Source organism: Patella vulgata, chromosome 2, assembly GCF_932274485.2.
Source record: "Patella vulgata chromosome 2, xgPatVulg1.2, whole genome shotgun sequence".
NCBI classification, from domain to species: Eukaryota; Metazoa; Mollusca; class Gastropoda; family Patellidae; genus Patella; species Patella vulgata.
Genome location: NC_065880.2, coordinates 8,475,031 through 8,608,185, shown reverse-complemented (window position 1 = coordinate 8,608,185; position 133,155 = coordinate 8,475,031). Strand labels below are relative to the sequence as shown.

The 133,155-nt window shown below is 37.5% G+C and overlaps 5 protein-coding genes across 10 annotated transcripts; 3 read left to right on the top strand and 2 right to left on the bottom strand.

Annotated features, from left to right (window-relative positions):
* Positions 1-14,289: 14,289 nt before the first annotated feature.
* On the bottom strand, positions 14,290-19,101 carry LOC126809979 (uncharacterized). Its single transcript, XM_050534866.2, has 2 exons — positions 17,467-19,101; positions 14,290-15,143 (listed from the first exon to the last, which is right to left on the bottom strand). Exons 1-2 carry the CDS (start codon positions 18,104-18,106, stop codon positions 14,593-14,595), a joined length of 1,191 nt encoding a protein of 396 aa, XP_050390823.2. The 5' UTR covers positions 18,107-19,101; the 3' UTR covers positions 14,290-14,592.
* Positions 19,102-26,473: 7,372 nt separating this feature from the next.
* LOC126809978 (uncharacterized) lies at positions 26,474-33,964 on the top strand. The gene is made up of 2 exons (XM_050534863.2): positions 26,474-27,422; positions 29,798-33,964. The coding sequence occupies exons 1-2, from the start codon at positions 26,783-26,785 to the stop codon at positions 30,346-30,348; spliced, it is 1,191 nt and encodes a 396-aa protein (XP_050390820.1). The 5' UTR covers positions 26,474-26,782; the 3' UTR covers positions 30,349-33,964.
* Positions 33,965-35,711: 1,747 nt separating this feature from the next.
* Positions 35,712-42,472, bottom strand: LOC126809973 (cytochrome P450 2C8). Its single transcript, XM_050534857.2, has 4 exons — positions 42,089-42,472; positions 39,200-39,706; positions 38,320-38,760; positions 35,712-37,073 (listed from the first exon to the last, which is right to left on the bottom strand). Exons 1-4 carry the CDS (start codon positions 42,429-42,431, stop codon positions 36,895-36,897), a joined length of 1,470 nt encoding a protein of 489 aa, XP_050390814.1. The 5' UTR covers positions 42,432-42,472; the 3' UTR covers positions 35,712-36,894.
* Positions 42,473-46,604: 4,132 nt separating this feature from the next.
* On the top strand, positions 46,605-60,629 carry LOC126810647 (UBX domain-containing protein 11). The gene is made up of 8 exons (XM_050535826.2): positions 46,605-46,989; positions 48,745-48,974; positions 49,855-49,949; positions 50,291-50,345; positions 51,697-51,773; positions 55,869-56,019; positions 59,410-59,543; positions 60,588-60,629. Exons 1-8 carry the CDS (start codon positions 46,907-46,909, stop codon positions 60,627-60,629), a joined length of 867 nt encoding a protein of 288 aa, XP_050391783.1. The 5' UTR covers positions 46,605-46,906.
* Positions 60,630-81,862: 21,233 nt separating this feature from the next.
* On the top strand, positions 81,863-126,279 carry LOC126809968 (mitogen-activated protein kinase kinase kinase 7). Of its 6 annotated transcripts, XM_050534848.2 has the most exons (20): positions 81,863-82,064; positions 82,731-82,910; positions 84,753-84,798; positions 85,473-85,611; positions 86,286-86,410; positions 87,353-87,481; positions 87,835-87,892; positions 88,929-89,001; positions 90,588-90,654; positions 92,764-92,945; positions 94,844-94,879; positions 100,714-100,912; positions 103,069-103,152; positions 111,347-111,415; positions 114,589-114,852; positions 117,291-117,361; positions 118,617-118,676; positions 120,011-120,066; positions 122,090-122,186; positions 124,236-126,279. In XM_050534848.2, exons 1-20 carry the CDS (start codon positions 82,005-82,007, stop codon positions 124,314-124,316), a joined length of 2,076 nt encoding a protein of 691 aa, XP_050390805.1. In that variant the 5' UTR covers positions 81,863-82,004; the 3' UTR covers positions 124,317-126,279. The 6 variants fall into 6 exon arrangements, with proteins under 6 accessions (XP_050390805.1, XP_050390806.1, XP_050390808.1 ...); XM_050534849.2 differs by lacking the exon at positions 94,844-94,879; XM_050534851.2 differs by lacking the exon at positions 103,069-103,152.
* The last annotated feature ends 6,876 nt before the right edge of the window (positions 126,280-133,155 follow it).

The window sequence follows — 133,155 nt, the reverse complement described above, 5'->3', positions numbered from 1 at the left end:
TTTCAACCAACCAAATCATGACATTTCTGATCTCATTGTCACGCCAATAGAAAAGACCAAGCGCGACTTTGAAACTTCAGAAGAAATTAAAACGTTTAGGCTAACAAGAGAAAAATTCTGGATTGACAAATTGAAAAAAACAGCCCCCCTAGGTTTGAATATTCATACGGCTAGCGCAATAGCTCCTTTTGTAGTTCCATTTAGCGCAACAGCAGCAAGTGCGTCCAAAATCATCAGAAAACACTATACTAATCTCCAAGAAAATCACCCGAAAATATTCACACAGAAACTTATAATTGCATATTCTAAAAATAAAAATCTGAACGACATCCTAGTGCACAGTAAATTAGATTAAATAAGACCAGTCTCCACCCTGACCCAAAACAAACCATATATCAAATCCTATGCCTAACCGTTATTAATTAAAATCAATTAGATATAAGAATCCCTAGCCGTAACCCGGTGATGTGGAACAAACACGATTTATTAGAAAATCCAATCCGTAGTAGGAAACACACTAATGTGGCTCTCTCCCGAGAGCCTCAAATTTATTTTCTTTTTTCTTCAGAAACAATAATACCAGAATACCAGAAGCACCACCCAAGGAAGACCATCAGCGCCACCAACACCAATAAACAGTGAAATCGCCTTTGTATATAAATCTAATGTATTGTATGTATTTTAATAAAACTAGGAAATATCACGAACTAATTTTTCATCATCCTGGGTCAGTGCTTATGTGGAGACTTAACCTCTCCCCCAAATTCTTAAACCTAACCCTTTTAAGAGAAGTAAAATCTAAATTAGACCCAAGTTCAGTCTTTTAAAAAGGGTTAGGGTTCGGGTTAGTTATCCCCAAAATTCTCATTTACATAAAGCGGCCATTTTGGACTCCGGAAGCACCCGAACCTCGATAAACTACTAGAAGGTTTTATTACTCAACAAATACCTTCTCGAAGTATGTAATAAAATCTAATCGGGTGTATTATTTGTCATGGCATGCAATTATAGATTGTACTTCAAGATATATTTCACTTTGTCATAAAAATCGTTGTCCACGGTGTTACAAATCCTAATGGTATCGTTCCATCCTACTACTATGGATACCGCGGATGAGTGTTACCCAACACATCTCTTTGGAAGAGGTAGTTAGCGAGGAAACTTTCCCTGACAATGACCGAGAGGTTTAATTGCATAAACGCCTATATTATTTCTGACAAGCATCTAGTCCCTCGGGTGGTACACTAACGACTGGTTGTAGCCAGGGTCCATTCCTGTGTCGTGGCTGTTGGTATTCGATGATTAGTAGATGGAAGCATCGCTGTCCGGGCAACATTTATCCATGACGAGAGAGAGAGAGAGAGAGATTGGGCTTAACGTCCAATCAACACAAACTAGGTGATTTCGGGATTAACATATGGTTCAATTTTATTTCAATAATTCACTTGCGGGTAGGGGTCGTTTAGCAAGGGAGGATACCGAAGGACCAGGACCAGAGAAGACCCACGATGCTGGAAGGCGACCCTACTCCTTGTCACGTACAACCGGGGAATCGAAACCCCGCCAGTTCACACAATGACAGACCTTATGGTATAGCGCGCTACCCATTCAGCCATCCAAACCCACTCCATGACAAGGTCGATTAAACATACATTATGCAAGAGCTCTATCTGTCCATTGCAGGTCTTTCTGTAGGCCTTAAATGTTATATAAACTATTAAACATACATTATGCAAGAGCTAAATCTGTCCATTGCAGGTCTTTCTGTAGGCCTTAAATGTTATATAAACTATTAAACATACATTATGCTAGAGCTCTATCTGTCCATTGCAGGTCTTTCTGTAGGCCTTAAATGTTATATAAACTATTAAACATACATTATGCTAGAGCTCTATCTGTCCATTGCAGGTCTTTCTGTAGGCCTTAAATGTTATATAAACTATTAAACATACATTATGCTAGAGCTCTATCTGTCCATTGCAGGTCTTTCTGTAGGCCTTAAATGTTATATAAACTATTAAACATACATTATGCTAGAGCTCTATCTGTCCATTGCAGGTCTTTCTGTAGGCCTTAAATGTTATATAAACTATTAAACATACATTATGCTAGAGCTCTATCCGTCCATTGCAGGTCTTTCTGTAGGCCTTAAATGTTCTATAAACTATTAAACATACATTATGCAAGAGCTAAATCTGTCCATTGCAGGTCTTTCTTTAGGCCTTAAATGTTATATAAACTATTAATTAGACATTTATTAACAAAACAAGACCATAATCAACTCTCGATGGCATCGAATAGGCCCGATTTTAAGTAGATTAGAACGGTTCAGTCATTTAATGATTTAATTTAAAAATGGCGAAGCGAGGCTAAGCTTCGAACAAACAGTACGGTGGTTACAATCAGTGCACACATTTTGCCAAACTTTCAAAGGCCAATATCTTCGCTCAGAATAAAGTAATTTGAAGGAAAGTATCAATATATTCATTATTTATTTTGAACAATTATGGCAAGAATAACTAGCACTTTATCTAAATCTAACAAAACGTATCTTTAGCAAAAGTAGAATGTTAATATATCACGGTTAGATAAACAAGAGGGAGAGAAATGGGGTTTAACGTCCACTCGACACAAACTAGGTCATTTCGGGATTAACACATGGTTCAACATTATTTCGATTATTCGCTTGCGCGTTAGGGGTCTTTAGCAGTGGGAGGAAACCGGAGGACCCGGAGATAACCCACTAGATTGGACAGGCGACCCCACTCCTTGTCTCATACCACCGGGGGAATCGAAGATAAAAAAAAAAATAACTACTTTAATACAAATAAAATTGATACACCTATTATTCTAAAAACATTTACTGGTTCAGAATAAAATATACATTCTTTGAAACCAATAATAAAGTTAATATTGACCAATCAAAAGTCTTGATAAAGCAGGTATGTTAGCTTCTGTCCGTTCTGATATTTCGTTCAATAAAATAGGTGCTGCAGATGTGTAATGTTTCCTTGAAGGGATAACCACGTTTGAGGTATGGGAAGCTTGGTATCTCTGCCACCATTGATTAATTCCTAGGCTCGGTTCCTAGAAAAATTCTTAAAGTAAGCAAAAAGTCATGCTTCACTTTTCCTTACGTAAGAAACTTATAAAAATACCGTCCCTAGAAAATTCTCAAGGCCATTCTTACGTAAGCACAAGTCAAGTATAAGTCTAAGTAAATTGTGACTTGTAAAGTTTACAATAAACTGAGACTACGATGCTCTTTAACGTCATAAAAACAACTTTGGTCAAAGCCCTATATAGGGAAAGTTACGACAACTCATTTCCAGGCGCCATTTTGGGTCCCAATTATGACGCCATAAAAGCTATGACGTCAATAACTTCATACAGGTTTACATACCAAAACTTGTTTTTTTACTTGCAGTATTAGGCGTTGAGGGATAACGTTTTACTCTAAACAAAATGCAAAAGAAACCAATGCAGTTTCGTTCAGTGATAAATATATCACACAAAATCATACTCAAAATCGGGGAACTTTCTGAGAGCGATATCTCGTAATCAGTGTGTTTTACTATTTACTGGTGGGATTATAAATGATTTCTTTTTAAAATTACCCAAACACAGAGTGGTTATGCAAGCGAAATGTGCCGAAGAATCGAATTTGACAAACATCAATTAAAAAAAAGGTATTTTTTAAATGGTGCCTTGTGTTTCTTTCATAATGGCCGCCAAATTTGGTAATATTATTATTATTATTATTTTTATTACAGCATATTTATAGCGCGCCCTTTCATAAAACATGTTCAGAGGCACTTTACAAAGTGACAATGTAATCATAAAAGGACAGATGTAGGCGATCACTCAACCTATCCCTAAAGAGACCTCACAGCTACAAAGGTAAAGACGAGAAGGATTTATGGTTTCTACCACCCGTCATGGCAAAGACCCTGGTTATTGGATCCTCTAACCTGGCTAGGATTGCATCCTTCCTCGGGAACTGGGAGATCCATAGCTATTCTGGAGCCAAGATCAGCCACATCAAACAAATACTCCAGAACTACATGGGTCCTGCACCAGAAGAATTAGTGATACACGTCGGGCTCAACAACAGGGAGGAAAGTGGACCAAGGATACACGAGCAGATGCAAATTAAATTGATTTTTTGAAATTGCATTCTTAAATTAAATTCATAGTCTACGTCAACATCTTGATTTAGGACTAGTTACCTCCCTTAGACTTTGTCTATGATAATGTAAAAGACCGGATAATCTAGCCGATGACCTATTTTATTCTCAAATGTTGACAACGCATCCAGACTAATATTCCTAGATTATTTTTCTGGATAATAGACTACGAATGTTCTAAAAACACTTTATCACACAATAATATGGAAGGGTATCGCCGGCAATATTAAATGCTCTGCTAAAATGTGTTGATTACGTGTAAAAAGTACGATGCACAAAGTCAAATTACCTCTAAGACCAAAGTTAAATGTAAAACGTCAAATGCAATATGTCAAATGTTTTATTGGAAAATGCTGTTTTTGACGTGTTTACATTCGACATTTCCCTCATCACATTTTACATTTGCGTTCTGCCACATCTTATTTGTCCTTCACGCTTTCTACATCTAAGCATCTTACGCAGAGCACTAAGTTTGATATGCAAATGTAGGATATCACGTGACTTAACACATACGGAAACGCCCGAGATCAACCTGGCACACTATAAGCCAGCACACTGTCAGATATTTACATTGTCTGCGATATCACCCCGGTGGACGCGGACGTTAAATAAAGCAATTTCACACACACACACACACACAAGATATTTACCACACGATATTGAGGCAATCAAAATGGCAAACCATAAGAAATTCACTGGATGACCGACCGTGCCTGCAAAAAAATCATGTGATTGGTATGGCTAATCGAGCCGTTGACAAATATATAAATTGAAAGTATAGTCTATATTTAGCAATTAGGTTACTGTCGACAAAACAAGGAGGATTTTTCTTTCTCTAAAGTACGTAATTATGAATGTACCAGGAAATAACTGATATATTCATAGTGCCATAGAAACATACTTTCCAGTGATGTATAACAGGATAACTGAAATTTCGTATTAAGACCCGTATTTTGACATTTTAAACCCTCGCCAACGCCCCCACACCCTTAGTACAGATTAATGAACTTTAATCCATTTTAAATAATAATAATAATAAAAAAAAAGTATAATCATTGTGCCCAACAAATAATGAATATACATGGTAGGCTACTTAAAGAGAGGAAAGAGTATACATGAACGTGCTTTTCACTGATATATAATATGATATCGTGAATATCGCATTATGACCCGTATTTTGACATTGCATACCCTCCCCCTCTCCGTAATCATGGTAATATAGTTTAGTATATCCAAATTTGATCGTTTTTACAAGGTAAGTAAATTTCTTATAGTGTGCCAGGTTGATTTCACCTTAACGTGTACTGGCTTATAGTGTGCCAGGTTGATCTCGGCCTCGCTTCCGTATATGTTAATAAGTCACGTGATATCCTGCATTTGCATAACATAGTTAGTGCTCTCTGCGTAAGATGCTATGCAGAAAGCTCGAATGTCAAATGAGATGCGACAGAACGCAAATGTAAAATGTAATGAGGGAAATGTAAAATGCAGACACGTCAAAAACAAGCCTTTTCATTTGACACATTACATTTTACTTTTTATATTTAACTTTGGCCTTTAGAGGAGGTATTTTGATTTCATCATTACCGGTTTTAGGACTTATATGTTCATTGTACATATAATCAATGGAAAAGATATTTTAGCAGAGCATATCATATTGGCAGCGATACCCTTCAATACTATGTCAGTGAGGGTGGACTGTGAAAAATGCTTCAGTGTGTAGTTATTTAGGGATGATATATACAAGAACACCGAACATGCCAGAAAAATGGGAATTTAGCAAACGCTTGATCTAGGAAAATTGTTTTAATGGCATTTAGTATTTGCACTAGAAGTACACAGCTAGGCCTCAATTCTATGAAAAACAATCAGTAAAAAACATTAATTGTATTTTAGAGAATTGATACCAGTGTACCTGATCTAGACTATAATATACTCTTCAAAATAAAAAGTAGGGGATATTCAGAAATACAAAACTGCGGAAATGCACTGCTGTTTTTATTAGAGGTAGCCAGTGTATGTTAATAAATGGCCAATTGCCTACACATGAACATAAACAATTCATATGGGCGGCTTATCTGACGGATCCATTTCACTCGCAAAGTGACACACTGTCATAAGTGAAAATGGACGTTTTTGATTTTTGTCTTAATAATGAGTAATTGCTCCACCAATCCTCAGACATTCAGCAATTCGTCGTGGCATGCTCCTAATCAACCCTCCAATCACGATTTGGGGCAGTTTGACCCACTTCTCTTGCAGTGCCACGGCCAATTCTTGCAGTGTTGTCGGTTGACGATGACGCCGACGAACACGTCTCTCGATCAAATTAAACGTAACACACTAAAGCAAAGATACGCTAAACAGTAAATCTTATGGAAGAACCGATAGGAAAGCAAACATGGATAGGATAAACCAGCAAGCGGCAGTTTTCATCATCTCTTTCTTGAAGTGTCAAATTTGACAATGAACCCCTCCGACGTGTATGGTGCTATTGCGTGTCGCACACGCAACTCAGTGGTTTTGTTGGAGCGATAAATTCTTCATCTGTGAACATACTCTCAAAGCATGTCAACTGTCCATGACTATTTATCATATCACAACCTTTCAATATCCCCTACTTTTTTTGAAGGGTATATAAACAATGTTGTTTTTCGAAACACCATATGCCACACTTTAACGCTTTATTTTGTTAGTCACCTGAAAAAAACATATTCAAAAACTTTATTTATACAATAAAAAATAGTTATTGTCATGAAAAAGTGTCCATTGATTTTGTTTTTGTTTGTTTGAAGTGGAGTTTCAATATGTCAGTGGTTGAATTGGATTATTGGTTACACAAGAACAACATCTGCATTCCAATCCATCTACTGGGAGAATATAATAAATAACTATTAAAAAAATTGAGCTGAAATGTCATAGACTCCTGTATAACACCATCTTCAATAGAAGGCTTGATCTCGCTTTAACTACGTACATCTTATCAAGGCCTTCACGTAATACCCTACATATTTCAGCACTAATTTCGATTGGGTACAAGCCCAACCCTTGAGCCTATCAGAGTCCTCGATCATCGCGAATACCAGGTCTCGCGCTTTCAAGCTAAAATGTCTACCTGTGATAATCGAGTTGCATTCAATATCAAGGTTTCCGTGGAGGTCGCGATGTCACAACCTCTGATTGGACGCTATTGCTCACATGTCTGTAGATAGCGTAGCTATAAGTTCAATAATTGTGAAGTAAACAAGCAACGGCCAGATTTGTGAAACTCACAGTCGTTGCTTCAGAAACATGGTATAACACCTAATATACAATTCGCCTATTACGTTGATCATTTGGATATACAGGATGATTTTTCCTCCGATGATTTTTAACTTTTTATTCAATCATTGTCTTTTTATTGTTCGTCCATAAATTTTTATTATTGTCACCATTGTCCCTTTCGTTGTAATTCGGCTACATAATGAAGAAAGATTCTCGCCTTTAACATATTCACAGCTAGACCGTGATGACAGCCATCGTGACTAGCTACACCGTCAGTCATATTAAACGTATCAAAAACAGATATTCATAATTTCTCTAAACGAGGATTTAGCCATTCATTAAAGTGTAAACTCGGCTTATATAGTTGTAAGGGTAGAAAAGGTTTTTTTAAAAGTCCGGGTGCATGAGCTGCTGCCCACACGAATTTGGGCCATACAGACTTTTTCGCATTTTTCGAACAATCAGGGGCCATAATTTAGGAAGTTACGATCCGATACGCGCGAATATCGAAAGGAAACAAGATATTTGGGTGACAAACATGCATTTCACATTTCATCAAAATCTAATCAAAATTGTGACCTCTAGAGTGTTCACAAGCTAAAAACGTGATTTTTCGTACAATCAGTGGTCATAATCCATGAAGTTATGGTCCGATACATGCCAATATCGAAAGAAACTGCGATTTTTGGGAGACCTATATTTCAAGTTTCGTCAAAATCGGATAAAAATTGTGACCTGTAGAGTGTCCACAAACAAATTGCGGACAGGGGCGACGACAATATACGTCCACATAAATATGTGGGCGTATAAAGACGTCATATAATCAAAAGCCGCCCGTACAACCCCTGGCGCGACCTTCCAGTACAACCAGTCAGATCTTCATGTAGTGTAGGCCATCGAAAGTATAAAAAAACGAAACGAAATATAGATCTGTATTTTGATAAGATTAGATCATTTAGATATACAAGATGTTTTTAACTTTTTATTCAATCATTGTCATTTTTTTATTCGTCTGTCATATTAACCGTATCAAAAACAGATATTCATAATTTCTCTAAACGAGGATTTAGCCATTCATTAAAGTGTAAACTCGGCTTATATAGTTGTAAGGGTAGAAAAGGGTTTTTTAAAAGTCCGGGTGCATGAGCTGCTGCCCACACGAATTTGGGCCATACAGACTTTTTAGCATTATAATGCTTCAATATTAGATGGATATGGTCATTCAGAATCTTTGTATAATTGTAGTTATCTAGGATTCCCAATCCAAGGACTATCATGGTTCTTGGTTTATCACGCAGATCATCTATAGCCCTATGAATTGGTTGTATCTGAGAAGCTTGTGGTCTATAAATGAAGGTAAAATTCACTGAACCGTTGCAAACAATAGGGTTCTTCTCGATTCGAAGTTGACAATTGTGAAGCAAATTGTCCAAGCCTTGACATTTTTCTGGATCTGAAAAAAATAACCCCAACAAATAATTAAGATAGCTTTTTATATATATATGTATACAGTGTACTCTTCCAAAAAAGGTAGGGGATATTGAAATGTAAATACCTATGCAGGTTGTCATATGATAAATAGTCATGGACACTTGACATGCTTTGAGAGTATGTTCACAGATGAAGAACTTGTCGCCCCAACAGAACCACTGAGCTGCCCGTGCGACACGCAATAGCGCCATACACGTGGGAGGGGTTCATTGTCAAATTGGACACTTCAAGGAAGGGTTGATGAAAACTGCCACGTGCTGGTTTATCTATCCATGTTTGCTTTCCTATCGGTTCTTGCTTAAGATTTACTGTTTAGCGTATCTTTGCTGATGTGTCCCGCCGCAATTCCAAAATAAATAGATGACACATATTAATTAATAGCACATTTATCTTTTTAAATAGTATCAAGCAATCGAACTGATTATCTATCCTAGTCTAAGCAGAAAATATTCAGCATCGAACTCAGTCACGGTTTTGAAGTACCTGGTAGTAAACTTATACACTTAGTTTCATCATTTTGCGTCAGTTAAAATCGAAGTTATCTTGTCCCAAAGCATCGAGGGCTTTAGCGAAAATCGTTAATCATTGAATTCATTCAAGACATTCACCTTATCAACATCTACACCAAGTTCAATCTTTCTACCTCAATTAAAAGCATAATTGTTATGTTCGTAAATCTTGACCAATCAAATTGCTTATCGCTACTTAGCCTAAGCAGAAAAATCTCTTCATCGAACTTTGTCAAGTTATTGATACAATGAATCTATACTTTGTCACACATTTAGAATCGAAGTCGTCGAGCTCTTAAATCCCGACCAATTAAATTGCTTATCGCTCTGCTTACCCTGAGCAGAAAATGTTCATTATCTAACTTAGTCAAGGTATTGATATAATGAAACTGCACACCAAGTTTCATCACTTTCACTTTTTTACTTTATCTTGCAGCATTTTCACGGGCAATCAACATATGACCAGAAACACCATATCTGTATTGAATTCACAAAGACTTTAATGACCGTGGCAATAACGCCACAGATGACTACATAAACGACACCAGCAAATTTTAAAAACACCCTAATCCAAATTGAAAATAATAAAAAAAACAAAATCTAAATTAAAAAAAAAACAACAAAAAAACTATGTAGTGTCCAACATGAAATGTGGAAGTAAAAATAGTTACCTGTAATATTGTAAACCACTGCATGGGTTACATCCCCCCTTAATATCATAGTTAAAGCCATAAACATCTGTCTAATGAAGGAATTTCCACTCCAGAATATGGTAGAATTATGGAGTAAACGACATGCTGTGGTCGAATCAAAGTCATCAACTTGACAACCGGGATGTGATGTCACCCAGGTGGAAGATTCAGCTGAAATACGTTGTCTTAGATCATAACATTCCTCACATTTACAATCTTCAATAGATTTAGACACACAATAACCTTCATAACAACATGGCGTAGGTCCTTTAGGGTCACACAGTCCCCTTAATAATACCCTGAAAGCACCTGGATAGTTCACGTTACCACATTTACCATCCTTTCTTTGATAACTTTCAGGAATACGCCAATTCCGCGCATATTGGATTCTAAATCTTTGGACCAGTATGTCCACCAATTCCCGGGTAAAATGAGGTAATGGCTTCCAATAACCACGTGTCATGTGGGAAAAAACCCCAGGACATACTGTATCCTCGCTAGTATATGTCGAACTGTTACAGCTAAATCCTAATCGGGATAAAGTGTCATAAGGCGAAGTATAAATAATGAATATGATATACATAAAGGAAACCACAAATAAAATAAATAAGATCCGAAATCTTGTATTAACAGTCATATTGATGTGTAAGTCAATCGACAATGCACAATTTACTGACCTGTAATAAATCTTATGTATCAAATCAAAGATTTCCACAAGACGAAGTCGAGTAAGTGGGTGGATTCCTAGTCTCGGTCACCCAGAAGCTCCCATTCTTTGTTAACACGTTTTCCTGTGGCCTCGCCCACAGTTGTCGAGTTGAGTGGCACACGGCCTCAGTTATTTGTATTATATAAACTGACCTGTTTTAACAGCATGTTGCCACGCGGATCAAAACAGCGTTTATGGGAAAAGTGCTCCATCGGCTCATTCGTGCACTGTATAGGCAGCAATCGCCCAAAATAGACATTTACGTGACAATTTTCATTCACTTATTTATCAATGAAGCCATGTAAAAAAAAATTCTTCTTTACTCGTTGGACTTTTAAAAATAAGTAGTTACGAACTAGATTAAAATTTTGGCTTAAACTCAACGATTTAATTTTTAAGTTAGTTGATTGTAACCAATGACGTATATATTTTAATGGTTCTCGGCTCAGAGTCAACTCATGCTTTTTCTATCTTTTAAGAGTTTAAACGTTACATTGTTGCTGGCTCTAAATACGCAAAAAAAATTGAGACTGGAAATTAATTGAACGCAATAAATTTTCCTTAGTCTCGATTATGGTTGACGTGTATGGTTGACATAAAATGACGGTACTGGTCACAAGACTAGAATTCTAATCAGTTGAGGGCGCTGCGAATTTGTCCTCCGGTTTTGGGTCAAATTTAATATGAGTATGTGGTGTAAAAAAGGGCTGTCATTAATCGTGTTTAGTATACTTATGCTTTCGTGCGTTATAAACTGCATTTGTAATTTCTAACATGATGGTTACAAAACGTTTCAGTTACTATAAATTCAGCAACAACTCATTTTTCTAGAAACCGAAATATAACTAAAAAAACGCGCATTGACTGTTACATAATTATTAAAAAAATGAAAACGCGACACGATGCGTAAATTGTGCGTCTTACTTTCAAGAACAAAAGCTATAAAATAGAAATATCCAGACTGATACATAATGCGACCCCCTCTCCCCAAATAATATAGAATAGTCCAGTCATGCTGATGGCCAGAACTGTAGGAGCCGAGCCGGGCCCGGACCGTGGGGCGGGGGATTGCCCCCCTCCTCCCTTCCTGACTCATTTCAAGTTTGATTTTTCGGGCAAAAGTAGACTGATAAGTAAATACAGATTAACATTCCCGTCGCCCACACCTCCTAAAATATAAAATCCTACACATGCCCCTGGTGGGGGCGGGAGATTATTTGATAAGACGTTTACTTGTGACCTCGTCCAGGCGATAACACTAGCCAAATATCTCAGTCGAATATGTCAGTCAAATACATCAGTCGAATATATCACTCGGCAAACCTCGGCAGATTCCGTTACTCGGCTGTATGACAGTAAGTGATATGTACCTACGCCTATGCAATTAGGACAACTTGCCGCTTTTAAAAAGAAGTTTACTTGTGACCTCGTCCAGGCGATAACACTAGCCAAATATCTCAGTCGAATATGTCAGTCAAATACATCAGTCGAATATATCACTCGGCAAACCTCGGCAGATTCCGTTACTCGGCTGTATGACAGTAAGTGATATACGCCTATGCAATTAGGACAACTTGCCGCTTTTAAAAAGAAGTTATCAAAATTGCGCCGTTCGAAGCGTGTGCAGAATTTACGGTGCAAAGTTGTACTTGTTTGAAGAAAATCGGATAAACTTGAAAGAAAAATAGCTTCAGACATTGAAATATTTGTATGATAAAACATTCTTCAAAGGCTTCGTCCCTACATGTCGTTAGGGCGTGGGTTGGGTGTGTCTTTGTGGGGAGTGTGGGGTCTTTTCTTGTGGTTTCGTCCAGACGATAAAACCAGTCAAATAAACCAGTCAATTAATCCAGTGGAATATATCAGATCGTATTTAGCAGTCGAATATATCAGTCGATTATGTCAGTCTAGAAAAACGTAAAGCGTGTCTTTATTAAGCAGCGGTTGCAGTAACTAAGGTACGATGTAAGAACATAATAGTCCTCTATATATCCCTGGACTGTGAAAAATGCTTCAGTGTGTAGTTATTTAGGGATGATATATATAAGAACACCGAACATGCCAGAAAGTTGGGAATTTAACAAACGCTTGGTCTAGATAAATTGTTTCAATGGCATTTAGTATTTGCACTTAAAATACACAGCTAGGCCATAATTCTATGAAAAACAGTAATACATTAATTGTATTTTGGAGAATTTCGCAAAATAAAAACATGGCAAGTCATAGACGGCATATTTCCGTAGACTAGTCATAGAAACATAGGATGACTCAAATTAAATAAAGAAAAACACAGCTATGAACGTATTAATAGACACCAGTGAATACTCAATTGGGATCAAGTTGCTTTTCGCATTTTCGTAGTGTGCCGTTCAAAATTTCGCGGCACACTTAGGAAGATCTCGCGACACACCTGTGTTGAGACTCACTGATCTGTAATAAGTATTAATTGTATTTTAGAGAATTGTGACCTGTTAGAGCGGGAGTCCAGGGGGTTAACCTAGGTGAAAAGTGTACCAATTTTCTCCTATATCATATCAATGCATGTATATCTGGTATCATCAGAATGTAATTAAGTCTGCCGGGTTTCTGGTGGTCGGTGTGGTATTCCACGCCCAAAATGCAATGCCCCCAACTAGGCTAGATTAGCTCAAAAGTGTACCACATAAAAATAGTACAGCTTTGTACCGTACATCTTCAGGTATTACAAAAACACTCTGACAGACATTTCTAGTGGTGGGGTGGGGTACCCGCGACAGAGCTATGTAATTGCCAGACATTTGTAGTGGTGGAGTATCCCTGACAAGAGATATCTATATTTCCCAGACCACAGCTAGGCTAGATTAGCTGAAATCTGTACCACCTAGATGGGGGCGTGGCATTTTGGGCGTGTCTGTTAGGGGTTACCCACCGCACAAATTGTCTAGCTGGCAGTGGTCATTCATGATTCCCGTCGTGGTACTGAACAACTCTAAAGCTGTTTTAGGTGATACAGATTTTAGCTAATCTAGCCTAGCTGTGGTCTGGAAAATAGATAACTCGTGTCAGGGATACTAGATGTACTAGATGCAGTGTACTAGATGTACGGTACACTGCTGTACGACTTTCATGTGGTACACTTTTGAGCTAATCTAGCCTAGTTGTGGAGCATTGCATTTTGGGCGTGGAATACCACACCCACCACCAGAAACCCGACAGACTTACATTCTGATGATACCAGATATACATGCATTGATGCCATATAGGAGAAAATTGGTACACTTTTCAGCTAGGTTGGCCCACTGGGCTCCTGGTCTATGTGTACATAGTCTAGACTATAATATAAACAATATTGTTTTTCGAAACATCATTTTCCACACTTCAACGCTTTATTTTGTTACTCACCTACAAAACCATATTCTAAAACTGTATTTATACAATACAAAAATAGTTATTGTCATGAAAAAGGGACCATTGATTTTTTTTTGTGTGTGTCTGAAGTGGAGTTTCAATATTTCAGTGGTTGAATTGCATTATTGATTACACACGAACAACATCTGTATTCCAATCAATCTACTGGGAGTATATAATAACTACAAAAAAAAATCTGTAGCTGAAATGTCATAGATTTCTGTATAACACCTGATATACCATTCGCCCATTACGTTGATCATTTGGATATACAAGATGACTTTTCCTCCGATGATATATAACTTTTTATTTAATCATTGTCTTTATTGCTCGTCTGTAAATTCTTAGTATTGTCACCATTGTCCTTTTCGTTGTAATTCGGCTATATAATGAAGAAAGATTCTCGCCTTCAACATATTCACAGCCAGACCGTGATGGCAGCCATCGTGACTAGCTACACCGTCTGTCATATTAAACGTATCAAAAACAGGTATTCCTAATTTCTCTAAACGAGGATTTAGCCATTCATTAAAGTGTAAACATGGCTTATATAGTTGTAAGGGTTGAAAAGGAGTTTTCAAAAGTCCAGGTGCATGAGCTGCTGCCCACATTAATTTGGGCCATACAGACTTTTTAGTATTATAATGCTTCAATATTGGATGGATATGATCATTCAGAATCTTTGTATAATTGTAGTTATCATGGATGCCTATTCCCATGAATATCATTGTTCTTGGTTTATTACTCAGATTATTTATAGCCCCATGAATTTCTTGTGTCTGTGAAGCTTTGGGTCTATAAGTGAAGGTAATATTCACTGAACCGTTGCAAACAATAGGGCTCTGCTCGATTCGAGTTTGACAATAGCCATGCATATTGCCCAAGCCTTGACATTTTTCTGGATCTGAAAGAAATAACTCCAAATAATTAAGATAGTTATTTTTATATGTATACTCTTCAAAAAAAGTAGGGGATATTGAAAGGCAAATTGCTATGCATGTTGGGATATGATAAATAGTCGGGGACACTTGACATGCTTTGAGAGTATATTCACAGATGAAGAACTTATCGCCCCAACAGAACCACTGAGCTGCACTTGCGACACGCAATAGCGCCATACACGTGGGAGGGTTCATTGTCAAATTTGACACTTCAAGGAAGGGTTGATGAAAACTGACGCGTGCTGGTTTATCCTATCCATGTTTGCCTTTCTATCGGTTCTTGCATAAGATTTACTATTTAGCGTATCTTTGCTTTAGTGTGTTACGTTTAATTTGCAATGAGACGTCTTCAAGATGACTAACGTCTACGTGCTGGTATGCTTCAAATGGGTTCTACACAGCGAGCAGTAGCCAAAATGCTTAATGTGTCACAGTCTGTGGAACCGGTACCTACAAAGAAACAATGTTGATGATAGACCTCGTTCAGGTCGTCCTAGAGCCACTACACAAGCCCAGGGTCGAAACATTCGTACACAGGTCCTGTCAAATCAAGACAAACGGCCTATCAGCATTCTGTAAACTTGTAACAAGTTACAGGAATTCGAGTTACACCCCAAACGATTAGAAATCGGCTACATGCAGCCAATTTGCATGCGCGACAACCGCGCGTTGTGCCTCCATTAACTCGCCAGCACAGGCGTCGATGGGTGCGTGTAATGTTCTCAGATGAGTCCAGATTTATAGTAAAGGTATTGATATAATGAAACTGCACACCAAGTTTCATAACTTTAACTTTAGTACTTTATTTTGCAACACCTTCACGGGAGATCAACATATGATCATGCAGCAACGACACAACACGTGTAAATAAACACTATATCGGTATTGAATTCACAAAGATTTTAATAACAGTGGCAATCACTACTGATAACTACACAAACGACACCAGCAAATGTAAAATAACAACCCAACATAATCCAAATTAAAAATAATAATAAAAAAAACTATGTAGTGTTTACAAATACACTCAAAGCCATTGAAAACACAATGCCTAATTGGTGAAATATTTCTGGTAAACATTTTCTTGGGCTTTCCTTATGGCACATAGGTGAAACTTGTGATGGGTCTCTTTTTGTGGAGTTCTGGGTTTGAACCCAATATCAGTTCTCGGTAATCAACTTTGTTCGTGCAAACGCAACACTTGTCTTTTTTCGCGATTTTAAGCAGTCCCATGTCACACGTTTTGCACGTGCATTCCCTTTACTCTGGCCCTTTAAATACAGATCAAAATTACAACATTCATCACTTCGGAAAAATGCCACGCCTTACACAAGAAAACAGGTACAGGGCTATTGGCATGTTGGATCAGGGGAAATCACAGGTAGCCTTCGCCAGACACTTTAATGTCCACCCACCGACCATTGCTCGCCCCAGACAACGCTTCCACGCCACTGGAAGAGTTGCCGATCGACCCTGACCTGGAGCGCCACCTGTAACAACCGCTGCTCAAGATCGCCACATCCGACTACATAATCTGCGCAACAGATTCCAGTCTACTAATGGTACTGCCGGTGTAACTGTTGGAAGACGGCAACGTCAGATCAGCCCTCAAACAGTCCGAAGGCACCTGGCTGCTTTTGGGTAACGCTGCCGTCGACCTTACCAAGGTCAAATCATTTTGCATCGTCATCGACTTGCCAGAGAGCAATGGGCCGCAGATCAAGGGTATCTGCACAACACACCATGGCGACAAGTCATCTTCTCGGATAAGTCCCGATTCAACCTCAGTTTTCCTGCCGACGTCGACATGAACGTTCTGCTCGTAACTGGAGAGGGATCGTTTCGGTTGAGGTGGTGTCATGGTTTGGGCCGCTATCAACGTCAACTGCCGGCCCCAGTCCAAAAATATTGGCAAACAATCCCACAGCGTGTAGTAAGACATCTGTGCCAGTCCATGCCAGGCGACTTCAGGCATGTGTTAGAGCTCAGGATGGACATACCCGATATTGACTTCAGCTGACCCCTACTTTGTTTCATGGTTCTCTGACGTTTCGGTTTTGTGCATTTGTAGTGAATTCTTTTATGAAATTATCCACAGATGCTTGTGATCTCGATTTTGTCAATTGCTATGTACATTTGTAAAAAGTTGTTGCAGTAAATATACTTTGAACTTGGCATTGGGTTTCTAATGGCTTGTGTGTGGTATGAATGGGTAGACGGGCGGACGGATACTGCGGACGTAAATTAAATGTGTCCAACATGAAATGTGGAAGTAAAAATAGTTACCTCTATTATTGTAAACCACTGAATGGGTTAAATCCCCTTTTAATATCATAGTTAAAGCCATAAACATCTGTCTAATGAAGGAATTTCCACTCCAGAATATGGTAGAATTATGGAGTAAACGACATGCTGTGGTAGAATCAAAGTCATCAACTTGACAAGCGTGATGTGATGGCACCCAGGTAGACGATTCGGCTGAAATACGTTGTCTTAGATCATAACATTCCTCACATTTACAGTCTTCAATAGACTTAGACACACAATAACCTTCATAACAACATGGCGTAGGTCCTTTAGGGTCACATAATGCCCTTAAATTAGCACCGGAAAAGTTCACATTACCGCATTTACCATCTTTTCTTTGGTAACTTTCACGAATTTGCCAATTCCGCGCATACTGGGTTCTAAATCTTTGGACCAGTATTTCCACCAATTCCCGCGTAAAGTGAGGTAACGGCTTCCAATAACCACGTGTCATATGAGAAAACACCCCAGGACATACTGTATCCTCGCTAGTATATGTCGAACTGTTACAGCTAAATCCTAATCGGGATAAAGTGTCATAAGGCGAAGTATAAATAATGGATATGATATACATAAAGGAAACCATAAATAAAATCCGAAATCTTGTATTAACAGTCATATTGATGTGTAAGTCAATCAACAATGCACAAATACTTTACTGACCTGTATTAATCAAACAAAAGATTTCCGCAAGACGAAATCGAGTAAGTGAATTTCCTAACACGAAAGACGAAATCGAGTACGTGGACGTCACAAGACGAAATCGAGTAAGAGGATTTCGCAAGGCAAAATCGAGTAAGTGGATTTCGGAAGACGAAATCGAGTAAGAAGATTTCCCAAGGCAAAATCGTGTAAGTGGATTTTGGAAGACGAAATCGAGTAAAAGGATTTCCCAAGACGAAATTGATTAAGTGGATTTCCCAAGACGAAAAAGGAAATCTCCCAAGACGAAATCGAGTAAGTGGATCACCGAAGACGAAATCGAGTAAGAGGATTTCGCAAGGCAAAATCGAGTATTTAAGAGAAGATTTCCCAAAACGAAATCGAGTAAGGGGATTTCCCAATAGGAAATCGAGTTTGTGGATTTCGCAAGACAGAATTGAGTTTGCGGATTTAGCAAGACAAAATCCAGTAACTGGGTTTTCCAGGGGTAATAAACAACGAAGCTGTTTGAAAACGGTCTATGGCCAATGTTACTAAACAACAGGAATAAAACGGTCTATGGCAAATGTTACTAAACAACAGGAATAGATCTAAATTCCAGTAAACACGTATATCTTCTTTTTCAATTGTTAATCATCATTCCGTCCGTATTTCACATATAACAGTTGTTAATTATAAATTGGAGGTACATATTTCCATTCAGTTGTTAACAATGAACCCTTTTCATATATCAGCTACACTAACCATCCAAACTGTCTGAACACCATCCGAAAATGAAGATATAACGAGATAATATTGCTCAACAACGGAATGAAATTCAAAATTCAATATCACATGTTAGAAACTGTAAAAGTATGTTTTCATTGTGTCCCTATTTCATAATAATTGAATAGGCATTGACGTAGTCTGAAAACGACCCAATCTTATGGCTAATCTTTCTATACAGCGGGATGAAACCCAAAATCCAAATGTGATAAACAAATCAGAATACATATTGCCATTCAATAATCAGCCATGTTTCGATCGTTAACTGGCTAGAATTGGTTTAAATAAGTAACAGCCGTCAGGGTAATTAACTTTACATACTATGGTTTGTTGGTGAAATCTGTGTGGAATAAATATAGTTATAATCTGAATATAGACTGACCAATCAATGGATTGGACGGAGCCAGCATATTTTAAATTAATGTATAATTGCTTTATCATTAATACAAAGTTACAAATGTTAAAGATACATTAGTTCGGCGTTTCCCAACCTCTGGGTCGCGACCACTTTTCGTGGGGTCGCGGACTAGTCTGAGAACTTTTTAAAAAATGCTATCTTTTCATGTAATCTATCTATACATCTTCAATAGAAGGCTTGTGTGACAAAGTGATTTATATTTTTCACCAAATTGAACAGTATCATTTAGGTACATAGAACTTAATGAACTCTGCTAGTTTTAACAATATATGATTTTTGACTTTCACCTCTATATAAACTTCTGTTAAGCACGAGCTTATTAAACATCTAATTGATTCAGTATGTTCTTTACAAACTTCGTGTGGTCTTTTCACACGGTCCGCTTTACTTCAAAGGAATATGCATTGGTCAGTAGGCATGCCGTGACGAGATAAAAGAGACAATTGCATGTATGACCATGTGTGCAAGGGTATATATTGAGGAGTTCACAGACAGTTAGGAGAGAGGAGCCGGGAGGAGAAGAAAGGGTTGGACGAGTGTATGGACTCACCCGAGTTCAGCCGCTGTCTTGGCAGAGGGGCGGAATGGTTGATTCAAGATTGTTAGATGTGTTCCTGTCGTAGTATAGTTCCAGTATAGTCTAGTTCTTGTATAGTTTTAGGACCTGTATAGATGTATGTAACTGTAGCTGTTATATGTTCCCGTTGTAAATAAATGATGTATTTACTAAACTGGTCTACTGTTATCACTAACAATAGTGTTACACTTGATCTCGCTTTAACTCCGTACATCTTATCAAGGCTTTCACGTAACACTCTACATTTTTCGTCACTAATTTCGATTGGTCTAGGACCCAGCTCTAGACCTCTCAGATTCCTCGATAGAAAATATCATCGCGGCGAATACCAATTTAGTCTCGCGCTTTCCAACTGAAATATCTACCTGTGATAATCGAGTTGCAAAGTTCAAGGTTAGTTCAATGTCAAGGCTGCTGGAAATTTCCAAAACAAAGAGATTTGCCGCTGCCAATTTTCGTGCAAATAAATACTTCTCTAGTCTCTAAAACAGTTTCGATTGCTTTTCCGTGAGTTTTTCAACTGAAAAAAACACCCTTTAACGGCTGTAAACTTATCTATTCATTGAACATCTTCAGTCACTTATTGATCTGTTCGAACACTACTTCCCCGATCTCGACGTCCAGTCATTCACCGTGGTCCGAGACCCATACAGTGCACCATTAGACGCCATCACCGACAATGATATCGCTCAAGAGGAGCTCGTGAGACTGCAGCAAGATTCCGGAGCTAAATCACTGTATAAGTCCTTGTCTTTGTCCAGTTACGGGGGATCACGTGGGTAAGACGCTGGCTCGCTAGCCTGGAGGTCGAGTGTTCGATCCCTGCATTGGCCGAGAAAGTTCATCAAGATTTTCCGGCGTGGTTTCCCCTTGTCATAGATGCAGGACGGGGGGCCTGACAAGGAAAGCTGCCTAGTCGTTCGGATGATACGAAAAGCCGAGGTCCGGTGTACACATTGGCGTGCACGTAAAAGATCCCCTGACAGTTGGAATTCGATATAAGAGTAGGCCGTAGTGACAATGTCCGGGCAAAATTTCCCTCATAGCACACTGTATGGCGTATGCCCGTCTTCATTAGCCCAGTTAGGCAGGACAGTAGGACGTTAAACCCCATTTCATTTGTCCAGTTACTGGTGCAAAATGCTTGAATCCTATCCACGTCTATCCAAGAATGCAACACGGCTACTCATGCCGTCCGTTATCATACCTATGCGAACAGTCGTTTTCTACAATGGTTGTGATAAAAACAAAATTTAGGAACCGGCTTGAAATAGAAAGGGACATGATTGTCGCGCTGAGTGGCGTTGAGCCATTCATTGAAAACCTGGTCGCTGAGTAAACAATAATAAAAATGAATGATAATGATGTTTCATAGTAAAATGTGACTTTGTTCTTCAAGGGGTCGCGATCTGATCCTGGTTCTGGATTGGGATCGCCATCCAAAAAAGGTTGGGAACCTATGCATTAGTTTAAGAAAGAGTTGGCCATTATTGTTATCATAATTCAAAAATAGATGATAAAAAAAGAAAACATTGAACATTTCAGTCCAATTACTTTATTCTAAACGTTTTTGTCACGGTTGGAAGTTTGGACTAGAAAACAGGCATCAACTGTGTCCGCGCCGTCTACGAGAATTGCCGATCGTTTGATTGACAGACGATAACTCCACCCACATATTCACGATTATCAAGTAACATTCTCAATGACTATGGTTCCGTCGCGTGGTAGGCCTTTCAAAACCAGTTTCCGGAGGTGACGTCAGTGACTAAGGGTAAACGTTAGCTTGGTCAGCCATTTATTGATTTAATTTTAAATGGACGACTGTTTAAATCCAAGCTGTATCCAAGCCATCCGAGGGTCATGTAAATAAAGGTCTAATTAATAATTTCTATAACATCTGAATCCTAAATAAAGACTTGCAATAGGGGGGCGGGGATTGGATGACCGAATGGTTAGCACGCGCGCGCTGTATCATAAGGTCTGCCATTGAGTCAACTGGCGTGTTTTCGATTCCCCGGTTGTACGTGACAAGGAGTAGGGTTGCCTGTCCAACCTCGTGGGTTTTCTCCGGGTGATCCGGTTTCCTACCACTGCTAAAGCAGATTATTGAAATAAAATTGAACCATATGTTAGTCCCGAAATGACCTGGTTTGTGTCGAGTGGTTCCCCCTTGTCAGTGATGCTGACAAGGACAGCTGTGTAGTTTGGAAAAAACGCGGTCCCGTGTACAAATTGGCGTGCACGTAAAATATCCCTTGACAGTTGGAATTGGATATAAGAGTAGGCCGTAGTTCCGCTGTCCGGGCAAAATTTCCCTCATAGCACACTGTATGGCGTATGCCCAGCTCCATTAGCCCAGTTCGGAGCTTAACAGTAGGACGTTAAATTTCATTTCTTATATAAGTGTCACTCAAGAACCTAGATTTCTTGCTCGGTATCATCTAGGTGGGAGTATCACACTGACTAGTCCCTGCAGCATCATTCTTGGAGGCTCTCTCTGGTGATAAGGCTGGAGCTGATGCGGTGGATACTGTCCGAGATGCCAATCTGTCTCGGCCTCTGGTAGCATATTTCTTTGGCATCGTGTTTCTGCTAAACGCACAACTGTACTGTATGACTGCAATGATCGTCGTGTAATTTCCAAAAATCTGACCAGCTTTTATAGTCGCCGTGATCACGTGGTAGAAACGCACGTGCAGTCGCGATACACGTAGTAGACGTGTGGTAAGAACATCTAGTCTCTATAATCCAGAAAAATATTCTACAAATATTAGTCTGGATGCGTTGTCAACATTTGAGAATAATAGATCATCGGCTAGATTATCTAGTCTTTTACATTACCATAGACAAAGTGTTATATCTTCTATTTAATTACCCTCTAATATCTACTTAAGTCTGGTTAATCACAACTATATAATGTTTTCTCTGGATAATCGAATATTGAGAGCCTCGTGTGAGGTTTTGACTTGGTAGAATGGCGGAATAAACATCAAATGAACCATCAATTCTTCTGATTTCAATTTATAAATCTGCACGGCGCATAATCCCCCGCCGTTGTAAGATAACAAAAGTCTAAGGGAGGTAACTAGTCCTAAAACAAGATGTTGACGCCAATGAAATTAATTTAAGAATGCCATTTCAAAAATCCATTTGATTGCATTGCCAGTTCAGTATCCAATACTCTTAATTTATTTAATTGTAAAATTTCCCTCTTCATGGGCCATATATATGTTTTTAAAATTATTCCTAATTCGTCGTCAGGATTCATTTTGTTTATATTAATGTGATTTAGTTCGGGAAGGGGCGCAACTCTTACTTGACTTGGTCAAAGATACTAAAGCTAGCCTATCAGATCAATTTTCTGAATTTTTCCACGGCAAATTCTCTACCTTTCGACAAGGACTCAAAACCAACAAACATATTCACTGAGAAAAAGTTTAATTGTTGCACACTTGAAAACTTTTGTCTAGCAACAGAAGATGAGATAAGAGAAACAATTCAGAAATCAGCCTCAAAGTCATGTTCCCTCGATCCTCTGCCCATGTGACACTCCTGCTTAAAAATCAACCCTTGATCCTAATGTGCTAAAACATTACCGAACTGTGTCGAATTTATCTTTCATTTTGAAAATTGTAGAAAAAATTGTCCTTAATCGTTTTAAATATCATTTTTCTGAAAATAATCTCCAAGAACAATTTTAGTCAGCATACAAAAAACGGCCTTACTTCGTGTTCACAATGATATCTTACGCAGCTTGGATCGGAAGAAACCGGTGTCGCTAGTTTTGTTGGACTTGAGTGCGGCATTTGATACGATAGATCAATCAATCCTACGCGGGAGACTTGAAACTCGATATGGTATATCCGGAGACGCACTGAAGTGGTTTGAGTTCTATCTGAGCGGAAGACAGCAAAGTATTGTTATTGACGCATCTCAATCAGTGCTTAAAGTTCTTGATTTTGGCGTTCCCCAGGGATCCATATTGGGACCGGTTTTGTTCACAGCATACACTGCACCAATTGGGGATATCATCCGTGATATGCGGATGATACCCAGTTATATGTTGAACTTGATCCTTCACCAGATACCACTACATCAGAACTTGAAGCATGCATTGAACGAATTAGAATCTGGATGCACTGCACTTTTTTTTAAATTGAACGATGACAAAACAGAAAATATAATAATTGGGAATAAAAAGAACATTGACATCAACCATGTGACTATTGGAAGCACAGCCATAATCCCATCGAACTGTGTCAGGAATCTTGGTGCGTTCTTTGACTCTTCTTTTGATATGAAAACCCATGTATCCAGGCTGTGCAAAAAGGCGAACTTTCACCTGTATAACATTGGGAAAATTCGATCCTATATTGAACTTGATGCCACTAAAATGTTAATAAATGCTTTTGTTATGTCATCTTTAGATTATTGCAATTCATTACTGTATTCTCTTCCTAAAAGTCAGCTACAGAAAATCCAGAATAAAGCAGCTCGAATTGTATCTCTCACCAAACCATCTGACCATATTACACCTGTTCTAAAACTGTTACATTGGCTACCGGTTAATCAACGCATCATTTTCAAAATTAACACAATCACTTTCAACTGTTTAAATGATCCTTTGGCACCATCCTATTTATCCGATTTGATTTAACAATATGTACCTTCTCCTTCCTTACGTTCATCTCATAAAAAAACAACTTGTATGTGCAGTATAGAAATTAAAATTTGGTGAGAGAGCTGTTGCGTACGCAGCACCAAAAAATGGAACAAATTGCCTCTGGTTATATTTAAAGGACGTCTAAAAACCCCGTTTCTTTCCCAAACCTTTGAACTATAATTTAAATGCTTCAATTTCCATTTGTATATTGTAACTTGGCTATTCCTGTGTATTCTTTTGTTGTCCCCCGCCTTTCAGATAAGCAATCTGATTGGTTGATGCTTTGGGGCACGATAACTTTGGTTTTAATTAAGTGAAAGTCATGAAACTCCGAGTATAGATTCATTATATCTTTACCTTGATTAATTTCGATGATGAGAATTTTCTGCTTAGGCTAAGGAGCGATAAACAATTTGATTGGTCAAGACTTTGGAACATAACAACTCTGCTTTTAATTAAGGTATGCTTTTAATTAAGGTAGAATGTTTAAACTTGATGTATATGTTCATTAGGTGAATGTCTTGACTGAGTTCAATGATTAACATTTCGAGCTTAAAGCAAAACAGCGCTAAGAAATTTCATTGGTCGATGCTTTGGGACAAGATAACTTTGATTCTATCTGATAGAGAGTGATGAAACTTGGTGTATAGTTGATAATCACTTTAATTGCTTGATACTTTTGAAAAAATAAATGTGCGATTAATTAATATGTGTCATCTATTTATTTTAGGATTTCGGCGTGGGGCATCAGCCTCTCTGTTGGCTTGTTTGTATATACATACATGTATGTTTTTTTTTAAATAATCATATTAACGTTGTAAAGCGCCACAGAGCTGTCAGACTGACTGAATGTTCCGCGTTATAGAAAACGCTTATTATTATTATAATCGACCACAGTAAAACCAAACCCCCGGTTACGCATGGGCAATGGACTTTTCGTCAAATATTGACAACGGTTCCAGACCCTCCGTACGTTGAAGAGGAGGAGGTCCTGGGTGACCGAGACTAAAGAACCCAATAAGAGTTGTTAAAGCTCCACGGGTTCGGCGAGGATCGCCGTTGCCAAGCCAATAGATCTCGGGACGGACGCGGTATAATCGGGCAGACCGCGGTATAAGAACGCGGCTTTTTTCAAGTTTGTATTTTTTTAGGACATTTCCTCGCGTTGTGTTCACGTACGGTCACAGCAGCGCTGTAAGGACGGCACCCGGTCTGACGGAGGCATAAAGGAACCTTAATCGCGCTCTTTCATATAAAATGGATACGTACATGCGTCATAGAATGAAATCAAGGAAATTGTCCAGGCACTTCCTTCTCCATGGCAGATCATTTTTGGATTACCAGACCGATTTTAATCTGAAAGGTACCTAATTAGTCCCTTTCAGATACAATCGGTACCTAATTAGTCCAGGAGCCACGGTGGCTAGGTGGTTAAGATGCGGGCTCGCTAGCCTGGAGGTCGGGTGTTCGATCCCTGCATTGGCCGAGAAAGTTCACTGGGATTTTCCGACGTGATTTCCCCTTGTCAGTGGTGCAGAACGGAGGGCCTGAGAAAAACAGCTGCCTAGTCGTTCGGATGGGACGGAAAACACAGGTCCTATGTACACATTGGCGTGAACGTAAAAGATCCCTTGACAGTTGGAAGTCGATATAAGAGTAGGCCATAGTGCCGCTGTCCGGGCAAAATGTATGGCGTATGCCCGTCTTCATTAGCCCAGTTCGGAGCAAAAAGGTAGGACATTAAACCTCATTTCATTTCCATTCAGGGAACTTAAAAAATCTCTATAGATCTATAGTATTGTACGTATACAGAATAACATCTGGTATGTTTCTTTTTACGTATACAGAGTAACATCTGGTATGTTTCTTTTTAATTTCTAACCTGAAAATTGTACACTAACATGTTTACTCGGCAATAAGTGAAATAGCTAAAGAATAAACGTTCCTCTGGAATTATCCAATACGAAGTTTCGGCACCTGTTGTGCTTTGTCTATACTTTGTAAATGTTCGATCGTCTTAAAACCATTGCAAGAACAAAAACGGACAAAAAAACCCGCAAGAACTAGTCAGATGGTAATCAATATCCGGAGCAATATGAAGTCTACTAGAAAATGTTGGTGATAATAAATGTTATATTAGAAATTAACTTGATGGTTTATGTGGTATCGTTAAAGAATAAAACACGTTGTCATCCATGCCCGGGTCAATATGAAGTCTACAAGAAAATGTTGTTATATTCCAATAGTGTGCGTGTTTATTTACACCGTCATTAATATCGTGTGGTTTTATAGAGGATTCCTTCGACCAGATTTTAATTTATACAATTCTAGATATTCCAGCAAGGACACAGAATGCCCGGGAGTTTTATCACACATGGTAAAAGGGTACTGGAAGCCACTCCCTCGTCTCTCGCAGGAATTTATAGGAATATTAATTGACAGATTTAGAACACAAGTCGCACGGAATTATCGTATTCCTGAAAGTTACCAAATGAGGAATGGTTCATGTGGTAATATTAAATTTCCAGGCACTGTGTTTAGGGCATTATGTGACCCTAAAGGACCTACGCCATGTTGTTATGAAGGTTATTGTGTGTCTAAATCAATTGAAGACTGTAAATGTGAGGAATGTTATGATCTAAGACAACGTATTTCAGCCGAATCTTCTACCTGGGTGCCATCACATCACGGTTGTCAAGTTGATGATTTTGATTCTACCACAGCGTGTCGTTTACTCTATAATTCTACCATATTCTGGAGTGGAAATTCTTTCACCAGGCAGATTTTTATGGCTTTAACTATGATACTTAAAGGTGATCTGAGACATTTAGTTGTTACAAATAACACAGGTAAATATATAAAAGGTTTTTTTTCAAATAAGACAGGTAATTATATAAAGGTGTTTTTGAAAGAAGTGGCTCATGTCCGCCCTACATACGAGCAGCACAGACCAACAGCATTGATCCACAGCCCTGCCCATCACACCCTCCTTGTTAGTGTGTGTGAGAGAGAGAGTGTGTGTATCATAAGACCTGTCATTGAGTCAACTGGCGTGGTTTCGAATCCCCGGTTGTACGTGACAAGGAATAGGGTCGCCTGTCCAAACTCGTGGGTTTTCTCCGCGTCCTCCGGTTTCCTCCAACTGCTAAATACCCCTACGCGCAAACGAACTATTAAAATAAAATTAAACCATATGTTAGTCCCGAAATGACCTAGTTTGTGTCGAGTTGACGTTAAACCCCATTTCTCTCTCTTCTCTCTCATCACAATGCGCTTGTATCCGTTTCCACAAGGGGGATCACGTGGCTAAGTGGGTAAGACGCTTGCTCGCTAGCCTGGAGGTCGGGTGTTCGATCCCTGCATTGGCCGAGAAAGTTCATCCAGATTTTCCGCCGTGGTTCTCCCTTGTTAGTGATGCAGGACGGAGGGGCTGACAAGGAAAGCTGTCTAGTCGTTCGGATGGGACGAAAAACCGAGGTCCCGTGTACACATTGGCGTGCACGTAAAAGATCCCTTGGCAGTTGGAATTCGATATAAGAGTAGGTCGTAGGCAAAATTTCCCTCATAGCACACTGTATGGCGTATGCCCGTCTTCATTAGCCTAGTTCGGAGCAAAACAGTAGGACGTTAAACCTCATTTCATTTCCGTTTCCACAATACACCAAGGTGATTGTGAGTGTACTTTACTTTCATAAATCTTAACGCTATTTAACCGAGATTTCGCCTAATAGTTTGGATGCAGCTATGTCGGGTGTGGCGCCAGGCAGGGTAAGCTTACTCTTCCGGACACCTGTTACCACTGTTTGTCGTGTACAGTCCATATGCTGATTACACTATTTTGCCTTATTACACTATTTTGCCTATACCGTTTTTTTAGGACTTCGAATTTTGTCTAATGGTTTGTATTGTTCGTACTTGGTTTTATTTTATTTCTGGTGGACGTACTGAACATTTGTTTATTTGAGATATTCCTGAAATTCCATATTTAAAATAGACTGGGTTTTAACTCCTTACCCTAAACCAGGTTATTCCGGGACTAATACAATATATTTATGTTTCATTAATTCGAGGCCCAGTAATTATACAAGATCTAAATCTGCCCATTGGAGGTCTTTCTTTTGGGCCTGAAATGTTATATAAACTTTTAAAGATACATTATGGGAGATTCGGTAACGAGTTGGCAGTTCTCACTATAATAGTTAAAAAGTAGATAATGTAAAGGCAATTTGGGGAAAATGTCATTCAAATTGATCCACTATGAACCGAGAACTAAGCGACTGAAATTCCCATAAGCCTCGGTCATCATTACTAAAGTCAGTACGATAAACAGCATAGTCTCGATTATCCATTTAATCGTTTAATCGAGAAGGAAAGTTATACAGTAAATCGGCTTACAATCCACTAAAGATCGCAGGCTAGCGCTGCCATCTAGAGTTGATTATGGTCTGGATAGGTTAATTAATGTCTAATTAATAATTTAGATAAGATTTCAGGCCTAAAGAAAGACCTGAAATAGGCAGATTTAGCTCTTGCATAATGTATGTTTAATTAGACATTAATTAACATGAAAAGACCTTAATCAACTCACGATACCATCTTATGTGTCGGATTTACACTGGATTTGAATCCGATCTGCTGCTCAACGGTCATTGATGATTAAATCCAAAAATGGATAATCGAGACTATGTTTTTTTTTATCGTACCGACTTTAGTAATGATGATCGAGGCTAGGCCTAAAATTCAGTCGCTAATATGTCGGTTCAGAGTGGATGCAATTTGAATGAAATTTGCACCATATTCCCTTTACATTATCTTGTTTTAACTATTGTAGTGAGAACTGTCAGCTCTTTATCTAATCTGTCATAATACCCCTTTAACCAGCTTAGCCACCGTTACATCAGAGGTGTTTATGAAAAAATACATGCATAATTTTCGCGACACGCTCCGCTCTGCAAGACACATTGTGTGGCCTTGGACATCACTCGCCCAACAAAAGACCGTATAATGGAGCAGTAGAAGTATTCCAAAAGCCTTCAAAGACGCCTTCAATATATCAAAAATCTTCACCACTCTAATAAAACGGGTTCGTTGATGTTTGTTTTTCGTACAACGTATAGTCGTTCGGGTGGGAAGATAAACATTTCCAAAATGATCGATACTGTTTGGGGTTGCAAATTTCAATTTAACATACTCTTTAAAAGCTATCAATATTTTTTTGTTTCAGTTATGGAGAAATGTGAAGGCTTGAGTAACATGTTTGGCTGGTGTCAAAAATCAACAGAGACGAACCCCATTGTTTGTAATGGAACTGTCAAGATGACGTTCATTTCTAACCCTCGTACTTCAAAGACACGGCATGTTTATGGAGCTATCGATGATCTCCGTGATAAACCAAGAACCATGATATTCCTGGGATTAGGTATCCATGACAACTACAATTATACAAAGATTCTGAATGATTATATCCATCCAATATGGAAGCATTATAATGCTAAAAAGTCTGTATGGCCCAAATTCATGTGGGCAGCAGCTCATGCACCTGGTCTTCTGCAGAATCCACATGGTCCGTTTCAACTATATAAACACTGTGCAAGTTATAATAAATGGCTAAATCCTCGTTTAGAGAAATTAGGAGTACCTGTTTTTGATACGTTTAATATGACTGACGGTGTATCTAGTCACGATGGATGCCATTACGGTATGGCTGTAAATATGTTGAAGGCCAGAATCTTTCTTCATTATATAGCCGAATTACAACGTAAGGGACAATGGTGACAATACTAAAAATAATAATATCTTAAAACATGGGAGTGATTAAATTATACAATAACATTGAATTAATTGTCCATGCAACACACAGATGAAAGATTTCACTATGGGTACCAATGTTGTTCCAACATAGTCTGCTTTGGCTTTTGACGACTTTAAAGAACTATGGTTTGCGAGAATATGAGAACAATTTGGTAATTAATTACAATTAAAAATATACAGGAAGAGTTTCACAGATGATAATAAAACAAATTTACCGACGAGCAAGAACAAGCAATAAACTGACCCAAAGCGTACTATCCAGTCACAAGTGAACAAGTGAGAGGGCGTATTTTGCAAGGCTAAATCTATTTGTTACTGCCAGCTCATTTTTTGTCAAGGTCGTTGAGATGTAAATAAGGTTAGGGCACGTGAAAGTTGGCGAGATTGTAGATTAGGGTTAGGGTAAGCATTGGGGCTAGGGTTAGGGTTGGGATTTCGACCTATGACCAAAAATTGAGTCGGCTTTATTATTTAGTACTAAGTATTTCACAGCACTCTGCATTTGTGTCTTTTTACAAATTGATTGATTTTGTATGATTTTCCTGTATTTAGAAAAAGTTAAAGGGCATTATCTTAATTACGACAAAAGCTAGAACTTAGGTGATAAACACTTCCTGTTTCGCATTTAGAGGGCTGTTATTGTCCAATAGACATGTCCTGAGATCATTAGGACCCAAGACGCGTTAGCGTCGCGGGTTCTAATGTAAAATCTCAGGACATGTCTATTGGACAATCATCCTAAACTTAGGCTGCCTGTCTACAGCTAGATCCGCATGTGAACAGGCCTTAAGCTAATTACCCGACATTTTAATTCCTACATCGACGATTTTAGTCGAAAACACTGAGTATGCTTTTAGTAATTTTTAGAAATATTTATTTCTCTTCTATCGTCATATTGAATGAAATTAAATATGTTTATTTAGCCGCTGTGTGTATGAAAGATGTCAAACTAATCAGCCGAATCACAAAATAGTCCTCTAATTATTCAATATGGCGGCGCCAATAAAAGGTTATTTCACAGAGGCGGTTTTGTTTGCGAAGACAAATTTAAGAGTATCTAACCTTGTTTTGAAAGATTAACAGATTGAAACTCTAAAGACAGTTTACAATGGCAAAGAATGTATTGCAATATTACCCACTAGCGCATAATATATATTTTACCGGATTGGCAGAACTTGGCATTTTGCTAAAGACATGTGTTTACATAAAACACGTGCTTGATCGGGTTATTTTTACTTTGTTGTGTACACAAAGCTGTAGTCCAGTCGATAAGTCCCGCCCAAAAATGATCACGTGAGCGTTTTAAATGGCGGCTAACTAGGGCAGTGATCATAATGACGTATGACGTAGATGGATCGCTGCGTGCAGTTTGTTGGACAATAACACCCCTCTAAATGCGAAACAGGAAGTGTTTATCGACATTGTAACATGCTATTTTAGGATTTTAAAAGAAATTACTAAATACGCCATACAGTGTGCTATGAGGAAAACTTTGCGCCACTCTCCGGGCAAATTTCCTTCATAGCGCACGGCATAGCGCATACCCGTCTTCATTAACCCAGTCAGTTCAGAAAACTCTGACGTTAAACCCCATTTCATTTTAAAAAAAAACACAACCTAATATATTATATTATGACGATTGTTTTAAAAACATTTTACACAGTAACTCTATTCACTGCTACCATTTCATGACAATAATGATTGTTCCAATGGACTCTGGGGAGCCACGCTGGCTAGGTGGTTAAAACGCTTGCTCGCTAGCCTGGAGGTCGGGTGTTCGATCCCTGCATTGGCCGAGAAAGTTCATCAAGGATTTTCAAACGAGGTTTCCCCTTATCAGTGGTGCAGAACGGAGGGACTGACAAGGACGCTGTCTAGTCCTTCGGATGAGATGAAAAACCGAGGTCCTGTGTATATATTGGAATGCACGTAAAAGATCCCCTGACAGTTGGAATTCGATATAAGAGTAGGCGATAGTGCCGCTGCCCGGGCAAAATTTCCCTCATAGCACACTGTATGGCGTAGGCCCATCTTCATTAGCCCAGTATAGGAGCAGAAAAGTAGGACGTTAAAGCCCATTTCATTTCAGTGGACTTTGGTGGAACTAAATATACCTTTCTAATTGTAAAAAATATATATTAATGTCAAAATAATTCAGTTTACGTTTTATAATATTTTTAAATCAAGAATGTTACGTTGATCGATATGTTGAATATGTATAGGACCATACATAGTTTCTTAAAACTCTATTTCGATAATCCAATTTTATTGAGGTTTGCAGCAGCTGCCGTAGATTTTTGATTTTTTTTTATCTAAAATCAAATAATCAGTAGCCTTGTTATTGATGCTCATATAGAAGCGGGGAGAGAGAGAGAGGGGTGTTAACGCCCACTGGACACAAACTAGGTCATTTCGGGACTAACATATGGTTCAATTTTATTTTAATAATTCGCTTGCGCGTAGGGGTCTTTAGCAGTGGGAGGAGGACCCGGAGAAAACCCATGAGGTTGGACAAGCGACCCAACTCCTTGTCACGTACAACCGGGGAATCGAAACCACCCCAGTTGATTCAATGAGAGACCTTATGATACAGCGCGCACGTGCTAACCATTCGGTCATAAGTAGTAGTTGAACGATAGTCGTTTACGTCTGCTTTGTGTAGCACTATGGGTCGTTTGACAGACGTGGAGAGCGGTCGACGCTAAACCCGATCGCAACAACCGGCGTATAACCCATGCATCGTGTCTTATTACATATTTAGGAACAGGTCTTTATCGTCTAGGTGGTTTTTTTTGGGCTCTGGCCTGGCTCCCTTGATAGTCTAGGTGTTGGTTGGCTCTGGCCTGGCTACTGTTGCAGCTTTCTTCTTGTAGGACTTCGCCATTGTGTTTCTTACGATACCGACTCAAATAATTAACAGGAACAACGATAGTTTTTTTTGCTATACGTTTTTATGTCACAACAGTTACACAATAGTCTGCATTACAATATTTAAAATTAACATCTCCCCTTCTCTGAACCCCACTCCTGTGAAAGTCTAACCCGAGGAGACCACTACATCGTGAAATGGTCGTCTATAGAACCCAATGCGTGTCTCAAATAACTGTATGGCTGGTATGGCCTGCGGTGTGAGCTCTGCCGAATGCTATTTCCACACCCTCTTTTATAGGTACCAATTCTTTTGTCTGTGGTGTTTACGTAAAAGACTGATAACAGCTAAATTCCAAATATGGAATGGACATGCACCCCAGCCTGGATATCGACAGGGATTGTTACCTAATTTGGTCAACAAATATGATATATGTTTTATAGCAAAGAAACATGTAAATGACCAACATGTTCATTAATCTATAGAGCAGTTAACTTATCATAATAACCAGCATATACTTTCTATGTTTTTGGTTATAAAGTTAGAATCAATAATATGAAAGATAACGCTATTGTTTCAGCTAGCATATTTCTCCATTCTTTGTCTCTAGACCCCATGTCCTGTTATTGTCACAACATTTCATAAAATCATAAAAAATTTAATTTGAGTTTAAAAAATAAACTTATACCATAGCTAATATTTTGGCCATGGAGAATAACCATAATATGATTTTACATATGCACAAATCAGCTTCAACTACGGGTTTTGGGGGTGGGGGATGGTGGTGTTGGCTTCTCCAGAAATTTTTGAAAAATTGACTGCTGGAAATGCAGTCTGGTAGTATTCAGGCATTGGTCGTCGAGATAAATAGATCTGACCAGATACCGCCTAACGCCTGACCACTAGTTTAGCCGACCACAGCGGAAAGTGTCAAACGAACGGACTTCCGAACCTCGACGAAGCCCCGTCATGAGTGCCAAAGTAGCAAGCCCTTACGGAGGGTATGGTGGGCCATCTCCCAGCCCAGAAATTTTCTAAAAATAGACAGTCTGACAGTATTTCAGGCACTGATCGTCGAGATAAATAGAGCTTACCAGATACCGTATGTCGCCTGATCACTAGTTTATCTGAGCCCAGAGAGGAAAGTGTCAAACGAACGGAGTGAGTGAATCAAGATGAATGAATATCTTCGCGACGATATTTTGAGAAATAGATTGCCGGAAATGCAGCCTGGCAGTAGTTTAGACACTGATCGTCGACATAAACAGAGCTGACCAGATACTGTTCGTCGCCAAATCACTAGATTATCCAATCAGAGAAAGGTGTGTCAAACGAACAGAGTGAGTGTATCAAAATGAAAGAATATTCTCGTCGCGTTGAACCTATACCCAAAAACTTTGAGGATCGTAAAAAGCACTCCTCGAGTGGTTCACGTGGTATTGTTTATAGTAGGTTTACAGCAGGATGGGTTCGGTAAGAAATCACTCAGACTCTACAACATGCAAGTCTATGACTGAGTGGGAACGTGGTATTTAATCACCATAGAAGGTATTGATTACCGAAACGTATCACAATTTTTATTGTATTCTAATTCATAAAAATGAAATGAAATGGGGTTTAACGTCCTACTGTTCGGCTCCGACTAGGCTAATGAAGACGGGTATACGCCATACAGTGTGCTATAGGGGAAATTTTGCCCGGGCAGCGGCACTATAGCCTACTCTTACATAGAATTCCAACTGCCAAGAGATCTTTTACGTGCACGCCAATATATACACGGGATCTCAGTTTTTCGTCCCATCCGAACGACTAGACAGCTGTCCTTGTCAGGCCGTCCGTCATGCTCCACTGAAAAAGGGAAACCACGTCTGAAAATCCAGATGAACTTTCTCGGCCATTCTGATTTGTGTTTTTAATTCGGATAGGCCTATTATGGATAATATTAAGTTAGAGATTTGACTACTTGATGGATAATCCACGGCTGGCGGCGGTACATGATCAAAGTATGATGTGGGCGTATCAACAAAAGATTTTAATATTTGTAATTGAGTCCCAACTGAACACTGACATGTTGAGAAGGTTTAGATTTTGACCTAGGATAATTCTCTGATTGTCAAGTCACAAGATTATTGTGAAATTAGAAAGATATATCATAGGTCCGCTTTCTATGTACGCGTGTCGTCAGCGGAAAAAACGCAGTGTTTCCGAGCGAGATTTTTTTATTTGTACCGAAAAATTGCTGAAAACTTTGTGGAATCCCACGTAAATGACGTCACAATCCTTGTCCCGTGGATTCGAAACCACGCTAGTTGACTCAATGACAGACTTTATGATACAGCGCCCACATGCTAACCATTCGACCATCCAACCCCTCAGAAATAAATATAAGACAACTTGTTTGCGATATCACCTTCGGTAGATGTGGACGTTAAACACTAAGAAGAACACCAACGAATAATGATAATAGAAAATATATTTATTATGGCTTATTATCGCTGATAAATTGTTTATCACTATCAACTATTCTGTAGTGAAGCATAGGCATAGGGGCCCAATCTCAGTTGGGGGCGGGGGGTGAGGCTATTTGCCCGAAAATTTTCTTCAACTAAAATGAGTTTTCCAAAATGTTATTACTCGAGGTCTTAAGTAGCATAGTATTTAAAGCGTAAACCGTGAGCGATTTCACTTTACAAGTATATTTCTATGATATGTGATCTCATTCTCTGATGTTTGTGCTCGAAAAACGGAAATACATTGCCCGAGAAATGGGCGGTTCACTTAATCGGGGGCTGCCCCTCCCCCGCCCGGCTCCTCTACGCCTATGTAGTCAAGTGCTATTAACCACTATAACTATTCTACAGTCGAGTGTTGTTTATCGCTATAGAGAGAGAGAGAGAAATGGGGTTTAACGTCCACTCGACATTTCGGGACTAACATATTGTTTAATTTTATTTCAATAATTCGCTTGCGCGTAGGGGTCTTTAGCAGTGGGAGGAAACCGGAGGACCCGGAGAAAACCCACGAGGTTGGACAGGCAACCCTACTCCTTGTCACGTACAACCGGGGATTCGAAACTACGCCAGTTGACTCAATGACAGGCCTCATGATACAGCGCGCGCGTGCTAAAAATTCGGCAATCCAACCCCCCGTTTATCGCTATAACCATGGACGCTTTTTATAAGGTCTATCTATAACTAGTGTGTAGTCGAGTGATCTTTAAAGGCCCAATACCACTCTTGTTGTAACTGAATAATATGTCCCAATCTCTATTCTGGTCAACAAATTGTACTATTTTACAATATTCCAATTAATTGGTGATACAAATTTCATCTTAACCAACCTAATTTAAAAAATTGGAAAAATTCAACTAAATGATTTGAAAAGCCTAACGTTACCCTTTTCAAATGTGACTTCAATTTAAAAATATTTTCGAAATAGGATGTAATGGATAATTTACACAACAGGTAGGACACTTAAATATCTAGTACTTATAATAAGGCTATTATTCATTTTCTGGAGCTGTCAAGCCAGCAAGAGTGTTATTGTCCCTTTAAGAGAGAAGAGGGGTAGTCGATGAAAACGCCTCTGTATACCAATTTAAAAACGGCACTACTATTATTCCTCCTTTGAAAATATGCCCATTAACGTTTAGTCGCAATGATGTTGTATGGATGTGGCATTCTAGTTATACCCAGAACACCCTGTAAACATGGCGGTGGTTCTGTATCCGGCAAACTAAATGTAAAGGACTGCAACATCATAGTCATGAAGATATAGAGTTCCATTCTAGCTAGGGATTCTCCCAGACACATCCGTTTTCCTGAAAGAATATTAAAAGGAAAACGTCAAATATAAGGGTATGGCGACAGACGACTGACACATTGACTGCATTAGCCATGCTGAAAACTTATGCTACCTCTAATGACAAGATGCTCTATCCAGGAGAGCCAAACCTGTTTGGGTAGGAATGGGATCAGTGCTGGATTAACCATAAGGCAAATAAGGCACGTGCTTTAGGGCCAGGCAAAAATCCAGGCCACAAAATAATAAAGTAAAAGTCGTAATCTAGCTAGGCAGTGAATGGGAATATGTAGGCTACTTATAGTAAATACGGTCACTGTCAATGTTCTGAATTTGTTTGTAATAAATTTTCTGTTGCTAAATTTAACTTAATTCCTTTTGTCAATGAGCCCAACATATCTGTATTTTCAGGCCACCTATCAAAATGTGCCTTAGGGCCAGCAGAGCCTTAAAGGACAATATTGGTGCCAGTCATTATCACTTATGTGATAGAGGTGGTTAAACACATTCCAAATATAATTCTATCTCTGAGATCATTGCTACGATAGCTGAGTAATACAGTTTTTCTGAATCGGAAGTGACGAACGCCAAAGGAAAACACGAGTCGCCTCTCTAAATAACTGATTGATGTTTACGAATGATAACGGATATACGGGCGAATTTCTGCTCACTAATAATTCCTTCGGAGACCAAAAGTTATTATATGGGACTGTAAGAGGATACCTGACAATTCAATAAAGTAATTGAATGTCATTAGATAAGAGAACACGAGAAAAATAGAAATAGTCCGTACATTCCCTTGTTTATATTCATTCTATACCTTATAAAAACATGGTAATGCACGGACTTTTTCTGTTTTTCTTTCGTGTTCACTTCTCTAGTGACAGTCAATTCTTTTTATGAATTGTCAGATATCCTCTCACAGTCTCACACAACAACGTTTGGTCTTCAAAGGAATTTTTAGTGAGCAGAAATTCGCCCGTATATCCGTTATCATTCGTCACATCAGTCAGTTATATAGAGAGGCGTCTCGTGTTTTCCTTTGGCGTTCGTCACTTCCGATTCAGAAAAACTGTATTACTCAGCTATCGTAGCAATGATCTCTGAGATAAAATTATATTTGGAATGTGTTTAACCAGTTCTATCGCATATGTGATAATGACTGGCACCAATATTGTCCTTTAATCCGGCACTGAATGGGATGTCGAAAAAAAAAAATTCCGCAGTCCCAACCCATGTCAATATTGATCCTGATTATTATTTACCTAATGAAAATGGAATATGAGCATCAACTTTCAGAAGTTTTGTTTCCTTGTCTAAAAATCTAGCTGGTCGAAATACTTCGGGGTCACCCCACAATTCTTTGCTTTTGAGAACCGATGAGAGATTGGGTAAAATAATAGCGGTGGCTGGAATACGGTAACCATTAATTACTGTTTCCTCGGCAACAGCATGTGGTACAGAGAGCGGAACTACGTCACCAAGACGCTGAACTTCCAACATGGTGGCCTCTGTTAATGGTAATGACTTCCTGTCATTGGTTGTCGGTTTCCGGTCACGGCCGATAACTCTGTCTATTTCCTCCTGTACCACTGTTTGCTGCTCGGGATGGAGAGCGAGAAAGAGTATCGCCCATCTTAATGTTGTCGTTGTTGTTTCAGTTCCGGCGAAGAAGAACTCACTGACAATTTGAAGTAAATTTTCATCTGAAAAAGAAGAATGTTTATTTTTTAACACTTACATGCTAATCAGATGTTTCCAATGTATCAGGTCATTTCGAGACTAACATATGGTACAATTTTATTTCAATATTTCGCTTGCGCGTAGGGGTCTTTAGCAGTGTGAGGAAACCGGAGAAAACCCACGAGGTTGGAGAGGCGACCCTACTCCTTGTCACGTACAATCGAAACCACGCCAGTTGACTCAATGACAGACCTTATGATACAGAGCGCACTTACCATTCGGCCATCCATCCCCCCCCCCTCAGAAAATAGAACATTTGAAATCAGTGTTAGAGTTAGGAATGCCAAAGATCTGATATGTATACTTTATTTAGTTACCAGATGCAAGATACGAAAATGGGTTATTAGCAGGCTACAAATTCTCGCTGTGAGTCTAGTTCTTTTTGTAGCCTAAAATACTTACAATGAAACGTTGGCATTTCTTCGGATTCTCTGTGTTCCATTTGTTTAAGAAAAACATCCACAAAATCTCTCAGGTTATTCTCATCAAACGTTTGTTGATGTTCTTGAACGTGTCTGGCGATAAAACCTCTTCGAATCTTAACGTCAGCTTTCATAAGAGCTCGGTTAGCAAAAAACTGAAGGAGTGGAAAGAAATGCATGAACGCCGTATTGCCCACTTCTTTGGCACTGCTATGCATCACTTGTAAATAACTTAGGAATTCTGGGTCATCATGGGCAAAGCCTTTACCAAAGACAACATTACATATAACATTGCAAACCGACGCTCCTATCACGTGATTAGGATCAAAGGGTCGGCCATTTTGTTCTGCAAAGTTATTCAAACATTTCTGACATTCATTCGTTATTCTGTCAAACATCTGAACTCGACCCATTCCAAAATCTCTTAAAGTACTCAGAGCAAATCGTCGTTGTTCTTTCCACTTCACTCCATTGGTGCTGATAATTCCTGAATAATATAAAGAGACTATTCGTTGGGTTAAGGCAGTGATTCTCAACCAATGTGCCACGGGATCTTCCTAAGTGCGCCGCGAAATGTTCAACAGCACGCTACGTAAATGCGAAAAACCACTTGACCCCAATGAGTATTCACTGGTGTCTACTGAAAAGTTTATAGCTGTGTTTTTCTTTATTTAGTTTGAATCATGCTATGTCTGTGTCTGCCGTCTACGACTTGTCATGTTTTTTTCTTTTATACAAAATTCAAATATATATATATATATTTAGCCAGGTGTGCCGCTATTTTTTTCATGTGTTCGAAGGTGTGTCGTGGGCAAGAAAGGGTTGAGAACCACTGGGTTAAAGACTCAATACCACTCTTGTTGTAACTGAATAATATGTCCCAATCTTTATTCTGGTCAACAAATTGTACTATTTTACAGTATTCCAATTAATTGATGAAACAAATTTCATCTTAACACACCTAATTTAAAAAATTGGAAAAATTCAACTAAATGATTTGAAAAGCCTAACGTAAACCTTTTCAAATGTGACTTGGATTTTAAAATATTTTCGAACCCTCTGGACAAGTAAAATAGGATGTAATGGATAATTTACACAACAGGTAGGACACTTAAACATCTAATACTTAGAATAAGGCTAATATTTATTTACTGGAGCTTTCAAGTCAGCAAGAGTGTTATTGTCCCTTTAAAGGTCACCGGAAAAGGTTCATATTTTTTTTTAAATAAAGCAAGTAATTATGTCAACATATCCTTTCCATAAGTATAACACGAACCCGAATGTCAATATTACCTGCAACAGGTAAATTCCAACATTACTAATTTCCGCCATTCTTCGTGGGTAGTCGTAACTTTCCGTATCTGTGACGTCATTTTAGTCTTTCTGCTCACATTTTAGTCTATATTTCTATGTGCAGAAGGACTAAAATGACGTCACGGATTGCTTATTGACGGAAAGATACGACTACCAACGGAGAACGGCGGAAATAACTAATGTTGAAATTTACCTTTTGCAGGTAATATTGACATTCGGGTTCGGGTTATACTTATGGAAAGGATATGTTGACATTATTACTTGCATTATTTAAAAGAATTATGAACCTTTTCCGGTGACCTTTAAGGTTATCCTGAGAATGATCAGTTAGTGGTGAGGGCGAAGGTATACTCGGTATCCCTATCGTTCCGTTCTATTCCAATAAACCATGGGTTCATCCATGGGGTATTCACGAATTCAAATTATCTGCCATTGATGATTTCATTGGCCACGTTGGTTGATTCTACAAACCAGTCATAAAACAGTTTACATAAACGTCATGAGGTGATGGTTTGCGTTCTCCAAAATACGGCAGCTTGTGTGCTCAATTACACAGAAAGTTTGCAAGATAAACAAAGTCTCGATTATCCATTTTTGCGTTAAATTATCCATCACAAAATGTATTTAAATCCAGTAAATATCGCAGGCTAACGATGGTATTGAGAGTTGATTATGGCCTGGATAAGTTAATTAATGTCTAATTGATAATTTAGATAACATTTCAGGCCCAAAGAAAGACCTGCAATAGGCAGAATTACCTCTTGCATAAATACATGTTTAACATTTGCATACCGTACTTAAATCAATATTATCTTTACAAATCAGATATTTGTCATATCAGATTTGTAAATTGTATATTATTTGTTTAAAGATACATTAGTTAAGAGCTAAATCTCACTATTGCAAGTCTTTCTTTAGGCTTCAGATGTTATAGAAATTATTAATTAGACGTTTATTTACATGCCAAGCTCAAAATGAACTCTGGAGACCCGCGGATGGCTTGGATACAGCTTGGATTTAAACAGTCATCCATTTAATAATTAAATCAATAAATGGCTGACCAAGCTAACATTTACCGTTAATCACTGACGTCACTCCCGGAGACTGCCGATGACAGGACTGACAATCGAGGGTACCGTAGCCATTGAGAATGTTACTTGATAATCGAGAATATGTGGGTGGAGTTATCATCTGTCAATCAAACGATTTGCAATTCTCGGAGACGTTACGGATACTTGATGCCTATTTCTAGTCCAAACTTCCAACAGTGATAACGTCGTTCAGAATAAAGTAATTTGACTGAAATTTTCAATATTTTCTTGTTGTGTCATCTATTTTGGAATTATTATAGCAATAAAGGCTAACTCTTTATTAAACTCTTGACTAATTCATCTTTAAATTAATTGTATTTTAATATAATGATAAAATGTCTTTAGACGTCATTGCTCGTATCGACCATAATATTATAATTACAGTCAAGGGGTGCAATATATAGGGTCCGGGTGATCAAGACTATGCACGATACCGGATTAAAACGAAAGTAGACCCTACGTACCTAAACCTCTAGTAATTTTAATATAACCAAGATTCTGGGGTCTTTCTGAAAATAGGTCTCCATTCTGTACAAACACATCTTCAATGGTGTCGTAACCATTGACGACAACTAAAACTCCATTACCGATAACAAGGCTGAAAATATCACCGTATTCATCTCTGAGTCGAGCAAAGGTCGCTATAGTGTCTTTTGCTAGTAACGAGGGTATGTTACCAACCACAGGGAGGGGAATTGGCCCTGGAGGAAGACCGGGTGGTCGTCTCGTACCCCAGTAAATATACAGACAAAACGTAATCAACAAAACTATGACAGACACATAACCATCCAATAGAAAGTCGAACATAATGATGTCCACTGTTCAGCACGAAATGCACAATAGAATATAGTCAGAAATAGCGCACTACTATGGTGGCCCATGGTCGCAATAGCGTTTTTTGGGTTATTTTTAGTATTTCATTTAAAATAATAAAAATATTAGTAAAAAAAAAGAAACATTTTTTTTGTTTTGTTTTACAAAATAAAAAAAAAATCTTTTTAAAATTTAAAAAAAAAAATCTTTTTAAAATTTAAGAAAAAAGAAATCTTTTTAAAATTAAAATTATATATATATATTTATATATATATAAAAATAATAAAATATATTTAAAAAAATAAAAAATAAATAATATTAAAAAAAAAAGTTAAATGAAAAAAAAATTGAAAAAGAAAAGATAAAAAATAATTCCCGACGTGGCCCATCGTCGCAATAGTGTCTTGAGTATCCAGACCCAGTATACAGCTATCATTAGACTAGAGCGACCAGAAACATTTTGTGGCCCATTGTTGCAGTAGTATCTCGATTATCATGTGTGGGGTCTATGAACAAGGTGTAGACTCGAACGACAAGAAACGAGTCTGTAGTTATCTCACATCAACATGTGAGTGACGGAACTTTTAACTGAAGATAAAATCCAATTTTAGTAGATACTTCAATTTTGATTGGCTAAGCACTAAAATAAATCTAATATTATCTATTAACCAATCAAATAGGCTATCATGCTCTATTTTGTCTTTGAAATTGATGTGCGCCATCGCACTTTCGCACCTCTTATCAGTTCCTGTGGTCGTCGCGGGGGACTAGCGATGACCTCACTGTCCTCAGCCTCAGGGAGAGCAGGGGTTTCACAAAAACTGAAGCTAAAATCACAAACATAGATTTTAACTAAAATCAAAGTGAAATTTTAAATTTATGCGTTTCACGAAGATCGATTGTAACTTAAAATTTAATTTTAATAGATTTTAGTTAAAATTACTTGTGCCTTGATGTGAGGTAACTATAGACTGGTTTCTTGTCGCTCGAGTCTATACGTTCTTCATAGATCCCACACAGGATAATCTGAACGACAGACCCACGAGGTTTGATAAGTCACCCTACTCCTTGTCACGTACAACCGGGGATTCGAAATCACGCCAGTTGACTCAATGACGGGCTTTATGATATGACAGGCTTTATGATACAGCGCGCACGTGCTAACCATCCCCCCCCCCCCGGCTACTTAGTAGTAGGCCTATACTTCGAGGATTAGTTTCAAAGTTGTTAACTACTTTTGAAATTCGACAGTAATTTACAGTCTATCTACAGTTCGTAAAACGTGACAATTGCCGTTGGTTGAGTCGTACCTTATATCGCTATTTTCTGTCTAATCATCTATTAAAAATATTAATTATGTTGTGTAAATTCCCTAAGAACATCCACAAATTTCATGTGTGACAATTCTCAATATAGTTTCTGTCATACAAAATACTGCAATTTGGCACGGGGGGTTGGATGGCTGAATGGTTAGCGTGCGCGCGCTGTATCATAAAGTCCTCCCACTGATAAAGACCCCTATGCGCAAGCGAATTATTGAAATAAAATTAAACCATATGTTAGTCCCGAAATGACCTAGTTTGTGTCGAGTGGACGTTAAACCCCATTTCTCTCTCTCTCTCTCTCTCTCTCTCTCGCAATTTGGCACCGTCTCTGGCCGTAGGAGATGTTTAGGAGGAATAGTGAGGATCTTGTCCTCAGGGAGGCCAAGTGTTTTAAAAACATTACATAAGCCTTTTGAGGGGAGAATAGGCCTTGTGCACTAGTAGGCCGAATGGTATTATTAAAGTAAATGACTTTATGTATGTAGGCCTAGTTCTAGTTAGACTGGATAACCTAGTCTAAATGACGCCAGGCTTCAATAGTCTATTAATTATTCATTTCTATTGACTTGCATGTGTATAAATACATATATCCAAGTCCATAGACGTCATGGGTGGAAAATCGTGTTTCACGTGTAGATGTCTGTTTACTTTTTTCCTTTCGGAAGGGGAGATAACTACAGACTCCTTTCTTGTCGCTCGGGTTATGTCACATAGGATAACCGAGACACTATAGCAACAATGGGCCACGATGTATTTCTGGTCACTCGAGTCTAATGATAGCTGTCGCAGGCTGACTTTATACCGAGTCTGGATAATCAAGACACTATTACGATGATGGGCCACGTGCAGAATTCTTTTTTGATTTTTTCTATTTCACTTATTTTTCTTTTAATTAAAATGTTATTTTTTTTTATAGATTTTTTTAATCTTAAATATTTTATTAATATTTTTATTTATAGATTTTTTTTTATTTTAAATTTTTTTTTTTAAATTTTGAAAAGATTTTTTTTATTTTTTAAAACAAAAGAAAAAAAAATGTTTCTTTTTTTTTTACTTTTATTTTTTATTTTAAATGAAATACAAAAAAGTAACCCCAAAAACGCTATTGCGACCATGGGCCACCATACACTACCGTACTGGACAGTAAACTGCTCTATAAATAACTCGGACTCTAGCTAGAACGACACACACGATACGTCCTACATTCAGCTAATATCAATAGATGGATCAACATTCTATTTTTATGCACCAACCCGGATGATGAAGAAGGGCGGGTCGTGGAAGCGGGGCGTGGCGGGATCCAGAATTGCATATCTCCGTTTTGTAGTAAAGCCTACGACGAGATCCCGGCGAAGGCTGCTCTCCCAGAAAATTTTAATAAATAGAACACTGCAGAATTTATGGTTATTAATATAGACCTGTATTGTTTTTTCTTTGAGACCACATAGGATGTATATTAAGATTTTCAGAAAATTATTTGCACTCCTATTATTGTCAGATATATACTACATGTATCAATCTGAGCAATTAAAAGGGTAATTACCAGAGGATAATCCGAAGCTTCCATTTTTTAATTATTTTAAAGGGGGTTGTATATATGGCCGAATGGTTAGCGCGTGTGCGCAAACGAATTATTGAAATAAAATTGAAAAATATGTTAGTCCCGAAATGACCTAGTTTGTGTCGAGTGGACGTTATACCCCGGCGACCGGGGATTCGAAACCACGCCAGTTGACTCAATGACGGACCGTATGATACAGCGCGCACGTGCGTAGCACTGGGTTATTTTCGAGGATTAGATTAAGATTTTTTTTTTATTGTATCGAAACATCCATTGGGGACAGCATACAATATAAACATGTACATAAATTTATAACAATATGACAAATAATATTTACAAATAAGACTACGGTAATTTTAATCTAGCTTATAATGTAGATTTACTAACAGGACAACAGTGTGTATATACACATTTACCGCAAACGGGTTTGGTAATGGCACAGCATTCAATACAAACATAATACATGGGCATAGATATTATAAATACATAAATAACGAGAGGACTTTAGTATAGGTATTTACATGGATATGGGATGAGACATCGTCAATTGCATTTGAAGGACAATTTCAGTGATTAAATTCGCTCATTGTTAATGAAATAATCAAATCATTATTTGTTCTATTTACTGTCATTTTTGTCATATTATCAAATATAGATATATAGATTCATTACATAAAACACCCTTTTCGGGCAGCATGAAAATTATATGCCTGATAAATACATTAAGGAAAATGGATGAAAAATACATATAAAGTGGATGGAAAATACATAGAAAAATGGATCGAAAATATATAAAAGGTGGGTGAAACTTACCAAAGAAGTGGATGAAATGTACATTTATATACATTGGCGGAGTATGTACAGAATTAGCTTCGAGATATACTGATGTGACGGAGGGTTGAGAGATGAGGTTTGTTATCTAGTACAAAATATAAACCGAAGTTTTGAACGTCTTTGGTATTTTTGGTCCGAGTTCAGTTGTATGATATAGCATGCCATGAATAAGCCAGGAATCTGGTCCGAATCAGTCAAAACTTTATTGACTGATCGGAAGATTTAGCGGCTATTGGTGTACATTTTCTTGCTGGCAACCTATCTTTGTCAGATATTGTTTCGAATTCCTGAATCGGATATCATCGGCCTATCTGCATTGTAACTGCTGGCCTTTTGAGTTCTGGCATGGACGGTCCATGGTTCTAGGTCATTGATCTTACAATAGTAACTTAGTAAGTCTGGAAAATCAAGACTATAAACACTGGCTGAAAATTCAAGATGGCGGACTTTGATGTAAACAACATGGGTTTTCTGTCCAAATCTGTTAATCTTCCTTTGTTTTGAACAACTGAACAAGTCCACATTCATAGATATATCAAAGCATACTTAGAATAATATTTTCGTTGACACTTTTGTACCGGAATAATTTAATTACGGCGAGAATTCACACTTTTTATGTGCTAGATTGAAACATTTTCGGAAGAAAATAATAAACTATGGTTGCTATGTGAATACAGCTACACACTAACGATATAAATGACCAATCTGTATATTAAATGAAGTTTTATTGAACCAGAAATCTGTTCAAGATGAGTTCCCCTTTACACAGTTTGAAAAAAGGTCCCAAATCACGAATGTTTGTCGGAACTGGATTAAGTTTAGACTCGATAAGGTAGGCACATATCAATTATTAATGAATTATCTTATTATTGATATCAATAACAAAAAGCAATGAAACTGGACCTGATTGGTTGTATTCACTGTACAGATATTTGTCAAGTGTTACGAGAACTTACATCAGAGCTGAATTAGGTAATTTGTAGCCTCTTCCAAAATGGCATCTTTATATAAGTTCATGACAGTTTAAAGTAGCTAAGTCCGTAACTCAATATCATCCCAAATGTTCGACATTGAAAACACAAATTTTTTTACAATTTAAATCAGCATTGGTGTTGTGATCTTAACTGGAAAAGATGGGCTTCTGATATCCAATATTTAAGACAAAATAAACATTTTACCATTGGTACACGAATCGTGTACCATAATGCGTTTCAGCGCCATTTGTAACAAGGTGCTCAAAGAATGAGACTAGACATATTCCACAAGTCATGTCAAACGGTGATATCATGTTCTTATTTGGAGAGCTAGAAACTGACTTGCGGTTGAGACTTCTAACGTATTTCGCCGAACATAACTGATGACAATTCACAGTAAAACGGACATGATTGAATGTAAAACAGTTTATATACATTCATATTACATTGTTATATGTGTTGCGACCCATTTGTGCCAATTTCTAGGTCCAAAATATTAGCGATTTAGCTCCTTTAATACAAAGTGAAATGAAATGGGGTTTAATGTCCTACTGTTCTGATCGGACTGGGTTAATAAAGACGGGCATGTACGTCATACATTGTATACACCATTGTATACACAGGACCTTGGTTTTTCGTTCCATCTGAGCGACTAGACAGTTGTCCTTGTCAGGCCCTCCTTCCTGCACCACTGACAAGGGGAAACCACGTCGGAAAATCCTGATGAAATTTCTCAGCTAGTTTAATACAGGTCACTTTTCCTGTCAGATATAGCCAAAGATTCCATCTGTTGTGCACTATACAGCCTGCCTCGGTTTTTTTATGCCACCAAAAGAAAATTTTGTTCTTTACCAGGTCCTTCTTCTTACCAGTAGGCCTACTACTGACAAGGGGACAGTCAGCTAGAAAATTCAAAATACAGAGTCACTTTCTCAGTCAACTCTACCATGCTGTACACGCACCTTCATCCACTAGGAGAGGAGTTGGATGGCCGAATGGTTAGCGCGTGCGCGTTGTATCAAAGGTCTGTCATTGAGTCAACTGATGTGGTTTCGTTTCCCCGGTTGTACGTGACAAGGAGTAGTTTCGCCTGTCCAGCCTTGAGTTTTCTCCTGGTCCTCTGTTTCCCTCCTACAGCTAATTAAGACCCCTACACCCAAGCGAATAATTGAAATAAAATTTAACCATATAGGCCTATGTTAGTCCCTAAATGACCAAGTTTGTGTCGAGTGGACCTTAAACTCCATTTCTCGCACTCTCATCCACTAGGCTCTTTCAACAATAGCAGTCCTTCATGTTTATAAAATTGTGCGGGAGCCATAAAAAGCTCCTGATACCTTGATTATATGCAGTTGAAAAGTAAACAAAAACTGAAAGTAGTTTATTAATCTCAATATTTAGGAGAGCGATTTAGCTAATTTGCAGGAGTCTTTAATGAATCCTTCGAAAGATAGCCGAGGCAGGAGGGAATGCTCCCCTTAAATGTGAAGGACTGAAATAGATTATAGGTTTCTTTTATTTAGAACAGTAGGATGTTAAACTCCATTTCATTTCTTTTGTGTGTTAAAACTTTATGAGTCCCGTACATTCAATGTTTAATATTTTTATTTCAGTCAACGACCGGTTCCATTTCGACAACCTCACTACACGGAAGATGAAACTAAATTATTAGATGAAATAACAACAAATATTGCCACAAGTAGAATAAAAACCCACAATGCACATGGTACATCAGGAAACACTGGACCATCACCTTTACCAGCTGGATCTGGACTACCTAAAATATCACGACTTGGACATCCAGGTTCATCTATGTCTAATCATTCAAACACTTCTTCGGGAGGTAAATATGTTGTTACTTTTTACCTGCCGGGGGGGGGGGGTAGGGTGAGTGCTTTAGATCATAAGGTCTGTCATTTAGTCAAGGGGTGTGGTTTGGATTTCCCGCATGTACATGACAAGGAGTAGTGTTGCCTGTTCAACCTCCTCATGTGTTTTCTCAGGGTAACGATGGCATTATGGGACTAACAGATGGTTCAATTTTATTTCAATAATTTCCTTGCGTAGGGTTCTTTAGCAGTGGGAATCAAAACCACAGCAGTTGACTCAATGGCAGACCTTATGATACAACGCGCAGACGCTAACCAATCGGCCATCCAACCCCCTGGCAGTGGCAGGGTTTAGGAATAATATCAATTTGTTAAAGCCAGTCAGCACGAACGATACTAGTCACTAATACACGGTGGCTAAGTGGGTAAGACGCTGGCTCGCTAGCCTGGAGGACGTTGGTTCAATCCCGGTGTTGGCTGAGAAAGTTCATCGGGATTTTCCGACGTGATTTCCCCTTGTCAGTGATGCAGGACGGAGGGCCTGACAAGGACAGCGGTCTAGTTGTTTGGATGGTACAGAAAACCGAGGTCCTTTGTATACATTATCATGCGCGTAAATGATCCCTTGGCAGTTGTAATTCGATGTAAGAGTAGGCCATAGTACCGTTACCCTGGCAAAATTTCCCTCATAGCACACTGTATGGCGTATGCCCGTCTTCATTAGCCCAGTTCGGATCAGAACAATAGGACGTTAAACCCCATTTTATTTCATTTCACTAATATACTCCGGATAACATTTTTTTACCTCTTATACAAAGTCAGTCTGGGTGTTTTTTTCATTAAAATCCTGTATTTTTTTCATTAAAATCCTGTATTTTTTATTTTTTGTTTTAGCACCGAGTGATAAAGATCTGATGAGTTTGATGATGAATAAAATAACTTTATTAGAACAAAGAGTGCAATATCAGAATAAAGATATAGTTGATAAGGTAAGATCATGGTTTAACCTATATGAGAGAGAGAGAGAGAGAGAGAGAGAGAGAGAGAGAGAGAGAGAGAGAGAGGGAGGATATAGTTGATAAGGTAAGATCATGGTTTAACCCATGAGAGAGAGTGAGAGAGAGAGATGGGGTTTAACTCCAATGGACACAAACTAGGTAATTTCGGGACTACCAGGCTGTACGTGGCAGGGAGTAGGGTCGTCTGTCCAACCTCATGGGTTTTCTCCAGGTCCTCCGGTTTCCTCCTAATGCTAAAGACCCCTACGCGCAAGCCAATTATTGAAATATGTGTATTGTTGAATGTTGTTTTGGTTTTTTTTAAATTTCAGGATAAAAGAATCCATATTTTAGAAGAAAAGTTAAAAATCTTGAAAAAAGCCAGTGGTGAGATATGAAGAATTATTTTTTAGAATGTTAATGTAACCAAAGATAATATATTTTAAATGTGTTCTGAAATTTCAGTCAAATACAGTGGACTCTGTCACTTTCGACATCTGGATACTACGGCATTCTGTGAAATCCGTCATCATTTTCATGTCCAAATTTATTTCCTTATTACTTCAACCAAAAAAGGTTTGAGTAGTCCGGATCTTGAATATTCCGATTACGACATCAATCAGCGGTCCCGTCAAACAATTTGCTTTAAATTAACATTGGAAATTCAATAGTCTGGATCCTGAATATTCTGAATTACGACATCAGTCAGTGGTCCTGTCACAAGATTTGCGTACAATTAACATTGGAAATTCAATAGTCTGGATCCTGAATATTCTGAATTACGACATCAGTCAGTGGTCCTGTCACAAGATTTGTGTACAATTAACATTGGAAATTCCAACCTTCAATCAGTGGGCGTTAACCAACAAGCAATCATCAATTAATTATCTGTGAGCATAAAATATGTGTTGATCTTTGTTGATTACCTTGATAATTTTATAATCGCTTATAAGAGAGCGCTTGGTATCTGATTTGAGTTTCTCACGTCATCATATTTTAAGTTCTGGGTATTCGAAGGTACAATAAAACTTCAGGTATAATACTTCTGGTATTTTGGCAATTAATTATTTTGATATGCTGTGTAATCCGGCATATTGTATTGATCCAGTTCGATGTCGGAATTGACACTTTAAGTGAATAATTAGCTATTGGATGACAATATTATTATGAATGATAACATGTGACCACTCTTGTCTATCAAGTCAAGGGGTGTTGGATGCCCGAATTGTTAGCACATGTGCGTTGTATAATAAAGTCTGTCATTGAGTCAACATGTGGTTTCGATTCCCCGGTTGTATGTGGCAAGGAGTAGGGTTGCCTGTCCAATCTCGTGGGTTTTCTCCGGGTCTTCCGGTTACCTCCTACTAATAAAGACCCCTACGTGCAAGCAAATTCTGGAAATAAAATTAAACCATAGGTTAGTCCCGAAATGACCTAGTTTGTGTCGAGTGGACGTTAAACTCCATCTCTCTCTCCCTCTTTCTCTCTCTCGCTCTCTCTCTCTCTCTCTCTCTCTGTATCATTCGATCCCTACAATGTGGGAATTGACAGAGTCCACTGTAAGTGAATAATTAGTTATTGGATGACAATATTATTATGAATGAGAACATTTGACAGCTCTTGTCTATCAAGTCGACTAGGATGCAATATCTTTTTTTCGCCATGGCTTGCCTTAGGCCCAATATAATGATGGCAGAGATAATAATAAAAATGTAATTTGAATTCCATTCTCTTACAGATAGTAGTGAACCTAGTCGACCCCGGGAACTGGAGAAAAAATGCCTACTTTTAAAACAACAGATACATGAAATGGAGGTCAGTATTTTCTGGAACTTAAAACTCTAACGTACCGCATTTTACACAAGCTCTGAAACTAAAAACTCTAATGTACCGCATTTTACACAAGCTCTGAAACTTAAAATCTAATGTACTGCATTTAACACAAGCTTTGAAACTTAAAACACTAATGTAACACATTTAACACAAGCTTTGAAACTAAAAAATCTAATGTTCCGCATTTAACACAAGCTTTGAAACTTAAAACACTAATGTAACACATTTAACACAAGCTTTGAAACTTAAAACACTCATGTAACACATTTAACACAAGCTTTGAAACTTAAAACACTATATAATGTACAGCATTTAACACAAGCTCTGAATCTTAAAACTGTAATATACCACATTTAAGACAAACTTCGAAACCAAAAACTCAAATGTACCGAATTTTTCCACAGGAAACCCAGGGGGGGCGGGGGGTGGATAGCCAAATGGTTAGCATGTGCTTGTTGTATCCTAAGGTCTGTCATTGAGTCAACTGGAATGGGTTTCTATTCCCCGGTTGTACGTGACAAGGAGTAGGGCCTATCAAACCTCATGGGTTTTCTCTGGGTCCTGTTACACAATTGGGGGATGTATAATTGCATACCCTCACGAAATCAATTAGCAATCTTATCATAGGGCTAGCAGACAGTAAAGACTAACAGACAGACAAAAGTCGTTAGGAAGTCATTAATCATCACAGATGTCCTGAGTTACGCAAGATCCTTGAATGATAAAGCAATCTGCACGGGAAACTTAATCTGTTATTATATAATGACCAGTTGCCAATCCCGGTCCTAATATAATCTGAAATATAATACCTGGAATTAGTTGATTGGCCAATAACTATATGTCCGTCCAGGTTATTGACCCACCCCGACCGGATACTGACCAATCAGGTTACGATGCATGGGTGTGGTATCAAGAAAACAAGGCTGGACATGGATTCGGCCCAGGAATTAAAAAGATTAGACAAACCGTTTTGGGATCAGTCAGGTCCAGGAGGCCGTGCTAGGCGGGCGCCTAGATGAAGGTACCTAATGGATACTATTGAGGTCCAGGCAGGGCTAGGAGTTAGGTCCGGCCAGGACTGAGCGAAGGCCATGGGCGCCTTAGCACGAGATGGTACGAGACGACAGCTTCTGGAGTTAGCACACTCATGCTAAGCTAAGCTAAGACATTCGACTCCCTCCATTTAAGTTAGTTCTACGGTCGTTTACATTATGATGTTTGTACCTAATATGTAAGAAGAATAAAAATATTATATTCGAAGTCACACCAGTGTTGCCTCCAGAACTTGATTAAAGAACTAATACTGTAACATATAAATTGGTGCCGTAGACCAGACCAACGCTTGAAGTCTTATACCACTAGACGACCACAGGCCACAGATTTTAGTATTCACAGGTAATTCTTTTTCTAAATCCTACCATGGCGACGGTTCATAAAATGACATTAGTGCTATGTATTATAATTTAACTGGGAAATCTGCAGTATATGATCACGCGTCATTAAATATCATGGTGTAGTTACTAAATTTAATATATTGCCTTTCAAGCTAGTAGTGGAACAGGAAAATGGCTAAAACAAAATTGTATATATATTATTTGTTTTAAAATGCGTCATGTTGTTTTTAAAAGATTATGAATTATCATTGGTTGTTTTGAACACATATTTTGGCTTTTAAATTTCGTAGTAGCTAAGTATTATCAGGCTAATAACTGCGAAGTGAAATGTTTTATGATTGTTTAATTATCTGGAATAGAGTTAAGCGTATCCTAATTGAGAGATATAGCTCTTTAAACATTCACACAGTATTAACGGTTTTATCTCTTATAATTTTTTTGTTGTTATTTTGTCTATATATATTTATGCCCCGAGGTTTACGGGAGACCCGATATTTACGGTAGAGAGTTTTATTTGTAATACCCCAAAGTTTTAATGGGAAATGCCCCGATATGTAACGGGAGAAGTTTATGTTAAGTGGTTTAACCCCAGGAGGGTTGTGCTCGGATTTAAGAGCGAACGTATTGTCTTGTTTTGTGTTGTGTTTAAAAATTATAGAGATAAACCGTTAGTTCTTTCAAAAAATATCTTATTTAAGATTGGTTAAATGTGTTCAGATCATTCATTATTCTTGAGATAAAACAATATGACTCCCTAATTTCAATTGTATCCATGTAAATAATACTGTAAATATCGTTAGATCGTTATCTAAAGTCAAATCTGTTCCACTTGCTAATTTGATTAACTATTAATTAAGTTCACTCCATGATATGATACGCAGATGATCAAACTTCGGCACGGGGAGCAGTTATAATACTTTTCATAGCACGTCATAACACCGTTGGGCCAAACGGTATGGAAAAGGAAAAGATTACCGAACAAAACATGGTGGCAAATAATGCCAATAGTGTAACTACACGAAGCAGGGAAATTCTGACCTCTCGCCATTAAGGGAATCCTATCAGCCAGTGAAGTCGTGAATAAAGAAGAGGACAACAATTCATACCTCTCCATACAGTTTGCTTACAGGATAGTGTTTCGCGTCTGTATCCGCGTGTGTGATCATCAAACCAGAGTGCACCATATATGTGAATAATTAGAGTAGTTTGTGTTGTGTGATTCCACGATCTCGTTTGTTTTTTTTTGCATTGACCAACGTGTGTGACGGGTGTTGTATATATAACTTTTACGTTCGTGTGTTTACCATTTACATTTTCCTTTTGTTTATAGACATTTTTGGATATTATGACATTTTACAAATGCATATATAACTTTTAAATTTGTGTGTTTCATTTACATTTTTAAACATTTTTGTATACGACATTTTACAAATGTTTATTTTTTTCCATTTTTTATTCCATTTTATTAATATTGTAATTAAGATTGTAAAGGGTTTAAAAAAGTTATGCAAAATAACTTTTCTTTGACAATGTGAGGAATGTTACACAATTGGGGGATGTATAATTGCATACCCTCACGAAATCAATTAGCAATCTTATCATAGGGCTAGCAGACAGTAAAGACTAACAGACAGACAAAAGTCGTTAGGAAGTCATTAATCATCACAGATGTCCTGAGTTACGCAAGATCCTTGAATGATAAAGCAATCTGCACGGGAAACTTAATCTGTTATTATATAATGACCAGTTGCCAATCCCGGTCCTAATATAATCTGAAATATAATACCTGGAATTAGTTGATTGGCCAATAACTATATGTCCGTCCAGGTTATTGACCCACCCCGACCGGATACTGACCAATCAGGTTACGATGCATGGGTGTGGTATCAAGAAAACAAGGCTGGACATGGATTCGGCCCAGGAATTAAAAAGATTAGACAAACCGTTTTGGGATCAGTCAGGTCCAGGAGGCCGTGCTAGGCGGGCGCCTAGATGAAGGTACCTAATGGATACTATTGAGGTCCAGGCAGGGCTAGGAGTTAGGTCCGGCCAGGACTGAGCGAAGGCCATGGGCGCCTTAGCACGAGACGGTACGAGACGACAGCTTCTGGAGTTAGCACACTCATGCTAAGCTAAGCTAAGACATTCGACTCCCTCCATTTAAGTTAGTTCTACGGTCGTTTACATTATGATGTTTGTACCTAATATGTAAGAAGAATAAAAATATTATATTCGAAGTCACACCAGTGTTGCCTCCAGAACTTGATTAAAGAACTAATACTGTAACAGTCCTCCAGTTTCCTTCCACTGCTAAAGATCCCAACGTGCAAGCGGATTATTGAAATAAATTTGAACCCTGTGTTAGTCCTGAAATGACCTAGTTTGTGTCGAGTGGACGTTAAACCCCATTTCTCTCTCTCTAAATAACACAACATGAATAGAGTTGTCTTCCCACTAACCTTGATGTGTTGCCCAATAGAATTTCTGATATCTATAACTTTTCCGTCGCGAATCACAGACTTGGGTAAATGGTTTAAAAAATCATCAACTCTTTCTCTAGGACCTAGGAAAAAGGCAGAAACAAGTTTCTTTTATTAGTAAACTTTAGGATTAAGTATAAAATTTTGTGCTTTACTTTTCATAGTAAATCATAGGCTTTAAACTATTTTTTATTTATCAACAGACATTTTTAAGTGATTATGGGATGGTATGGTTAGGTGACAAATCATCCGAAGAATCAGAAGTTTATCTTGAGGAAGAGGAGGGGGAAGTAGAGGAAGAGGGGGAGGAAGAAGACAGCAGTACAGATGATGGGGGAATCATGTGGAGACCAGGTAATGATTATTTTAAGTATTGACAGTTTGTAATCCTTTAGTGGCATTTAGCGATTGGAAACATAGCAAAACTAACACAGCTACATGTATATGGGACAACAATCACTGGTTTATTATACACTAGCACGACGTTTAAGTATTCTATTGTCGTTAGGCAAGCACAATGACATTTAGTTATTGGAGACATAACAGAACTACCACAGTTACATGGGACAACAATCACTGGTTTATTATGCATGAGAGCGACGTTTCGATAAGTATCCTTTTATCGTTATCAAGTACAAACCCATATAACTGTGTTAGTTCTGTTATTGACCGTTTGTCCTGCAATTACAATGATCTTAGGGGGGTTGGAAGGCTGAATGGTTAGAGCGTGTGCACTGCATCATAAGATCGGTCATTGAGTCAACCTGTGTGGTTTCGATTCCCAGATGTACATGACAAGGAGTAGGATCACTTGTCCAACCTCGATGGTTTTCTCCGGGTCTTCCGGTTTCCTCCCACTGCTAAAGACCCCTACGCGCAAGCGAATTATTGAAATAAAATTGAGCCATATGTTAGTCCCTAAAGTGAACAAGTTTGTGTCGAGTGGACGTTAAACTCTCTCTCTCTCTCTCTTTGCCAAGCCCTCCAGTTGAAAGTTGAAATATCCTGATTAAGTTTTTATAACAACACCGTGATTAAGACCAGGACCTTCTGGTTAGTAAGCACTGATTGAAATGAAATGGGGTTTAAAGTCATACTCCTGCTGGGCTAATGAAGATGGACATACGCCATACAGTGTGCTACGAGGGAAATTTTGCCCTGACAGCGGCACTACGGCCTACTCTTATATCGAATTCCAACTGCCAAGGGATCTTTTACGTGCACGCCAATATGTACACGGGGCCTTGGTTTTTCGTCCCATCCGAACGACTAGATGAACTTTTACGGCCAATGCAGGGATTGAACACCCGACCGCCAGGCTAGCGAGCCAGCGTCTTACTCACTTATCCACCGTGTCTCCCAGCACTTATCGAACAGAGAGAGAGATAGAAATGAGGTTTAATGTCCACGCGACACAAACTAGGTCATTACGAGACTAACACATGGTTCAATTTTTTATTTCAATAAATCGCTTGCGCGTAGTGGTCTTTAGCAGTGGCAGGAAACCGGAGGACCCGGAGGAAATCCATGAGGTTGGACAGGTGACCCTAATCCTTGTCACGTACAACCGGGGAATCGAAAACACGCCAGTTGACTCAATGACAGGCCGTGTGATACAGTGGGCATGTGCTAACCATTCGGCCATCCAACCCCCCACTAATCGAACAACTGTGATTGTCAGATAGCTAATTTTATACGCCCACATTTTCATGTGGACGTATATTGTCGTCGCCCCTGTCCGTCCGTCCACAATTTGTTTGTGGACTCTCTACAGGTCACAATTCTTGTCCGATTTTGACGAAACTTGAAATATAGGTTTGTCCCCAAAAGATCTCGGCTGCTTTCGATATTGGCATGTATCGGATCGAAACTTCATGGATTATGGCCCCTGTTTGTACGAAAAATCACGTTTTTAGCTTGTGGACCCTATAGAGGTCACAATTTTTATTCGATTTTGTTGAAACTTGAAATGTAAGTTTATAACCCAAAGATCTTGGTTCCTTTTGATATTCGCGCATATCGAGCCGTAACTTCCTGAAGTATGGCCCCTGATTGTACGAAAAATCACGTTTTTAGCTTGTGGACCCTATAGAGGTCATAATTTTTAACCGATTTAAAAAAACGTATTATTATATCACCGTTACACCCTAGGGACGACTGACTTCGAATTTCGTAAAAATCGACCCAAAATTGACAGACAAAATGGCCGCCGTTCGTTCTCAAATAGCGTAAAAATATGGTATATCAAGGTTTTGGACCCTATAGAGGTCACAATTTTGATCCGATTTTGATGAAACTTGAAATGTAAGTTTATAACCCAAAGATATCAGTTCCTTTCAATATTCCCGCATATCGGACCGTAACTTCTTGAATTATGGCCCCTGATTGTTCGAAAAAACGTGTTTTTCACTTGTGGACCCTATATAGGTCATAATTTTTATCCGATTTAAATAACCATATTATTATATGACCGTTACACCCTAAAGACGACTGAGATCGAATTTCGTGAAAATCTGCCCAAAATTGACAGACAAAATGGCCACCGTTCATCTCAAATAGCATAAAAATATGGTATAACAAGGTTGTGGACCCTATAGAGGTCACAATTTTTATCCGATTTTGTTGAAACTTAAAATGTAAGTTTATAACCCAAAGATCTCGGTTCCTTTCGATATTCGCGCATATCGGACCGTAACTTCCTGAATTATGGCCCCTGATTGTACGAAAAATCGTGATTTTGGCTTGTGGACCCTATAGAGGTCATAATTTTTATCTGATTTAAAAAAACGTATTATTATATCACCGTTACACCCTAAGGACGGCTGAGTTCAAATTTCGTAAAAATCGGCCCAAAATAGAAAAACATAATGGCCGCCGTTCGTTCTCAAATAGCGTAAAAATATGGTATATCAAGGTTGTGGACCCTATAGAGGTCACAATTTTTATCCGATTTTGTTGAAACTTGAAATGTAAGTTTATAACCCAAAGATCTCGGTTCCTTTCGATATTCGCGCATATCGGACTGTATCTTTCCTGTATTATGCTCCCTGATTGTATGGAAAATCACGTTTTTAGCTTGTGGACCTTATAGAGGTCATAATTTTTATCCGATTTAAAAAAGACGTATTATTATATCACCGTTAAACCCTAAGGATGGCTGAGTTCGAATTTCGTGAAAATCGGCCCAAAATTGACAGACAAAATGGCCGCCGTTCATTCTCAAATAGCGTAAAAATACGGTATATCAAGGTTGTGAACCCTATAGAGGTCACAATTTTGATCCGATTTTGATGAAACTTGAAATACATATTTATAACCCAAAGATCTTGGTTCCTTTTGATATTCGCACATATTGGATCATAACTCCCTGAATTATGGCCCTTGATTGTACGAAAAGTCGCGTTTTTAGGATGTGATCCTTCTAGATGTCACAATTTTTATCCGATTTAAAAAAACGTTTGAATATATCACTGTTACACCCTTATGATGGTTGAGTCCAAATTTCGTACAAATCAGACCAAAACTGCCGGACAAAATGGCTGCCCATCCTACGCAAATATTGTAAATATGTGGTATATCAAGGATTTGGACCCTTTAGAGAGAGGACACAATTTTGATCCGATTTTGATGAAACTTGAAATACATGTTTATAACCCAAAGATCTTGGTTCCTTTCAATATTCATGCATATCGGATTGTAACTTCCTGAATTATGGCAACCGCTTGTTATATTTTCTCTTCATAGGATCTTCAGTGTCATCAGTTCGTCCATTTCAAATCAACTTTGATCAGTTGATAGAAAACATCAAAGATTTAAACATCCTGGCTGGAGAAGGCCTTGCCAAAGTTACTAAAACAACAGATGGAGCCAGGTTAAAGGTTAGGTGCCTTGAAATTTTATTTGTTAAGCGGTTTGTTTTCATTAATTTAAGGTCCCTTGGGTCCTAAAAATGGAGTGTAATGAAGAAAGGCATACGTCATGCAGTTTGCCCAGACAGTGACACTACAGCCTACTCTTATTTCAGTTTCAAACAGTCCGAGTATCTTTAACTTGATTCCAAGTCATTGATGCTATTTCGTCCATATTTTCTGGACATGTCCTGCGCTATTTTCCAAACGTCCAACCAGGAATATGCTCAATCGAACATCAAGATATGGTGAATAATATTCATAATTCCAAAATTAATTTACTATACCGAGTGTATAACTACTTCTCGTCCCGATTATCGTTGATAATAGGCTGGATTGATTAGGTAATTAAAACGTATATATGTATACAAGACCTCACCTTTTAGTGACATCTGCACCACTGACAAGGTAGTAATCCGACTGCAAACTCCAGAAGAACATTATTGGCAAACGGAGGACCTCTCATTTAGTGATCTGGTACTTCGCACAGGCCTGCTGTGGCTCCCACAGAAAATAGAACATGTCACCATTATGATTAATTTTATTTATACTCTGTACTGTACCTTGTCCTTTAGCTCTGTATAATAACCTATAATGATTATGTTAATAGATACAAGAGGCAATACGTATAACTATATTTAATACTGTGTAATTTATAACTATCGTGTTATGGATACCAGAGGTAGTACCTATAGTTCTATTTAATACAGGGGGTTGAATGGTCGAATGGTTAGCACCCACGCGCTGTGTCATGCGGTCTGTCATTGATTCAACTGGCGGGGTATCGATTCCCCGGTTGTACGTGATAAGGAGTAGGGGCGCTGTCCAACCTCGTGGGTTTTCTACGGGTCCTCTGGTTTCCTCCCACTGCTAAAGATCCCTGCGCGCAAGCGAATTATTAAAATAAAATTGAACCATGTGTTAGTCCCGAAATGACCTAGTTTCTGTCGAGTGGACATTAAACCCCATTTCTCACTCTCTCTATTTAAATACTGTGTAACTATCATGTTATAGATACCAGAGGCAGTACCTATAACTCTGTTTAATACTATGTAACTATTGTGTTATAGATACCAGAGGCAGTACCTATAGCTCTGTATAGTAATGGTATGATGTTATATAGAGGTCCATTTAGACCCTATACCGACCCTACAACACAACAATGTATACAAGATCTGATGGATGGGTATTTCCCTTCTGAACTTCAACAACGGTACCCTGATGGAATTCCATTCGCAGTAAGTACAATACAACAGACAATGGGTTTTCTCTGAGTCCTCCAGTTTCCTCCCACAGCTAAAGACCCCTATGCTCAAGCAAATTATTGAATTGTTAGTCCTGAAATGAAATAATTTGTGTCGAGTGGACGTTAAACTCTCTCTCTCTCTGTACAAGGGTGTTTTGTTTTTTAAACTCATCCTAATGACTACACACTTTTCCTTGGCGTGCCCCCTAGCCTACACCACTGACAAAGGAGTAACCAGACTGGATGATCCAAAGGAATTTTTCCTGGAACCTTCAGAATGGTGAGCTAGCTTCAATAACCACTATGCCACAAACTTGATACCTGTAAATATTCCAGTCTGGAAATACAGCGCCTGTCACAGACAATGTCAGGCACAGATTCAGGCTTTGTCAGGCACAAAACCTCTGGTGTCTGTCATTTTGTCTGGCACTGATTTGTCTTATTTATTGATATTATTAATACATGTCTGGCACTAAGTTGAAAATGTCAGGTACTATTTCATTAGAGCCTGACATTTTGTCAGGTATATCTAAAACCGTTATTTCCAGGCCTGCTTCTGTATTATAACTTTTTTACATTTCTATAATTCAAAGGTAACTGATTTAAGAAAGGTAAAGTTTACTGATAAGAGACACAAAAAGATATTTCATGGAGCAGGTCAGGTTTTAGGCGGAGATACAAAACCGTCACGACTTATTCCCTCCAATTTAAATAAATCAAATAAATCAACTAGTGGCAATGTCAGGAGTGGTGCTACGTCACCAGAACTGGAAACTAGTGAATTACCAGGTAAGAACAGAACCAATGACATGGCTAAATCTATTTGTTAAGGCCAGCTCAATTTTTGTCAAAGTCGTTGAGATATAAATAAGGTTAGGGCAGGTGATTGTTTGCGAGATTGTAGGTTAGGTTTATGAATTTGAGGGAGAGGTTAAGTCTCCACATAAGCACTGACCTAGGATGATGAAAAGTTAGTTCGTGATATTTCCTAGTTTTATTAAAAATACATACAATACATTAGATTTATATAAAAAAGCGATTTCACTGTTTTTATACGTCCACATTCATAATGTGAACGTATTATGCCGTCGCCCCTGTCTGTGTGTGTGTGTGTGTGTGTGTGTGTATGTATGTATGTGTGTGTGTGTGTGTGTGTGTCTGTGGTTCGCCTACAGGGCGCAATTCTTCATGGATTTTCTTCAAACTTGGTATACTTATTCCTTATACCCCAAGGAAGATCCCTATTGTTTTTGGTGCATGCCCGACCCCCCGGGGCAGAGCCACGCCCATTTCTAGTATTTGTTTGTTTGTCGTCTACAGGCCACATTTCTTAACTAATAATCTTGAAACTTTGCATACACATTCTTTGTACCCTAAGGAACATCCCTATCGTTTGGGGTGCATGCCCAACCCCCAGGGGCAGAGCCACGCCCATTTTCTTTTCGTGTGTCTTTGTGTCGCCTACAGGGCGCAATTCTTACTGGATTTTCTTCAAACTTGGTATACTTATTCCTTATACCCCAAGGAAGATCCCTATTGTTTTTGGTGCATGCCCGACCCCCAGGGGCAGAGCCACGCCCATTTCTAGTATTTGTTTGTTTGTCGTCTACAGGCCACATTTCTTAACTTATAATCTTGCATACACATTCTTTGTACCCTAAGGAACATCCCTATCGTTTGGGGTACATGCCCAACCCCCAGGGGCAGAGCCACGCCCATTTCCCATTTTCTTTTCGTGTGTCTTTGTGTCGCCTACAGGGCGCAATTCTTACTGGATTTTCTTCAAACTTGGTATACTTATTCCTTATACCCCAAGGAAGATCCCTATTGTTTTTGGTGCATGCCCGACCCCCAGGGGCAGAGCCACGCCCATTCCTTATATTTATTTATTTGTTTGTCATCTACAGACCGCATTTCTTAACGTATCAACTTTACATATTTATTCCTTATACCCTAAGGATGATCCCTATTGTTTTTAGTGCATGCTCGCCTCCCCGGGGCAGAGCCACGCCCATTTTTGTATTTGTTTGTTTGTCGTCTACAGGCCGCATTTCTTAACGTATCATCTTGAAACTTTGCATACTTATTCTTTGTACCCTCAGGAACATCCCTATCGTTTTGGGTGCATGCCCACCCCCCAGGGGCAAAGCCACGCCCATTTTCTTTTTCTATGTGTGTGTGTCGCCTACAGACCACAATTCTTAATCAATTGTCTTGAAATTTTTTCATATGAATTGCTTATACCCTAACGATGACCCCTATTGTTTTTTTACCCCCAGGGGCAGAGCCACGCCCATTTTCTTTTCTTTTTATGTCTGTGTGTCACCTACAGGCCACAATTCTTAATCAATCGTCTTGAAAATTTTTCATATGAATTGCTTATACCCTAAGTATGATCCCTATTGTTTTTGGTGCATGCCCGACCACCAGGGGTAGAGCCACGCCCATCCCTTATATTTATTTATTTGTTTGTCATCTACAGATCGCATTTCTTATCGTATCACCTTGAAACTTAGCATACATATTCTTTCTATCCTAAGGAACATCCCTATTAGTTGTGGTGAATACCCAACCCCCAGGGGCAGAGCTACGCCCATTTTCTTTTTTTATGTCTGTGTGTCACTTGCAGACCGCATTTCTTAATCGATCATCTTGAAATTTTTTTTAGACTTATTCCTTATAGCCTAAGGCTACGTTTTTACACTTATTCCTTAATCCTAAGGCTGGCCTCTATTATTATTTTTGGTGCATGCTCAACCCCTTGGGACAGAGTCACGCCTAATGTTTGTGTGTCTTGTGTTTTGCCTACAGGCCGCAATTCTTAACCGATCCTTTTGAAATGGGGATACCTATTCTAAACGTCATGCTTTTAGAATAAAGACATCGATTGTTTTAAAATAAAAATTGTGTTCTGTTAATGTGAACGAAACGTTAAACTGATAGCAGTCCTACAACCCAGTTTTATTTCACAGACCCTCAATGCAAACTGGACCATATCAAACAAAACAGGAATGTGGACGTATATTGCTGCGTTAGCGATGCTCTTGTTTGGTGTTGGTGGTGCTGGTGGTCTTCCTTGGATGATACTTCTGGTATTCTGGTATTTTTGTTTCTGAAGAAGAAAAAGAATAATTTTGAGGCTCTAGGGGGAGAGCCACATTAGTGTGTTTCCTACTACGGATTGGATTTTCTAAAAAATCGTATTTGTTCCACATCACCGGGTTAGGGCTAGGGATTCTTATATCTAGTTGATTTTATTTACTAACGGTTAGGTTTGTTTTGGGTTAGGGTGGAGACTGGTCTTATTTAATCTAATTGAGCTGGCCTTATCATTTAGCACTAACCACCAGCCAATGGCATAGCTGGAGTTGTGCTACCCAAGAGGCAGTTCTTGTGTTTGACACTATCTCTCCGTGCAAAAACACAACAGAGGATACATGAAACCTGCACTAGGCCACAGTTTTATCCCCCATGCCACCACATGGGCCGGACCTCACATTGAAAGTAACTTGAAATGTTTTTTAAAGGATGAATATTGATGAAGAAAATTTCATCTACTTCTGTGTATAAAATCCACAAAAGACCATTTACCTGGGTGGGAGGGTGAAGGGGTTGGAATAATATCTATTTTCCCTATTGTCGGATGCTATATAACCAGGACTTTGCTGACAGTTAGATGAGCGGGGACGAGACGGAGAGACCGGCATATGGACTTGCCCGAGTTCAGCCGCTGTCGTGGCAGGAGGACTGAATGGTTGTTTTAATGTACCATGTTAAGTTTAGTTCCTGTTGTATTTATGTAGTTTTATATTCTGTTCCAATGTAAATAAATCATATTTACTAAACTCATCTCTGTTATAACTAAGATAGTGTTACAAAGAAACTTGTTTCTGCTTTTTTCCTAGGTCCTAGAGAAAGAGTTGATGATTTTTTAAACCATTTACCCAAGTCTGTGATTCGTGACGGAAAAGTTATAGATATCAGAAATTCTATTGGACAACACATCAAGGTTAGTGGGAAGAGAACTCTATTCATGTTATGTTATTTACAGAAAGAGAGAGAAATGGGGTTTAACATCCACTCAACACAAACTAGGTCATTTCGAGACTAATATGGCTCAATTTTATTTCAATAATTCACTTGTGCATATGGGTCTTTACCAGTGGGAGGAAACCGGAGGACCCGGAGAAAACCCATGAGGTTCGACAGGCGACCCTACTCCTTGTCACGTACAACAACCGGGGAATCGTAACCACGCCAATTGACTCAATGACAGACCTTATGATACAGCATGTGCTAACCATTCGGCCATCCAACCCAGCTATGTTATTTAGATGGGGTTTAATGGCGAGATACACGAGAATTCTCAATTGAGTGACAATCTCTAGTGCCTGGTTATTCCAGTCTATTTTGCATGACCCCCAGATAAGAATATTGCGTCACTGTTTGACATGATTGTGTCCCTTGTTACAAATGGCACTGAAACGCATTATGGTACAGAAAGACTTTGGATGATATTAAGTTTAGAGATTTAGATCTAGATGCTTTAACCATTTTTCGTAGCATATCCAAATTGTTGAAATAAAATTGAACCATATGTTAGTCCTGAAATGAACTAGTTTGTGTCGGTGGACGTTAAACCCTATTTCTCCCTCTTGTTTTGGACGAATATTTTTCATTGTATTAAGATGATGGCTCACTAGCCAGTAGGTCAACTTTCTAACATACCAGTCAGGTTTATCAGTTGATTCCACCAGTTCGATCCCTGCATTGGCCGAGAAAGTTTATCAGGATTTGCCTGTGTGGTTTCCCCTTGTCAGTGGTGCAGGACAGAGGCCCTGAGAAGGACAGCTGTCTGGTCGTTTGGATGAGACGAAAAACCGAGGACCTGTATATACATTGGCATGCATGTAAAAGATCCCTTGGCAGTTCGAATTAGATATAAGAGTAGGCGATAGTGCCGCTTCCCGGGCAAAATGTGCACTCTGTATCATATGGTCTGTCATTTAGTCAACTGGCGTGGTTCCGATTCCCCAGTTGTACGTGACAAGGAGTAGGGTCACCTGTCCAACCTCTTGGTTTTTTTTTCTGGGTCTTCCTGTTTCCTCCCACTGCTGAAGCGAATTATTGCAATAAAATTGAACCATAGGTTAGTTCCCAAATGACCTAGTTTGTGTCGAGTGGACCTTAAACCTCTCTCTGTACTCATAATTAATGAACAGCAACACACCCTATTTATATGTATGGGTATGGAAAATCCAAAATCTCTCTCTCTCTCTCTCTCTCTCTCTCTCTCAGCCCTTGTTTTTATTATCTTGATGAATTTGTTTATATTTTGATATCAGGGTGATAGTTCTGGTGGAGCTCAGGTATCTGTTGTAGAAACATCTGTATCTATGGACTGGAAGAAAAGGTAAGATATAAATCTGGTCAGGGTAATCTGTATGATACAATTTAGCACATTTGGCATTTCCAGGAACACTAGGGTGGGGGGTAGGAGGGGTGGGGCAGAATGGTTAGCACGTGTGCGCTGCACCTCCTGGTCCTCCGATTTCCTCCCACTGTTATTGATCCCTACGCGCAAACAAATTATTGCAATAAAATTAAACCATATGTAAGTCCCGAAATGACCTAGTTTGTGTTGAGTGGACGTTAAACCTCATTTTTTCTCTCTCTGTCTCTCTCCACTAGTTGCTTTGTTCTAATGGTGCAGAATTGATGGTGTACCTCGAGGAATCCTTGGCAGTTGGAATCTGATAATGGAAATGTTTCCTCCAATTATATAGAATACAAATTGCCACGTGTGTAGTTTCCTTCACAAGATTTTCCGCTTTTCTTCCAATGTGCTAAAGTGAATTATTCATTAAAGATTAACTAGTTAGTCTAAAATGAACTAGTTTGTGTTGACTGGAAGCTAATCCTCATTTCTTTCTGCCTCTCTGGTGGTTGGGGGGGTCGAATGGTTAATGTGTGAACATTGCATCATAATGTCTGTCATTGGATCATTCCTATGTGACAAAGGGTAGGGTCAAATGTCCAACCTCATGGGATTTCTCCGGTCCTCCGCTTTCCTCCCAGTGCTAAAGACCCCTGTGCGCAAGTGAATTAATGAAGTAAAATTGAACCATATGTTAGTCCCGAAAGGACCTAGTTTGTGTTGAGTGGACATGTGACTCTGACGTTATTGTCAACAAAACATCAAGATGTAAAACTCTAGTTCATAATGAAAATCAAGTAATTTACCAACATTTTTTCATTCATTGTTTCAGACTGGAAGAAAAAAGTATTAAAGATCGTCCAGTAACGCCACGAAATATATCAACATTACGAATAAAATCTGAATGTGGAAATCATACCTATATTGTTAAAATGAAATTTACAGAAACTATTGGTGATCTCAAGAAATATCTTCAGCACCATAGGTAAACTGAATTAATATCAGATATCAAGGGGGGGTTGAAGGGGGGGTTGGATGGCTGAATGGTTAGCGTGCGCGCGCTGTATCATAAAGTCTGTCATTGAGTCGACTGGCGTGGTTTTGAATCCCCAGTTGTATGTGACAAGGAGTAGGGTCGCCTGTCCAACCTCGTGAGTTTTCTCCGGGTCCTCCGGTTTCCTCCCACTGCTAAAGACCCCTATGCTCAAGCGAATTATTGAAATAAAATTAAACCATATGTTAGTCCCGAAATGACCTATTTGTGTTGAGTGGACGTAAAAAATCCATTTCTCTCTCTCTCTCTCTCTATCAGATATCAACTTAGTATATACATGTAAAGGAGGTCACGGTGGCTAAGTGGGTAAGACGCTGGCTTGCTAGTCTGGAAGTCGGGTGTTCGCTGCCTGCATTGGCCGAGAAAGTTCCTCCAGATTTTTCGACGTGGTTCCCCCTTGTCAGTGATGCAGGGCGGAGGGCCTGACAAGGACAACTGTCTAATCGTTCGGATGGGATGAAACACCAAGGTCCCGTGGATACATTGGCGTGCACATAAAAGATCCTTTGACAGTTGTAATTGGATATAAGAGTAGGCCGTACGCTGCTGCCCAGACAAAATTTCCCTCATAGCACACTGTATGGCGTATGCCCGTCTTCATTAGCTCAGTCTGGTGCAGAACAGTAGGACGGTAAACCCCATATCATTTCATTTATGCCACCGTGTATTCCATCCTAGCTAATCTTATGCCACAGTGTATAACATCTTAGCTAACCTTATGCCACAATATATACCATATTAGCTAATCTTATAACAATCTTAACTAATCTTATACAATCTTAGCTAATCTTATACCATCTTAGCTAAACTTATAAGATCTTAGCTAATCATATGCAACATTGTATGCCATCCTAACTAATCTTATGTCACAATATATATACCATATATCTTAGCTATTTTTTATGCCACAGTGTATTCCATCTTAGCTAATCTTATGCCACAGTGTATTCCATCTTAGCTAATCTTATGCCACAGTGTATTCCATCTTAGCTAATCGTATGCCACAGTATATACCATATTAGCTAATGTTATACCATCTAGCTAATGTTATACTATCTTAGCTAATGTTATTCCATCTTAGCTAATCTTATGCCACGTTTTATTTTTTCAGACCCGCTCATTCCTCAGCAGTTAGTATAATGTCAACCTATCCGACCCGATGCTTTGATGATGATTCAGCAACATTAGAAGATTGTGGTCTCACTCCAAATGCTGTTTTACATCTTCGGTCAATGAAAATACAATAACCTGTGATTAATTTGCGGAGTTTATCTGATCCATTTATAAAAGGAAGAGTCGTCGATTTCACCGTGTATCCATCAATAAAAGCTGGTTTACGGAAGCAAAAAATCAGCAACTTGTGAAACAATAGCCTAATTACTTTGTCAGAAATTTTTAAATAAAAATGTTCTGCCTTTCGAAAATGACTGGTAGATTTGCTTGAGTGGTTTACGTAATTGATTCAAGGGATTTTATTGCACACATACGAGTGACTCGATAATCAATTGACATTATATATAGACACATATATCCATCCACTTCTATATTGTGGGAAACACACTACCCCACATGGAAATTGACATCTGACGCAACCTTCTGTTACAACCGGTCAGATCTTCATATAGTTGAGGTATCGAGAGTATAAAAAAACAAAAAGGAATTATATAGATCTGTATTTTAATGAGATTGGGGTTTTCCGGCATTTGTCTGAGATATCACACTCGAAACATGTTGTCTTGTTTTATCTTATTGTAGATCTGCTTGTCAATTTATCGGATCAATTTATGACGGGAGATCCGTCCACTCAAATAATGTGATAAATGCAACATTTATTTTACTATATGTCTTATTTAAATCAAGTTTACTGCTGAATATAATAATCAAATATTTGTATTTTTTATGTATGTAATATACCATGTGGCTGTGATAATCAAATAGCATTATACACTTAGATATGTTACTTATAGCAGTTTGAGGTTCTCACAATCTGATTTAAAACACAGATCCTATTTCGTTTTGTTTTTTATAGTTCAAAATTTTGTTTTATTTGTGTGTACTACACTAGGATCTGAAAGAGTTGTTATAAAACCTGCATTTTATTTGTGTGTACTACACTAGGATCTGGAAGAATTGTTATGTAACCAGCTTTCTGGGTGGCGTGAGGGATTAGCCAATAAAACCATCTGTTACGGCGACTCCTTGGCGTGCGATGCACAGAACTATGGGTAAACCACTTAAAACGTTAACGCTGATTAATCAATATCTGACGTCATAGGGTCAAAAGCCGTTTGTACGACCTCTGACGCGACCTTTTACTACAACTGGTCAGATCTTCATGTAGTATATGCCATCATGTAGTATATGCCATCAAAAGTATTAAAAATCAAAACGAAATATAGATCTGTATTTTAAGCAGTTTCAGGTTCTCAGTGATGGTTTTTTTAACTAACTTTAAACTGTGACTAAGAAGGACAAAAAGCATTACACTAAGGGCTGTATACACTTTTCTTAGATAACATGTTACATAAGCAGTTTGAGGGTCTCAGTGAGTTTTAACCAATTTTAAACTGCGATGTAAGATAAAGGACAAAAAGCATTACACTAAGGGCTATACACACTATTCTTTTTTTAAGATGAACTTAGCAAATTTGATGTTTTCAATTTTAATATATCATAATTGTTTTTAAATAGCTTTAAATTGTAAGTGAAGATAAATAAAGGAAAGCATTACACTAAGGATTGTATACATTTTTGAGGTTCTCAATCTCTATGTGTTATAATTGTTTTAAACTGTATGTGTTATAAGTATGTGTTATAATGTATTGTATAATCAGCATTAATTTAGCATTAAAAGATATATTACTTTATCACACCAAATTATAGATATACCATTGATTAGAAAATGATTCAGACTCTACAGGATCTTATAGTCTGGATGCTCAGTTTGGGGGGGGGGGGGGGTGTCAACAAATGGGCAGAAACCCTGACCCAACTTTTATATATTAAAGTTTTGCGTAGAATACCATGCCGAGTGGTAATCGGTTGGCCAGTGGGGCGTTTTCAAGATATTCTTGTATCATGGAAACATGCTGAAAATGATCAAAAGTAATCACCCTTTCAATAAAAATGCGAACTTACTAAATTCACCTTTTTTGCACAAGGAAGATTTAAAGTTACAATTTCATATTTTTAAGTCATATTTTTAATAAGTATTAAAATAAAGCCCTAAAATAGATGGTATCTATAAACAGTCCTACCTTGTTAAAGAATAATCCTATAATTCACTATTGCCAGTTGAGAAATTGGCAAAAATATCATTTTCATCTTCAAATTCAAACATTTGAAGATAGCTACTCCATGGTGGAGAATAGAAAACAAGGGAGGCAATTTGGGGGTAATTGTGTTATTATTTCCGGTGTAAATGAGTTTTAAGTATGAGAATGACACCTATGATTGTATAATAGTGAGTTGACAACCTATTGAGCAAATACATAGAAATAATTATGTTTTGACTTTCTTAGAAAATATGAAATTGTAAATTTATAGCAATAAATGTCGGTGTAAAATATAAAAACTAAAGCGAAACCTGTTCTAATTAATAATAGGAATATCTAAAATATATCTTTAGGTGGTCTTAGCACCAAACTTTTATTTTGGAATGTCGAAAAAGATCTTGCATAACAGAACCAAAACACTTTTACTCTAGAAAAGTTGGGTCTGGTTTCGTGCCCATTTGATGGATAGCCCCCCCCCCCCAGTACTAAGCCTCTGGTCTATTATATCTAGTGCATTATGCTAAATAAAAATAAGTCACATAATAATTATATTTTGTTAGAATTATTTATACATGTGTATATGTGTAATTATACTGTCCAATTTCAAACATTTGAATGATAAACCTCAGATTTGAAGGGGCAGTACCAGGTTTCAAAGAGTTTCGGTTGATAAAAGTGGGTTTTAAGTGTAGTTTAATGGTCAAGAGCGAGACATTAAGTAATATATTAAAACAACACGAGGGACGTCCCTCGTGTTGTTTCAATATATTAGGCAATGTCTTAAGCTAGAGACCATAAAACAACTTAAAATACAGACACTCGCACGTTCTTTGCAATGAAATACGTCACGCGGGTCCAAAATTTCAACTAGAGTAAATAATAAATTTGAAATAATGGTACGCCAACATCAAAGGATGACGTCACATCTGTATTTTAAGTCTGCAGATTAAACTACAAAAAAAAAAGAAAAGGAATAAATAGCTTGTCTATGACTGGTTGGCCGAATGTAGGGTTATGGACTTCCAATTCCACCTTTTATTAGCATAATGTTTCTTACCTATTATGTTGTTTTACTATAACCAATGCCAATATCTAGACATCGCTATCCATGCACTTGGGAATAGCGTGGAATTTGGTGATACATGCATAACACCAACACTCTTAATAAGGAAAGTGAAAGTTTGTATTTCAGCAAAAGAGAAGTAGACCAAGCTTCACATAATTATTGAGGATCAGGATAAGGGTAGGACCATCATAAGGGTTTCCTTGATATTTAGAAGAATTTACCTGTTTGATTCACTAAAATATGCCTGGGAGGGCTCCTTTAATTGCATGGTGTATGTGGACTGTCAAATTATTTATGACATGTTAATTGTAAACAGAAGTCTATCTGGTGTGATATTTCGCCAGGTATATAGTTTTTATATACACTAGGATTCTAAAATGTTTTGTTTTATTAAAATGTGTTTTATGTATGCAATAATCCAATCTGATTAAAACACGGATCCCTTTTCGTTTCGTTTTTTATAGTTCAGCATTTCGTTTTACTCGTCTTCACAACACTAGTATCTGGAAGAGTTGTTATACAACAGCCGTTCTAGTTGATGTGAGGAAGTAGCCAATGAAACGGTCTGTTATGGCGAGTTCTTGTTGAACCCTGTACTGAACTGTGGGTAAACCCATAGAAACGTCAAAGCTGACTGATTAATCAATGTTTGGCGTCAAAAGCCGCTCGTATCACCCCTGACGCGACCTTCCAGTACAACTGGTCAGATCTTCATGTAGTGTAGGCCATCGAAAGAATAAAAAATGAAACGAAACGAAATATAGATCTGTATTTTAATCATATTGGCAATAATCAAGATTATGTGTTATTTTTATAACTACTTTAAAACCGCCAAAACATGTAGATGCATATTATTATTTTGTTATATTTATTGTTCTGCACAATAAAAAAAATTAAATGTTCAATCTGTTTTTAAAAACTTAAATAGCCAAATATTATACACCTATAACATGATGGTGTGCTAATTATTACACTTGTTACCCATGTGGTAGGTGCCCTTAAAGTCCTGATGCCCAATTTGGCTTTTTCGCTAATATGTACTCAGTTTGATTAACATTTAATTAAGAAAACAACATTACAATACCAAGGCCTATCGGGGGGGGGGGGGGCGAATGGTTAGCACGTGCGCGCTGTATCATAAAGCCTGTCATTGAGTCAACTGGCGTGGTTTCGAATCCCCGGTTGTACGTGACAAGGAGCAGGGTCGTCTGTCCAACCTCGTGGGTTTTCTCCGGGTCATCCGGTTTCCTCCCACTGCTAAAGACCCCTACGCGCAAGCGAATTATTGAAATAAAATTAAACCATATGTTAGTCCCAAAATGACCTAGTTTGTGTCGAGTGGACATTACCCCCTCCCCCTCTCTCTCCTATTAGAGATTCATCCTATCCTTCACAATATTGTAGTTTGAACTGATTCTATAGCGTTAAAATTACACTCCTGGAAGTTAAATATCTTGCTAGCGAAGCAAGAAGAATTACAACAGTTAATTTCTTTTAAAGAATTACAAGTTAGGAATACGAAGCCAGGAATGCCGTGGGTACATCACTGACTCCACAGCATTAGGTACTTCACTCACTTATTGTATTAACTTATCCATATGATGTAGTACTCTTTACCCGATGGGCTTTTAGACAGTGGCTTCTCTCTTGCGTTCATATGGTTGGCATTAATACAAGGTATCAGAATATTCTAAGAAAGTGTAGCGATGCTGGAATAGTTGGAAGATGCATTACACAGTCCAAAAGGACTGCTTTTCAATTCTTTAGTTAAAGAATTTAAAATTAATTACATCCAAATCATGTCAGATACCATGGACTGTAAGGTCCATGATACTACCCAGCCTGAACTGAAACAAAGCTTGGAATTTCCAAACGTCATTCCAACAAGTATTTGTTATTAAGTTCTAAATAGATTATAAAGCCATTTAAGCAAACATCTTTTTATACACCGGCATTTATAAAGTGCACGTATGTTGTGGTTACTTAACGTCTGTCCACTGGCCATCCAATTGTGAACAAGTTAGTTCTTTAGGGTTCTTTTTCCTTATTCACAGGAATTGTTCGACCATTGGGTCATATCCTATCGATCACAAATCGCAGGAAAATTACTAGGAACCATCTCGTCCAGAACCGAGATTTATCAAACCGGAAACCATTTATGCCCGGAATCTGATACAGACATTGCGACAGGTCACATACAGACAAAATTAATGGGATTCTAAAATTTAAGGCAGCCTTTTTAACCACTAAATAAATATGTGACCGTATGAAAATGGTTTAGAATGGGGTTTAATGTCTCAAAACAAAACTTTCGTTATTTTAAGATATGCATGCGTGCAATCTGATTAAAATAGAAAGCTATATTACGTTTGGTTTTTTTATAAATAGGATAGCCTACACTACATGAAGATCTGACAAGTTGTACTCGAAGGTCGTGAGGGATCGTACGAGCGGCTGTTGGCCTATGACGTCAGAATCAATCAGAGTTGGCGTTTCTAGTGTTGTACCCACAGTTCCGTGCATGACACGCCAAGAAGTCGCTGTAACAGACTGTTTCATTGGCTTATCCCTCACTTCAACCAAAACGCTGGTAATATAACAACTCTGCCAGATCCTCGTGTAGTAAAGACAAATAAAACAAATTTTGAACTATAAAAACGAAACGAAGTAGGATCAGTGTTTTAATCACATTGTACATGTACATACGTGTACAATAAGTGGAATTAATATCAGGGGTTCTTTTACGTGCACGCCAATGTGTACACAGATGGACCCTAGGTTTCTATAGCCATTCCAAAGAATTTCAAGTGGGACAATATTATGTAAATCAACATATCAAGCCAATAATGGCTTTGGGTGTATTTCAATATGTCAAAGACTAGATAAAAAAAATTGAAGGCGCTTGTTTGGTCTAATCTGCACGCACGTTGAGTAGAAACTCGAATAATTCGTTTTGATGTCTGATATTGACCTCTTCACCTCAGGCATTACATATTCTCCTATCAACTGTCGGGTTAACATTTTACTGTTGTAGATGGGGAAACCACTCCAGATATCTATAAATCTATAATTTATTGTTTTTTGTATCGTCTGTGCTGGTATTAGCTTGATTTACATTCACCAACTCTTCATAGAAAGAATCCAAAAAACGCCCTTTTCTTTAGCGTGCATACTAGATCCACGTTAATAAGCCTCTTGCAGTTTACTTTTTCTCGTACCAGGAAATACAGCTTTGACCGTTCGCACATTTTTGCACGTCCCAACCACTTAACTTCGCTGGTATACGCACTGCTTACACAAAATAAAATTTTGTTCCACAGCAGTAAACAGAATTGACTTTGATCGCAACAAGCGATGGCGACTTGTTGGTAAAGGCCCCGTGATACGTAACCTCCCCAAATTCATTCCGTTTTATATCTACTATTTTTTTTCTCTCCGACTACGTCATTTTGATGTTCTATTAATTCCAATCTTACAAGTTCTTCTATAGTAACTAGGGGTACTTGTTTCTGTCTTGTTGCTTTTGCAAAAGTTTCACTGAAAAGTCCACAACACTTCAGAACTGCTATCAGCCAGCCACTGACTCTGTAATAGAAAATAAAACTTAAGTAATGTTATTTTATTGAAGACTGACGCTGTCATAAACTGGGTAGCACTGGACAGGTGTTATCAATGGACTTCATGTCGCGAAGCAGTATTCTCTATCCGGATCGCCTGACATTTCATATATTTCTATTTTTTTAATAAGGTCGACCAGAACAAATGACAATAAGGAAACAATCTTACCTCCATGATGTTCATCGCTGATTTCTCTGGATTTTGGCGACTGGTTATTGCATCTATATGTGCACCATTAAATCGCTCGAACCCAAACATCCAGAAGTTATTTACTGGACCGAACCGCCTGACATAATAATATGGCAGATGGTGGGCAATGTGGAAGTTGATGATCTGAAAAATAAATTATTGTAATAATTTATTTCTGTCGATAGATAAATCAATGTTAAAATACTTAAATACAAACAGTATCTAAGCATGAGGTTTGAATGTGATAAGTATAATAATATATAATATTGTTGGACAGAGACTGCCTCGTGTTTCTTACTCATTATGCCTAAATCAATAACTAATGTTACTCACTCGAATCCACAACCATCACTGCCAATGCACCGTACTATTCTCTTTCATATATTTCTGTCGGCGCCATAGTGTCAAACATTCGGTTCACATTGAACAGAAATGTGGCTAACGTTTCTTCCTGCCTACTACCTAGCATCCCTCTAAGGCAGTTCGTAAGTGTTCCGGATGTCATTAGCTGAAAAAACACAATATTCATATTAAATATCCAACAAATTCATACTAAATTTTAATGAGCCATCCCTTGATTTCCAATTATCTTAGCAATATATTTTTAATTACCTGCAGCCAATTGCGACTCTTTGTTTTCCCCTCCACTGTTTGGAACAACGTTGAATGAAGTTCATTCCATTAACTACCTTGTAAAAAAATCATTATTTTAAGGGTTGAATACACAACAAATAACACAGTCGTAAACATTTTGTTAAAGAAAAGTAAGTATACCATTTGTATGGGATCTCAATCCGAGCACTGGTCAAACAAACTATACAAACTTACCTCATCTCTTTATTTACCCTCCTCTTCTTATTCTAATTGAAGAAACAAAGAAAAAAGATAATTAGTGTTATGAAACTAATAATTAACACATCCACGAAGCCCAGCTTAACCGGAGCGGGGCCCTGGGTCTCGCTAGAATCGCGGGGCCTCTAACGCGACGAAAAGATTATTTCATATCCTTTTGAATGGCACGCAGGCCGTAACACGCTAGATCGATTACCGTGGAACATTAATCTGGAATTTGAATTTTTTCTCTTTGTGCCATGAACCGCGGGGCCTGGGCCCCTCAGGCCCATGCCTAAGCTGCGGGGCCCTGGGTCTGGGACCCTCGGGCCCATGCATAAGCTGGGCTTTGCACATCCATATTGATAATTGTTGCCGCTTTTGGAGAATAGATCGACATAGTCGACATGCATTCATTTAAAAATAGTGATGCTATTTGCCCAAATTAATTTACCAACCATTCTTAGAAAAGACAACACTGCGAAATGGGACGTATGGGTGCAGAATACTATAATCCATAAACGGGGAAAGGGTCGTTTTCCTTACCTTTCATTCCTGACAAAATAATTACATTTGAACTTTGAAAACGACCAAAAACTTCTTCATGTGTTAAGACTTTCTGTGAAACTTCCTCACTGTAGTTTTACCATGCTACATCCGATACCCTAAAAGATAATTTAATATAATATAATGTGAGTAAAACGATTGTGTGTCACGTCCTAAAACAGGTATATGTGTAATAGTCATTCACGACACTTTAATTTATCAGTTTAGAGAGATAGAGAGATGGGGTTTAACGGCACAAACAAGGTCATTTCGGGACTAACATATGGTTCAAGTTTATTTCAATAAATTGCTTGCGCGTAGGGGTCTTCAGCAGTCTACAAATAAAACAAATTAAAATAATACAAACATAAAAATGAAATAATATAGAGCTTACCCCCCCCCCCCATTTTTTCTGTCTCAACTTTGAATAATGAAGACATTCAAGGCCATGAGGTGTGCTTGGACACAGTGGTGTTTCTGATAACTCATGGGGTGGGGGGAAGTGGTTGAATGGTTAGCACATGCGCGCTGTATCATAAGATCTGTCATTGAGTCAACTGGCGTGGTTTTGATTCCCCGGATGTACGTGACAAGGAGTAGGATCGCCTGTCCAAACTTGTAGGTTTAACCATGTGTTAGTCCCGAAATACACCTAGTTTTTGTCGAGTGGACGTTAACACCCCCCCCTCTCCCTCTCTCTCTCGCGTTCATATGTCTGCCATTGAGTCAACTGGCGTGGGTTTGATTCCCCGGATGTACATGACAAGGAGTAGGGTCGCCTGTCCAAACTCGGAGGTTGAACCATGTGTTAGTCTCGAAATACACCTAGTTTGTGTCGAGTGGACGTTACCCCCCCCCCCCCCGTCTCCCTCTCTTGCGTTCATATGTCTGCCATTAATACAAGGTATCAATCAGAGTATTCTAACAAAGTGTAGCGATGCTGGAATAGTTGGCAGATGCATTACACAGTCCAAAAGGGCTGCCTTTCAAATCTTTAGTCAAAGCTTTTAAAATTAATTACACCCAAATCATGTCAGATACTATCCAGCCTGAGCTGAAACACAGCTTGGAATTTCCAAACATCATTCCAACAAGTATTTGCCATTAAGGTCTAAATAGATTATAAAGCCATTAAAGCAACCATCTTTTTTATACACCGGCATTTATAAAGAGCACGTATGCTGTGGTTACTTAACGTCTGTCCACTGGTCGTCCAATTGCGAACACTCTACAAGCAAGTTCTTTAGGGTTATTTTTCCTTATTCGCAGGAATTGTTCGATCATTGGGTCGTATCCTATCGATCGCAAATCGCAGGAAAATTACTAGGAACCATCTCGTCCAGAACCGAGATTTATCAAACCCGACACCATTTATGCCCGAAATCTGATACAGACATGGCGACATGTCACATACAGACAAAATTAATGGGATGGTAAAATTTAAGGCAGCCCTTTTAACCACTAAATATGTGACCGTATGAAAATAGTTTATGGCTATTTTTTGTTTGCGTGCAATCTGATTAAAATACAGATCTATATTTCGTTTTGTTATACTTTCGATGGCCTACACATACATGAAGATCTGACAAGTTGTACGCGGGGGTCGTACAAACGGCTGTTGGCCCTATGACGCCAGAATCAATCAGCGTTGGCGTTTCTAGTGGTCTACCCACAGTTCCGTGCATGGCACGCCAAGAAGTCGCCGTAACAGACTGTTTCATTGGCTTATCCCTCACTTCAACAAATACGCTGGTAATATAAAAACTCTGCCAGATCCTAGTCTACTTAAGACGAGTAAAACGAAATTTTGAACTATAAAAACCAAGCGAACTAGGGTCAGAGTTTTAATCAGATTGTACATGCGTGTGAAATAAGTGGGATTAATATCAAGGGTTCTTTTACGTGCACGCCATGGTACACAGATGGGCCCTAGGTTTCTATCCATTCCATCCGGTTTCCTCCTACTTCTAAAGACTCCTACGCGCAAGTGAATAATTGAAATAAAATTGAACCATGTGTTAGTCCCTTAATGACCTAGTTTGTGTCGAGTGGAAGTTAAACTCCATTTCTCTCTCTCTCTCTATAGCCATTCCAAAGAATTTCAAGTGGCACAATATTATGTAAATCAACATCAAACCAATATGTAGGCTACATGGGACCTCTGTTTTTCGTCCCATTCGAACAACTAGTCACTTTCCTTGTCATGCTCTCCATCCACTAATCATGGTGAGTGCGAGTCGGAAATTTCTGAGGAACTGTCTCGGTTAACATCGGAAGCCCGTGACCTGGTTAGCAATATGGCATTCTACTCACTGAGCAACCGCAGCTCCCATTCCATAAAGTCAAGTATATTTGCAAAGCAGGCACGTGTCATCGTGTAAATTGTAAACGCGAGAAAATAGTTTTTTTAAGCAATTGACGTAAGATTATTAGCCTATGCGGATGCATGCCCGCAACATTTAGATAGTTATTAGTATGGCCGAACTATGACATATAATTTAGATGCCTTTCCATCGATCCCTATATCGCAATGATGTTTTTTCCGAGGTTAGATGTTTATTTGAATTAAGTTTGGCCTTTAATAAAATTGTGACATATATCATTAGATTTGCTATGAACAAAGTTGACTCGAACGACACAAACCGGTGACAGCCGAATGCGAAATTCAGACTTTATTATCAAGACGGTTATGAAATGAACGATTCGAAGGCGGAAGTAGTCTCGAACAAATATTGGCAAAAAAACCCTATTAATTGATACGTTTGGTCAACCGAGGCTGAAGGATGTTTTGGGTGGATACTTTGATCCACCCTTCAAAATACCAAAAAAGGGGAGGAGCTACCAGTAGCTATCAGAGCAGAAATTCTACCTTATTTGTAGGCGGGAATTAAGAAGCATAACCACGCCTTAACTTGATCGGTTAAGGTCGCTTTCTGTGCCAAGTTATTCTGCACGTACACGGGTCCTTCTTAGCTAAAGCGTTAACTCTAATAGTGCTGAAATTAAGGTTGCAAAGAGTGGGAAACTTTCCGGGAATTTTGGAAAGTTTTCAGGGAAACTTTCCGGGAATTTTCAGTGTTGGGAATTTTCAAATCTATTTTTAGAACTGAAAAATACTAAAATTATAATTATTTACTGGAATTTCCTTTTTCTCTTTTACTTTCATCTATATAAACTATTAAAACTGCCATGGGATCTTTTACGTGGACGCCAATGTGTACACGGGACCGATAGTACGATTTTCCCAAATCTACTCAAAATCACCCAAATCCACCATCATTTCAACTCATGATAATAATTTTAAAATGGAAATTTTGCATAAAGAACGGTATATTATCGATCATATCGATATCAAATTGTTGTGATATTATGAGTTACATTATGGGGGATTGGGTTACAACTTCCAAACTTGCATGGAAATCGTATTTTGTGGGCCATTTTGACACCAAAACGTTACGACATAAAATTTAAAATGGCAATTTGGTATAAAGAACCGTATAATATCAAATATCGATATAATTAAGTTATTGTCTTATCAATTGAAATAATGGTAGATTTGGGTAAATCGTGCAACCACACAGGACCTCGGTTTTTCGTCCCATCCGAACGACTATACAGCTATCCTTGTCAGGCCCCCCTGTCCTGCACAGTGGGTTTAACATCCTACTTTTCAGCTCCGACTTGGCTAATAAAGACAGGCATACGCAATACTAGATAACAAACCTTAATCTCTCAACCCTCCGTGTTTCGAGATAAGAGATGAGGCCATTTTGATAAAAACAACGCTTGATTTACTTTATTGTCAATATTTGCTGATAAATGAATGTTGTTTCTGTAGATTGGACTGCGTATGTGTAATAAGTACTAATAGTATAAAATTAACTTATTTTTAAGATGGTACATACATTAATAAAGAAATTGAGTTTGCCACTTGGAACTAAAGGCATCCAATCGTAGCTAAAAACAAGCACATCAGTATATCTCAGCGTTTTTAGTTACGTTCAGGTAGCTAACGCAATACGTGTGGTAATAAATATGGGGAAAATTTTGCCCGGACATCGGCACTAGTACGGCCTACTTATCGAATTCCAACTGTCAAGGATTCTTTAATGTGTATGCCATCTTGTACACAAGGTCTGTTTTTCGTTCCATCCGAACGACTAAACGCTGTCCTTTAAACTTACAAGGGGAAACTAGGCTTGAAAATCTCGGGGATCTTTCTCGACCGACCTGGACCTTGAAGACAACGAACAAACAGTTTATATTGTGCATGATTAGACATTCACAATAACATTCTGTTTTAATTAAGTAATCTGATTCGACCTCGGTATACAACATTTACACACATTTCAATTGTATATTTTACTGTAAAAAATTATATTCCACATTTTGTTAAGTTCTGGAAATAATTCTACGTTCAGTCGTTGAAAAACAACCATATTTTATTTTTCTTTGATAAACTCTGTGAAATCTGCTGTGGTGGCTATTCTGACGTAAGATTCTGCTGTTGGTATCAGACTTGCCGAACGAAATATTCATACAGCAGATAAACTACTTTTGATGTCAAATCTAACCTCGTGGTTCTCCGGTTTCCTCCCACTGCTAAAGACCCCTACGTCCAAGCGATCACTGAAATAAAATTGAACCATATATTAGGCCCGAAATAACCTAGTTTGTGTCGAGTGGATGTTAAACACGATTTCTCTCTCTAGTCTCTTATGGTCAAAACCTGTTCAACTAGGCTCTTATGGTCAGCGCTCTTTTAGTTTTCAAACACCTGTTTTATGGAATAAACTTTCATTAAGTATAAGATGGATGTCAAAGGTAGCCATAAAAATAAAGCTATATTGTTCTACTTTCAACTCATGGCCTGGAATAAAAGGGAAACGTGTTTTAAAATTTATTTGGAAGTCAATGTGGTCTGTATCCAGTTGTTCAAATTATTTCCCTTGATATTTCCAAGGTGAAGGCTGACAGCTGTCAATAATTCTGCACTAGTGGCTAAAATCCTGTCATATTTTCGAGTACAGAATAGAGTATTCTCCAATGTTTTGGAATTTTAAGGAAAATGGAGACTTTGCAGACTGAATGGAGACGAAACGAAGCAAAAACACCCAGAAAATAAGTGAAATCGATGCGCTTCCACGGTTTTAAACAGCTTGGTCGGCCATGGATTCGCCACAGACTTTTGTAGAGGAAATAAATATCACCGAAATCGACTTCAAGGAGGTGAGAGGATGAAGGCATTCAAATTCTGATCGGCCGGGAGATGTAAAAAAACGTAAACATGTCATCGCCAAATAAACAAAATGAAACATCATTTGACATTTTATAGAAACAAGGCCTACTAATTTATCTCTTTGTTGGCTACTTGTGCCTATTTATTCCATACTTTAAATTTGTAGATTATAAAATTAGATGTCAGTGGGGCGTTTTACTCGGATGACAGTCCCAAGTAGGTCTACTAAGTTAACAACACGTAGGCTACCGTGTACAATATTCAGGTCCAAGGTAGAGTCAGAATACAATCTGTTGCCTGGGTATACAATTACTACAGTTCTGTGTATAGGCTACTGTAGGACCTATACTAGTCATATTTCAAATTAATTAAATGTCAAATTAATCAAGGCCAAGGTGTTTCGCTAGGCAAGGGTGGCTTTCCTACTCTTCTGTCGGAACTGTACGGCATGACAAGGGCCAAACTATAGCCCCTGTTCCTTCGGTATATTACATGTAGGCCTATTACAATGACATATATTTGGCAAAGAAAATGTATTAAATGCAACAAGAATTACATTTTCTACTCACTGTGTAAATAATTATATTCTCAAGTTGTTGAATGGATTTGGTGCTCTATATATAAGTTTTACATTATTATTATTTATTTTGATACAGGTTGTTGGTAAAGGTGCGTTTGGTGTTGTAAGTCGAGGAATATGGCGAGATAAATTAGTTGCTGTTAAAAACATAGAAACAGAGTCTGAGAGAAAGGCATTTTTAACAGAATTAAAACAGCTATCACGTGTCAGTCATCCAAACATTGTCAAACTTTATGGTGCCTGCACAAAACACCCGGTAAGATTCATCATTTGTAATTTAAAAATGTATTATGTAAGATTTAGATAAAGAGCTTAGACTTAAATTTCTTGCTATAATAGTTCCAAGATGAATAATGCAAAATGAATAAGATTACATGTACCAGTCATTGTTGTTTGTATAGGAGAGCCAAAAAAAGCTCACCTCAATCAACGAATTGAAAAAATCATTCCCCTTAAAAAAACTCTCCCACTTTTGATAAGAAGAGTGATTTAGAAATTAAGGAGAGTGATCTGATATTAAGGAGAGTGATCAGTTATGTGCATGGGAAATGGTTCTAAGATCAATAACTGCATGTAATGGGGTCATTCCTGGTTTCATAAATGATAATAAACCCCCAATGACTATGTAAAGGAAAGTGATTTTCAGTTTTAAGGGGAGGGAAAAAAACTCGCCTCGGTCGACAGTCCGGTGAACAGCAGGTGCTCGGGAGCGATTGCTCGCCTTAAAAATCAATGACTGATGTACGTCAGTGGTTCTCAACCAGTGTGCCGTGAAATCTTCCTAAGTGTGCCTCGTAATGTTGAACGGCACACCAAGAAAATTTCTCACAAAAGAAGCCAGCTATTTGACTGATGAAATTCGAAACAAGTAAGCTCAGAGCCGTGTTTTTTTTTATTTAGTTTGAGTCATTCTGTGTGTTTATGACTAGTCTGTATGCCGTCTATGACTTGCCATGTTTTTATTTTGCAAAATTCAAATATTTTTTCATATATATTTAGGGGGGTTGGATGGCTGAATGGTTAGCGTGCGCACGCTGTATCATAAAGTCTGTCATTGAGTCGACTGGCGTGGTTTCAAATCCCCGGTTGTACGTGACAAGGAGTAGGGTCGCCTGTCCAACCTCATGGGTTTTCTCCAGGTCCTCAAGTTTCCTCCCACTGCTAAAGACCCCTATGCGCAAGCGATTATTGTAATAAAATTAAACCATATGTTAGTCCCGAAATGACCTAGTTTGTGTCGAGTGGACGTTAAACCCCATCTCTCTCTCTCTCTCATATATATTTAGCCAGGTGTGCTGCTTTTTTTTCATGTGGTCCAAGGTGTGCCGTTGGCCAAAAAAAGGTTGAGAACCACTGAGGGAAGTTATGACTATTTGAAGAATATAGTGTAGATCATTTATTATCATAAATAAAGCAACAGTACCTGACAACTGAGACTTAGCCTTGATTGTCTATTTTATCTTTAAATTTTTAAATCTTGCGGATGTTCAAATCCATTTAAATCTCTGCCATCTGATGATCTAGAGAGTTGATTATAGGCTTGTCATGTTAATAAAATGTCTAAATAATAATTTATATAACATTTGAAGCCAAAAGCCATAGGTCAGCCTGGAGGTCACGGGTTCGATCACGGTGTTGGTCGAGAATATTCCACCTTGTCAGTGATGCAGGACGGAGGGCCTGACAAGAACAGCCGTCTAGTCGTTCGGATGGGAAAAAAACCCAGGTCCCAAATGCACATTGGTGTGCATGTAAAAGATCCCTTGTCAGTTGGAATTCAATATAAAGAGTAGGCTATAGCGCAAAATTTCACTCATAGCACACTGTACGGTGTAAGCGTAAGCCCGTCTTCATTAGCCCAGTCGAAGCAGAACAGTAGGACATTAAACCCCATTTCATTTCATTTATTTACCAAAGCTAAAAATTATAAAAGGAAAAATATTGGAAAACTGCATGAATTATGAGTAGCATTTTGTCGGGTTATAATTAAAAGCAATAAATTTACAAATGTTTTGGTGACACTGGGACTGGGATTAAAACAGTAAACTTTTATCTATACCTTTGTTTAAAATTTATCTTTTATGTTATTTTTTGAAAGGTATGCCTTGTTATGGAATATGCAGAGGGTGGTTCACTCTATAATGGTAAGTTGGTTTCTAATTTCTGCTTTGAACAGGGTACAATTTTATGGATACACTATTACTGAGTTTAATACTAAGCGACGTTTCTACGAGGATACTCTCGTCTTTATCAAGCAAATGATACAAATATGTGAATAGTAGGCAAATATATATGCAGAATATGCAAAAAAATAACAATGAGTGTTGTGGTCTGTGCAAAATTTGCTGCATCATACACTGTATGGCATATGCCCGTCCGGGGGCACCGTGGCTAAGTGGGTAAGATGTTGGCTCGCTAGCCTGGAGGTCAGGTGTTCGATCCCTGCATTGGCCGAGAAAGTTCATCCAGATTTTCCTGCGTGGTTCCCCCTTGTCAGTGATGCAGGACGGAGGGGCTGACAAGGACAGCTGTCTAGTCATTTGGATGGGATCCAGGTCCCGTGTACAGATTGGCGTGCACGTAAAAGATCCCTTGAAAGTTGGAATTCGGTATAAGAGTAAACTGTAGTGCCATTGTCCGGGCACAATTTCCCTCATAGCCCACTTTATGGCATATACCCATCTTCATTAGCCCAATCGGAGCAAAACAGTAGGACGTTAAACCCCATTTCATATTATATGCCCGTCTTCCTTAACCCGGTTGGTGCAGAAACGTAAAACCTCATTTCATTCATTAATATTGGACATTCTTTTTTCAGTTTTACATGGCACTCAGTTTCAACCTGAATATACGGCAGCTCATGCAATGAGTTGGGCATTACAGTGTGCACGAGGTGTGGAATATTTACATGGAATGAGTCCTAAAGCTCTCATACACAGAGATCTCAAACCTCCCAAGTAAGTTGTAAAACTTTAAACATAGAGATTATAACCCCGCTCCCTCCCCCCTATAAGTTCCAAACATACTACACAAAGATTTCAAACCTCCCAAGTAAGTCCTAAAGCTCTTATACACAGAAATTTTCAGCAAATTCCCTTTATCTTATCTTCCATAATGTAACTTTGAGTGGGAGGTTTAGCCCTTTTAAAGTCTTATACACAGAGATTTTAAACCCCCATGAAAGTTTCAAAACGTAATACACCAAGATTTCAAACCTTCCATGTAAGTTTGAAAATATCGAGGTGAACCTTATACACAGAAATTTCAAATCTCTCAATTGTAAACATTATTTACTGTAGTTCACCGCAAGTTGTCCCTTTCACGATGGCTAACTGGGAAAGAAGCTGGCTCCCATTCATACGTAGTTGTCTAGACTAGTAACATTTCGAACAATTACAACCAGTTTAAGAAACCAATTAATTTTAAAACTTTAATTCTAGTTTATGGGAGGTACTTTTAGAATATTTACCACTGGTTTATGTTATTGTTTTTTAAACGTACAATACATTATACATCATGGACAAGTTGATTTAATTAAATTATTTACAAATAAAGGGGCAGTATTTATATATTTATTGGGTAATAAACACTGGTTTAAGAAACCAATTAATATTAAAACTTTTAATTGTAGTTTGTTGTTGATTATGGGAGGTACTGTGTTGAAGATATGTGATTTTGGAACAGCTTGTGATATTCAAACACACATGACTAATAACAAGGGCAGTGCTGCTTGGATGGCACCAGAAGTCTTTGAAGGTAAGAACGGAAACTTGAAACCATACAAAAATACTGGTTACATTATATCTGTATCTAAATAAAATTCAACCAAATTCTGATTAAAATACAGATCTATATACAGATCTATATTTCTTTTCGTTTTTTATACTTTCGATGACCTACACTACATGAAGGGGAGTTGGATGGCCGAATGGTTAGCATGTGCGCGCTGTGTCATTGAGTCAACTGGCGTGGTTTCGAAATCCCCGGTTGTACGTGACAAGGAGTAGGGTTGCCTGTCCCACCTTGTGAGTTTTCTCCAGGTCCTCTGGTTCCTCTCACTGTTAAAGACCCAAACGAGCAAGCGAATTTTTGAAATAAAATTAAACCATATGTTAGTCCCGAAATGACCTAGTCTGTGTCAAGTGGACCTAGTCTGTGTCAAGTGGACGTTGTTAAACCCCATCTCTCTCTCTCTCTCTCTCTCTCTCTCTCTCTCTCTGCTCTGCTCCATTACATGTAAATCTGGGGTCATACGAGCGGCTTTTGACCACATGACGTCAGACATTGATTTATCAATCAGCGTTTGATGTTTCTAGTGGTTTACCCACAGTTCTGTGCATCAAACACCAAAAACTCGCAATAACAGACCATTTCATTGGCTAGTCCCTCACTTAAACCAAAACGCCAGTAAAGTAACAACTCTTCGAGATCCTAGTGTAGTAAAGACAGTAAAACAAAGTTTTGAACTATAAAAACGAAACGAAACGAAATAGGATCTGTGTTTTAGTCAGATTGATTTAACCATATTATGTCCCGAAATAACCTAGTTTGTGTTGAGTGAACTTTAGCCCCCATTCATTATTATTATATCTTAAATAAATAACAACTGAAATAATTTTTTTTTAACTCAAATGTGTTATTAACGACCTTTGTTTTTAGCTTAAATCTGTTATTAATGACATTTATTTTTATTTGCAGGTAGTAATTACAGTGAGAAATGTGATGTATTTAGTTGGGGAATTATACTATGGGAAGTTATAACACGACGTAAACCATTTGATGAAATTGGTGGACCAGCCTTCAGAATAATGTGGGCAGTACATCAAGGTACGTTTGTGTACGAAACTTTTGCTAGAAACCATCACTGTAACATGGGTATCATTTAATCTTGTGTATCTAGCACTAATTTCTTTCACATTGCTTTAGTATCAAATCTTTGTTTAAAAATTTGTATAAATTATTTAAAATCACCCCAAATCATCTAATTTGTACTTGTGTCTAATTTGTATTTGTACTTTAAATTAAGGTCAAGAGAGTTGATTATGGACAAGAAAATGATATCTTAATTGAATTGGGTGTGTTTGGTAATAAAAAGTTGCATCCCAAAGCATTACATAGTCAATTATATTTTTAATTTTGATATCAGTTTGAGTTTTTTGTTTCTTTTTTTTTAATTTAAGGTAAACGTCCTCCATTGATAAGAAATTTGCCAAAGCCACTAGAATTGTTGATGACTAGGTAAGTTAAAGTTCAAAGGTCATTCGTTGGGATTTTAAATCTAAGTTGAAGGGGTTGGGTAATGCTAATTGTAGGCCAGTTGGGGAGGTTTGGGAATTTTCGATGATTACCGAATCCATTCCCATAAATGAGTATTTTGGGGAAAACCAACCCCTGTCCGTCCGTCCACAATTGTTTGTGAACAGTCTACAGGTCACAATTTTTATCCGATTTCAATGAAATTTGAAATATAGGTTTATCACCCTAAGATCCCAGTTCCTTTCGATATTGGCATCTATCGGACCATAACTTCATGGATTATGGCCCCTGATTGTACGAAAAATCACATTTTTTGCTTGTGAACACTGTAGAGGTCACAATTTTTATCCGATTTTGTTGAAACTTGAAATGTAAGCTTATAACCCAAAGAACTTGGTTCCTTTCGATATTCGCGTATATCGGACCGTAACTTCCTGAATTATGGCCCCGATTGTAAGCAAAAATGCGTTTTTTGGCTTGTGGACCCTATAGGAGGTCATAATTTTTATCCGATTTAAAAAAAACATATTATTATATCACCGTTAAACCCTAAGGACGGTTGAGTTCGAATTTTGTGAAAATCGGCCCAAAACTGACAGACAAAATGGCCGCCGTTCGTTCTCAAATAGCGTAAAAATATGGTATATCAAGGTTGTGGACCCTATAGAGGTTACAATTTTTATCCGATTTTGTTGAAACTTGAAATGTAAGTTTATAACCCAAAGATCTCGGTTCCTTTCGATGTTTGCGCATATCGAATTGTAATTTCCTCAATTATGGCCCTTGATTGTAGGAAAAATCACTTTCTTTTTAGCTTGTTCTCTATCCATCTCTCGAAAATGTGGGCGTATCCTGACTGGCAGCCGCTGGTTTTAACGTTTAGTACACAAATCCATAAGTGTTTGTAACTGACAATGTGTAAAGTTTAAGGGTTTTAGAATTGTTTATGGTTTATTTCCGGAGTAAATCCAAATATTATCTGAATGATGTGACTGAAGAGATGTATTTGACATTACAGATGTTGGTCTGGTAATCCTGTAGAACGACCATCCATGGCAGAAGTTGTCAGAATTATGCATCATTTATTTCAGGTAATAATTTAGTTTCATGTCTAATGATAGGGTGCCCCATGCAGCCAAAAGTTTCCCTGCTGAGATGGGATTTAATAATTGTCTGTACAGACTGAATTAATGACGGGCGTACACTATACAGTGTGCTATGAGGGAAATTTTGGCCGGACAGTGGCGCTACGGCCTACTCTTATATTGAATTCCAACTGCCAAGGGTTCTTTTATGTGTACACAGGGCCTCAGTTTTTTGTCCCATCCGAAAGACTACACTAATGTTACATATTCGTTTATTCAGTAGATATATAGAGTAAAATATTCAGGTCTTGAATCTTTTTTGGGAACCACGGTGGAGGTCCTTGTTCCGATTTCTGATCCTGATATTTGTAAGGAGAGAGAATTCTTTGAGATTTTCTAGTCCACGTCTTTTAAGAATCCATATAGAAATTCTCATCCACGTTGGCACTTTCCCTTAATCTCGAGCGCGGCACGAATATTGCTTAACATATTATTAGGCAGTGCTTACTATGAAGCCGTGTGATGAGTCACGTAGGCTATTAGTCTCTATTATCCAGAAAAATATTCTACGAATATGTTGAAGACTAGGAGTTTCTGGGTGACCGAGACTAGTACGCACCCAGCAAAATAACAAAAAGGGGAGGGGCTACCAATAGCTATATGAGCAGAAATTCTAACGTATTTGTAGGCGTCAGTCATTCTGCTGTGATGCCTGTCACTCTGTCGTGACTATGAAAGAGTGTTATTCGCTGAAGTTAGCTATGCCTGTTTACAAGTGATTTAACTATTTCGGAAGTTCTGCATTCATTTGCTGCCGTATAAACGAAGACACGTAATTCTAACGGAATATTATGGTTGTGAAATTGATGCTGAAGCAGGATCGGCAAGCTTTCATTCAACATATGACGAAAATGCTTAATTTTGTAGGACATTTACTGACATAAATTTGAATGCCGTACGGGAATTAAGTGTGAAAAATAGCGAGGTCACCAATTTTTATTACGTACGGGATTTGAATATTTTTGTTGACATGTGGTTTTTAATTGTGGTATGAATTGAATACTGTACGGGAATTAAATATGAAAAATAGCGAGATTCACCTATTTTTATTACGTACGGGATTTGAATATTTTGACATGTGACTTTTAGTTGTGGTACGAATTCGTCTGCTTAAATAACGATAAGAGTTATGCCCCTTTATTTTCGGTAAACTGTCCGACAAGTAAAATTTTGAAATCCCTTCACTGGCGTAGGGGTCTTTAGCGGTGGGAGAAAACCCGTTGGACCGGCGACCCTACTCCTTTCACTTACAACTGTGGAATCGAAACCACGCCAGTTGACTCAATGACAGACCTAATGAAATGAAATGGGGTTTAACGTCCTACTGTTTTGCTCCGAACTGGGCTAATAAAGACAGCAGACCTAATGATGCAACGCGCACACACTAACCATTCGGCTTTCCAACTCCCTGATATTAATATTAGAGATTCAACTTTCAAAATATTGTAATTGACAAGGAATTAAAAATCTTTCAAATTATGATCAGAGACTCCAAGGCTTTGTTTTAATTGATGTGTTTTATTTTTTTGTAGTTTTTCCATGGAGATGATAAACCTTTGGTGTATGAGGATCCAGATTATTATGACCAGTCTGAATATAGTGAGTTCTACTTTCATTTTACACAATATAATATGTTTGTTTTATCTAAGCGTGAACTGTTTTTCCCAATGTAACCCTAGCTTATAATTTTTAAAGACCTTTTTCCACTTGTGATCAGGGGCAATGCATGTGCTATAAGTCTTACTATCAAATCTTGTCTTTAATTACATACTGAGCAGTGAAAAACAAGTAAAGTAGGTAGTCTATACAGTTCAGTCAAAGTTCACCTTTTGCACAGAGAGCGGCACTATGACAGTAAAATGTGGCAAACTCCCGCTGATAATAACCGATATCAACAACATTGTGATTATATACATGTATACCGTTCAATAAACTATGATATATTATTCTATACAACAAGGGGTTCACGTGGCTAAGTGGGTAAGACGCTGGCTCGCTAGCCTGGAGGTCGGATCTTCGATTCCTGCATTGGCCGGGAAAGTTCATCCAGATTTTCTGGCGTGTTTTCCCCTTGTCAGTCATGCAGGACGGAGGGATTGACAAGGACTGCTGTCTAGTCGTTCGGATGGGACGATAAACCGAGGTCCCATGTACACATTGGCCTGCACGTAAAAGATCCCTTGGTAGTTGGAATTCGATATAAGAGTAGGCCATAGCGCCACTGCCTGGGCAAAATTTCCCTCATAGCACACTGTAGGACGTTAAACCCCATTTCATTTCATTTCCATTTCTATACAACAAATATATATCATCGCTTGTTGGAAATAGATTGACTCGGCTAATGAAGACAGGCATACGCCATACAGTGTGCTATAATGAGGGAAATTTTGCCCGGGCAGTGGCACTATGTTCTACTGTTATATCAAATTCCAACTGCCCAGTGTTCTTTTACATGCATACACAGGACCTCATTTTTTCGTACCGTTTGAATGACTATACCGTGCACTCTGTCACATCCGACCTCTGATCACTCCGGCACTCTGTTACATCCGACACCATTTTCATGTCCCGATTTATTTCCTTATTACTTCAGCCAAAAAATCTCTGGGTAATTCGACCTCTGTACGTTCCGGATTACGACATCAATCAGCCGTCCCATCATACGATTTTCATTGAATCGACACTGTATAATCTGGCCTTCAATCGGTGGGAGTGAAGCAAACACTTACCGATCAATTATCCGTGAGATTAAAACTGGATGGGTGTGAAGCCACAAAAGATTAACAAGCAATCACCAATCAATTATCTGTGAGATTAAAACTCACTACCGTGGGTCTTTGTTGATTACTTTGATAATTTTAATCTCTTGTACGACAGTTGTGACAAATACTCAAAAATATCCACAAATTTTCCCCCTAATTCACAGTCGTAAAAATATTCCTAGCACCTGTTGGAAACATTCGTTGCGCATGCCGATTGAACCTAAATAACCTAACCCTACGGATCTCTTCGAACCGTGTGCCGATCACCTGGGATGCTCGAGTCACAGTCCGGAACGTCCCGAATTGACAGAATTGCAATCGAGTGACGCGGAATTCATTCTGTCACAGTTCTGTTAGTCCCGACGACGGGGGTGGTGTGAGTAGAATTGTGACGTAATTAAACACGACGAACAGGTTTCGGCTGCATGGTTGGATGAGATATTTATATATCCAGTCGACGCATGCGTTGTAGCCCGAAGTACCCATGTTCACTCGATTGTCGCTACTTTTGGGATTGAGAGAATTCAATTCCGGACCGTTCAATCGAGTACGCCCATTATCAATGAACACGTGATAGCAAAGACATGAGTGCGATAAACTGAAGACGGCGAAGAAGATAAATTAACCGTTCAATCGAGTACGCCCATTATCAATGAACACGTGATAGCAAAGACATGAGTGCGATCAACTGAAGACGGCGAAGAAGATAAATTAACGACAGACTTGACCTATTCAAAATGCCTACGCTATACATTGTCCCTTGCCAGACCCTCTGTCCTGTACCACTGACAAGAGAGAATCATGCCAGTCCCACCTGTCAGCTTGCCAACGTCTTACCCACTAGGACCCCCAATCAGATCAGTGTGGAGTAGAGGTTATCAGAAGTGTAAGGAAACATCATTTAGATCGAATATAAATAATGATTTGAATTGTTGATTAATTTTAGATTATCGAAGCACAGGAAGTAATATTAGTCAGTATGGAACAACAGTATCAGCATCGCCACCTGGTACCGTTAGTCAGCAACTAATAGACTCACATGGTGGTACAATAAAAAACACAGTTCCGCAAGGCATACCTGTTCACGTCGCTTATCAACCCAACAGATCTGCACCTATTGTAGTTGAGGTAAGGTACAGAGATTTTCTGTGAATGTCATTGATTAATGATAATTTATTTGAAGAGTAAGGATGTGTATGAATTGTAGTGACTTGGCATCATCATCATCATCATCATGATTATTAATGATTATTATTATTATAGACCATCTTTCCAATAAGTGCCCAGATGTCCTTAACAATAAAATAAATAAATTTAAAAATTGTCCAACACTTAAAATAGGTCTAAACAGTAAAGAAATCAATAAGCATTTTAAAGGAAAGTTAAGAAGAGTTATAAAAGGCAATTTTAAAAAGATACATTTTGAGTTTTGATTTAAAAATAGTTAAAAAATTACGACATCGTAATTGATTGGGTAGCTTATTGTTATAAACTTGAAATCAATACAATTTGAATATTCAAATAATCGAGTCATATGTTCAATTTTTTAAAAAAATTTTGCAGAAGTATATCTTTAAAGGTCACCAGAAAAGGTTCTTCAACTTTTTTTTTAAAATAATGCAAATAATTATGTCAACATATCCTTTCCATAAGTATAACACGAACCCGAAAGTCAATATTACCTACAACAGGTAAATTTCAACTTTAGTAATTTCTACCATTCTCCGTGAGTAGTCGGCACTTTCCGCTAATAAACAATTTATGATGTCAATTTAATCCTTCTGCTCATATTCTAGTCTATATTGCATTATTTAAAACAATTATGACGCTTTTCCGGTGACCTTTAATTTTTCAATGTTTTGGTTTGATTTATATTTAATATTTCCAATAAGAAATGATTTAAACGGATCAAATTTTATTAATTTATTTGACAAATACTAAATATTCTAAAATAAGTCTTTGAACCATTGATTGAAATTCATATAATTGAATATATTACAACTATGTATGTGTGTGATATTAGTCTAGATGTGATGACAACTTTAGTTCATAAAAATTATCAGAGACACAATAGACTTAAAGTCATTTTTTTTTTAAACTCAAGGTTATCCCTTGATTTATTACTAACTAACGTAACATACTGTAAAACAAGAAATTAATACGCTCAGCTAATTACAATACACATAATTCAATACACTTTTGGATTAATTACAATATTGATCTGGATTAATTACAATACACATTTAGAGCAATTACAAAACATTTGGATCAATTACATATTAAGATAAAGTACAATACATATATGGATTAATTACAATAGATATCAAGATAGATTACAAAATATGTTTGGATTAATTACAAAACACATTTGGATAAATTACATCTGGATTAATAACAATACACATCTGTATGACATTACAGATTGCATTAAATCCACTCACCACAATTGCTACAGATTGCAATAATTTTGACACACATCCATTTCGGGTTTACAGTTTAATCTATCTTTGAATTTCTAATTTTTTTATTTGCATACAAACTAATGAAGGGTATTTATCTTGTAACATTTTTCATCATGTTGAATTTCAAATTTTTTATTGGAATTTAACCTAATAAAGGGCTAAATCTTTTTGTTAAGGCCAGCTCAATTTTCGTCAAGGTTAGGGAGCATGTGATTGTTGGTAAGATTGTAGATTAGGGTTAAGGTAAGTATTAGGGATAGTTCCAGAGTTAGGATTGGAGTTAGCACTAGCCCTGTTTACATCTGGTGATCGCTTTGACCAAACTTGAAGTTGGCCTTATCAAATAGATCTAGCCCTAATAAAGGGCATTTATTTTGTTATATTATGTTATTTCCTCACCCAGATTATCTACTAAACATTGTTTTAAAGGCTCAGCGGTTTGTGCAATTTTTATTTCAAGCTTACTATGTTTATGTATTTTATTTGTATTTTGGTTTTGAAAATTTATTTTTAGCATTTTGTTTATTTGTTAAAATAATATTTTTAATTTTGTTGAAATGCTAGACAACCAATCGTTCACCACCTAAGATTGTGATTGAGGTAACAGAGTTTGTTTGCATTTTGGTTTTTAGCTTTATTAATATTTAATATTATATAAACAGCCTTGGCATTTAGACAATAGAAAACATATCTAACAGGACATTTTGTAAGAACTAAATCTGCCTATTGAATTATTATTTAGACATTTAGTTAACGAATGGTCAGATATTGATTGGATTAGACCAACCCTGCTCTGTTTAATCGGGAGGCAGGGGGAGGTTGGATGGCCAAATGGTTATCAAAGTCTGTCATTGAGTCATGTTTGTATATACATTAAAACCCTCCATGCATATTTTTCTTGATGCTAAAAATGGATAAAATAACCAAAAGTTTCTTTCTATATAAAAATGACATAAATTTTAGTTACAGATGGTTTGGTAGATTGTCTAGAGGCATAATTGTCGGCTTAAAACTAGTTTTTTACACTTCATTTACGAATATAGACTTGATTTAATCGTCAGACAATTTACCAGAAAATTTATAAAAAAAATAAAAGTTGTCGTTAATTGCCAGGGCTGTACACCGATATGCTAGTTAGTTATTTATAGCCTATATTTATTACAACTTGGGTATCATTTAGTTATGTTGTTTTAGCAGGAATTTCTGTATTTAATGTTTAGTATCAAACGATTGTTGGAAAACTGTTCAAATCTGTTGAGAATCATAGAAAACCATTGGGTTTCTACTATTGTGTAGTTTAAAGAGTCTGTCTAGATTAGATAATGAGTGTTGGGTTTATAACTTTTTAGTTTCGCGACATCTTTTGAGAAACTTAAACAGTTATAAACCAAACACCCTTTAATTAGTAGAAACTCCTGCTAAAACAACACAACTAAATGATAGCTGAGTTACCTGTATAATCCATTCATTATTTAAAACAAACATTGTCGATGTATGTATTACAGAATATAAGATTGTTAATGATACTGCATGCATTGGTTATGTCAAATTCTTGGAAAAAGTTATAGTTGAAAGAATTAAGGGTCATTTGTAATATCATAAGGGCAGGGGTAGTCGAGCGGTTAAAGAACTGAACTCCTGACCAGAATCTCCTTGGTTTCAAATCATAGTGTGGCCGAGAAGAATTTCAGGATTTTAAAGGGTCGATTCAAACTTGTCATAGATAGCATTTGAGGGAAAATACAGTAGATTGTAACCAAACCAATATTTAAAAAAAATTCCAGAGTATTTCATAAATCCTCCCCAAATGCAGTAGATTTTAACCTAACTAATATTTAATTAAAAAATTCCAGAGTATTTTATAATTCCTCCCCAAATACAGTAGATCGTAACCGCTAATGTTCAATTAAAAATGTCCAAATATTTTATAAACCCTCCCTACAAACAGTAGATTTTAATTAACCTAACTAATATTTAATTATAAATTCAAGACTATTTTATAAATCCCCTCACCCACCTCACCCCCAAAAGAAAAAAACAAACTTACAGTAGATTGTAAAAGTAACATTTACAAAAGTATTTTATAAACCCTACCTTAGTCCCAAAATGAGTCAAATGACCTAGTTTGTGTCGAGTGGACGTTAAACCCCATTTCTCTCTCTCTCTATAAACCCTACCCCACATACAGTAGTGTAACAGTATATATATATATATGAATAACATTTGCTATAGAATTCCAGAGTATTTTATAGCCTCTCCCTTGTATACAGTAAATTATAAAATAGAACCGTATGTTAGTCCCGTCATGACCTAGTTTGTGTCGAGTGGACATTAAACCCCACCTCTCTCACTCTCTTTTCAATAGATTAGTACCATACATAACTATCTGCTACGGAATTTAAAATTTGTAAATATATAGGCGCTAGCAGTAGCCCTGTTCAACAAGTTTATTGACTCCCTGGAATTGATTTTCTGCTCTCCCTTGGAATAACTACGTCATAGGTGTACTTACTGGACAGATCCATAGAAATATATATATTATAGTTAACCCATTCTTTTATTTTTATATCTAATCTTAATTTCTACTACAAATATATGACCACATTCTCCTGGTCACTCAATCACTTTTCTCTTTTAATTTCATGAAATATTTTCTCAATAAGATCTACTAAGGAAACTGACACTGTAACCCAGGTATCATTTAATCTTGTGTATTTAGCACTAATTTCATTCACATTCATTCAATATCAGATCTTTGTGTTAGTGTCCAATTTTCAAGCGTTTAAACCTTGTGGGTTTTCTCTGGGTCCTCCGGTTTCCTCCCACTGCTAAAGACCCCTACGCGCAAGCGAATTATTGAAATAAAAAAATTAAACCATATGTTAGTCCCGAAATGACCTAGTTTGTGTCGAGTGGACTTTAAACCCCATTTCTCTCTCTCAAGTGTTTAATTTCTCGATCACTGTTGAATTGATTATTGATTATTGATGTATAATGATTAATTTTTAAACAGTGATCGTGAAATTAAACACTTGTAAATTTGATATTAAATGAAATGAAATGAAATGGGGTTTAACGTCCTACTGTTCTTCTCCTAACCTGGGCTAATGAAGACAGGCATACGCCATACAGTGTGCTATGAGGGAAATTTTGCCCGGGCAGCGGCACTATCGCCTACTCTTATATCGAATTCCAACTGCCAAGGGATCTTTTACGTGCATTCCAATGTATACACAGGACCTCGGTTTTTCGTCTCGTCCGAAGGACTAGACAGCTGTCCTTGTCAGGCCCTCAGTCCTGCATCACTGACAAGGGGGAACCACGCCGGAAACATTTTTGATATTAAACGAATGTAAAAGAAATTAGTGCTAAATACACAAGATTAAATGATACCTAACTTACAGTGTGATCAGTAGTACATTTTCGCTTGGTGTGTTTGAAATAGCTTTATTTAACGTCCGCTTCCACCGTGATGTGATATCGCTAGTATCACTTATAAGGATGAAATATGGCTAACTTAATAACTAATCGTCATTACCAATGAAACTGTAAAACTATTTAGATGTGTTCTGTAAGAATTAGGTAAAAATCCAGCCTTTCTTGCTATGATAGTACAAAAATAGATATTGACAAATGAATATATTGAAATTTGTATTTTACGATTTTAACACAAGGTACAATTTTATGGATACACCATTTATGATTTTATGACTACGCAATGTTTCAACGATGATACAACGTCTTTGTCAAGCAAATGTATATTTTAAGGCTACACATTTGCGTAAGAACTAAAACTGAACGAGGGCAATTTAATCTTAATCTTTCGCTCCCCCCATCCCCTTCTCTCTCCAAGTGTTTTACAATAGAAGCATTATTTAACTATTTGGTGATGGGTTTATTTTATCACACTTTTTGCTTTGTATAAGATTTAATTAATATTAGCTTGATCTTAAAACTGCTCCACATTTTATTTTTAACAAAATTTTTTCTTTTTAAGCTTCTTTAATTAAATAAAAAATATTTTGTGGATATGTTAAAACTGCTCCACATTTTATTTTTAACAATTTTTATTCTTTTTAAACTTCTTTAATTAAATAGAAAATATTTTGTGGATATATTAAAATAAAAAAAATAATGAATAACACTGTAACCCAGGTATCGTATAATCTTGTGTATCTAGCACTAATTTCTTTCACATTCGTTGAATATCAAATCTTTGTTTACAAATTTCTAAAAATCTTTTAAAATCACCAAAAATCATCTAATTTGTACATGTGTCCAGTTTAAAGCTGACTGATTAATTTTGATAATGAGTGTCCAATTTACAAGTATTTAATTTCCTGATCACAGTTCAAAAATTAATCATTATACATCATTAATCAATTGGGTTGTTTATTTTTTAACAATGATTGAGAAATTAAACACTTGTAAATTGGACACTCATTATCAAAATTGAATGGTCAGCTTTAAACTTGACACAAGTACAAATTAAACGATTTTTGGTGATTTTAAACAGTTTTTACAAATTTTTAAACAGAGATTTGATATTAAACGAATGTGAAAGAAATTAGTGCTAGATACACAAGCTTAAACGATACCTGGGTTACAATGTTATTCATTATTTTTTTTATTTTAATATATCCACAAAATATTTTTTATTTAATTAAAGAAGTTTAAAGAGAAAAAAATTTGTTAAAAATAGAATGTGGAGCAGTTTTAACATATCCACAAGTGGATAAGACGCTGGCTCGCTAGCCTGGAGGTCGGGTGTTCGATCCCTGCATTGACCGAGAAAGTTCATCCAGATTTTCTGGCGTGGTTCCCCCTCGTCAGTGATGCAAGACGGAGGGCCTGACAAGGACAGCTGTCTAGTCCTTCGGATGAGACGAAAAACCGAGGTCCCGTGTATATATTGGAATGCACTTAAAAGATCCCTTGGCAGTTGGAATTCGATATAAGAGTAGGCGATAGTGCCGCTGCCCGGGCAAAATTTCCCTCATAGCACACTGTATGGCGTATGCCCGTCTTCATTAGCCCAGTATAGGAGCAGAATAGTAGGACGTTAAACCCCATTTCATTTGATTTCATTTCATTTCGTAGTAAATAACGCATTTCTTCCGACCCGACTCTCGTCTCAGGAATATAAGATAATTTGTAGTATGGCAAACAAGATTGTTTGAATAAGGATAAGGACTAGGGTAGCCTGTCCAACCTCGTCGGTTTTCTCTGGGTCTTCCGGTTTCCTCCCACTGCTAAAGACCCCCCCAGGTGCAAGCGAATTATTGAAATAGAATTGAACCATGTGTTAGTCCCAAAATGACCTTGTTTGTGTCAAGTGGACATTAAACCCCATTTCTCTTCTCTCTCTGTCTCTTGAATAAGGATTGATGACACAAGATTCTTCTGTGATGAAATTGAAATCTTTTGAAGACCATCTTTGATCAAAATTACTTTATTTTCTTGTGATTGAACAAAATCAGCTGATACGGATTGTTTGCTGCCTGGGCAAAATTCTCTCCCCAGCTTTGTTTAGTGATCCATATAAAACATATTATACTTCGATATCAAAATAATTGAAGTATAAACCCCATTTAACCTTGTGTCATGAAACAATCTGATTAAAACACCTATTTTGTTTTGTTTTTTATAGTTCAAAATTTTGTTTTATTTGTCTCTACTACACTAGGATCTGGAAGAGTTGTTGTATACTCTTCAAAAAAAGCAGGGGATATTGAAATGCAAATACCTATACAGGTTGTGATATGATAAATAGTCATGGGCACTTGACATGCTTTGAAAGTATGTTCACAGATGAAGAACTTATTGCCCCAACAGAACCACTGAGCTGCACGTGCGACACGCAATAGCGCCATACACGTGGGAGGGGTTCATTGTCAAATTTGACACTTCAAGGAAGGGTTGATGAAAACTGCCGCGTGCTGGTTTATCTATCCATGTTTGCTTTCCTATCTGTTCTTGCATAAGATTTACTGTTTAGCGTATCTTTGCTTTAGTGTGTTACGTTTAATTTGATCGGGAGACGAATTGCTGAATGTCTGAGGATTGGTGGAGCAATTACTCATTATTAAGACAAAAATCAAAATCAATGGAGCCGTCAGATAAGCAGCTCATATGAACAGTTTATGTTCATATGTAGGCAATTGGCCAGTTATTAACATACAGTGGTTACCTCTAATAAAAACAGCAGTGCATTTCCGCAGTTTTGTATTGTTTCTGAATATCCCCTACTTTTTTTGGAAGAGTATATAACCTGTGTTCTGGATGATGTGAGGGATTAGCTAATAAAACGGTCTGTTGTGGCTAGTTTTTGGCGTGATGTGCCACACTGTATGGCGTATGCCCGTCTTCATTAGCCCAATATAGGAGCATAACAGTAGGACGTTAAACCCCATTTTATTTTATTTTATTTACAGGAAGAACGTGTTCCAGTACCTGGTCAACAAAGTGCTCCAGCTTCTTTAGCAGCAAGTCTTGAAAGTTTATCAAGTCCACAAAGTTCTCGAGCCGAAACACCTGTACAAGCTGAAGCGACACACAAACGTAGATCGGCCGATTTTACTAACTTCAATGATAATAATCTAAACTTACAAAAACCAGGCAATCATCAGAGAGGTATCGTAATTCTTTTGAATTTTTATTAATGTGTTTGTTGTAATAGTATTATTGATAAGGTGGAGTAATGTAGGAAATTCATACCCACTTGCTTTGACTTACGTATGTACCTTATGACTATGACCACTGGCGCTAAAAAACATTGATTCCTGACTTGTAATGCGTTCGTTTTATGTCATGATAACATTAGATATACATGTGTTCCCGTTGTCAAAACAGCGCTCGAATAATGTTATGTGATATTTTTTCTACTTGCAATCTCTAAAATTATTTTGCACAAGCTTTTGCAAGAAGAAAATATTGTGAAAATAGCACTCAATAACGTTATGTGAGATTGAAAATTCATTGTTAATTAAATCTGATTTTTTGATAGACTGACTCTATCCCTACTCCTATAACAAATCGCACAGGCTTATAGTCTTGGATTTTATAATCTTCTTATCATTCTGGCCCCGAGTTCTCAAAACATTCTCAGACTTAAGTTAAGAATTTTCTCCATTGTTTGCCATATTTTAACTAAAATTTAGCCCTTTATAAAACTTTTTTTGTTTTAATGTATCAAATACATCGATAAAAAAAACTATGTACAAATTTTTGTGTTTCTGAATCAAAGATATTTCTCATAAACAATGATTGGAAAGTTGAGTAAATTCTTGACTAAAGTCTGAGAATGCTTTGTGAACTCGGGGGCCCTGATCATTATACATAAAGAATTCGAAACCAGGAATATCAAGACTAAATTATTAAAAAAGAATAAATGATACTCTTTAAGGCATGATTTTATTTTTGATTATGAATTCTAATTTGATTTTGCTATTTGAGAAATGCATTTTGACGATGTTTGAATTGTCAGCTACTAACTGAATTTTACACACTGGAACGAACTTGTCTATGGGAAATTTATGTTTTTTATCTTATGCATATTAATCGTATCATAATTAAAAGAATAAAAAACATTTTATTGAAGAAAATACTGGATCATGTGTGAACAAATTTCTCAATGAATATTTTTCTAAGTCATTTGAGATTAGTGGCTCAGTGCATGTATTGGGGGAGGGGGACGGCCAAATGTTTAGCATGTGTGCGTTGTATCATATGGTCTGCCATTGAGTCAACTGGCGTGGTTTCAATTCCCCGGTTGTACGCGACAAGGAGTATTGTCGCCTGTCCAACCTCATGGGTTTTCTCCGGGTCCTCCTCCGGTTTCCTCCCACTGCTAAAGACCCCTACGCGCAAGCGAATTATTGAAATAAGATTGAACCATGAGTTAGTCCCAAAATGACCTAGTTTGTGTCGAGTGGATGTTAAACCCTATTTCTGTCTGTCTCTGATCTCTCCGACTCACTAACCAGGAGGTAAGGGTTCTGAGAAAGTCCTTTGGGATTTTCTGATTTTCTAGCCTGGTCGCCTCTTGTCTGTAGTTTAATTTGAAGGGCCGGAAAATTGAGGTCCACCAGTGGGGTTTTATTTGGCGTGCATGTTAAAGAACCCTTAATTCGATGAAAGGTATGCAGAAAACCCTGCTGTGTATGCATTGTTTTGCCAGCCATTTCATTCGGAAATATTGCAAAAAATAGATTGAAATTGAAAACAACATTATCTTGCATAGTTATTTGTGTCTTGGGGATCACGTGGCTAAGTGGGTAAGACGCTGGCTCGCTAGCCTGGAGGTCGGGTGTTCGATCCCTGCATTGACCGAGAAAGTTCATTCAGATTTTCCAGCGTGGTTTCCCCTTGTCAGAGATGCAGGACGGAGGACCTGACAAGGACAGCTGTCTAGTCGTTCGGATGGGACGAAAAACCGAGGTCCCGTGTACACATTGGCGTGCACGTAAAAGATCCCTTGGCAGTTGGAATTCGATATAAGAGTAGGCCGTAGTGCCGCTGCCCGGGAAAAATTTCCCTCATAGCACAATGTATGGCGTATGCCCGTCTTCATTAGCCCAGTTTAGGAGCAGAACAATAGGACATTAAACCCCATTTCATTTCATTTCATTTATTTGTGTCTTCTTCAATGAAATGTGTTTTTTATTTTTTTTTTGTTTAATAACAAACATTTTGCTGTGTATGTCATCAATTTGTGTGTGGATTGGATGATAATCGTGTATTTGATTTCCGTGTGCTGTGTGATGTAATGATTATTTGTGTTCTGACAGTTTTCGGTCATCGACGATCAGGGTCACATGGCACGCCTTATGTATTTTTACCAACGACGGTACCAGAACAACCAACGGCCCTAGGTGAGAATGTTTAAATCACACCGTGACAATTTTGCACATAAGGTCTTGACCTCCTATTAGAATAGATGTAAATTCTGTTTCAATATTTTAGTCATTTCTTGTTCGGTTAGATGAAAATAATACAAATGCATGAACCGATAAAGACGATTCTAGATTATAGTTTAATGAACTGAAAAAAAAAAAAAAAAACGTTTTCCAAAAAAGCTGACAACTTGAGTAAGGGATATTAATTAACGATTACTTACAATCTACTGAATTATGGAAGACCAAACAGCTCTTTATTAAGTGTTCTTAATTCTTATTTCTTAATTCATAGTCCTTAATTCTTATTTCTTCATTTGTTGTCGTATTTCGACATTTGTACACTAGAATTAACATTTGTATCTTAAAATCAATATTTGTTTTACAAATCAGACATTTGTCATAACAGATGTCGAAATAAAACAACACATGAAGAATTAAGGATTAAGTACTAAGAACTCTGAATAAAGAGCTGTTTGGTCTTCCATACTGAATGAATTTCAATAAAATTGTCCCAAACAATAGGCCTTCAACGAGTTATACAACTTTTCAACTCTTGACTCTTTAGTCTCGTATTCTTTTCTCATGAGGGGGTTGGATGCCCAAATGGTTAGCATGTGCGCGTTATATCATAAGGTCTGTCATTAAGTCAACTGCTGTGATTTCGATTGTACATGACAAGGAGTAGGTTCCCCTGTCCAACCTCGTGGGTTTTCTCTAAGTCCTTCGGTTTCCCCCCACTGTTAAAGACCCCTACGCGCAAGGGAATTATTGAAATAAAATTGAACCATATGTTAGTCCCAAAATGACCTTTTTTGTGTCGAGTTATTTAAGATATCTCACTTATTCACGAGACGTACATGTAGATACGGTAGACAATAACTGGTTTAACGCCTATTAACGATATAACAATGATATTGAATATTTCACAGATAGATAATACTACGGAAAGGGCCTTCTGTGCATATTAAATTGTTTCAAGTTTAGAACTTTTTGGTTTTGGTGTTTGGCTTGTGGTTGTGGGGACTTGTTTGAAAATTTCAGTAATTTAAAATATTGGATTCCCTTCTTGTATATGCAAGTTGCCCTTCTCCCTTTTCCTGAACCTGAAATGAAAACTGAACCAAATTTGCTATAATATTACATAGATTCTTATATAGTTGAACATACATTTTAATCTTTGGCATTATTCCCAATTTTGTTTAATTATGTTAAACCCCTGATAATGAAAACTTGTTGAATATACACTCGGCAAACCTTGGCAGATTCCGGTACCCTACATCTAGCCTCGACTGTATGACAGTAAGTGATATGTACCTACGCCTATACAATTGCGATGCAGCACCGGTTTACTTATTAGGAAAATTTGCCGCTTTTAGAAAGAAGTTCTCACAATTGCATCGTTCGAAGAGTGTGCAGAATTTTCAGTGCAAACTTGTCATTTTCTAAGGAAAATCGGATAAACTTGAGAGAAAAACAGCTTCAGACTTTGAAATCTTTGTATGATAAAAAATTCTTCAAAGGTGTCGTCATGGGCAACGCCGTTGGTAATCCGGGAACTTGAAAGTAGTTTCAATGGCGGACTTTGTCATACAGCTGAGGCTAGATGTAGGGTACTGGAATCTGTTGAGGTTTGCCAAGTGTTTTAATATAGTGATTGTGAATGATAGTTTTGTAGTGTGTTTTGCTCTTTTACAACATAGTGTATGGTAGTGTAGGGTACTAGAATCAAGGCCAAAGGCTGCAACAGTATCCTTAAACACCTTTATTCAAATATCACAATGTGCAAGTTAGACCAATTTATTATCCAATTACCTCAAGTTATTTAACGATGGATTGGACAAAAGTTTGTGTATTCGAAATTGAAATTTCTAAATTGAGATGGAATGTCAATCTAATTAAAATATAGATCTATATTTCGTTTCGTTTTTTATACTTTCGATGGCCTACACTACATGTAGATCTAACAAGTTATAGTGGGAGTTCACGTTCTATGACCTCAGGTACCAAACAAGCGACATTTGACCCGATTACGTCAGTCATTCGATTAACCAATTAGCGACCGCCATTTTGTATCTACTTTTGCTTTGTTTTGATTTCTATTGCCGCTAATGTCTACCCACGGTTCCGCGCAAAAAAGGTCAAACGCTCGATTCGACAGACCATTTGATTGGCTGACCCCTCATTTCAAGCAGAACACGAGTTAAATAACAGTGCTTCCAGATCCAAATGTAGTAAAGACAAGTAAAATCGAAATTTGAACTATAAAAACGAAACGAAATTGGATCTGTGTTTTAATCAGATTGATGGAATGTGGTCTTAAATTGAAAATCAACTAAGGACATATTGTGATATACATGTATAAAAACAACTATGATATTGCTATAATGGCCACGAGCCGAGCAATATGTCATCGACACCTTCTTGGAATTGTGATATCATCACAAAAAGGAGTCTTGTCAACCGTTGTGCAATTAACCATGGAACAAGCATGCCAAGTTCCATGAATTGCGAAGCAGCACCAGGCTTATTTCGACGAAGAATAACAAGTGTTTGGTGCCCCAATCTGATTAAAATACAGATCTACATTTCGTTTCATTTTTTTTTTATACTTTTGATGGCCTTTACTACTGTACATGAAGATCTGACCAGTTGTAGTGGGAGGTCGTATTAGGGGTCATTCTAGTGGCTTTTGACCCTATGACGTCAGATATTGATTAATCAATTAGAATTGACGTTTCTAGTGGTTAACCTACAGTTCCGTGCACAGAACGCCAAGAACTCGCCGAAACAGATCATTTCATTGGCTAATACTTCACATCAAGCAGAACGCTTCCAGCTCCTTATGTTGTGAAAACAAATAAAACAAAATTTTGAAGTATAAAAAAGGAAACAAAATAGGATCTGTGTTTTAATTAGATTTTTGGCACCCATCAGTACCTGGTCTAAAAATATGTTATAGTACATGTACTTCTGCATATTGTTGCAGCCACACTGGCTAGTAATGTGTAAACTCTGACATACAGAATCCCTAGTGAAAAATTCAATTCAGTTCATAAAAAATTACCAACAATATTTTGTATTTTTAAAGTTTCACAGCTTAATCAAGCTAAAATTTATTCAGATTGATTCACATTTAATTTAGAAAACGAAATCAAAATACCAAAGCTAGATAATGTACCAGCTTGACAGATCAAAATTTCGCTGAGTTTATTGCATAGTAAGCAGCATAGATCAATGAAATTATTCTACATATCTTTGAATGGGCTAAATCAATTTGTTATGGCCAGCACAATTTTTCTCAAGGTCGTTGAGATTTAAATAAGGTTAGGGCACATGATTGTTGGTGAGATAGCATTGGGCCTAGGACCAGGGTTAGGGTTAGGGTTGGGATTAGCGCAAGTCCTGTTTACATTCTCATGACCTATTACGAAAAATTGATCTGGCCTTATCATTTAGCACTAACCCTTTAATGATATTCACAATATTGTAGTTTGGAGATGATTCTATATTGTTAAAATTATGCATTAAGACTTTAAGCTTAAGATATACATGTAACATTAACGTGAATTTGGGATCAAATTGTCAGAATTTACAGATATAATGTGTGGTTTGTTGTAGTGAATGAGTTCTTATTTGTATACTTTCATCTTGTCCCTAGTAGAATGATTTCATTCAGGTCATGTAACACATCTACTTTTTAACATAAAACGTAAATATCTTTACTGTTTCTAATACTTGATTCTTGTTTTCTTTTCTGCTAATGTTTTATTATTCTGAGAGAACTAGATGCCCTAATACCTAATGTTTTTTATCATTCATAGTGAACTAGATGCCCTAATACCGAATGTTTTATCATTCGTAGTCAACTAGATGCCCTAATACCGAATGTTTGATCATTCAGAGTCAACTAGATGCCCTAATACCTAATGTTTTATCATTCAGAGTGAACTAGATGCCCTAATACCGAATGTTTTATCATTCGGAGTCAACTAGATGCCCTAATACTAATACCTAATGTTTTATCATTCAGAGTCAACTAGATGCCCCAATACCTAATGTTTTATCATTTGGAGTCAACTAGATGCCCCAATACAGAATGTTTTATTTTTATCATTCGGAGTAAACTAGATGACCTAATACCTAATGTTTGATCATTCGGAGTCAACTAGATGCCCCAATACCTAATGTTTTATCATTCGGAGTCAACTAGATGCCCTAATACCTAATGTTTTATCATTTGGAGTCAACTAGATGCCCTAATACCTAATGTTTTTTCATCTAGTATTTTTTCTCAGTAAGCTCTCTCTGAATTTTAAATGAACTATATTCCCAATATTCTCACAGTGAGTCAGGCCCAGTAGTTTCTCAATTAACTGACAATTTCTGTTTTAAAATGGGTTTCTCCATACTAATTAAGATGGTCTGAAATAATGCTTGCATGATCTAAACTCCAAATAGTGAAAGTGTCAGTGATAGATTATGTGTGATATTTTGCTTGGTTTTGTTCAGTATTAACTCTTTGAGTGTTCTGTTGTAGAGAGCATGTTTTGTTCAGTATTAACTCTTTGAGTGTTCTGTTATAGAGAGCATGTTTTGTGTGTGCAATCCTTTTATTATCTGTTATTGTTGTTTATTGCATGTTTTTGTTTTTTGAATCCTGATTTATAATATCTCTGATTGGCATTAGCATTTTTAGGGGTTGGGCGGATGTGCGAATGGTTAGGGCTTGCGCGCTGTATCATAAGGTCTGTCATTGAGTCAACTTGTATTGTTTCGATTCCCTGGTTGTACGTGACAAGGAGTAGGGTGGTCTGTCCAACCTCATGGGTTTTCCCCCGGTCCTACAGTTTCCTCTCACTGCTAAAGACCCCTATGCGCAAGCGAATTATTGGAATAAATTTAAACCATATGTTAGTCCCGAAATGAGGTTTAACGTAGAATTGGCAAAAACTAGGTCATTTCAGGACTAACATATGGTTCAATTTTATTCCAATATTTACACTAGATTCTATAAAAGAACTTAAATTTGTAACTCTCAAAGGTGCTCGGCTTGCATCCCCGAACCTAGGTTGGACAGGCGATGGGCCCTAGGGCACGGTTTACAGTCAAACCTAAATTTGCCCACCATACCTAAGATCGTAGCATTTATGGCAAAGCAAGCCAGACTACTTTCAATCGCCATTCTTTCTCTTCTTATACCCAGAACTTTTCCTTTGGATAAAATTCACCTTGGGCACTTCCCTGCAAAGACATTGTGTCTTACCCTAATAAGCTTGATCAAGCCTATTTTCGTGACTTCGTCTGGCAAGTTTGTTAGGAAACACTTGTCTACGATATCACCCTTGGTGAAAGTGGACGTAAAACTCCACGAACGGATGAACGAACGTATCCCTCACATGACAATCAGAGATGTTAATTAATAGTCTATCATTTTTCAGTTTGCTTTTATTAAAATTAACATAAATCATTCATATTAACACAAATATATGTTTGGATTCATTATTGATCATTGCTCGATATGGATAATGTGAACATTTTCAGTTTGCTTTTATTAAAACCAAAATAAATCATTCATAATGACACAAACGTATGGTTGGATACATTATTTGATTGATATAAATTGTTTTATTCATGGATGTAATATAAATGTAAGGTTGTTATTGATCATTGCTTGATAAAGATACCTGTAAGAGTATTGAAACGTTGCATGTAATAAACTAAGAAGTAGTAAATCCATAAAGTTGTGTTATTATGAATATTATACCTCTACTTCTAAATGTCATTTAAGGATATTAACATTATTTATACAATCCTTGAGTGGCATTTAGTGATTGAGCATCACAACATAGGTCTTATGGCTTCTTTTTATGCGATTATAAATATTTCATTTTAGTTTACTAATTGTCATTTTTGTAGGCTAATGAAGAAGGGAATAACAATAAGAGAATACTTGTCGAAACGTCATGTATAACAAGTGATTGTATTCCATATAAATTGTGTTGTGTTTTTTTTAACATAAATCATGTTTAAATCTAATCCTGCGGGCATGTAGATTAATTTGGACTTACTGTTGTGTTCTATTGATTTTTTTTACAACAATATGCTTTAGATTTTATTTTTATTTATGTATTTCAGTTTCAAATATTTCTGTATGTTATATGGCATCTTTTTTTTTTCAGAATTGTTTTTTTGCAATTGTCATATTTTAAAAGCTTTTTGCAGAATTACTCTCCATGTCACATGACTTTACAATTGTTCGTAATATTTGGAGAGATAGGAATTTAATTACATGTAACATAGGGGCTATATTGACATCCTTTCACCGAACAATCCGAAACCATGAAATGGTCAACTGAATGCACATAGTGTTAATTATGAACCACATAATTCCCAAGTTTCTTTGAGAAGGCGATGTAGAATAGAACCCTATTCAGTTGCTTTCCTTAAAAAATATATTAGTTAAAATTCATGAATAAAGCCCCAGCAGAACTGTCTATAAAAACTAAGTTCAGTCCAATCAGTTAATGACCAATTAAATGATAATAGTGTTTGTCACAAGAATAGTCTTGACAAATTGACAAGAAACATGTTTTTTTTAATAACGACGTTTCGTAACACATACAGGTGACATTTTCAAGTTAATGATAAATCCATCTAGTCAGCCTATTTATGGATATTTATCATTAACTTGAAAACGTGACCTGTAAGTGTTACGAAACGTCCTTATTAAATAATAGAGAAGTAGTTATATCCATATATACCTTGTGTTATATGTTTTGTTATGAATGGCCCATGTCATCTAGTGTGATATACCTTTATATTGATTTCACGAATCATAAATTTCTTTTTAATTTTACTGTTGTTTATTAGATAATATTACGTTATAGAAATATCATGAATCTTAAATTAGTAGCCTGAATATCAAGAATTTCGACATTTCAATAAAATTGATATTGTGCATTCCTTTTGTAATATTTTAATATTTCAGTAGGAGGGTTGGATGGCTGAATGGTTAGCGTGCGCGCGCTGTATCATAAAGTCTGTCATTGAGTCGACTGGCGTGGTTTCGAATCCCCGGTTGTACGTGACAAGGAGTAGGGTCGCCTGTCCAACCTCGTGGGTTTTCTCCGGGTCCTCCAGTTTCCTCCCACAGCTAAAGACCCCTACGCACTTGTAAGCGAATTATGAAAATAAAAATTAAACCATATGTTAGTCCCGAAATGACCTAGTTTGTGTCGAGTGGACGTTAAACCCCATTTCTCTTTCTCTCTCTTTAATATTTCAGTAATATCTTGAATGTCAAAGTTCCATTGTTTCGTTTCAACCTGTCAAAAAACTTGATATATCTTCTACAATACTCAAAATCATCATGTGTTGGCGCAGTACACAGTATACATGCTGCGCCATAAATTGAACCATATGTTAGTCCCAAAATGACCTAGTTTGAGTGGACCCATTTCTCTTAAATGAGCTACTGACCCCTGTAACCCTGCCAATTAGTAACCACGGAATAGTATAAATAAAAAAGCTTGCCACGTGAGTCCAATCAGTCTGAAGAGAACAATACGAATGAAACTAGTCACTAACACCCTGGATAACCAGGTCTTCATAGCCACTCTTATATCTTATATTGAAAAATAAAGGCTGCTAATATAAGATCCATGAATTATAGAAATAGAAAAACAATCTGATTATAACACAGATCCTATTTCGTTTCGTTTTTTTATAGTTCAAAATTTTGTTTTACTTGTCTTTACTACACTAGGATCTGGGAGAGTTGTTATCATTGACGTATTCTGGCTGATGTGAGGGATAAGCCAATGAAACGGTCTGTTACGGCGAGTTCTTGGCCAACGGAACTGAGGGATTAGCCAATGAAACGGTCTGTTATGGCAAGCTTTTGGCCTTTTGGTGCACAGAACTGTGGGTAAACCAATAGAAACATCAACGCAGATTGATTAATCAATGTCTGACATCATATTGTCAAAAGTCACTCGTTTAACCCCGGACGTGAACTCCCACTAGAACTTATCAGATCTTCATGTAGTGTAGGCCATCGAAAGTATAAAAAAATGAAACGAAATATAGATCTGTATTTTAATCAGCAGATTGATAGAAAAATTGCTTATGTTTTATTGTGTATTTTAATTTACTGCATGGATGTAATCAGCTCTGAACAGATACCCATCTTGTGAAACACTCTTGCTTCCACAACCACAAGCTAGTTCTAATACACGAGGTAGAGCACCAATAACTGTACACTTTCTTGTTAATGATGGAAAATTAAAATGACATGTTTTCTTGGTTTAGATTGAAAGGATAAATAAAAAAATATGTGACGGCTGTTTTATTTTGCGTGGAATTTAGGACCATTTGGCAACTAAATAAAACATATATTTATTTAGAAATAATGTAAGGAAGTCAGGGAACCCATTTTCATATGTTTTTTAGATGGCAGCAGCACTTAGGGACAATAGCTAGTATACACCCCTTCCTGTGATCTCTGTTGAAGCCAAAAAATTGAAAGTAATAAGTCTTTCTCATATTAAAGGTCACCAGAAAAGGTTCATAATGTTTTGAAATAATGCAAGTAATTATGTCAACATATCCTTTCTATAAGTATACCACGACCCCAAATGTCAATAATCAATATTACCTGTGACAGGTAAATTTCAACATTAGTAATTTCCGCTGTTCTACGTGAGTAGTCGTAACTTTCTGTCAATAAACAAGCCGTGACGTCATTTTAGTCCTCCTGCTCATAGAAATATAGACACGAATATGAGCAGGACTCGGGTATAATGTTTGAAATATAAAAAAATGTTGTTTTTGATTTTCTCCACACAACAAAGTGTACAGTTTCGTAGATTATTTTCTTGTATTTTTTCTTAATTAGTCCAGACCTTGCCATAAGATGGAAGTATTCACTTGCCTTAGACTGAATTTGCTTAAATACAAGGCATTTGAAAGTGACTATCCACTCACCAGAGGCATGTCACAGAACACAAATTAGTGATTTTTTTTTAGAGGAATTCTGTAGTTGTTATCAAGAAATGATAGGATTATAAAAATATGATATTACTTTTTGACTTGAATTCTGTTCTCTTTCTCAAGCAATGATAAAATTGGCCAAATGGTTAGCATGTGCACAGAGTATCAAGCGAATTATTGAAAAAAAATTGAACCATGTGTTAGTCCCTAAATGACCTAGTTTGTGTCCAGTGGACATCAAACCCTCTCTCTCTCTCTCTCTCTCTCTCTTCTAACATTTCTTTATGACAAGGTCTGGTAATCTTTAAGCCTAGAGTAGAAATAATAAACCCAGTCTAGATCGTCTGGTACCTTATTTCCAGGCATTCTAGTATCTTATTTTAACCTACCTCAATATTTTATCTTCATTCCACATTCTATATAGATATATTCCTTTGACCACACATTTGGCAAGGTACAATGCTTAGTTGTTTGGATGGGACCAAAAAAATTGGTCTTGTGCACGTAACATCAAACCCTTGACAGTTGAAACTCAATGAGGCGTAGGTTGAAACGCTGTTGTTTGGGTAAAATTCTGCTCTTCTTTAGTCTCAAGCGTGTAGAAATCTAGGACGTTAAAACCCATTTTAGTTGATTTTCAATAAGAATAATTGTCAAGGAATTTGATGTGCTGCATAGGGGGGTTGGATGGCCGAATCGTTAGCGCGTGTGTGTTGTATCATAAGGTCTGTCATTAAGTCAACTGACGTGGTTTCGATTCCCCAGTTGTATGTGACAAGGTGTAGGATCCCCTGTCCAACCTTGTGAGTTTTCTCCGATTTCCTTCCACTGCTGAAGAAGACCTACACGCAAGTGAATTATTGAAATAAAATAGAACCATATGTTAGTCCCAAAATGACCTAGTTTGTGTCGAGTGGACGTTAAACCCCATTTCTCTCTCTCTCTCTGATAAGAATGTCCTAGAATTTAAATATTTGAAATAAAATTTTTTATAAAAGTTGGTATTGAGAATGGATGAGTTGTCAAAAAAAGAATATATCTCCATGTAGTGAACCTTTTTCTATCCACACATTTGTGCCCAGCTCTGGCTAAAGAATCCTCATGGGTTAAAAAATGAAAATTGAGTTATTGATATACTCAGGTTCTACATTTAACTCTGAAGAAAATAGGACATTAAACACAAAATTATCTATAAAAAAAATGACGAAGATTTGACTATTTTAACGTTGCAAGGTTGGAAATTTCAATTTCCTTCCCACCGCACTCCTATTCACTGTGCGGAAATACAATGCTGTGGGGGGGGGGCGGATGGCCGAGTGGTTAGCACTCGCGCTCTGTATCATACGGTCTGTCATTGAGTCAACTGGGTTTTCTCCGGGTCCTCCGGTTTCCTCCCACTGCTAAAGACCCCTACGTGCAAGCGAATTATTGAAATAAAATTGAACCATATGTTAGTCCCGAAATGACCTAGTTTGTGTCCAGTGGACGTTAAACCCCATTTCTCTCTCTCTCACAATGCTGTGTGACATACAGATTGTTTAGGGAGCTACATTGGCCAAAAAAAATTCTTCTGGATTTTCCGACGTGGTTTCCCCTTGTCAGTGGTGCAGGATGGGAGGGCTTGTCAAAGACAGCTCTTTAGTCATTCATATGTGACGAACAACCTAGGTGCCGTGTATACACTGTCGTGCACGTAAAAAATCCCTTGGCAGTTGGAATTCGATAGAAAAGTAGGCCATAGAGCTGCTGCCCAGGCAAAATTTCCCTCGTAGCACACTGTATGGCTTATACCTGACTTCATTAGCCCAGTTGGAGCAGAACAGTAGGACGTTAAACGCCATTTCATTTCATTTCATTCGGATTGTTTTGCCAGAGTGGATCTCATTTGTGTTTCTATAGCCACTTCTACATTCCACATGAATATCTTGCCTTATTTTAACCCGTCTTCCTTAGCTCGATTTATTAACAAAAGCAATCTTATTAAAACACAGATCCTATTTCGTTTCGTTTTTTATAGTTCAAGATTTTGTTTAATTGTCTTTACAACACTAGGATCTGGAAGAGTTTTTATCGTTGACATGTTATGGATGATGTGAGGGATTAGCCAATGAAACGGTCTGTTACAGCGAGCTTTTGGTGTGATGTGCATGGAACTGTGGGTAATCCACTAGAAACATCAATGCTAATTGCTTAATCAAATGTCTGACATCATAGGGTCAAAAGCCACTCGTATGATCTCTGATGCGACCTCCCAAAACAACTAGTCAGATCTTCATGTAGTGTAGGCAATCTAAAGTATAAAAAACGAAATATAGATGTGTATTTTAATCAGATTGATGGGAAAGCGAGATATTAAACCACATTTCATTTCATATCGTCTTATTTTTATTTACTCTTAAATAATGATTTACTTTTCTTCAGGTTATACTCACAAGCGTATTGGATCAGATGAAACGAATCGCGTATCAATACCCAGTTTTGGTGGTGGTATTGGTGGTGGTGGTGGGCCAGTACATCAAGTACGAACATATCCTAGTAATCTAAACCAGGCTGGTAACACACGGCAATCACCAGCACGCTCAGTATCTCATCAACCACAGACGTCTGATCATGGAGGAGTTAATAATTCGTCGGGGCATCGTCCAATACATATACAGACTTCTCCACAACCAGTTAAAGCAGGTGGTAAGTACTTCACCCCGTCAGACTAGGATGACGTCCTTACTGCGCTGTTGCGATCGTACGCTGACCAGAAAATGCACAAACGTGAACACAACGTGAGAAAATGACCCAAGAAATTACAAACCTGAAAAAAGTTGCGTTCCCACGTCTATCCAGGCAAGATGCTTAAAACAAACGCTGTGTCTCTGCGATCATTGGCGACTATGAAGACCAAGCACGATATCTGGCATTTCCACCACTCTTTTACCAAGCTTATGGCAATCTTGACAAGCTCTGAGTCCGTTTTCCATTTTCGTAGCAGCACAGTTAGTTTGCCACCCCGGTCTGAAGGTGGTAAGTAAGGTAATGTTGTAGTGCAAGGGCAAGGTATTTGAGGAGTTGGGCCATTGGACTGGAATGTTCCCGATTCAATTCCAGGGTGGACTTAGAACCTCTGTAAATTTTCAAGCTAGGCCTCCATTCGTTTTTTGTCCAGGGTGGTATAACTGACATTATCCCTGGTCAGGAATTTTGACATTCATATCCTGGCCCCCGAGTTCACAAAGCATTCTCAGACTTAAGCTAAGAATTTATTCAATTTTCAATCAGTCTTTATCAGAAATATCTTTGATCCACAAACACAAAACCTTGCACTTAGCTTCTTAATAGTTTTATTAAGGGCAATATTTTATTTTCTTTGATTGGCATTTAGTAATTGAACATATTAACACAATGTACAATTTTATGGCGAACAATTTTAAGTACATTCTGATCTGAAGTGTGAGAATGCTTTGTGAACTCGTGTTGGTCTGAGAAGAACTTTGGGGATTTTTCAAGCCTGGCCTTTACCTTTGCTAAGGTCAACTCTTGTACACATTGGCGTGTACGTAAAAGAACCCTTGACAGTTGAAAATAAAAAGAGTAGGCAGAAATGCTGCTGTCCATGCAAAATTCTTCCACTGGCATTGCACACAGGTACCGTACCATAGAAATAAAAAGCACTTTACGTTTGTGACAAAATTACCATAATATTGTGCTGACGAGGATGAAATATTAGAATTGGACGCCATTAATTTACACTAGAGTGGTTCACAACCTTTTTTTTTACCAACGGCACACCTTGGAACACAGGAAAAAATAGCGGCACACCTGGCTAAATAATATATGAAAAATAATTGAACTTTGCAAAATAAAAACATGGCAACTTATAGAAGGCATACAACCGTGGACACAGACTAGTCATAGGCACATAAAGTGACTCAAACTAAATAAAGAAAACACAGCTATTAACTTACCAGGCCCCGAGTTCACAAAGCATTCTCAGACTTAAGTTAAGAATTTACTCAAAATTGTTCGCCTTATTTTAACTAAAATATAGACCATTATAAAACTTTTGTTGTTATAATGTATCATATACATCAATAAGAAACTATGTGCAGAGTTTCGTGTTTCTGGAACAAAGATATATCTCATAAACAGTGATTGAAAGTTGAGTAAATTCTTAACTTAAGTCAGATAATGCTTTGTGAACTCAGGGCCCGTAGACACAAGTGAGTACTCAATTGGGATCGTGTGACTTTTTGCATTTTCTTAGTGTGCCGTTCAAAATTTCGTGGCACTCTAGGACGATCGTGTGACGCGGCACGCTGGTTGAGAATCACTGGTCTAGGGGGAGGGGAGCTTCAGAGGTATTCTGTGAACCAGACTTATTTCCTAATACAAATCATGACTGCGGAGTAAATTTCCAAATTGAGAAGCAGATCTCACCCAACTCTGACCATGTTTGTTTTACCAATGGCACTTTTAACCTCAGAAGAGTAGCTAAAAAAGTGATGAAACCCTAATGTTAAATTGTAGAGTTATGTCCCTTTGTATATAAATTCTCATCTTGTATGATTTTGTAATTTACTTCAAACATCACAGAATAACATATTTTACGTTGCAATTTTGTTGACACCCACGTTGATTTATGGTGGTATATTGTTGTTACACCTATCCGTTCATCTGTCCATCTTCACAATTTCTTGGAAACACTCTAGAGACTTTCCCTGGTTGTATGTGACAAGGAGTAGGGTCACCTGTCCAACCTCGTGGGTTTTCTCCGGGCCCTCTGGTTTCCTTCCACTGCTAAAGATCCCTACCCGAAAGCGAATTATTGAAATAAAATTGAACCATATATTAGTCCTGAAATGACCTAGTTTGTGTGGAGTGGACATTAAATCCAATCTCTCTCTCTCTCTCTCTCTCTCTCTCTCTCTCTCTCTCTTATGGATACACATTTACTGGATTTATTACAATGCAACGTTTTTAACCAGGATATTATAAAAAAAGTGAGAATATAGTTGTCAGAACGTTACATTGATTGTAATAAATTCAGTAATTGTTTATTCATAGAAAATTTGTAAAGGTAAGAATAATCTCAATACATCCACTGATTAATTTCATTATTGATTAATTTACAGGTGAGGCTAATGGGCAGGTATTTAGTAACATGATGAGCATGGTTTATTTATCACTGGATAATCCTCTACAGGTAAAATATATATATATATATACAACTGGCGGTAGTTTTCACTTTGATGTCCATAGCAGTTATATCTCCTAACAACCTGTCATGACATCATCATAGGTTGATATATTCGTTCATATCAACCGCTGATGACGTCATGACAGGTTGATATTTCATATCAACCGCTAATGACATCATCTCAGGTCAATCTATTCGGCACGTGATTACTTCGGTAATTTTCGCTATTTGGCGGAAACTATCGAGCAATTATCCAATCGTTGTTGCCTTTTAATGGAAGAACCCATTAAATTTAAGGGTGAAATGGCGTTGTATATGACGGATATAAACCTACTCTCCCTCGGATTGATATGGTAGAGAACGCTCGGGTAGGTTAATATCCTATACATAGCTTATTGTTAAGCACCTGCTCCAACCTCAGTAACATGTTCGCTTTACACTGTTTTTCTTTGTAAGGTCTTTTTTTTACATGTTTTGGCTGCGAAAAGATTGGTTTAATACAATTGTAATGGGACTCACTGTAACCCAGGTATCATTTAATCTTGTGTACTAAGCACCAATTTCTTTCACTTTTGCTTAATATCAAGTTTTTGTTTAAAAATATGTATATATTATTTAAAATCACCAAGAATCATCTAATTTGTACTTGTGTCCAGTTTAAAGCTGACCATTCAGTTTTAATAATGAGTATCCAATTTACTAGTGTTTAATTTCTCTATCACTGTTAAAAAATAAACAACCCAATTGATTATTGATGTATAATGATTAATTTTTGAACAGTGGTCAGGAAATTAAATACTTGTAAATTGGACACTCATTGGAATATATTTTCGTTTACATCGTCACCAAGGTCATTGTCGTCTTTACGTAAACAAAAGATAGACCACTGGAAACTGCGTGGCAGTGTATTAATGGTTGTATATCTGATAGTTGAATAGTTATTACAGTAGAGAAAATAATGTTCGTGATTCTCTATTTGATGGCCACATGAGCATGTTGGGTTATCACTGATATTAGTAAGGAATTTATAAAAGTTTAAATTACTTTTGTTGTTATGAATCCTGCAATGGATTAGTTGGTACTGACGTTCGCCGAAATGGTAAAAATGTCAGTGGGGAGTACCCTCTACCCCCCCCCCCCCCCCCCCCCCCCCCCGCTACTCTCACACACACTTTATCACCCAATTTGCATCTGTGACACTCTTTCTTTTTGGCATTTTCTTGCATTACTATAACTTCATTTCATTTGTTGATATTTTCAGCCCTTGGCCCCTTTTCCAGAGAACGTGGAATCAATGGCGATATATGACGAACATTGTAATGTAAGTTGTTTTATGTTTTACTCGACTACAATTTAGCTTTAGGAGACCTATTGAACAATCTGATTAACACACAGATCCTATTTCGTTTCATTTTTATAGTTCAAAAATTTCATTTTACTTGTCTTTACTACACTAGGATCTGGAAGAGTTGTTATCATTGACATGTTCTGGATGATGTGAGGGTTTAGCTAATGAAACGGTCTGTTACAGTGAGCTTTTGGCATGTGGTGCACGGAACAGTGGGTAATCCACTAGAAACATCAATGCTGATTGGGTAATCAAATGTCTGACATCATAGGATCAAAAGTCGCTCGTATGACCCCTGACGTTACCTATCACTACAACTTATCAGATCTTCATGTAGTGAGGCCATCAAAAGTATAAAAAAACGAAACAAAATATAGATCTGATGTGTATTTTTGTCAGATTGTCTATTGAACTAATTTTAGACTTATTTTAAAACAACATAGCTGACAAGGAAAGTGTGTAGCCGGGCAATCGATGCTGCCAATGGTATATATATATGTTAATCTTAATTTTAATATAGGTTTCGGCTAGGTTATTCACATTGGGTCACCTGACATTTATAGGTACTAAATATACCTATTAACAGGTGTATAAACCCAATATAGATTACTGACATTACCTATAAATATACCTTGAAATGTATTTATATATCTACTTTGTGGTGTTGAACAGGTTGTTTTCCAGGTATAATTTGTTCACACACTTGTACTCAAATTGTGCTCAGATATAGCAGATTTATTTTATAACTATTTACAGGGGTGTTGGGGGTGGTTGGCCGAATGGTTAGCGCGCACGCATCAGATCATAAGGTCTGTCATTGAGTCAACTGGCGTGGTTTCGTTGTACGTGACAAGGTATAGGGTCGCCTGTCCAACTTTGTGGTTTTTCTCCGGGTTCTCTGGTTTCCACCCACTACTAAAGACCCCTACATCCATGCGAATTATTGAAATAAAATTGAACCATATGTTAGTCCCGAAATGACCTAGTTTGTGTCGAGTGCAGGTATCTCTCTCTCTCTCTCTCTCTCTCTCTGTGACAAGGTCTTAACTAGTAGGAGGACTCAATGACAGACCTTATGATGCAACAGGCATGCGCTAACCATTCGCCCATCAGACCCCCCTCATTGATGGGAAGGTTAAGATGGAAATGAAATGAAATGGGGTTTAATGTCCTACTTTTTTTTTTTGGCCAACATTGTGAGTGAACCCGAGATCTCCTGGTTAGTGAGCTAGCATTTTTACACACTGAGCCACTGCAGCGCCAAGGTTAAGATGGTTCAAGATAAAACACATTTTCTTGTTTTTCAGTTAATGCAGGAATATTTACGTGAAAGAACAGAAATGGCTCTACTCATACAACGAAAGTAAGATATCTTTTATATTATTATTAGATTGTCACTCTTAAAGATACATTATATCAGCTGACATCAAATATTATATTATTTGTGAGTGACAGTAAGCGACCACCGTGGCTCAAAAAACAAAACGAAATAGGACCTGTATTTGAATCTGATTGTGTGAGTGATAATGATTAACCAACCATACTTATATTCTGTAGCCTTCGGTGGCCTACGCTACATGAAGATCTGACCATTTGTACTTAAGGTCACGTCAGGGGTCGTACGAGCGGCTTTTGACCCTATGACGTCAGGAGTCTACGAGCGGGTTTTGACCCTATGACTTCAGACATTTGATTAATCAATCAGCGTTGATGTTTCTAGTGGTTTACCCACAGTTTGTGCATCGCATGCCAAGAACTTGCTGTAACAGACCGTTTCAATGGCTAATCCCTCACTTCAACCAGAATGCCAGTAATATAACAACGCTTTCAGATCCTGGTGTAGTAATGACAAGTAAAACAAAATTTTGAATTATAAAAAATGAAACGAAATAGGATCTGTGTTTTAATCAGATTGTATCTACAATAATATTTGACAAACTAATCCAACTTTGATTGCTTAATTTTAGCAGATTTATCCCCAAGACAAAAAAAATAAAAAATGGTTCCTGAGTTATTGTTACACTACTTTAAACACTTCCCCAGACACAGTTCAAACAATCCACCTGTATAATCTAGTCTCAAGGACAGCTAATCATAATTAAAGATTAGTAGACAAATTATCCAGTACTTGAAATAAGTGTAACACTGGATGAGAGTGATAGGATTTAAAGTAGCGAGGCGAGACGTAAGAATAAACAACGATTTGTTGACATGAGACCAATCGTATTGGAGTAAGGATGTTTGCCCAAATAAGGCTGCTATTTAAGATCCTAGTTAATCGGCCTCAAGCATGCTCGATGCCTTTATATAAAGCTTAATTCTTCTGTCTATTTAACTCTTGTTGTGTCTGCTTCGAGTAATAAGTCTGCCAACCTCAACTCACATTTTTCTTTTTCCTTCTTAATGTGCTGGAATTCACCTGCTGCCAAAAAATAAATGAAATGAAATGGGTTTTAATGGCCTACTGTTCTGTACGACTGGGCTAATAAAATCCTTGAGTGGCATTTAGTGATTGAGCATATTAAAAAACACAACACAATTTATATGGAAAACAATCACTGGTTTATACACAATTTATATGGAAAACAATCACTGGTTTATACATACACATATAGCACGACATTTCGACAAGTATTCTCTAATCGTTATCAAGTACAGGTCTTCAAAACAAATTCCCTCAGTACATGGACTTCAAAAATATTCCCTCAGTACATGGACTTCAAAACAGATTCCCTCAGTATATGTACTTCAAAACAAATTCCCTAAGTATGTGCACTCCAAAATAAATTCCCCCAATACATGGACTTCAAAACAAATTTCTTCAGTAGTTCATTGATTTCAGACAAATTCCCTTGGTGCATAGACTTCAAAACTTTTTGTTTGAATTTGAAGACCACTTGCTAAAATTTGTTGCTATGACAGATATATTATATCTGCCTTCAAATCAGAGAGGGAATCGCGTGGCTAAGTGGGTAAGACACTGGCTCGCTAGCCTGGAGGTTGGGTGTTAGATCCCTGCATTGGCCGAGAAAGTTCATCCAGATTTTCCGGCGTGGTTCTCCCTTGTCAGTGATGCAGGACGGAGGGGCTGACAAGGAAAGCTGTCTAGTCGTTCGGATGGACGAAAAACTGACGTCCTGTGTACACATTGGCGTGCACGTAAAAGATCCCTTGACAGATGGAATTCGATATAAGAGTAGGCCGTAGTGCCGCTGCCCGGGCAAAATTCCCTCATAGCACACTGTATGGCGTATGCCAGTCTTCATTAGCCCAGTTCGGAGCAAAACAGTAGTACGTTAAACCCCATTTCATTTCATTTTATTTTAAATCAGAGAAATATGGGAGGGAGATGTTTAGTTATATAAAAGTTTTTTTGAATATTTTAGACATGAGTTGACAAAACAGTTTGAAAGAGAAGAGAGATTGAATCAACAGAGTAGTGGTCGTGTTGCTAACGAATATGCTAGATTATCCACAGAAAATGTAAGTACTTGTACAGTTTTAGTAATGATTTCCGGCTAATCGTGGAGGCACATCTGTCAAAATTAAAAAACTTTGAAAATATTACTAACGGTTGGTTAACTTTTTTAATTCTTTCTAAAATCACTTGTACTAAAAGTACTTGTACAGTTTTAGTAAGGATCTCCGGCTAATCGTGGAGGCACATCTGTCAAAATTAAAAAAACTTTGAAAATATGACCAACGGTTGGTTAACTTTATTAATTCTTTCTAAAATCACTTGTACTAAAAGTACTTGTACAGTTTTAGTAATGATCTCTGGCTAATCGTGGAGGCACATCTGTCAAAATTAAAAAAACTTTGAAAATATGACCAACGGTTGGTTAACTTTATTAATTCTTTCTAAAATCACTTGTACTAAAAGTACTTGTACAGTTTTAGTAATGATCTCTGGCTAATCGTGGAGGCACATCTGTCAAAATTAAAAAAACTTTGAAAATATGACCAACGGTTGGTTAACTTTATTAATTCTTTCTAAAATCACTTGTACTAAAAGTACTTGTACAGTTTTAGTAATGATCTCTGGCTAATCGTCGAGGAACATCTGTCAAAATTAAAACTTCATAAATATGACTAACGGTTGGTTAACTTTATTGATTCTTTCTAAAAATCACCTAGGTATCATTTCATCTTACCCAAATTTCTTTCACATTCATTCAATATCAAATCTTTGTTTAAAAAATTCATAAACATCCTATAAAAAATCATTGTGTCCAGTTTAAAACATAACATTTATTTTGGAAATAATTGTTTAATTTATAAGTGTTTAATTTCTTGATCACTGTTAAAATATAAACAACCCAATTGATTATTGATGTGTAATGATTAAACATAATTATGCTAAAGCTAAATCTGTCTATTTCAGGTCTTTCTTTAGGCCTGAAATATTATCTAAATTATTAATTAGACATTAACCGGTTAAGCGTGACGTCTTTAAAACGTTCACTTCCCCCTATTGTGTAATTAATTTGATGAAGTGACGAAGGACTATGTACTATGTTTTAAGAATAGGTTGGGAAAAAATACCTGCAAGGCATTATATTACGCCCTACACACAGTGAGTGGCAGTTGTCCAGGACGTTATATAATGACCTACGCACTAAACGGGTTAATTAACTTATCCAGATCATGATCAAATCGTTACCCTGCGATATTAACTGGATTTGAATACATTTTGGATGAAATAACTGTAAAAATGCATCATTGAGATTTTGTTTATTATCATAATAATGGTAGTAAAGCTAATCGAGGCTAGCCTAAAATTGACTCGCTAATATCTTGGTTCACAGTGGAGCAATTTGACTGAAATAATCGTACGGGCAATGTGCCAAGTGTAACTAGTTAAAATATTGAATCCGAGTGACACATTTCATTGCAAGCACGTGTATTTTAAGTTGTTTAAGTTTAATGGTCTTGAGCTTAAGACATTGCGTAATATATTGTAATATATACATTCGGGCCTCACGGTCCTCTTGTTGTTACAATATATTACTTAAAGATCATTATGGGAGATAAGATAAAGAGATGGCAGTTCTTGCTATAATAGTTAAAAACTAGATAGTGTAAAGGTAATTTGCTGAAAATTTCAGTCAAATTGATCCACTATGAGCCGAGAAAGAAGCGGGTGAAATTTTTGCATAGTCTCGGTCATCATTACTAAAATCATTTATATAAACAGCATAGTCTCGATTATCCACTTTTTCTAATTTAATTATCAACGGTCGTTAGCGGCATATAGGAATCTAATCCAGCCAACATCGAAGGCTAGCCTTGACATCGAGAGTTTATTATGGTCTGGATAAGTTAATTAATGTCTAATTGATAATTTAGATAACATTTCAGGCCTAAAGAAAGACTTGTAATAAACAGATTTTGCTCTTGCATAATGCATGTTTAATGTCTCGCTCTTGACCATTGAACAATACATATAACATTTAGGGTCTATTGAAAGATCTACATTAGGTAGATTTAGCTCATAAATAATATATTTTTAAATGCTGTGTTTATTTTCAGGAAAGCTTAGTAACAGCCCATCGAGAACTGACACGAGAAGTTACCAACCTAAGACAACAGAAGAGAACAGCTGTACATTGATTATGGACCAGTTGGGCTTGATGGCTTCACCCTGACCATAATACTAACTTGTTAAATACTGTAAACTTTGTTACTTTTAAGGGCATAAAATATTTTAGTGTTATTAATTACTGGTCCTACTGATTACCTCCAACAGCGGCATAACTATTTCAACAATTTGTCCGACATAAAGAACTTTTAAAATTTTGAATAAATAGATAATTTTGTTATTAAAGATCCATTTGCTGATGAAAATAAAGGGAAATAATTTGTACATAGGCCTAATAATGTTAAGCTTAATAGTTTATACATAGGCCTAATGATGTTAAGCTAAATAGTTTGTACATAGGCCTAATATTCTTAAACTTGATATTTTTTACATAGGCCTAATGATTTTAGGCTTAATAGTTTTTACATATGCCTAATAATAGGTTTTACGTAGCCTAATAATAGTTTTTACGTAGCCTAATAACATTAAGCTTAATAGTTTGTACATAGCCCGAATACTGTTAAGCTTAATAGTTTTTAAAAAGGCCTAATGATTGTTTTACATAGGCTTAATGATTTTAGGCTTAATAGTTTTTACGTAGGCCTAATGATGTTAGGCTTAATATTATTTTTTACGTAGGCCTAATAACTTTAAGCCTCATAATGTTTGTACATAACTTTAAGCCTAATAATGTTAGTACATAACTTTAAGCCTAATAATGTTTGAACATAACTTTAAGCCTAATAATGTTTGAACATAACTTTAAGCCTAATAATGTTTGAACATAAATTTAAATCTAATAATGTTTGTATATAACTTTAAGTGTAATAATGTTTGGTGGGAGATTAACGAGATATATTTTTAAAGTATTAATTAGAGAAAAGTCACTTACTAACCTTTAGTTAGGATCTTCTGCTTTTCTTCTAAACAAATTTATTTCATTAAATAAAATTTAACATATTGATGAGAAGACTTTTTTTTAACGGCTGTTTTAAACTCTCTCTCTCTCTCTCTCTCTAGTGGATTTAATAAATACAAGATTTAGAATTTCATCCGCCATCTCTCTCTCTCTCTCTCTCTCTCTCTCTCTCAAAATTTGTTCTTTAAGAAAGCATTCACTTTGTGACTGTTGTCTTCAGGTCTTAGACTGGTGAGTTAGCTTATGCATGGATATAAATAGACTGTTATTATTATTATTATTATAATTTGGTGCACAAAGGGAAACAGAAGAGAGAGAGAGAGAGGTTTGTGTTTAACTTACTGACAACCATACTGCTAATTTTTGAAGTTGTGTTTTGTTTTTTTTTATAGTTAGATATACTGATTATGTAATAATGGTTTATAATTACAAATAACTGGAAGAAGCATTATTATGTAAGATTTAGATAAAGAGCTTGTCGTTCTTGCTATAATATTTAAAAAATAGTTCATGAAGAATGAAGATTTTGAAAATATCAGTGAAATTACTATACTCTGATCTTAGTTATCTTTGTTTCAAGGCAGTGGTTCTCAACCTTTTTTTGCCAGCGGCACACCTTGGAATACATGAAAACATAGTGGCACACCTGGATAAATATATATGAAAAATATTTGAGTTTTGCAAAAAAACCCAAAACATGGTAAGTCAGACGGCATATAGCCATAGACAGAGACTAGTCATAGACGCATAGAAAGACTCAAATTGAATAAAGAACTTATCGGTCGGCACACTAAGGAAAATCTCGCGGCACACTGGTTGAGAATCACTGCTTCAAGGTTCAACAAGAATAGCATACTCTGCTCTCGATTTTCCATATTTGCATTAACCAATTAAATAGCACTGGTGATCTAACCCAATTAATATCCAAGGCACCAGATGGTCTAGAGAGTTGATTATGGAATTAATGTATATATAATAATTTAAATCACATTTGAAATCAGGAATTAAGAGCTTGAATAGGCAGATTTAGCTCTTACATAATGCATGGTTAATTAATAAACAGAGTATTTAGTGATGCCATGTTGGTTAGATTTAGTTTGTAAATATTGTACAGTGTTGTATAAAGCTATAAAATTAATAAAAAAAAAAATCCAAAAAATACCCTAGTATTTTCCTACTCTTTACTGATGGATTGTCCATAGTCATTACATTTTACTGATAGTCTGATAAACTGTCCACAATCATTACATTTTACTGATAAACTGTCCACACTGAGGTGATATTGCAGACAATCAATAATAATAATAATCGTCTTGTATAGGGGGATGGTTACTGCATGCGCGTTGTATCATAAGGTCTGTCATTGAGTCATCTGGCGTGGTTTCGATTCCCTGATTGTAGGTGACAGGGAGTAGGGTCGCCTGTCCAACCCCGTAGGTTTTCGCAGGGTTCCCCGGTTTCCTCCCACTGCTAAAGACCCCTAAGCCCAAGCGAATTATTGAAATAAATTTGAACCATATGTTAATCCCGAAATGACCTAGTTAGTGTCGAGTGGACGTTAAACCCCATTCCTCTCTTTCTTTAATTTCCTATTGCTATAAAGATTTACAGAACGGCATGTTTTAGTTATGAACTTTTTCAGGTATTTGTAGCCTCTAATGATCAAACATTACATTTTACTGATCAAAAGTCTGATAAAACTGTCCCCATGTCTTAAGCCATTTCAAGATATTATCTATCGCTTGTTGAAATTAAAGTAGCTAAGTCCGTAACCCAATATCATCCAAAATCTTCGACATTGAAAACACGATTTTTTTTGCAATTTAAATCAGCATTGGTGTGGTGATCTTAACTTGAAAATATGGGCTTCTGATATCCAATATTTCAGACAAAATAAACTTTTTACCATTGGTACATGAATCGTGTACCATAATGCGTTTCAGTGCAATTTGTAACAAGGTGCTCAAAGAATGAGGCTAGACATATATTCCACATGTCATATTAAACGGTAATGCCATATTCTTATTTATAGAGCATGCACAATAAATACTATCAATGTTGACTGGAATAATCAGACGCTAGAAACTGACTTTCGGTTGAGACTTCTGGCGTATATCGCCGAACATAACTGATGACAATTCACAGTAAAATAGAAACGATTGAATGTAAAACAGTTTATATAAATTCCTATTATATGTGTTGCGACCCATTTGTGCCAATTTCTTGCTCCAAAATATTACCGATTTAGCTCCTTTAAATAGGGTCTATACATAGGCGTTCGAACCATGGTTTTGGGCGGGGGCTCAGAGATTGGGATTTGAGTTCTAAAATCACATAAATAAGATTATACTTGACTACTTTCCAGTTGCTATAGTCACGATCCAAAATGGCCGTAAAACGCGTTTGTGGACGTCTTATTATCGTGCTCGTACGTATATAGGTCTGTATATTCAGTTCTTGATCGAAAATGATGATGTTCCATTAGACCAACCTATGACGACATCGCACCTGTTATCAGATCAGTAGCAACCGGTAAAAATGAAATAACGGCGCCGGTGAATCACCTATCGTTCTCTTGCTGGCAGGATTCTTCTCCATGGAGAGCTTTGGTAAAATCAGGACCAGATGAAACCGCGTGAATCTGCTCTAAATAAATATATCATATATACGTCTTGTTATCCTGGAATCACAAATATCTCATACATAAAAAGCGTCTCGAGATCCAGTAGGCGGATTACACAGTACTAACAAAAATTCCTCGACATGGTGCCAGAACAAAACTTTATATAAATTATACAACAGGCATTTTGGTCATTACAGGAAATATATTTTATATATAATACAGGGGTAGGGGCTTCCCCAAAGATCTGACGGGGGTGGGGTGGGGGTAGCTTAAAAATTGACCTTGAGACAAGCTCTCGGGACCCCATTTTGACAGTACTAACGAAAATTCCTCACACTCGACATTTTGCCAGAACAAAACTTTATAAATTATATAACTGATCTTTACAGGAAATATAGTTTATAATACAGTGGTAGGGACTTCCCCAAAGATTTGACCTTGAGACAAGCTCTCGGGACCCCATTTTGACAGTACTCAGAAAAATTCCTCACACTCGACATGGTGCCAAAACCAAACTTTATAAATTGTATAACTGACATTGTGATCATTACAGGAAATATATTTTATAATACATTGATTCGGTGGGGGGGATCCCCCAAAATTTGAGTTTTAATCTTTATAAATTATACAACTGGCATTGTGATCACTACAGGAAATATATTTTATATATAATACAGCGATGGGAGGTTTCCCCAAAGATCGGGGGCTGGGGGTGTAGCTTAAAAATTGACCCTGAGACAAGCTCTCGGAACCCCATTTTGACAGTTCTTTACACTCGACATGATGCCAGAACAAAACTTTATAAAGTATACAACTATACAACTGGAATTTTGATCATTACAAGAAATATAGTTTATAATACAGGGTATGGGTTTCCCCAAAGATCTGCGGGTTTTTTTTAGCTTAAAAATTGACCTTAAAACAAGCTCTCGGGACCCCATTTTGACATCATCTTTTAAAATTGCAACCACCTGAAAAGAATGTTTTCCAAGAGTCTAATTCCGGCATGGTCCCCCCTTGTCAGTGATGCAAGACGGAGGGCCTGACAAGGACAGCTGTGTAGTCCCGTGTACACATTGGCGTGCACGTAAAAGATCCCTTGACAGTTGGAATTCGATATAAGAGTAGGACGTAGTGTCGCTGTCCAAGCAAAATTTCCCTCATAACACATTGTATGGCGTATGCCCATCTTCATTAACTCAGTTCAGAGCAGAACAGTAGAACATTAAACCCCATTTCATTTCATTTCCAAGAGTCGAGAGACGACGTGGTGACAAAAAAAGTCCGGAGAGCTTCACAATCGATTCAGATAAGACCCCATTTCATTTTATTTTTGTCTATAATCCAGGTTTTATTGTGGAATTATATGCCTTTTAACTATTACCCTCGTGTATTCTGTAGCTCAAAATGGAAATTTCTCGAGTCAAATACATTTTGGCTTATTTAAAGGAGCCAAATCGCTAACATTTGGGACTTAGAAATTGACACAAATAGGTCGCAACACATATATTATGAATGTACATAAACTGATTTACATTCAATCGTTTCCGGTTTTACTCTAATTCTAATCAGTTATGTTGGGCGAAATACGCCAGAATAAGTCTCAATCGAGTCTAGTTTTTCCAGTCTACACCGATAGTATTTATTACGTATGTTCTGCAGATAAGAATATGGCGTCACTGTTTGACATGACTTGTGGAATATGTCTTACCTAGCTTCGATTTTCGAATCCCTTGTTACAAATAGCGCCGAAACCCATTATGGTACACGATTCGTGTATTCGTGTAGCCTTCCACTGGTTAAATGTTTATTTTGTCTTAAATATTTGATATCAAAAGCCCATCTTTTCCCGGTGAGATCACAACATTAATGTTAATTTAAATTGACAAATAATTCTTGTTTTCAATAATATTGAGTTAGAGACCAAGCTACTTTAAAGTGTCGATATTTTGATATTATCAATACCCGTCAAACCTTGTCTATACTCATTAACCTTGTATATACCAGAGATCTTATCCCACACATTGCTTCGATTTTGAAAAATACCAAAACGTTGTATGAATGTTTTTCTTTTTTATTCGACCGAGTCAATGTTAGGCGAGAAAATTACTCGAGATATTTTCCAGCCTAGTTTCACCTTGTCGGTTGGACAGGACTTGGCAAAGAGCAGCGTCTAGTGTTCCCGAGTACAAATTAGCGTGCACGTAAAAGATCCATCGGCAATGGGAATTCGCAGAATAGTAGGCGGAAACGTCCCTGTCCGGGAAAAATGTCCGTCACATCCGATTGCACGGCCTATTCTCGTCTTCATTAGCACAGTTAATGAAAAAAAAAAAAAATGAAATGGGGTTTAACACCCTTATGTTCTGCTCCGACTGGACTAATGAAGACGGGCATACACCACACAGTGTGCTATGAGGGTAATTTTGCCCGGACAGCTGCGCTACAGCCTACTCTTATATCGAATTCCAACTACCAAGGGGTCTTTGACGTGTACGCCAATGTGCACACGAGATCTTGGTTTTTCGTCTCGTCCGAACGTCTATACGTTGTGTCTTACAGAAAGTCTCGATGAACTTTCACAGCCAACGCAGGGATCTCACATGGGACCTCCATGTTAACGAGCCAACGTGCATACACCAAACAATGTATGAGTAAAATTTTGCCCGGACAGCGGCACTATGGCCTACTCTTATATCGAATTCCAACTGCCAAGGGATCTTTTACGTGCATGTCAATATATACACAGGACTTGAGCCAACGTCCTACTCACTGAGCCACCGTGGCTCCCAGTTGATGAAGGAAAGTAGGATGCCAGCATTTTATTTATACATTTCACCTGTGGATTTAGGGATGTTCACTGGTTTTACATCAAACACGATGTGAATTAATTAGTTTATTGAGGTGTAATGTTATACAGGTGAGAACGATCGATTGGGGTGTATCCCACAGATTATCAAAATAATACACACGATCAAAGGTTATCCCCTGTCGTGTAGTCGAGGAACTTCAAATAAATATCCATTCCAGCAGTTGGATCTAAATATTAAGGCCAAATGCAGATGTCAAAGGTCAAGAGATGTAAACAGGACAAGCGCTAACCCTAAACCTAACCCCTAACCCTAGACCTAGCCCCAATGCTTACCTTAACCCTAACCTACAATCTGGCCAACAATCACAGGCTCTAACCTTATTTACATCTTAGCGACCTTGACGAAAATTGAGCTGGCCTTAAATAGATTTAGCCCTACCAAACCCGTTTTCTTCCAGTAAGAGTTCTCTTTGTATTATGCAATTATTCTCTAACCATAAAGCCACGAATCACAGCCCATTTGATAAGAGAATAAGGCTACGTGCCCTAAACATGGATTTCAAAGTAAATGTATCAAACGTCATGCCTCTCAAATTGACACCCATTTATTTTCGCGCCCTTTTCTAACACGAGGCTCTGTATTGTATAACAAATATGTCAAATGTCACGCATCCCCCTTCCTCAAAAATTTTGATCAAATTGGTTAAATTGACACCCATCTCGAAATTTATTTTCCCGCCCTTTTCCATACGAGGCTCTGTATTGTATGACAAATATGTCAAATGTCACGCATCCCCCTTCGCCAAACATTTAGATCAAATTGTTCAAATTGACACCCATCTCGAAATTTATTTTCCCGCACTTTTCCAACACGAGGCTCTGTATTGTCGCCCACGTTTGTTATTATTGAGGCGAAATAAAGATTTGTTGAACTCGATACTTTCTTTAATAGAACAAAGTTCTTCCACTCCACGTCTTCAATGATGACACATCACGATTTAATCCCCAGCCATTTTTTATAGCAAACCCCAAAAAACAAAGTTCTGTATTTCGATGGTAAAGATCGGATGATATGATGCCTCAGACTACGAAGTAGACGACTAAAAACGTGTCGGATACTTCAAAGTAATTAATTTAGATTTTTAGTGTAGAGATTTATTTACCCAAATACACATAAAAAAAACATCGAACGGCCCACTCATGGCTGGCTTATGGCTGGCAAAATCCACGAAAAGTATATCCATTCGGATAATACAACCCAAGATGGCTGCCAAGCACGATCATTGCTTAGCAACGAGACTTGTTAGACGGTGGCCACATGAAGAGTTTTTGTTTTGTGCACGATTAGTTTGGTTTGAAGGAAAGCTTTTGGCCATTTAGAAAATTAACTCGTGTGTCTGACTGTTGCCGAGTTTCTAGTTTCAGTAATCCCCGCCTTTTATTCAAGGCGGCAATCGAACAAACCGTCATTTAATATTCCACTGTTCACGTGAAGAATAGAGGTTGCTGACGAATCTCGGACAAGGTGTATCAAATACCAATAATTCATTCTTAAGTGAATCAAGGTGAATTGCATTTTCAGTAACCTGGAAATGAAATGAAATGGGGTTTAACGTCCTACTGTACTGCTCCTGACTGGGCTAATGAAGACGGGCATACGCCATACAGTGTGCTATGAGGGAAAGTTTGCCCTGACAGTGACACTATGGCCTACTCTTATATCGAATTCCATCTGCCGAGGGTTCTTTGACGTGTACGCCAATGTGCACACAAGACCTTGGTTTTTCGTCCCGTCCGAACGTCTATACGTTGTGTCTTACCGGGCCCTTCTTCCTACACCACTGCCAGAAAATCTCGATGAACTTTCTCGGCCACCGCAGGGATCGCACATGGGACCTCCAGGTTAACGAGCCAACGTCCTACTCACTGAGCCGCCGTGGCCAGACCCTCCTTCCTACATCACTGACAAGGGGGAACCACGCCGGAAAATCTCGATGTACTTTCTCGGCCAACGCAGGGATCGAACACGAGACCTCCAGATTAGCGAGCCAATGTCCTACTCACTGAGGTCGGGTGTTCGATCCCTGCATTGGCCGAGAAAGTTCATCCAGATTTTCCAGCGTGGTTTCCCCTTGTCAGTGATGCAGGACGGAGGGCCTGACAAGGAGAGCTGTCTAGTCCTTCGGATGAGACGAAAAACCGAGGTCCCGTGTATATATTGGAATGCACATAAAAGATCCCCTGGCAGTTGGAATTCGATATAAGAGTAGGCGATAGTGCCGCTGCCCGGGCAAAATTTCCCTCATAGTACACTCTATGGCGTATGCCTGTCTTCATTAGCCCAGTATAGGAGCAGAACAGTAGGACGTTAAACCCCATTTCATTTCATTTCCTACTCACTGATCCACCGTGGCCCCGACAGTAAACATTACTATGAAATATTTTTTATGGCTCATCATACGATGTAAATCCGCATGAAGAATTAAAAGTGGTTGATTTTTTCTTTTTTACTTTTGA

Excerpts from the sequence above, each read along its gene's own strand:
- LOC126809979 (XM_050534866.2), bottom strand. The coding sequence starts at position 18,106 with ATGACTGTTAATACAAGATTTCGGATTTTATTTATGGTTTCCTTTATG. Across the intron at positions 15,144-17,466 it reads AGTGGTTTACAATAATAGAG|ATCCAGAAAAATGTCAAGGC; the intron begins GTAACTATTTTT and ends TATTTCTTTCAG.
- LOC126809978 (XM_050534863.2), top strand. The coding sequence starts at position 26,783 with ATGAAGTCTACAAGAAAATGTTGTTATATTCCAATAGTGTGCGTGTTT. Across the intron at positions 27,423-29,797 it reads AGTTGTTACAAATAACACAG|TTATGGAGAAATGTGAAGGC; the intron begins GTAAATATATAA and ends TTTTTGTTTCAG.
- LOC126809973 (XM_050534857.2), bottom strand. The coding sequence starts at position 42,431 with ATGTTCGACTTTCTATTGGATGGTTATGTGTCTGTCATAGTTTTGTTG. Across the intron at positions 38,761-39,199 it reads AGAAATGCCAACGTTTCATT|ATGAAAATTTACTTCAAATT; the intron begins GTAAGTATTTTA and ends CTTCTTTTTCAG. Across the intron at positions 37,074-38,319 it reads TCATATTCCATTTTCATTAG|GAAAACGGATGTGTCTGGGA; the intron begins GTAAATAATAAT and ends ATATTCTTTCAG.
- LOC126810647 (XM_050535826.2), top strand. The coding sequence starts at position 46,907 with ATGAGTTCCCCTTTACACAGTTTGAAAAAAGGTCCCAAATCACGAATG. Across the intron at positions 46,990-48,744 it reads TTAAGTTTAGACTCGATAAG|TCAACGACCGGTTCCATTTC; the intron begins GTAGGCACATAT and ends TTTTTATTTCAG. Across the intron at positions 49,950-50,290 it reads ATAAAGATATAGTTGATAAG|GATAAAAGAATCCATATTTT; the intron begins GTAAGATCATGG and ends TTTAAATTTCAG.
- LOC126809968 (XM_050534848.2), top strand. The coding sequence starts at position 82,005 with ATGGATTCGCCACAGACTTTTGTAGAGGAAATAAATATCACCGAAATC. Across the intron at positions 86,411-87,352 it reads GGCACCAGAAGTCTTTGAAG|GTAGTAATTACAGTGAGAAA; the intron begins GTAAGAACGGAA and ends TTTTATTTGCAG. Across the intron at positions 118,677-120,010 it reads TATATGACGAACATTGTAAT|TTAATGCAGGAATATTTACG; the intron begins GTAAGTTGTTTT and ends CTTGTTTTTCAG.